The following is a 144,179-nucleotide window of genomic DNA, read 5'->3' as shown; positions in this document are numbered from 1 at the left end:
TCCAGAAAATTAAAGTCTGCCCTACTGGGTTACCTTTATTAGCTCACCTCTTTCTGACTCCTCCTGCAACCACGCCTTATAGCAATGGCATTGTGAACTTTTAGCAATCATGGGACGTGACCCTTACTAAAGGGGCCCTACAAGCAGTGATATTCAAAAGGATTGTGCAGCTCAGAGCAGATTGACAATTACTGGATTGGGGCTGAAGGTAAGTGGGAAACAAGGTGGGCAGCACTCATGGTGTTGGGGGCTACTAAGAAAAAAGTAAACATATATATCGAAAATGCAGATAACAGAGAGAGTAGCTGCGTTTGGCCAATGATGCAATATAAAAATGACAACTTACAGTTTAGTAGCATAAATTGAAGATGAAACAAGAATACTGGGTAAACATTAAAGGAAATTTCAATGGATAGCAGTCGGTTTAACAGTTAGCAGGAGGGGGGGGAGAAGGGGGGGTTCCGCTATCGAACTGTGAAGTATGTCATGAATCAAGTAGAAGGTAGGGCATCAATTGGAGGCTCGCTGAATAATAGTTTGAGGTGGATTGAAAACATTGTACTATATAGACTGTTGGGTAGCAATAGTAAGAGTTTGAATAAAAGATTCTCAGTCTTGTGATTCCCTATGTAAGAAGGCCACCCATTCCATACGATAAACATAAGATAGCTTGTCTATAAACAAGGAGTGTGAGGTTCAGGTGCATTTATGTAAGATTTTTTTGTGCTACCAGGGATATGATATGTCTTTTAAAGTTAACCTTTCATGACAGAAACCGAGGACAGCTATAGCTGACCTCGCTGTGGAAAAAGCAAGTTACTCGGCTTTAATACTGATCCACTGGTTCATTCCTTTTTGGGACATGTACTGGAACAAGTATGCAATCAGGAAAAACATTCCTCATCTGCATATTTGTTCTGGATATACATGTAGTCATTTTTGAGAGAATGCTTTAACCCTCATTCTTCAGGGCACAAATTAATCCCTGTGTTTCTGTGGAGCCTCTTGGATTTAAGTCCTGGCTGTGAGACAGTGAGCCTTAACTGCAGCTAAAGTCAAGATTAAGTCCTTTTCCACTGTCATCTAACCGGCAAATGGCAGAACCTCAGCAGGCAGCAGAGGCTTTGGCATTTAAAAGTTGAATGAAAGGTGTGAGAATTATTTTTAGAAGGGAGGTGACTTATTTTAAAGCAGTATTAAAGGAGAAGTATGGCATAAAGATTTTTTTACAAGAAACATGATGATAGCAAGAAAAGCAGAGTAACAGAGAGATGATCTCACTGTCACAATGTCACTGGCCAGTAACAGGCTGGGGTGAGATCAGGATGAACCGAACTCAGAGGAAGTGGGTTGAATGATGCTGATAATCCAAGTGGGGGCATCTAGCTGCAGAAAAAAGTCCTGCAGGGGACAAATCCAAATTGAGAGTGAACATTGCAGCAAAAGCTGGATTGTTCATTTTATCTTTTTATAGTTATTTATTGTTATCTTATAATTTTTGGAGTTCTACTTTAAATCATTTAACCTGTCTCTGCTTTAAATGCCCAATTACAAGAAGTGAAATTGAAGAATTTTTTTTGGGGGGGGGGGGTACGCTGATGGGGAAACCTGATGTAAGGGGGAACTCTGATGGGGACACCTTATGTAAGGGGATACCCTGAGAAGGACACCTAATGTAAGGGAACAGGGTGCCCTCTGATGGGGACACCTGATGTAAGGGGAAACTCTGATTATGAGCACCTAATCTAAGGGAACACTCTGAAAAAACGGCGTGGGGGTCCCCCAAAGTCCATAGCAAACCCTTATCCGAGCACACAACCCGGCGGGTCAGGAAAGGGGGTGGGGACAAGTGAGCGCTCCCCCTCCTGAGCTGTACCAGGCCGCGTACACTCAACGTGGGGGGTGCTTTCGGGGAGGGGGGCCCTGCGGCCCCCCACCCCAAAGCACCTTGTCCCCATGTTGATGAGGACAAGGGGCTCTTCCCAACAACCCTGGCCGTTGGTTGTCGGGGTCTGCAGGCGGGGGGCTTATCGGAATCTGGGAGCCCCTTTAATAAGGGGGCTCCCAGATCCTGGCCCCCCACCCTATGTGAATGAGTATGGGGTACATTGTACCCCTACCCATTCACCTGGTGAAAAAAAGTGTAAATAAAAAACAACACAAGTTTTTAAAATAATTTATTAGACAGCTCCAGTGGTCTTCTCTTCTTGGGGGGTCTTCTCGCCGGACTCCTACGCTATCTTCTGCTAGCTCTTTTACTAGTGGAGGAGCACGGCTTTCTTCTTTGTCGTCGCCGCCGTCCGGGGGTCTTCTTCCGACTTTGGGGTCTTGTCCCGCTCTTCTGGGGTCTTGTCCCGCTCTTTGGTTCTTCTGCCGGGCCTCCGCTATCTTCTTATAGCTCTTTTAGTAGAGTTGTCTCTTCTTCTTCTTCTTCCTTGCGTTGTTGGCATGACACTCTCTCTGGCTTCAATGGCAGGGACGCGTTGTGCGGCGACTTATATAGGGACAAGGGGCAGGGTCACCGGGTGATGTCACATGGTGACCCCGTCCCCTTATGATGTCACAGTCCCAGCATCCTCCGGGACTGTGACTTCATAAGAGGGCAGGGTCACCATGTGACATCACCCGGTGACCCTGCCCCTTGTTATACTCCCTTTGGTTGTGTGATCCTGCTTTCTCTGATCATCCCCTTTTTCCACAGTGCCCAATCCATCTCTTGATAGTACAAAGCATTAGAGGACAAGCTGCACATGCTCAGTTTGGTATGTGTTTTTTTTTGTGTTTTTTTTTTGGGAGAGTGCATGTGATCAACACAGAGCCTATCAGCACTGTCCAGACAGAGGATCAGGGGCCCTGCAGCCTAATAGGACAGGGGGAAAATGAAACCTCCTCCTACACTGATAAAGTCACAAGACTGCTATAACTGCTGATGAGAAAAGGTATTTAGCAGTTTATATTTACTAAAATAATTGCATTTCCATGTTATGTGTACTGTGGGAGACCAGATATAGTGAATGCAGGGTCCTGGGTTTAATAACATAAATAAAATTGCTGATCTCCTTCCTTCACCAACAATGCCATCCATGTTCTTCTGAGCTCTGTAGTTCCTCTGTAATAGGCTGCTGAACTTGCTGAAAAACCTTTATTGCCTGATGACTTCCTGTTTGTAAGACCGCTGGCTTCTATCCCTCTTCTGAGCTCAGCCAGCTGCCCATGAAGAAGGTGTACTTCTTCTCCTCTCTCCTCCCTCCACCTCCTCTGCTCTTGCCAGCAATCCGCCCCTCCATGGTGGTCCCTGACAAGGGGCACTGGTGGTCCCTGACATGGTGGTCCCTGACAAGCGGCACTGGTGGTCCCTGACATGGTGGTCCCTGACAAGGGGCACTGGTGGTCCCTGACATGGTGGTCCCTGACTAGCCTCATTGGTGGTCGCTGACATGGTGGTCCCTGACAAGCGCCACTGGTGGTCCCTGACATAGTGGTCTCTGACAAGTGGCACTGGTGATAACTGACATGGCGGACCATGACAAGCGGCACTGGTGGTCCCGATCACTGATCTCCCGCCCCTTGCCCTTATAGGAACAGTGCACTGTCATACAATACCTGTCATACAATACCTGATACAGTGGGAGATCCCGCTGTTTCATACAAGTTATTACTGATAAAAATCCCAGCTTTACATTGGTGGTCCCTGGCATGGTGGTCCCTGGCATGGTGGTCCCTGACATGGTGGTCTCTGACAAGAGGCAATGGTGGTCCCTAACATGGTGGTCCCTGACAAACGGCACTGGTGGTCCCTAACATGGTGGTCCCTGACAAGCGACACTGGTGGTCCCTGACATGGTGGTCCCTGACAAGCGGTACTGGTGGTCCCTGACATGGTGGTCCCTGACAAGCGGCACTGGTGGTCGCTGACATGGTGGACCCTGACAATCGGTGCTGGTGGTCCCTGACAAGTGGCACTGGTGGTCCCTGACATGGTGGTCCCTGACATGCTGCACTGATGGTCCCTGATTGGTGGTTCCTGACAAGCAGCACTTGGTCCTTGACATGGTGGTCCCTGACAAGCGGCACTGATGGTTCCTGACATGGTGGTCCCTGACTGGTGGTCCCTGACATAGTGGTCCCTGACTGGGGGTCCCTGACATGCTGCATTGGTGGTCCCTGACATTATTATTATTATTACATAGGTTTTATATAGTGCCAACAGTTTGCTCAGCGCTTTACAACATGAGGGCAGACATTACAGTTACATTACAATTTGGTACAAGAGGAATCAGAGGGCCCTGCTCGATAGAGCTTACAATCTAAAAAGGAAGGGGCAATTGATACAAAAGGTAATAGCTGTGGGGGATGAGCTGATGGAGGAAGTAAAACGGTGTTAGTTAGAAGCAGAATAGGCTTCTTTGAAGAGAAGGGTTTTCAGGGATCGTCTAAAGATGGATAGATTAGGGGACAGTCAGACAGATTGGGGTAGGGAGTTCCAAAGGATGGGAGAAGCTCTGGAGAAATCCTGGAGGCAAGCATGGGAGGAGGTAACAAGAGAGCTAGAGAACAGGAGGTCTTGGGATGAGTGAAGAGAGCGGCTTGGTTGGTATTTTGGGACTAGGTTAGTGATGTAACTAGGGGCAGAGTTATGGATGGCTTTGTAAATTATTGTTAGTACTTTGAATTTTATTCGTTGGGTGAGTGGGAGCCAGTGGAGGGATTGGCAGAGAGGGGTGGAGGACACTGAATAGCTGGTAAGGTGGATGAGTCTGGCAGCGGCATTCATTATGGACTGAAGGGGGATAGTCTATGTAAAGGTAATCCAATGAGGAGGGAGTTGCAGTAGTCGAGGCTAAGGCGGCATGATTTTGACAGGGCTTGTATGTGGGCCTGAAAGGACAGTTCAGAGTCTAAGGTTACCCCTAGCACCCTGGCATGTGGGGACGGACTGATAGATGTGCCATTGACCTTGACAGAGAATTCAGGCAAAGGGGCACGTGGGGGAGGAAATATTAAAAGCTTGGTTTTAGATAGATTAAGTTTGAGGAAGTGGTGTGACATCCAGGCTGATACGTCTGTTAGTAGATCAATGATACGTGAGGAGATTGATGGGGTGAGCTGAGGGGCAGAGAGATAGATTTGGGTGTCATCAGCATATAAATGATAGTGAAAGCCATGGGAGGCTATCAGCTGACCCAGGGAGGATGTGTAGATCGAGAATAGTAGAGGTCCAAGGACAGAACCTTGGGGGACCCCAACGGAAAGGGGAGTTGGAGAAGAGGAAGTGGAGTTGTAAGTGACATTGAAGGTGCGATGAGATAGATAAGATTCAAACCAACGGAGAGTGCAGCCATGGAGAACAAGAAAATTGAGTTTTTTTTGAGGAGGGGGTGGTCAACTATATCAAAGGCAGCAGAAAGGTCCAAGAGTAAGAGTATGGAATAATGACCGTTGGTTTTGGCTGTTAGTAAGTTGTTTGTGAGTTTTAGGAGGGCAGTTTCTGTGGAGTGCTGTGGGCGAAATCCAGACTGAAGAGGATCAAGAAGGTTTTTTTCAATGAGGTGGTTGCTCAGTCGGTTGTAGACTAAACATTCAAGGAGTTTGGAGGCAAAAGGGAGTAAAGAGATGGGTCTTTAGTTGTTAAGATTGGTGGGGTCTGATGCCTTTTTTGGTATGGGAGTGACTAGTGCATGTTTTAGAGGGTTGGGGAAGATGCCAGTAGAGAGTGAGAGGTTGAAGATATGAGTTAAGGAGTGTAGAATTGAGTCAGATGGTGACCGTAGTATTTGAGAAGGAACAGGGTCCAGGGGGCAGGAGGTTAGGTGGGCATTAGAAAAAGTTTAGTGACTGACATGGTGGTCCCTGAAATTCGACACTGATAAGGTGCATTGGTTTGCATTTATATTAAATGCATTGAATGCATTAATTTAATTTAAATGTATTTATTAAATGCATTAAATTAATGTTATTAATATGCATTTCTATTAAAATGATTTGCATTTATAAGGTTCTAACCTATCATACTGTGTGTTATGTATGGCTTGCTGGCTGCAGAATGAGGGGTGTGATTTATGTTGAAGTGGGCGAATTCACATTTACATGTACAAGCCTTGTGTACCTCCCACAATCACTCCCATCCCAAGTATTCATGGGAAATGTAGTCTGATTACAGTTAGAGAGAGAGAAGAGGATATGATGTAATCCATGTTCTAACACCTCCTACTTGCCAAAATACAGGCTGCATTTTTTTAATCACAAAGTTGACTTCCTTAAATTCAATCAGTCATATCTCTTAAACAGTAAGACATTTCACAAATGCAATAACTGTTTAGTGTTTTTGTGTGTGTGTGTGTGTGTGCGTGGGGGGGGGGGCGTGTACTAATGGGGGCTTTAAGTGTGAGAAAATGGCAACTTCAGTCTATGGTTTCTCATACAGGTATGCTGCAACAATAGAAAATTCTTGTTAAACAAAATGATACCTTTCAAAAACAAAGGGGTTGATTTAATAAAACTGAAGAGTGCAAAATGTGGTGCAGATCTGCATAAAAACCAATCAGCTTCCAGTCTTTTTGTCAAAGCTCAATTGTACAAGCTGAAGTTAGAAGCTGATTGGCTGTCATGCACAGCTGCACCAGATTTTGCACTCTCCAGTTTTTAGTAAATCAACCTCACAAGGTCATGCATCTATTCACTATGGAATATAAAAAAAAAAAAATGTTAATTTCTCCTAACAAAAAGAGAAGGTCTACCCAATCACTGTCCATGTACAGCCAACAAACAAGGACTAACCTCATATCAAACCTGGTCTCTCTGCAGTAATACTGTAATTGTTTTCAGTGCCGTATAAATGACATCTGGAGACCTCCCAGCCCTTGGTCTCTTTCCATGTCCATATGCGGTTAAGACATGTTTGGCATGTTTAGACTTTTTGACAGTGTTCATTTTTGAAACAAAGATGAAATCTATGTACAGTATACATGCAGCAGCATTTGACATTTCTTGATACTAATCAACAACTTTATGTTTTACACAAGACCAACAAGTTCTGTTGGACATTGTCCCTCCTGAATGTCATGTTGAAACTTTGAGACATAGTTTAGAAGATTTACTTTTGCATCTGGGATTGTAGGTTAGACTCAGAACAGCACAACAAACCTTGTAAACTAGTAGACTGCAGTAAAATAAAAAGCAAGACCTTCAGCAAGTGAGAATTCTTTACGGAGAACACAAAATAGAAAAGTGTGCTTACCATAGTTTCTACTTTGGAAAAATGCAAAGGGATGCAGAAAACCCTGTATCGTAATTTGTGATTTTCTCCTGGTGGGATCCCATTTAATTAGTGCAAGAAGGTATTGAATTTTAGCTTATTATGCATATTGTTCTCCAGATGTATAGAACATTGCCAAGTTTCTAATGACCTGACCCTGTTCTGTAAATCAGCAGCAAATTGCGGCATTTAATCCCTGCAAAGGCAGAGGGCTTGTTCGGTAGGGTTGGTGCTGTCACAATAAAAAAATTTGGGTTTTGGGAATAATGGTTTGATGTTAGACATCTGTCCCCTGTCTTTTAGAGGATGTAAACGTAGGGAGACACAAATGGCATATTGTTAGGAGATCTGATAGGCAACCTTGACTATCATCTCAATGCAGTGGCATAACAGACACATTGCGTCTCTGTGTTAAAACCCAACAGCGCTAAGGGCCCTATAAATAGTTTCTCTGTGACAGCTCAGAGGAGAGGTAAGGTTTCCTCCAGACATTACTCGGGCTAAGAGATTCATCATTACCTGCAGTCATGAAATAAATCTTGGATACTTACAACTGTAATAATCCGTGCTCTACATTTTATTACAGATATAGGTAGACAGTCATTATTCCTGACACTTCCTCTGCATTACAAGGAGGACTCCAGGGGAACAACTAGTGTACAGGCCTACAGAAATGGATTGCTGTAAACAAATGGAAACTAGTTATTTAAGTCAGCCCTGGCAGTCAATACAATTTCTTCCAAGTGTTTAGCATTCATAAAAGTTACAAATGAAGTGTTTTCTATCTGTGGAAGAGATTTGTGTTTATCAGTTTTTTTTTTCATTATTTGATTAAAGACTAAATGAAATGATCTACTGCCAACAATTCACATAACACTTTGCTGATTGCTAGATGGCATATGGAAATATATTACAGTCACTTGCAATGCTAATGTTATAGCACAGCACAAAAGATGCTGAAAAGAAGGTTCTGAACTGTGTGCTGGGAATTAATATTGGTTTGTATTGCTTGTTTAATCTATTAGAACATCTAGGCACACAGTGAACTTTTTGAGTGTCCACTCCTCATTTTCACTTCCAAGAATTCTCAATAGATCAAAGTGGGGCTGATGCGTTAGAATTGTAAAGTAGAAATAAGCACTAATGCCAATAGTCATCAAAAAGTCCTAGACCACATAGGATACCTATGTATAGAAAACATTTAAACCTTGACACCTATTATTGTTGGTTCACGTGTGTTTTTTAGCCCGTAGTTATGAATAGGAGTGCCCAAATGTGAAATTGCATCAGTTCAAACCTAAATATTAAAAAAAATCGAAAAATGATAATTATTCTTTTTTTTATTATTTTTTGTCCTTGGCTAGTAATAGCTTCTTGACTCTCAATTGCCTCCCTTACCTTTATTGGATTAAAGTAATATTTGAACCTTTTGGCAATGGTTTGGCGCATCAATTTATGGTATATTACACTACAAGCCAAGGAGACCATCCTCATCCTCTGGGGTGTAGAAGCTGCCTGACCAAGGACCTGAAAGCACTAATAAAATAAACTTATACGTCCAGGACTATTTTTGCATTTTCCTTAACCATAGCTTCTTGTGAGGGTCGTTGTCTCTCCATGTTGTGGGGGTATGTTTTCTTTCTCTTGCTTTTGTGACCTTGTCATCTAACTGTTTCTACCTCTGTTTCTGAGAGGAAAAGGGAACCACCACTCCAGGCCAATCCACTAGGATAATATCTTGATTTCCAGGTAAGGTACTGGCTAATGCACAAGCAAGTAGGTAAGAAGGGAAAAAACTCTGGACAGCCGCACTCCGGATGGAATCTGTAGTAACTTGTGCCTTTATTTTTAAGTAAAGATTACATCACACGAACCACAGCAAAAGGTAACATAGAACAAAAAAATTATGACATGTTTCACACTGAAATCAGGCCTTACTCATAGCTTTCTACCTCTGTTTCTACTGGGAATTTCATTTCTATGTAACCGCTTATATCAGCAATGTGTAAAATTTATCAGAAATCAGTTCACTTGGCATGGTTATAATTGGATGAGGCCTGTAGAAGTTCTGATAATTTTGTGTAGCATTAAAGTACCCCTACATGAAAAGTTGTGCAGAGTAAAGTTGTTTAAATCTCTTCCAAAAACTGACTTTTTTACTGATTACCTTCCAATGGTTATGGCTGAAGAATTTGCAGTGTTATAAACTCACATAGAGTCCATGTAATCTGGCTGTCAAGATACAGGCAATGCAGGCTACTTGCAGTCTTAGCTCAGAGCCATTTCATGTGTAACGATGTTTCCTAAAGCATGCAAGGCATAACCAGATGTGGCCAAAATGGAGAGATTAGCCTGTGGTCTCAGTTTTTGTTTTAAATGGAATAGAAAAATAGCTTTAACCTATACATTATTTAATAGAAGTATTATTGATATGCTGTACATAGCACCATGATGTCCCATGAGTGGTACAAACAAAGGTGAGTAACATAAATAGCACAAATACAAACATGTTTTAATTACATAAACATAAAGCTGCATGGAAAAATATATCTAAAGGAGAAAACCACTAATTAAAGAGAACATCACAGTATGTGCTTGGCTAAAGAGGTGAATTTTAACCACTTCAGCCCCAGACCAATTGTCAGCCTAAGGACCAGAGGCCTTTTTACAATTTTGCACTGCACTGCTTTAACTTGTAATTGCAATGTTGTACCCAAACGAAATTTGCACCCTTTTCTTCCCACAAATAGAGCTTTTTTTATGGTATTTGATTGCCTCTGCGATTTTTATTTTTTGCGATATAAATGGAAAAAGATCGAAAATTTCGAAAAAAAAAAGATATTTTCTACTTTTTGTTATAAGAAAAATCGAATAAACTCAACTTTAGTCATACATTTAGGGCAAAATTTATTCAGCCACATGTCTTTAGTAAAAAAAATGTCAATAAGCGTATATTTATTGGTTTGCGCAAAAGTTATAGCGTCTACAAACTAGAGTACATTTTCTGGAATTTACACAGCTTTTAATTTATGACTGCCTATCTCATTTCTTGAGGTGCTAAAATGGCAGGGCAGTACAACCCCCCCCCCCCCCAAATGACCCCATTTTGGAAAGTAGACACCCCAAGGAAATTGCTGAGGGGCATGTTGAGCCCATTGAATTTTTTTTGTCCCAAGTGATTGAATAATGACACAAAAAAAATTCTGCTGCTTCTCCTGAGTACGGGGATACCACATATGTGGGACTTTTTTGGGATTCTAGCTGCGTACGGCACACCGAAAACCAATCACTGCCTTCAGGATTTCTAAGGGTGCAAATTTTTGATTTCACTCCTCACTACCTATCACAGTTTCGAAGGCCATAAAATGCCAAAATATTATTATTATTATTATTATACAGGTTTTATATAGCGCCAACAGTTTGCTCAGCGCTTTACAACATAAGGGCAGACATTACATTTACATTACAATTTGGCACAAGAGGAATAAGAGGGCCCTGCTCGTTAGAGCTTACAATCTAAAAAGGAAGGGTCAATTGATACAGGAGGTAATTACTGTGGGGGATGAGCTGATGGGGGAAGTAAAACAGTGTTAGTTAGAAGCAGGATAGGCTTCTTTGAAGAGAAGGGTTTTCAGGGATCGTCTAAAGATGGATAGATTAGGGGACAGTCGGACAGATTGGGGTAGGGAGTTCCAGAGGATAGGAGAAGCTCTGGAGAAATCCTGGAGGCGAGCATGGGAGGAGGGGACAAGGGAGCTAGAGAGCAGGAGGTCTTGAGATGACCGAAGAGGGCGGTTTGGTTGGTATTTTGGGACCAGGTCAGTGATGTAGCTGGGGGCAGAGTTATGGATGGCTTTGTAAATTATTGTTAGTACTTTGAATTTTATTCGTTGGGTGAGTGGAAGCCAGTGCAGGGATTGGCAGAGAGGGGTGGAGGACACTGAATGGCTGGTAAGGTGGATGAGTCTGGCAGCGGCATTCATTATGGACTGGAGGGGGGATAGCCTATGTAAAGGTAATCCAACGAGGAGGGAGTTGCAGTAGTCGAGGCGAGAGATGACCAGGGAGTGAATTAGAAGCTTGGTGGTGTCATTAGTTAAAAAGGGGCGTATTCTGGAAATGTTGCGGAGGCTAAGGCGGCATGATTTGGACAGGGCTTGTATGTGGGCCTGAAAGGACAGTTCGGAGTCTAAGGTTACCCCTAGCACCTTGGCATGTGGGGATGGACTGATAGATGTGCCATTGATCTTGACAGAGAAGTCAGGTGAAGGGGTACGTGGGGGAGGAAATATTAAGAGCTCGGTTTTAGATAGATTAAGTTTGAGGAAGTGGTGTGACATCCAGGCTGATATGTCTGTTAGTAGATCAGCGATGCGTGAGGAGACTGATGGGGTGAGCTGAGGGGTAGAGAGATAGATTTGGGTGTCATCAGCATATAAATGGTAGCGAAAGCCATGGGAGGCTATCAGCTGACCCAAGGAGGATGTGTAGATCGAGAATAGTAGAGGTCCAAGGACAGAACCTTGGGGGACCCCAACGGTAAGAGGAGTTGGAGAAGAGGAAGTGGAGTTGTAAGTGACACTGAAGGTGCGATGAGATAGGTAAGATTCAAACCAACGGAGAGTGCAGTCATGGAGACCAAGCAAATTGAGTTTTTTGAGGAGGAGGGGGTGGTCAACTGTATCAAAGGCAGCAGAAAGGTCCAAGAGTAAGAGTATGGAATAATGACCGTTGGTTTTGGCTGTTAGTAAGTCGTTGGTGAGTTTTAGAAGGGCAGTTTCTGTGGAGTGCTGTGGGCGAAATCCAGACTGAAAAGGATCAAGAAGGTTATTTTCAGTGAGGTGGTTGCTCAGTCGGTTATAGACTAAACGTTCGAGGAGTTTGGAGGCAAAAGGGAGTAAAGAGATGGGTCTTAAGTTGTTAAGATTGGTGGGGTCTGAGGCCTTTTTTGGTATGGGAGTGACTAGTGCATGTTTTAGAGGGTTGGGGAAGATGCCAGTAGAGAGTGAGAGGTTGAAGATATGAGTTAAGGAGTGTAGGATTGAGTCAGATGGTGACCGTAGTATTTGAGAAGGAACAGGGTCCAGGGGGCAGGAGGTTAGGCGGGCATTAGAAAAAAGTTTAGTGACTTCCTCTATAGTAGCTGGGTCAAAAGAGGAAAGTATTGATTGTGCAGGAGGACAGGGAGTGTAAGGTGAGGGAGATGTCTGTAGAGTGGAGATCTCGAGACGAATCGTCTCAATCTTATTTTTGAAGTGATAAGCAATCTCCTGGGCAGTGAGTAAGTTAGTGGGTGGGGGTAATGGAGGACGAAGTAGAGTGGTAAAGGTAGAAAAGAGTTGACGGGGACTGCGTGAGAGGGTGTTAATGAGAGTGATAAAGTAGGTCTGTTTGGCAGCGTGCAGGCAGGAATGGTATTTTTGGAGGGCAGATTTATATTGGCTGAAATCTTGCTGTGACTTCGTTTTACGCCACAAACGCTCAAGAGCACGGCTACGTTTTTTGAGGCTTCTGGTATTGTCTGTCTGCCAGGGTTGCAGCGGCCGGGGCTTGATTCTGTGCGTAGTAAAGGGGGCCAAGGTATCCAGGGTGGATGACAGCGAACTGTTGTAGACAGAAGTAGCCAAGTTGGGGCAGGACAAGGAGGAGATTTTGTCGTAGAGACAGTCTGTAGCAGAGAAAAGAAGAGAAGGGTTAAGATGGCGAAGGTTTCTACGGGTAATAGTTTGGTAGTTGGAAGGCAAGGAGGAGGCAGACAAGGAGAGATTGAAACTAATAAGGTGGTGATCAGATAGAGGAAAAGGAATATTGGAAAGGGTGTGCGGAGTGCATAGGTAGGAGAAGATAAGGTCAAGGCAGTTGCCAACAGAGTGAGTGGAAGCACTTGTCCATTGTTTTAGATCAAAAGAGGAGGTTAGGCTCAGCAGCTTAGAAGTGGCAGGAGTGTTAAGATTAACAGGGATGTTAAAGTCACCAAGAATGAGTGTTGGAATTTCAGAGGAGAGAAAGTAGGGTAGCCAGGCAGAGAAGTCATCAAGGAAGTTTGATACCGGTCCAGGGGGGCGATAGATCACAGCAATTCTCAATGAAACCGGAGAAAGTAGGCGAATACAGTGAGCTTCAAATGAAGAGAGGGACAGAGAGGGGGGTGGATGAAGAACCTGGAAAGTGCTTTGAGGGGATAGGAGAATTCCAACACCACCTCCTTTCCGTCCACTAGGCCTGGGAGAGTGAGTCCACAGGAGGCCACCATAGGAGAGAGACGCAGGAGAAGGAAGGTCAGATTCTTGAATCCAGGTCTCAGTAATTGCAAGTAGGTTCAGAGAGTTAGTGATAAATAGGTCATGGACAGTGGTGAGTTTGTTACAAACAGAGCGGGCATTCCAAAGGGCACAGGAGAAGGGGAGGCTGGCTCTAGGCTGAAGAGGAATAGAAATGAGATTGTGTGGATTGCGGCTGCTAGCAGAGGATGGGCTGTGCTGGGTATGTTGGCCGAAGGTAAATGATTGTGGTCCAGGATTTGGGGAAATATCTCCAGAAGTTAGGAGAAGCAGAAGGGTGAGAGAGGTGATATGGGAGTGTGACTTATGTGGGGGGACACGTCCCAATGGCCTGCAGGCTTTATTGGTATAAGGATTTAGCGTTAGCAGGAGCTGATGAGTGCAGTAATAAGGTGAAGACAGGAGTGAGGGAGATATATATAAGCTGTGGGGTGGAGAAGGTGGGTGAAGGAGTGAGAATTTAAGCAGAGACGATGCAACTGTGAGAAGGAAGAATAGAGAGTGCATGATACAGAGTGGTGAGATTGGGAGGAAGCATGAATAAGGGAAGAAAAAGTTTGGAGAATCAGGTCACCTGTAGTCTGCTGTGTATTTTCGCTTTGTGCATTCGCTGAAGTGCTGAGCAGAAGTGCAATACTTAATCCAATATGAAATACTTTATCCAAGATGTTAGTAGCCAATGCAACCCCATGCCTGTGCAAACCCCTTGCCTGGGCATCCCCTATGGTATGCCTGATTTTATACTGAATTTGGGTGGGGGTTTTGCCAATTAATTAGTCAGGATTGCATAGGAGGAACACATGGCTAACAGAATGAACTTCTCACACCAAGACTCACTACAAGACACAGCAAGAGAGCAGAAAAGGTCAGTGCCATAAAGATAAGAACATCTCCTAAATTTTAGGTATAGTGAGACAATAAGAAAGTTAAATAAACATCATTCTGATATGGACAGAGGTAAAGAATTTGACAGCAGCATAGATCACCAAAAGCACATTACACAGAACTAGCAGGATGTTCCTAGTTGCAATTAAAGGTGGAAGTTGTGAGCTGACACATACACAGAACTAGCAGGATGTTCCTAGTTGCAATTAAAGGTGGAAGTTGTGAGCTGACACATACACAGAACTAGCAGGATGTTCCTAGTTGCAATTAAAGGTGGAAGTTGTGAGCTGACACATACACAGAACTAGCAGGATGTTCCTAGTTGCAATTAAAGGTGGAAGTTGTGAGCTGACACATACACAGAACTAGCAGGATGTTCCTAGTTGCAATTAAAGGTGGAAGTTGTGAGCTGACACATACACAGAACTAGCAGGATGTTCCTAGTTGCAATTAAAGGTGGAAGTTGTGAGCTGACACATACACAGAACTAGCAGGATGTTCCTAGTTGCAATTAAAGGTGGAAGTTGTGAGCTGACACATACACAGAACTAGCAGGATGTTCCTAGTTGCAATTAAAGGTGGAAGTTGTGAGCTGACACATACACAGAACTAGCAGGATGTTCCTAGTTGCAATTAAAGGTGGAAGTTGTGAGCTGACACATACACAGAACTAGCAGGATGTTCCTAGTTGCAATTAAAGGTGGAAGTTGTGAGCTGACACATACACAGAACTAGCAGGATGTTCCTAGTTGCAATTAAAGGTGGAAGTTGTGAGCTGACACATACACAGAACTAGCAGGATGTTCCTAGTTGCAATTAAAGGTGGAAGTTGTGAGCTGACACATACACAGAACTAGCAGGATGTTCCTAGTTGCAATTAAAGGTGGAAGTTGTGAGCTGACACATACACAGAACTAGCAGGATGTTCCTAGTTGCAATTAAAGGTGGAAGTTGTGAGCTGACACATACACAGAACTAGCAGGATGTTCCTAGTTGCAATTAAAGGTGGAAGTTGTGAGCTGACACATACACAGAACTAGCAGGATGTTCCTAGTTGCAATTAAAGGTGGAAGTTGTGAGCTGACACATACACAGAACTAGCAGGATGTTCCTAGTTGCAATTAAAGGTGGAAGTTGTGAGCTGACACATACACAGAACTAGCAGGATGTTCCTAGTTGCAATTAAAGGTGGAAGTTGTGAGCTGACACATACACAGAACTAGCAGGATGTTCCTAGTTGCAATTAAAGGTGGAAGTTGTGAGCTGACACATACACAGAACTAGCAGGATGTTCCTAGTTGCAATTAAAGGTGGAAGTTGTGAGCTGACACATACACAGAACTAGCAGGATGTTCCTAGTTGCAATTAAAGGTGGAAGTTGTGAGCTGACACATACACAGAACTAGCAGGATGTTCCTAGTTGCAATTAAAGGTGGAAGTTGTGAGCTGACACATACACAGAACTAGCAGGATGTTCCTAGTTGCAATTAAAGGTGGAAGTTGTGAGCTGACACATACCTGTGGGAGGAGAGAAGGAGTTATGTTAGATAGTGCTGAGCAGAAGTGCAATACTTAATCCAATATGAAATACTTTATCCAAGATGTTAGTAGCCAATGCAACCCCATGCCTGTGCAAACCCCTTGCCAAAATAGCACAAAACCCCCCCAAATGACCCCATTTTGGAAAGTAGACACCCCAAGCTATTTACTGAGAGGCATGTTGAGTCCATGAAATATTTTATATTTTGCCACAAGTTGCAGGAATTTAAAAAAAAATATTTTTTTTGCACAAAGTTGTCACTAAATGATATATTGCTCACACATGATATGGGCATAAGTCAAATTACACCCCAAAATAAATTCTGCTGCTTCTCCCGAGTACGGGATACCACATGTGGGGGACTTTTTGGGAGCCTAGCCACGTACGGGACCCCGAAAACCAAGCACTGCCTTCCGGATTTAAATATAAAACGCTACCAAAAAAAACTGTTAGCGATCGCAGGGATCAGGCCTGACTCTGCGAATGCTGCAGTTATGTGTTTAGTGTTTTGTAAGTGACAGTGATCGATCGATACTGCACTTGGGTGGGCTGGGTGGAGGGGCAAAACGCCGGGTGATCAGGGGGGGTTAAACCTTTATTGGGTAATAAATGGTGGGTGCCCTGATGCTATAAAAAGCAAACTAACTAACCAGAGTCACCCCTAACACTTATACGGTGATCACTGGTGAAAGGGTTAACTAGGGGCAATCAGGGGGTTAAAATCTTTATAAGTAAGTATATGGGGGTCCCTAGCGCTATATAAAAACCTGACGGGGAACCTAAAAAAATAACTAGCTACCTAGCGACACTAGTGACACTAATGCAGCGATCAGAAAAATGATCGCTTAGTGACACTGGCAAAAGGGGGTGAAAGGGTTAACTAGGGGAAATCAGGGGGTAAAAACCATTATTGGGTAGTATATCGGGGTACCTAGCGCTATAAAAACCTGGCGGTGAACCTAAACAAATAACTAGCTACTTAATGGCACCAATGACACTAATGCAGCGTTCAGAAAAACGATCGCTTAGTGATACTGGCAAAAGGGGGTGAAAGGGTTAACTAGCGGCAATCAGGGGGTTAAAACCATTATTGGGTAGTATATCGGGGTACCTAGCGCTATAAAAACCTGGCGGTGAACCTAAAAAAAACTAGCTACTTAGCGGCACCAGTGACACTAATACAGCGATCAGAAAAATTATCGCTTAGTGACACTGGCAAAAGGGGGTGAAAGGGTTAACTAGGGGCAATCAGGGGGTTAAAACCATTATTGGGTAGTATATTGGGGTACCTAGCGCTATAAAAACCTGGCGGTAAACCTAAAAAAATAACTAGCTACCTAGCGACACTAGTGACACTAATGCAGCGATCAGAAAAATGATCGCATAGTGACACTGGCAAAAGGGGGTGAAAGGGTTAACTAGGGGCAATCAGGGGGTTAAAACCATTATTGGGTAGTATATCGGGGTACCTAGCGCTATAAAAACCTGGCGGTGAACCTAAAAAAATAACTAGCTACTTAGCGGCACCAGTGACACTAATGCAGCCATCATAAAAACGATCACTTAGTGACACTGGCAAAAGAGGGTGAAAGGGTTAACTCTAGGGGCAATCAGGGGGTTAAACCTTTATTGGGGGGCTAGGGGGCTACCCTGGACCTAACATTAACTGCCCTGACAGTTTTTACTGTCACAACTGACACTAAATGCAGTGATCAATAAATAAATGATCAATGCAATCAGTGACACTGTGACTGGGAGGGGGAGGGGGGATCGGGGGGCGATCGGGGGGTGATCGGGGGGGGTTTGTGTGCCTATGTGTGCCTACATGTCAGTGTAGTGTTGGTGCACACTTACTTTCACTGTTCTCCTCGTAGTCCGGTCAATAAGACCGCCCCGAGGAGAATGACATCACTTCCTCGCTGCCTGTGTTTACTATACACAGCGGGGGAAGCTTCTCATTGCCAGGAGCGATGGAGAGGGGATGGCCAGAAACCAACGGTTATCCCCTCATCCCGGATCGCTCCTGCAGCGAAACGGACCGCTGCATCCAGCGGGAGGGGGTCCGATCGGACCCCCCACCCGCTGGAAGGCGAGCACGTACATGTACGTGCTTGTGCCTGTCGGTGCCATTGCACCGACGTACATTGCCATGGGGCGGTCTTTAAGTGGTTAAGGAAGCTGCAGGGACATTTGTGCTATCCTGTTCGGGGAGGAGAGGGGCCTTCACCCTATAAGGGTATATGGGTCTAGCTTTACCAGCAAACCCCCTAAAATGAGGAACACTTTATATCATGTTATGAGACTCTTTTACCCATTAATGAGGGCTAATTCCAATTGATGAATACACTATCAGAGTACTACTCTAGAGAGATAAAGACTATACTTTTGATGCCTACCTTTGATGATTGGCTGAATTTTGGTGGTCCTCTCGTTCACCTTTTTTGCACTTTAACCAGTTCACAATCATCTGTGACCGTGGTCTCTGTGGAGGCTGCATGTGCATCTTTGTTTACCTCTTGAGGAGGGGATCATATACATATATTGACCATGTCAAACATAAATTGTGCAATGCGTTGACAAGCAAGCATGGAGGATTTTCATACATCTACAAATTTCTCATTCATATATGAAAGGATCCAACCTTCATGCTTGTTGTATTGGTTATCTGTTGACCTTGTCAAATAATAGGGTGTTGTATAAATGTTACATGTTTTTAATCATTTTTGTAATAAAGATAATTTTTCTATACAATCACTGCCTCATGATGTGCCCACAAAGTACGCTTTTTCTTTGAGATTTATTCTTAATCCTTTTATATAGTTATTGGATGTTGGCATAGTGGGGGTCCTCCTTTCTGTGAATTTTAAGGTGCTTTAAAGTGCAGACGTAGCACCGCCCTGGTTAGGCTGCTAAGTAAATTTAGGTTTTGGCTCCTTCTGTAATCTGGGGAGCAGTGATTGTTTGGTCTGGTCTATTCAGGGTTTCACAAGCTGGAAGTGTGATTACTTTCCCCTTCCTCTAGAAGAATTTTCTAGAGGTTAGGGAGGGAGAATTCAAATGACCACCCTGAATATTGAGCAGGACCCAGCCAATCCCTGAGGGGAGGTGCCCAGTTGATGACTGGAATGCTGTTAAATATTGTGGAGAAAATTAACACACAAAACCCTTACTAAGATAAATACTTCTTCCCAATGCAGCAAATACAATTGTAATCACAAATTATTTTACTGTGGGTTTATGCAGTACTTGCATGCTTTGCAATGCCCACACTGGAAACTCCCAAAGGGTCATTCTAATAGCCAGGTGGGGGTCATATGTGATGCTGGATTTCTTTCTAGATGACTATGCACTAATAAGTCTCTTATATCCTCCCCCCTCCTATTAATACTCATAGGGTTCTTGGGAATTATCTTAGATAAGTCTTTGTCATCATGGAGGATTTTACAATGCCTTCTAATGATGTTGAAAACCTGACCAGACTCATTAGAAAATGTTCCTATGATTCACATGCCTACCTGGGCGTCATCTTTAGACCATTTATGCAAGCTAAAAGCAATTGTTCAACAGAGGCAGCCTTTGAAACTGAGAGTAATCAGCTATTTGAACAATTCAAGAGGAGAGGTTATGGCATGTGAGATTAAAGAGATCTTATGAGAAGGTAAAGAGTCTTCCTAGAGAATCCTTACTGGGTCCTAGGGGGTCTAAAAGATGATGGCTAGGAAGGCATACGGATAATAGGAACACATTCCAATCAGTCTGGTCAGATTTTCAACATCATTAGATGGTATTGGGATGTCCTCCATGATGACAAATACCTATCTAAGATACTTCCCAAGAACCCAATGATTGCTTATAAGAGGGTGAAGAATCTAAGAGACTTATTAGTGCATAGGCATCTAGAAAGAAACACAGCTCCCCATGTGACCTCCACCTGGCTACCAGAATGTCTCTAGGGAGTTTCCAATGTGGGCATTGCAAAGAATGCACATATATACCCAAAGCAAAATAATTTGTAAACCCCAAGGGTGGAGAATCAAGATCAAATCCTTCTATAATTGTAGAGCAGAGGGGGTAATATATGTGGCTAAGTGCTCCTGACTAGGGATGAGCTTCGCGTTCGAGTCGAACATACGTTCGACTCGAACATCAGCTGTTCGACCGTTCGGCGAATTCCGAACATTATGGGCCGTTTGCGCCAAATTCGTGTGGCGCTCACGGCCCACAATGCACTGTGATGGCGCAGTGCATTGCTGGCTCATGATTGGCCAAGCATGCACTGTGACCCCGCATGCTTGGCCAATCACAGCGCCGGCAGCGAGGAGAGCCATGATTGGCCACAGGCAGAATGCCTGTGGCCAATCATAGCGCAGGCTGTGTAGTACACGCCCCACACTATATAAGGCCACCAGCGCGGCGGCCTTGTGTAGTGTGTTGGCGTCTGAAGCAGTTAGTGGGTGTTCTGTGTACCTTCAACACAGTATACACCGATCGTTATCGGCCGATTTTTCGATCTTGCTCTTCTGTAGTGGTTGTTGTCTGCGTGCCCTGACCGCAGTATACACCGCTATATTCACCTATATAGCTAGTGATATATCTATCTTTTATAATAGAGCTTGCAGTCAGTGTTAGGATTTTGTGCGTGCTGTCTGCGTGCTCTGTACCCAGTACACACGCTATATCCACCTACATAGCTCTTCTCTATTTTGACATCTGCCATCTGCAGGAGTTATTGGAAGTTGTGTGTGCCTCCAGCACAGCACAGTATACATCTGTATTTACCCTTTATTGCTGGTGTTCTATAATAAAGGCATCTGCAGGAGTTAGTGGGTGTTGTGTGCCTCCAGCACAATATACACCTGTATCTACCCTTTATTGCTGTTCTCTAATAGAGCCATCTGCAGGGCTTAGTGGGTGTTGTGTGCCTCCAGTACAGTATACCCCTTTATCTACCCTTTATTGCTGGTGTTCTATAATAAAGGCATTTGCAGGAGTTAGTGGGTGTTGTGTGCCTCCAGCACAATATACACCTGTATCTACCCTTTATTGCTGTTCTCTAATAGAGCCATCTGCAGGGCTTAGAGGGTGTTGTGTGCCTCCAGTACAGTATACCCCTTTATCTACCCTTTATTGCTGGTGTTCTATAATAAAGGCATCTGCAGGAGTTAGTGGGTGTTGTGTGCCTCCAGCACAATATACACTACCCAACTGCTGTTTTACCCAACTCCCTTCAGGCCATTACCATGTCTGGAAGGTCAGCAAGGAGAGGCAGACAGGCGCGAGCTGATAATAGAGGGCAAGCAGGCTCTGTGTCTAGAGACAACAGTGCTGGTCGTGGACGCGGTGCATCGTCATCAGCACGTGGCCATGGGACACGCTTGTCCTTTTCGGCAGCTGGACATGTTGAGCCGCAACATGCCAACGACTTGGTAGAGTGGATGACCAAGCCCTCTTCATCCTCCTCATCCTCTCTCACCCAGTCTCAGGGTACTAGCAAAGCAGCTGCCAACGCATCGTCTTCCCTCGTCTCAATGTCATCATCAGTGACTCCTTCCCTAGACCCACCGCGTCCTCCTGAGGAGTCTCCTAGACTCTTTGAGCACAGTGTTGGGTACATGCTCCAGGAGGATGCCCAGTGTTTTGTAGGCTCTGATGATGACACTCAGCTAGAGGAAGGCAGTAGCGTGAATGCAGAGAGAGGGGATGCTCAAGAAGGACAGCAATCTGGCAGTCATGTTCCACAAGCTGCAGCATACTGCCAGGTTTGCTACAGCGATGAAGAGGGAGGGGATGATGAGGGCACTGACTCCATGTGGGTGTCTGGTAGGAGAGAGGAGGAGGAGGAGGAGGCACATGTCCAACGAGGCAGGATGCCCTCCGGGGGCCAGCTTAGGGGCAGCACACCGACTGAATCACACCGCAGAGCTCCGCCTGTGCAGGGCGCTGCCTCTGCGCGTTATTCTAAAAGTTCTTTGGTGTGGGCCTTTTTTGAGATGAGTGCATCAGATCACACCGCTGCTATTTGCAACATATGTCTCAAGCGTATCTCGCGTGGCCAAAACATCAGCTGCTTGGGCACCACATGCTTGACCAGACATATGTTGACCTGCCATGCAGCTCGTTGGCAAGCGTACCTCAAAGACCCACGCCAAAGAACAAAGTGGACCTCTCCTTGCTCTTCATCAGCTGGCATCTCCAACCCCACTAGACCTTCAGTCCTCTCTGAAACCTGCTCTGAGAGGAATGAAGGTGTAGAATTAGGTGTGTCACAGCCAAGTGCTTCCGGGCACTCTGCTAGCAGTACACCCACATCCAATTATAGCAGGCAAATGTCCCTGCCCCAGCTGCTGGACCGGCGAAAGAAGTTCACTCCCAGCCATCCACATGCCCAGCGGTTGAATGCTAGCTTGGCTAAATTGCTAGCACTTCAACTGCTGCCTTTTCAGTTGGTAGACTCGGCCCCTTTCCGTGAGTTTGTACAATGTGCGGTTCCTCAGTGGCCGATTCCCAAACGCCACTTTTTCTCACGGAAGGCGATTCCGGCTCTCTACCGGCATGTGGAAGGCAATGTCCTTGCCTCGCTGGACAGGGCGGTCAGCGGTAAGGTGCATATTACCGCTGACTCATGGTCCAGCAGGCATGGACAGGGACGTTACCTGTCTTTCACGGCCCATTGGGTCACTCTTCTGGCAGCTGGGAAGGATACAGGACAAGGTGCAGTAGTGTTGGAGGTTGTTACGCCACCACGCCTCCAAAATGCTACTATTGGTTGTGACACACCTCTCTCCTCCACCCGCTCCTCTTCTTCTTCCTCCATGGCCTCTTCCAGTGCTCTGTCCTCAGAACCAGCGGTGCTCCGTAGGCGTTCCATGGGCTATGCAAGTATGCAGGCAAAACGATGTGATGCCGTGCTTGTGCTGGTTTGTTTGGGGGACAAGAGCCACACTGGGGCGGATGTTTTGTCAGCTCTGCAGGGGCAGGCCAAGAGGTGGTTGACGCCACGCCAGCTTAAGCCAGGAATGGTGGTTTGCGACAATGGCACCAACCTCCTCTCCGCCCTCCGACAGGGACAACTGACCCATGTGCCCTGTGTAGCTCACGTCCTTAACCTGGTGGTGCAGCGGTTCTTGGGCAGGTACCCGGGCTTACAGGATGTCCTGAAGCAGGCCAGGAAAGTCTGTGTGCATTTCCGCCGATCATTTAATGCCTGTGCTCGGCTGGCTGAGCTCCAAAATGAGTTGAACCTGCCCAGGAACCGACTTATATGTAACATGCCCACCAGGTGGAACTCAACGTTGGCCATGCTGCAGAGGCTGCACACGCAGCAGAGGGCCATCAATGAGTACCTGTGCGACTACGGCACCAGGACAGGGTCAGGGGAGCTCGATTTTTTCTCACCACGCCAGTGGGGCATGATCAGGGATGCATGCACTGTCCTGTCACCGTTTGAGGAGGCCACAAGGATGGTGAGCAGTGACAGTGCATGCATCAGTGACACTGTACCTCTTGTCCACCTCTTGGAGCATACGCTGCGTGGAATAATGGACAGGGCACTTGAGGCAGAACAGAGGCAGGAAGAGGAGGACTTCCTTGCCTCTCAAGGCCCCCTTTATCCAGACAGTGTTCCTGCTGTGCCACCCATCACACAGGAAGAGGATGAGGAGGAGGAAGAGGAGGAGGAGGATGATTGTGTCAGCGTGGAGGCTGGCACTCAGCATCAGCAGCAGCAGCAGTCTTGTAGGGATGATTTACAGTCCCAAGAAACCCGTGGACTTGTACGTGGCTGGGAGGAGGTAGCTGCGGATCATGTTGTCCTTAGTGACCCAGAGGACTCCGGACCGAATGCCTCAGCTAACCTACGCTGCATGGCCTCCCTGATCCTGCAAAGCCTGCGGAAGGATCCTCGTATTCTTCGGATCAAGGAGAGGGACCATTATTGGCTGGCCACTCTCCTTGATCCACGGTACAAGGGTAAGGTTGCCGACCTTATCTTGCCATCGCAGAGGGAGCAGAGGATGAGACATCTCCGGGAGGCCTTGCAGAAAGGTCTGTGCAACGCGTTCCCAGAGACTGGGAGGTTACAAACTCCTGGTCCTGGACAACGTGTTGCTGAGGCATCGGTCAGAAGGAGCGGTGGAGAAGGTGGCCGTCTGACTGATGCTTTCAGACAATTTTTTAGTCCGCAGCCCCAAGGTATGATCGGTTCCAGCAACCATCGCTAGCGTCTGATTTACATGGTGCAGGAATACCTAGGGGCAAGGTCAGACTTGGACACCTTTCCCACCGAAAATCCTCTGGCTTACTGGGTCTTGAGGATGGATCACTGGCCAGAGCTTGCACAGTATGCAATTGAGCTACTGGCCTGTCCTGCATCCAGCGTTCTTTCGGAACGCACCTTCAATGCTGCTGGTGGCTTTGTTACCGATCACAGGGTGCGCCTGTCCACCGAATCAGTTGATCGACTGACCTTCATCAAGATGAATCAGTCTTGGATCACCCACAGCTACCAAGCACCTGAAGCTGATGTAACCAAATAATTTTTTTTGAAATATCACATCCCTTCAAGACTGCCTATGCTGATGCTGAGTGACTGTCCTGTTATGTTGATTGTCTATCCTCTTCCTCCTCCGCTGATATGTTGGAAGAACATTTCTGGTTCTGGGTGATGCCATCAGCCCAATTTTTCTGCCCCTGTTTAACAGGGGCGTTTAATTACAATTTTTGATGCAATGCTTTGCAGCAGGGCTAATTCCAGTAATAAAACTAGAGTATATGGGAGAGGTTGCAGTGTCGTGGCACCAGCACCAGTGCCTAAGGCCCAATTTTTCTGCCCCTGTTTAACAGGGGCATTTAATTACAATTTTTGATGCAATGCTTTGCAGCAGGGCTAATTCCTGCAATAAAACTAGAGTATATGGGAGAGGTTGCAGTGTGGTGGCACCAGTACCAGTGCCTAAGGCCCAATTTTTCTGCCCCTGTTTAACAGGGGGGTCTAATTACAATTTTTGATGCAATGCTTTGCATCAGGGCTAATTCCTGCAATAAAACTAGAGTATATGGGAGAGGTTGCAGTGTGGTGGCACCAGCACCAGTGCCTAAGGCCCAATTTTTCTGCCCCTGTTTAACAGGGACATGTAATTACAATTCTTGATATAATATTTCACAGGAGGGCCCGTTCCTGTTCCCACCCAGAGTAACTGTGAGGACTTATAGTGTTGTGGCACCAGCACCACAACCACCAAAGGTAAATTTTTCTACCACTGTTCAACAATGGCATGTAATTACAATTCTTGATATAATCGTTCACAGCAGGGCGCTCCAGCACCCACCAAGAGTCACTTTGAGGGCTTACAATGTTGTGGCAAAACCAACACCTTGTTCCGCCATTTCTGCAGAGCATATAGGCCAGGCCCGTACTTTTAAACATCCAACTTACAAACATCTCATACTTGCAAACGGAAGGAGACAACATCAAGTGAGCTGAAAAAAGATGGACGACAAAACAAATTATACAGGGGTGATAACCCTTCCCTATGTTTTTCAAAAAGCTTAAAAATTGTTTTTTTGACTGGAGCTACACTTTAAAAATTTACCAGTTGAAAATGACAAACAGATTGAACTTAACACAACAAACCTACACAGTCCCTGTCTTGTTTGCACCGCCTGTATACTGCTGTTCTGAGTATATAGGGCCTGGGGGCCACACGCATTTCCTTTTTTTAATATGGGTACGGGGTTCCCCTTAATATGCGTACAAGACCCAAAGGGGCTGGTAATGGGCAGGGAGAGCTACCCATGCCATTTTTCTCAATGATTTTCAACCATATTGCAGGAACCAGATGTAACATTAAAACCGCAAGCAGTTTTAAATGATGTTATTTCCGTTTAATGTCATTTTGTGCAGGGACTGTTCTAAACACGGGAAACACGTGGCACTTCACAGGCATACTACAGACACCCCCCCCCCCCCGGCACGATATTTAAAGGAATATTTCACTTTTTTTTACTTTAATCGTCATTAAAATCAATGCTCCCGCCAAAACGGCCATTTTTAAAAACATTTTAGGCATTGACCCATGTCCCCTGGGGCAGGAGCCAGGTCCCCAAACCCTTTTTAGGACAGTATCTTGCATATTAGCCGTTAAAATTAGCACTTTTAATTTTCAAACGTTCGAGTCCCATAGACTTCAATGGGGTTGTAAAGTTCGTACGAATTTGGGGTCCGTTCGAAAGTTCTGGTGCGAACCGAACCGGGGGGTGTTCGGCTCATCCCTACTCCTGACCACTGTTATATGTGCGTAAGACAGTTTCCCAATTTAGATGTCGAATTTTGGAGCATATTAAGACACATCTGGCAGAATCCCAATGGTAGACCAGAATGCCTTAAATTTTGGGCTATTGAGCAAATTCATCTTGGACAGAGAAAAGGACATCTAGATAAGAAATTATTAAAACCAGATGGATATTTCGTTTGACTTTGCATTCTCCTCATGGTCTTAATGAAGGCTTCAACTATCTACCTTCCATGTGCATTTGAGTGGTTCTGAGACATGGAGCCTGAAATCTCGGTTTCACACATATTTATGTATGAAATATACATACTGTATATTTGTGTATAGATGCAAATTAGCTGTAAAATATTGGCAAGTGGTGGAATGTTAATAGAACAATCAATTGTAAATAAAATGACCAAGTGATAAGAAAAATGTTAGGCAGCACAATATTGTTGGTTAAAATATTTTCATATGTAAAAACCCATCAAATTGTAAACATTGAAAAAAATGGTGTTGACTGCGCTACCTCAATATCATAATATTGAATACACCACACTTTTTCATCTGTGAAAACAATCACAAAATTGCCTAAAAAATAAAACACCAATTGTACACAATAGTACGTATTGTTATCACTAGGGATGAGCCGAACACCCCCCTGTTTGGTTCGCACCAGAACCTGCGAACAGACCTAAACTTCGTGTGAACTTTAGAACCCTATTAAAGTCTATGGGACTCGAACGTTCACAATCTAAAGTGCTCATTTTAAAGGGTAATATGCAGGTTACTGTCCTAAAAAGTGTTTGGGGACCTGGGTCCTGCTCCAGGGGACATGGATCAATGCAAAAAAAGTTTTAAAAACGGCTGTTTTTTCAGGAGCAGTGATTTTAATAATGATTAAAGTGAAACAATAAAAGTGTAATATTCCTTTAAATTTCGTAGCTGGGGGGTATCTATAGTATGCCTGTGAAGGGGCGCATGTTTCTGCTGCTTAGAACTGTCCCTGCACAAAGTGTCATTTGTGCAGGAAAAAAAGTCTTTTAAAATCACTTGCGGCTATTGTCGGGTCCCGTAATACAGAGAACACTCAATGACTGTTCTCTGCATTAGCCGACAATTCATTCATTCATTGATAAAAAAAAAAAAAAAGCGTGGGGGTTCCCTTCAGGTCTGATATGGATATTAAGGGGAACCCCGCATCAAATTTAAAAAAAACCTGCGTTACATCAGTACTTTTTTTCCTGCACAAATGACACTTTGTGCAGGGACAGTTCTAAGCACCAGAAACATGCGCCCCTTCACATGCATACTATAGATACCCCCCAGCTACGAAATTTAAAGGAATATTACACTTTTATTGTTTCACTTTAATCATTATTAAAATCACTGCTCCTGAAAAAACGGACGTTTTTAAAACTTTTTTTTTCATTGATCCATGTCCCCTGGGGCAGGACCCGGGTCCCCAAACACTTTTTAGGACAGTAACCTGCATATTACCCTTTAAAATTAGCACTTTAGATTTCTCCCATAGACTTGTATAGGGTGTTCCGGCTTTTCGAATTTGCTGCGTACAGCCCAAATTGTTCACTGTTCGCTGAACAGGCGAACAGGCAATGTTCGAGTAGAACATGAGTTCGACTCGAACTCGAAGCTCATCCCTAGTTATCACACACTATCCAATCCTTATCATAGAAGCAAAACCAGCATATACGTCAACATAACCCCAATATAAGCACCCAATATTTGTGCGTTTACTTCTAATTTTATAGTGTCCAATTTATACTATGTGCCAGTATCCACTGGGAATCCCATGTGGGTTATCCACTGTGACTGAGATTCCTGTGCTCTTATTTTCTCATCCGTGATTACTTGTGACTACTTCACCACTCCAGTGACAACACCACCACCACACGGATTGGCCACTCACCAGAAAATGGTATAAATGCGCCGTTGGTTCTTTAGGAAGGGATAACCACTCCACTTTTGTTGTTTTATCCTTGCTGTCCCCAATAAACTATGAGCATGTAATATCTGTCCTCATAAAAAACAGACAGCGATCATTGCGCAATGAACTTACACTTTTTATTTAAAATTAGGTTAAAAAGAGACTGTACACTCACATTTTTTAGTGCCCATGAGCCATCACCAAGCTTATCCAGCAGTTTGGATGGGTATAAAGATGTCGCCGTGTGCTTCCTATGTTGGCGTGTGGTGCAAGCCTCATTTTTGCCCAGACCAGAAGTGACGTAGTAATGTAGCGTAATTTCCCAGCAGCCTCTATGCGTTCCGCAATAGTACTTGCGTCATCAGGAAGCTGCTTGTTGTTTGCGTGTCACTATTTATATCCCGGAGCTGTGTGTTTAGGCCAATCAATTCCTCTTAACCCAGAAATCAACTAGCCACCATTTTGTTATTTTTCATGGGTCCCCCGCTTGATTTTTATATAATGTTATTCTACATCCCCATAGATTTCATAAAGGTGCTTTTATGGGTAATGTAATTGATCCCTTCTTTACGCCAAGGCCACCCATGCAAGCGGCTGGAAAGACTTTTACAGACTTTATCCTTATAAAAAATATTGTAAACGCTTTACACTTTTAATGCTTTTAAAATCTATCTAAAAAACTTTTTAAACCTTTTACTTTGTTAGACCTACATACAAACAGTGTAACAGTTTAAATAAGGAAAAAACATGTATGAAATAAATAAAAATAAATAAAATAAAATAAAAATAAAATAAAAATAAATAAAAATAAAATAAAAATAAATAAAAATAATAATATATATAAAAAGAAAAAGAAAAATAAATATCAAGAAAAATAAAATAAAAATAAACCAAGAAAATTCAAATAAAAATAAACATGAAAATAATCAAATAGTCCTCTATAAAACAATTTGCGTCTAGTTCAACATTCAACCCCAACGGCCTCATTGTATTTAATTTAAATATCCATTAAGTTTCATTCTTGGATATTTCCCTTCACGTGTTCAGGTTTCTCCAGTTTTGTTCTATTTTATCTATTGCATAAAACTTCAAATACAGGGGGTCCCTTCTGTGCATTTCCCTGAAATGTTTCATCACACTGTGGTATTTGTACCATTTCTTGATGTTCCTGACGTGTTCCCCTATTCTGACCGAAAGTGCCCTTGTGGTTCTACCCACGTATTGCAGCCCCCAGCTACATTCCAACATGGGTACTGCAACATGTAATTCATTCGTCAACCTTATATTTTTGTTTGGTTGAATTAGATTGGAATCCTGTTATTTTTCTGCCTTGTTAGTAAGTCTACAGAGTTTGCACTTACCACATCTATAAAAGCCCTTATGACCAAAAAAGGTGGACATTTTCTTTGGGGGAACAGGTACATTCTTCACTATTTGGTCCCTGATCCTTTTTGCCCTTCTATAGATAAATGTTGGTTTCGATGGCAAAATTTTATTTAACTGTGAGTCATTGCTTATTATGGGCCAGTTTTTCTTGATCATTCCTTCCAATACTTTATATTGCTTATTAAATCCTGTTATAAACTGTACTTTATCTTTTTGATTTTTTTCTATATTTTTATTCTGTAATATAATTTCCCTATCCATATTTCCTATTCTTTCATGGGTGAGTTCTAACTCATGTTTATTATAACCTTTATCCACATATCTTTCAATTAAAGTATTAGTTTGTGTAAAAAAAAGTCTCTATTTAAGTCTTTAAAAATCTTATTTAAGTTTTGTATTTAATCTTTGTTTTGCCACCCCATTGTTGAAGCTCGATATTTGAGCAAAAAATGTCTCTTTTTGGCAGAACTTTTTGATTTATTCTTTGGGGACACATGGTTTTATTGGGGAGGGGGTTGGAGCCTCCATGTGTCTTAATGGTGGCAATAGCACAGTCCAGGTCACTATGACGGATGAGGCAAAGGGCAAAGAGGTCAGGGTCTGTAGCAGTGATGTCATCACGTGGTCAGCTGACTTTTTTTCATTTTCTCAGACTGCTCTTTTGATTTCTGAAGCTTGTGAGTACATTTTAATTATTTTAAATAAATAGATTTGAATCGACTGCACCATGGGACTTTTCTCTTTTTTTCCTTCCTCCTGAGTTCCTGCCAGTGAGGAAAGGAGAAATTGTGTGGATGGGATAGTGTCCCTCATTTGAAAGACAGCAGAATTTATAAAGACAGCTGAGCTGTTTGGAACCACTAGCCATACGGATTGATATTATCAGCATATTTGACCTTAGCTTTTGCAGGTCAAAAATTCCGGTACGAGCATCTGAAAGGTGGAGGTGTCCATAGCAGTTGCGGTTTAAATCTGTGTAAATAGGAGCACCAGTGGATGTATTATTTATTGATGGACTTGTGCACTGACACTTTGTATATGGATGGACTTATTTACTATGATTGTTATTAGAAGGATACTATAGTGCAACACTTTACTTTAAACTATTTTTATGTATACCAAGGTATTGGGAATATTTGTGGGTGCTGCTGTTGTAACTAGTGTTAGTTGTTGTTTGATGGATTGACTTTTTTCAAAGAGGGCCAGATTTGATGAAGGGAACATGCGCAAGGGGCGATCATTTTGCCTGACATTCTTTGAACCATTAAAATTCGGTCTAAGTGTGTTTGTCCGAGCACTAATACACTGCCCAACAAGAATTCTCTTGCCTTTGTGGCTGTGTGTGGTGAAGAGATGAACTCAAGTGTATTATTTGGATATACCGTATTTATTGGCATATAGCACGCACCTTCACTTTAAGAGGGAAGCTTCAGGAAAAAAAACTTAAAATTTTAAATAAAGAACTGTGAAGCAAAATAAAGATCAGTGCCCATTTGCAGACCCACAATTGCCAGGAATGCAGCGCCCACCATTGCTAGGAATGCAGCACCCATCATTACCAGGAATGCGCTCACCATTGCCAGGAATGCACTCACCTTTGCCAGGAATGCACCCACCATTGCTAGGAATGCACCCACCATTGCCAGGAATGCACCCAACATTACCAAGAATGAAACCACCATTGCCAGGAATGCAGCCACCATTGCCAGGAATTCACCCACCATTGCCAGGAATGCAGCCAACCATTGCCAGGAATGCACCCATCATTGTTAGGAATTCACTCACCATTGCCAGGAATGCAGCCACCGTTGCCAGGAATGCAGCCACCATTGCCAGGAATGCACCACCATTGCCAGGAATTCACCCACCATTGCCAGGAATTCACCCACCATTGCCAGGAATGCAGACCCACCATTGCCAGGAATGCACCCACTATTGCTAGGAATTCACTCACCATTGGCAGTTATGCACCTACCATTGCCAGGAATGCAGCCACCATTGCCAGGAATTCACCCACCATTGCCAAAAATGCAGCCCCACCTTTGCCAGGAATGCACCCACCATTGCTAGGAATTCACTCACCATTGCCAGAAATGTAGCCACCATTGCCAGGAATGCAGCCCCACAATTGCCAGGAATGCAGCCACCATTACCATCAGCCATGGAGGGGACATGGAGGAGGCAGGACGAGCGTCAAAGACATCCTACAGGAGAATCTCCTTTTTACACAACGGAGTCTTTAACGGAGAAAGTCCTGCCTCCTTTGATAGACAGAACAGTCGCCCAATGGCAGAGACGGGACTTCCTATTACAGAGGCTGCCGTGTAAACAGAAAATACTAATCCTGTGCGCACGGCACTCGTCCCGCCTCCTCCCTCTGAGGCAGCCAGCCTATATACCTTTTTTGGCCCCGTCACTGGGAGATCGCCGGGGGCCACAAAACATATATATGTTTAAGTAACCAGGCGGGCCGTTCAAAACCGGACCGCAGGCCGGACTTTGGACATGCCTGATCTAACCCTTTCCACCTTAGCAATAATACCCCTTGCATTTACTGCATTTCTGTTTTTTTCAGTCCTTCGGCATTAAATGTAGGTTTAACCTAAGGCAGTCTGCATGCAAATGCAGTCTGCCTAGGAATGCCTTCCCCTCCAAGCTGACCTCCACAAACCAAGGCATTTTGATATTTGCAAAACTCATGCCAAGAGGAACCCCACTGTTGCGTCCACCCACTAAAGCACCCTACGTATATGGGTCCTCCAGTTCCCATAGTCTGTGTGTTTTGGGGAAACATGGACTTAAAATCCAAAGCAAGACCACTCCAAGGGTCCCCCAGGCACACACCTCCCAAAGAGTAGTTAAAAGTAAGGGCCCATAGTCAGTAGGTTGGGTCTGTAATGAAAACAGGTTTTATTTAAACATTTCCTTAGTACAATGATTAGAGAGGAAATGAGAAATCAGGAAAGGAAAAAAATAAACAGAATAAACTTCAGCTTTACCGGTGCAATTAAAATGTTGATAAGTGCAAAACATCAATGAAATTTCAAAAAAGTGAGTGAACCCCGGGAGATGTCTTGATTGCAAGATTTTATTAAAGGGATTGGAGATGAAGGCTATGTACAATATGTAGCAAGGATTGTCATTTGGATTGTATGGAAAGTATCAAGAAGGTACAAGGAGGACCTGGGCTGGTGATAACTTTGCAGGTTTTAGGAAAATAAGAGTTAAACTGAACTGCCTGTGGTTTTTGGTGGCCAGTGGAGAGACTAGTGCGGGGGCAGCATTTGAGTGTCAAGAAGAGGACTGGATAACTACCGTAAACTGAATTCACAATCACCTTGACCTGTGTCATTCTGTTCATTGGTAGACACACTGGAGAGGATTTCAGAAGTACAGCCCGGGTATGATGACAGCATACACTACCATTTTAGCTCTATCACTTGTGAGAAGAGACAGATCTGGGACATGTTTTTAAGCTGGAGAGAGAAAGAGGACATGAATTCAAACAATGTCATATTTTTTTTTGCCCGTGTGTATTGAAAGGACTCAAATAACCCAATACATCAGTGAAAGGAAGCACCTTCCTCTTGCACTTCCTGTGAATATATGCATTTGTGTAAAAAGAGAATTTCAATTGACAAACCTATTTTTTTGCAAATGAACCGTACTACCATACCTCTAACAGCAAATGATAATAAACAGAAAAAAAGTCCTGAAGCAAATCTCTAAAAGAAACTAAAAAGAATAGAATTCTGATTTATATCCATCCAATTTTTGTTAATGGGACAATTATTTGTATTAACTTGTAAGGCATATTTGATTTAGAGACTACATCAATATTTACTTGGATACCGAGGGAGACTGTGCAGTTATTACAAGGGAAAAAAATTCAAATGATTCCCATAAATCAATGTAATGTCTTTTTTTAAGCAGCATTTCAAGATACTATAAAACATTAACATGGAGTTCAGTTTAAGTAAAAACAATTAGAAGGATAATGATGTTTGAGAAACGTGTTTCCAATCTATTAACTGAATTCCACCTATTTCACTCGTCTGCCACAGTGAATATTGGAATTGGATGCTTTCAGACTCCTTCTAACCATCGTCCGGACTTGCTTGTAGATGACCTTAAACTAAAAGAAAAAGAAAAAGGTTGTTTGTGGGCTGCAAATCTTATTGGAAGGTGTCTGGCAGACAGCCAGTCACCAATTCTTCTAGGGCTTGCTGACAGACCCACATTAGCTGCACAGTAAGTGACTGGCAGATCCAATCACAAATGTTTAGCTCATGAGCTTGTGGATCTTTCTTTGTTAGAGTTTGGCCAAAACCCTCTCCTCCATTTGTAGAAATACTGCACCTACTACGCCTTCTATTTCATTTACAAATGTCCAGCAGCTATTGCAGGGCTCGTCACACGTGCTTTTTTTTCTTTAGTATGACATGATTGACAATAATTAGGTTTCACCTGTCTTCTACAACGGGAACACAAAAGGAGGCATGTTCCAATCTCACCGAATCATTCTAGAAGAGGTATTGATTTTCCTTTGCACAATTTAAAAAGGTCATGACAATAATTTAATTTTACTTTTATTGAGTGCTAAGTGAAAATAGTTTGGGGAAATTAAAGCAAAGCTTTTTTACCCCTTTTCTAATGGTTTATTACACTGAAACCTCTGTTTTTGTGGTAACTGTAGCAGGTGAAGTGAACTTTGTTAAAATTTTGGGACTACGATCAGGCTAGTAGCCAATAGCTTTGATGTAGGAATTTGATCTGAGCATGCATGGCACTTTGTCCGATCGGAATTCTCTACACATGATCCGAGTATGTCCTATCGGAGCATTTTGTTGGAAATTATTTCCAGCAAGTTTGAAAATTTGGTCCGACGGAACCACTCCGATGCATACCACACACAGTCGGACTATCCGACAACACGGTCCGATAGGACACATTCCGACGGATTCTCCGACCGTGTGTACAAGGGCTAAGTCCGTTCGTTTTGAATGTGATGGCATAAGATGGACTAAAAAGGGAAGTTCACATGACCGGGTGTGTGTACGCAGCATAAGACTAGTAAAAAATACAGCAGAAGACTACTAATTGTTTCTAGTTCTTTTGCGTTTAACTAAAATATTGCTTTGAATTTGTGCCTCATTCTATAACAATTAGTGGATTACTGACATCAGTCCAGCACTTATATACACTCATCGGTCACATTTGCTAGTACAAGGTTGGATCCCCTTTTGCCTTCAGAACTGCCTTAATTCTTAATGGCATAGATTCAACAAGGTGCTGGAAACATTCCTCAGATATTTTGGACCGTATTGACATGATAGCATTAAGCAGTTGCTGCAAATTTGTCGGCTGCACATCCATGATGCGAATCTCCAGTTCCGCCACTTCCCAAAGGTGCTCTATTGGATTGAGATCTGATGAATGTGGAGGCCATTGGAGTACACAGAACTCATTGTCATGTTCAAGAAACCAGTTTGAGATTATTTGAGCTTTGTGACATGGAGCATTATCCTGCTGAAGTAGCCATCAGAAGATGGGTACACTGTAGTCATAGAGGAATGGACGTGGTCAGCAACAATACTCATGTAGGCCATGGCATTTAAACAATACTCAATTGGTACTAAGGGGCCCAAAGTGTGACAAGAAAACCCCACACCATGACGCCACCACCACCAGTCTGAACCGTTGATACAAGGCAGGATGGATCCATGCTTTCATGTTGTTTGTGCCAAATTCTGACCCTCCATCTGAATGTCGCAGCTAAAATCGAGACTCATCAGACCAGCCAACGTATTTCCAATCTTCTATTGTCCAATTTTGGTGAGTCTGTGATAATTGTAGCCTCAGTTTCTTGTTCTTAGCTGACAGAAGTGACACTGGGTGTGGTCTTGTGCTGCTGTAGCCCTTTGGCTTCAAGGTTCAATGTGTGGTGCTTTCAGAGATAGTATTCTGCATACCTCGGTTGTAACAAATGGTTATTTGAGTTACTGTTGCCTTTCTATCATCTCAAACAAGTCTGCCCATTCTCTTCTGACCTCTGACATAAACAAGGCATTTTCTTCCACACAACTGCCACTCACTGGATATTTTCTAATTTTCGGACCTTCTCTGTAAAGCCTAGAGATGGTTGTGTGTGAAAATCTCAGTAGATCAGCGGTTTTTGAAATACGCAGGCCAGCTCATCTGGCACCAACAACCATGCCACATTCAAAGTCACTTAAAGCGGTTTGGTACCTAAAAATGAAACTTCATGTTATTAAAATCCCCAGATAGAATACTTACCTAAATGAACCCTGAAAAAAAAAAATATTCTTTACTTACCTTTTATTTCAGATGTTTCTGCTGACTTCTGGGTTGTCCTCCCGTGGGAGTAGGCGTGGCTATCGTCCTCGCAATGGTCCCTGGGAAATTTCTAAGCTATTTCCCAAGAATCCATGGGGGAACAATGAAATTGCAAAATCTCGCGAGATTTCGTTAGGAGGCCGGTCACGTGACGAGGGCTTGTCCGAATTTGCCATTTTTAAAGTGGGCAGGCAGCTGTATCTGCCATTACCACCATTGCACACGAGGAAGCAAAACAAAGCACACAAAGGAAACAGCACTTTTTCATTGCTGCTCACTGCTATCACTGAGCAGGTGCGAGATGGAGCGGAGCATGCTGGGAGCCGAGCGTCATCGATATACAGGAAGTAAATGCCTGTGGGCTTCAGACGCCCACACTTAAAATGGAAAACGCCAGAGCACTTTTTTAAAAGTCATCCCGAGGAAAAGAATCGTCGCGCCGGGGGTCAAAAAAACGCCGGACGTGGATGCTAAGCGAAGGTAGCAGTCGCCCACCTGTGACACAGGTAAGAAAAAAAAAAAAAAGAGCGGAATCCCGCTTTAAATCCTTCTGATGCTCGGTTTGAATGTCAGCAAGTTGTCTTTACCACGTCTAGCTGCCTAAATGCATTGAGTTGCTGCCAGATTGGCTGATTAGCAACTTGCGTTACCAAGCATTTCAACAGGTGTACTTAATAAAGTGTCCAGTGCGTGGATATAGAAGACATAAACCAAGCTTACATAAACTACAAAATCTTGTACTGATTACACATTCTTCTATCTTTGGATAGCATGAATGTCATTATGATTATAGGTATTATACATTATTATACTTATTATTCTATCTATTAAATATTATGACTATACTTGGAGTGGGTCAAACTGAATTCAAGTGGTATTAAACTCAAAACCAAAAAAGCAATATATTGCTGGTTACCATCTTATCTTTAGATGCTGTGGCTACATTCGTTTTCTTTTTTAGTCTCTTCCTTCAGTTTTCTAGTGGTAATCTGGGCAGTAAAACACTTCCATTATTAGAGTGCCCCCGCCCACCCCCCCCCCCCCCCTCTGGATGAAGGAGCACAGGGCCACCTTTGGACAGCAGCATTGTTAATCTTGGGGGAGGGGAGAGTTAGAAACACTAACAAATTGAAGCCAAACTCCAGTTCACATTGCAGTTGCACAATCAGTTGCAGCAACAGTTTTTTTTTCTTTTGGAATAAAGGTTTTGCATGAATTAATGTGGGCACGCCTGTCAGTTATAATTGGTTTGTCTCAACACTCTAAATGATATATCTGCAAGAGAGTTTGTGCTGTTTAAAAACAAGAGACTTACTGGCTGGATCACCAGGTAAAAATAAAGGAAAGAAAGCCTGAAAAGAAAACCGAATTCAGCCATCATATCTAGGCTGTTAGGCTGCAATATAATTTTTTTTTGCTTTTGGGGTTAATACTGCTTTAGGAGAGATTGAATACTAGCTGTCTCTTTCATGGGAGCCAGTGGCACTGCACAAGATTGCTGGCGATTCATTGGAGGGACAACCAAGGAGAATATCAGCCTTATAACAAGTAAGCCTATTCAGACCCTGCCTGAATTTTACAGACAAATACTTTACAGTGGTTCTAAAATAAAAACTTTTTTTTTTATCTTAATACATTCCCTGCAATAAAGTAAAAAAGGTTTTATTGCTTCTGTTATCCTCCTTCTTTGTGTGAAGGGTAAGAGAGGGGAGAAGAGATTCAACATTATGCATGGCTGCATCTCTTCCTCTTCACACAGGCACTCGGGCAGCAGCAGGAGCCATTGATTCCCACTACTGTCAATCAAATGAATTGAGGAGAAAGTGGGGTGGGCTAAGTCCCACTGTGTGGACCTATGGAGAGCGACTTATTAGACACACACAGCTAAGGAACGAGCACACACTGCGTGCCCCCTTAGCAAGTGGCTTGCAATAGGGGCACATAAAGAAGAGTAAGAGCAATTATAGCCCGCAGGGGACCCCAGAAGAGGAAGTTCCAAGCTGCTCTGTGCAATAACATTGCAGTAGGTGAGTATAACCTTTTCATTATTTTAAAGAGGAGGGCCGTTTAAAAAAAAAAAAAAAAAAAGTCAGCAGCTGCAAACACTGCAGCTGCTGGCTTAATAAACACACTTACCTGTCCAGGGCGCCCGCGATGTCGGCCGCCCGAGGCCGCCCCGTCCCTCGGCTCTCGGGTCCCGTTGCCGCCATTCCCTCTAAGGGAAACAGGCAGTGGAGCCTTATGGCTTCACTGCCCGTTTCCTACTGCGCATGCGCGAGTCCCGCAGCTACTGCGCATGCGCGAGTCCCGCAGCGCTTTCTGAATGGGACGCGCTGTGTTCTGGAACACACAGTTCCCAGAAGACGCCGCGACGAAGAGAGAAGACAGAAGATCTCCGCGGAGGAGGAAGAGGAAGATTAGGATTATGTGCCTAGCAACAGGCATTTCTGGTAAGTAAAAAAAAATAATTTTTTTTAATTTTTTTTTTTTTTAGATTTTTTTGTAATTTTTAAAAAAAAATTGTTTTCACGGTGGCCCTCCACTTTAATTTAAAAAAAATTACATTTAGTAAAACTTTAAAGGGGAAGTCCACCCTAACACTAAATCACTACCTCTACAGGCATCCATGATCTAAGACTAGCCTATCTAGCCCTGTCAAGAAGAAATCGGTATACATACCTTTTTCGAAGCTGCTCCTGTCTGGTCTCCAGTGGCAGAAGCTCTGCCGACAATGGCTGTGAAATTAATGGGAAGTGATGTCACCCATAGAGTTACTATGGAGCTTCTGTTGGCGGCTGCCTCAACAGCGAAGCATCCACTGGCGGCTCAGCGTGGGATCGGACCAAAGAGGCTTCAGAAAAGGTATGTATAGCAATTTCAACTTTACAGGGCTTGATAGGTTAGTCTTAGATCATGGATGCCTGTAAATGTAGAGATTTTAGTGTTAAGGTGGGCTTCCCCTTTAAGGTTGACTGCTGAGTTAAAAATCCAGTGTCTCCTGGTGATAGTTATGGATAGTGATATATGATAAGTTTACCAGAAACATTTTCCTAATGAAAATAATATTTGGCTGGGTTCTCTTGCTAAAACTCAAGCTTTAGGACTCTCTGTAATTGACCTAGAACAAGAATACAGATCACAAATTCTGACTTCACTCAGTCATTATTTGTTGTCTACTTATTCCAGGTCAGTTATGCCGCATACACTCTACCGTTTTTTTCCGTCAGAATAAACTCTGACTGTTTTTCCGACGAAGTTCCAACGGAGTTCTACTGAAACGAACTTGCCTACACATGATCACACCAAAGTCCGAACGTTTAGAACGCGGTGACATACAACACGTACGATGGGACTAGAAAAAGGAAGTTCAATAGTCAGTAGCCAATAGCTGCCCCTGCAAAGTTTTTGGTCTGTCAGAGCAGCATACAGACGAACAGTTTTCCCGATAGCAATTAATTCTGTCGGAAAGATTTAAAAGATGTTCTATTTCTAGGTCCATCAGAATTTTTCAAAAAAAAGTCAGCCGAAGCTTACACAGGATCGGAATGTCCGATGAAATGATTCCGTCTGATTTTTTTTGCCGGAAAGTCCGACCATGTGTACATGGCATTACTCAAAAAACAATCAAGCCAAAGCAGACAGGCAACTGAGATTTTTAAGTTACCAATGGCACAGTGGCGGCCCGCCCATAGGGGGCGCCCGGGCGCCGCCCCCCCTCTCCCTAGGTGTAAAAAAAAAAAAGTAAAAAAAAAAAAAAAAAAAAAAACGGGCCCTTTAAGACATTTAAAATAAAAAATAAAATGTCATTTAACAATTTGACATAGTGTACTGTGGCGCCGGTCACAGTGCACTATGAGAAGCGCCACTTTGATGCAATCACAAGATTGCATCCATGGCGCTTCATTTGCGGGTTAAAAACCCGCCTTGCGGCGCACTGCAGAACGCCGACTAGCTTCCGCCCGTAAAATCACTGTGATTCTACGGGCGGGAGCACTGTCATTCTTAGACAGGCAGTCACTTTCGGCTTTCGGCTGCTTCACAAAACCCGGAAGTGACGTCGGCAGCTCCGTTCCTTAGCCCGAGCGGAGTTGCCAGACAGTGAGACAGGTGAGTCACCGCATAAAGGCTTTCTAGTTTCTACTTTGTTGAGAATGTTCATGCATTTAGCTGAATGAATGCAAAAAGCTTTCACAGCCAGAAAGGTTTCCCCAGGCCAGGCGACTTTTGCCGTGGCCAATCAGAGAATGAGCTCTGAAGGGGGAACTCCACGCCAAATTTCAGAAAAAAAATTTGACGTGGGTTCCCCCTCCGAGAGCATACCAGGCCCTTAGGTCTGGTATGGATTCCAAGGGGAACCCCCTACGCCGAAAAAACGGCGTGGTGGTCCCCCCCAGATCCACACCAGACCCTTATCCGAGCACGCTACCCGGCCGGCCAGGAAAGGGGGTGGGGACGAGCGGACGGACCCCCCCCTCCTGAGCCGTACCAGGCCGCGTGCACTCAACATGGGGGGGTGCCTTGGGGGAGGGGGGGCGTTCGGCCCCCCCACCCCAAAGCACCTTGTCCCCATGTTGATGAGGACAAGGGCCTCTTCCCGACAACCCTGGCCGTTGGTTGTCGGGGTCTGCGGGCGGGGGGCTTATTGGAATCCGGGAGCCCCCTTTAATAAGGGGGCCCTGGATACCGGCCCCCCCACCCTATGTGAATGAGTATGGGGTACAATGTACCCCTACCCATTCACCTGTGAAAAAAAGTACAAAAAAAACACAACACAGGGTTAAAATATTTTATTGCACAGCTCCGGGGGTCTTCCGTCTTCGGGGGTCTTCTCGCCGGACTCCTCCGCTATCTTCTTGTAGCTCTTTTGCTAGCGGAGGAGCCCGGCTTTCTTCCTCGCCGCCGGCCTCTTCTTCCGACTTCGGGGGTCTTGTCCCCCTCTTCGGTTCTTCTGCCGGGCCACCGCGCCTTCTTATAGCTCTTTTACAGGCGGTGGCCCGGTCTTCTATCGCCGCCGCCGCCGCCGCCCGTTCTTCTTCTTTTTCTTCTTCTCCTTCTTCTCCAGGAGATGTTGCCTCGACGATCTCCCTGGCCGGAATGCCAGGGACGCGCTGCGCTGCCACTTATATAGGGACAATGGGGCGGTGTCACATGGGTTGATGTCACATGGGTTGGTCACATGGGTTGATGTCACCGTCGCCATGTGACATCAACCCATGTGACCAACCCATGTGACATCAACCCATGTGACACCGCCCCATTGTCCCTATATAAGTGGCAGCGCAGCGCGTCCCTGGCATTCCGGCCAGGGAGATCGTCGAGGCAACATCTCCTGGAGAAGGAGAAGAAGAAGAAGAAGAAGAATGGGCGGCGGCGGCGACAGAAGACCGGGCCACCGCCTGTAAAAGAGCTATAAGAAGGCGCGGTGGCCCGGCAGAAGAACCGAAGAGGGGGACAAGACCCCCGAAGTCGGGAGAAGTGGCCGGCGGCGAGGAAGAAAGCCGGGCTCCTCCACTAGCAAAAGAGCTACAAGAAGATAGCGGAGGAGTCCGGCGAGAAGACCCCCGAAGATGGAAGACCCCTGGAGCTGTGCAATAAAATATTTTAACCCTGTGTTGTGTTTTTTTGTACTTTTTTTCACAGGTGAATGGGTAGGGGTACATTGTACCCCATACTCATTCACATAGGGTGGGGGGCCGGTATCCGGGGCCCCCTTATTAAAGGGGGCTCCCGGATTCCGATAAGCCCCCCGCCCGCAGACCCCGACAACCAACGGCCAGGGTTGTCGGGAAGAGGCCCTTGTCCTCATCAACATGGGGACAAGGTGCTTTGGCAAGGCACCCCCCATGTTGAGGGCACGCGGCCTGGTACGGCTCAGGAGGGGGGGGGCCGCCTGCTCGTCCCCACCCCCTTTCCTGGCCAGCCGGGTAGCGTGCTCGGATAAGGGTCTGGTGTGGATCTGGGGGGACCCCCATGCCGTTTTTACGGCGTAGGGGGTTCCCCTTGGAATCCATACCAGACCTAAGGGCCTGGTATGCCCTCGGAGGGGGGAACCCACGCCAAATTTTTTTTTCAGATTACATAAGGGGCGTGTTTTATGAGAAGTGGGAGGGGCCAAAATGATGGGCGGGGTCATGATGGGCGGGGTCTGGCGCCCCCCCATCCAAAAACTTCACCAGCCGCCACTGCAATGGCAGCCTATGTTTTTTTTACTTTGTATGGCAGGTTTACTTCCTAAACTTATATTCTGCAACTTGCTGCAGAAATAAATGTGTTGGTGCAAAGTAAATGAATATCATAAATTAAATTCCCACATGGTAACAGGTAAAAAAGAGGCAGCAGCTGCTTGAGTTAGTATTTTTTTTTTTTTAGCTATGGGTGATTACAGCAGTGTTGCCAACCACCCATAGATTTACGGCCAGCCCGTAAATTAAAGCCCATTTTCGGGGGGGGCCTGTAAATGTCCGTTAGGGCAATGGTGCCCGTAAAAAAAAGATGGCCGCAAGCTGATCATTCAACTGTGCATGTGGCGTTCCGAAGCCTCTGTCCACCTTCTGTAGTATGACAGCAGCCTCGGTCCACCTCCTGTAGTATGACTGCAGCCTCTGTCCATCTCTTGTCTTTTATCATGTCTGCAGTCTCTGAGATGATCCTAGAAAGGAGTCAAGAGTGGCAGCGCTGCTGGGATGTTAAGGTAACCATAAGCTACGCAATGTAGTCTGCAGCATTTATCAATGAGCTCAGGCTGGCATATTTATATACTGCCAAGAGGGTGGGTTCATGACAACCTAGGCTCACAGAAAGTGAGTTGAATAACACTAGGATTCATTCCACCTGGAAGACGAGCGAAACTGTAATTTGAGTTTTTAGGGGACAGTGCTAAAGGGGAGGTGAGTTTTGCAGTGCTTTTTTTGCCATGAAAGGAAATTTTTTTTTTTTTAAAGCTGGAGCTTAACCACTTCAGGACCGCCGTATTGCCATTGTACGTCAGCACAATGGCACAGGCAGGCATAATCACGTAGATCTACGTGATTGCCTTCCAGCGGGTGGGGGGTCCGATCGGACCCCCTCCCGCTGGTTACGGCGGTCCGATTCGGTCCAGGAGCGCTCCGTGATGAGGGGATGGCCGTTGGTTTTCGGCCACCCCCTCTGGATCACTCCTGGCCAATGAGAAGCTTCCTCCCCTGTGTATTGTTTACACAGGAAGGAGGAAGTGATGTCATTCTCCTCGGGGCGGTCTTTTTGACCGGACTACGAGGAGAACAGTAAAAGTAAGTGTGCACCAACACTACACTGACATGTAGGTACACACAGGCACACAAACCCCCCCCGATCCCCCCCCGATCGCCCCCCGATCCCCCCCCCGCCCCCCCTCCCCCCCCAGTCACAGTGTCACTGATTGCATTGATCATTTCTTTACTGATCAATGCATTCAGTGTCAGTTGTGACAGTAAAAACTGTCAGGACAGTTAGTGTTAGGTCCAGGGTAGCCCCCTATCACCCCCCAATAAAGATTTAACCCCCTGATTGCCCCTAGAGTTAACCCTTTCACCCCCTTTTGCCAGTGTCACTAAGCGATCATTTTTCTGATCGCTGCATGTGTCGCTAGTGTCGCTAGGTAGCTAGTTATTTTTTTAGGTTCACCGCCAGGTTTTTATAGCGCTAGGTACCCCGATATACTACCCAATAATGTTTTTAACCCCCTGATTGCCGCTAGTTAACCCTTTCACCCCCTTTTGCCAGTGTCACTAAGCGATCGTTTTTCTGATCGCTGCATTAGTGTCGCTACAGTCGCTAGGTAGCTAGTTATTTTTTTAGGTTCACCGCCAGGTTTTTATAGCGCTAGGTACCCCGATATACTACCCAATAATGTTTTTAACCCCCTGATTGCCGCTAGTTAACCCTTTCACCCCCTTTTGCCAGTGTCACTAAGCGATCATTTTTCTGATCGCTGCATGTGTCGCTAGGTAGCTAGTTATTTTTTTAGGTTCACCGCCAGGTTTTTATATCGCTAGGTACCCCGATATACTACCCAATAATGGTTTTAACCCCCTGATTGCCGCTAGTTAACCCTTTCACCCCCTTTTGCCAGTGTCACTAAGCGATCGTTTTTCTGATCGCTGCATTAGTGTCGCTACAGTCGCTAGGTAGCTAGTTATTTTTTTAGGTTCACCGCCAGGTTTTTATAGCGCTAGGTACCCCGATATACTACCCAATAATGGTTTTAACCCCCTGATTTCCGCTAGTTAACCCTTTCACCCCCTTTTGCCAGTGTCACTAAGCGATCATTTTTCTGAACGCTGCATCAGTGTCGCTAGTGTCGCTAGGTAGCTAGTTATTTTTTTAGGTTCACCGCCAGGTTTTTATAGCGCTAGGTACCCCGATATACTACCCAATAATGGTTTTAACCCCCTGATTGCTGCTAGTTAACCCTTTCACCCCCTTTCACCAGCGATCACAGTATAAGTGTCACTGGTGACGCTGGTTAGCCAGTTAGTTATTTAGGTTCCCCGTCAGGTTTTTATATAGCGCCAGGGACCCCCATATACTACCTAATAAAAATTTGAACCCCCTGATTGCCCCTAGTTAACCCTTTCACCACTGATCACCGTATAAGTGTTACGGGTGACTCTGGTTAGTTTGTTTTTTATAGCATTTTATATTCAAATCCGGAAGGCAGTGCTTGGTTTTCGGGGTCCCGTACGTGGCTAGGCTCCCAAAAAGTCCCCCACATGTGGTATCCCCGTACTCGGGAGAAGCAGCAGAATTTATTTTGGGGTGTAATTTGACTTCTGCACATAGCATGTGTGAGCAATATATCATTTAGTGACAACTTTGTGCAAAAAAAAAAAAAGTTTGTAATATTCCCGCAACTTTTGGCAAAATATAAAATATTCCATGGACTCAACATGCCTCTCAGTAAATAGCTTGGGGTGTCTACTTTCCAAAATGGGGTCATTTGGGGGGGTTTTGTGCTATTTTGGCATTTTATGGCCTTCGAAACTGTGATAGGTAGTGAGGAGTTAAATCAAAAATTTGCACCCTTAGAAATCCTGAAGGTGGTGATTGGTTTTCGGGGTGCCGTGCGCGACTAGACTCCCAAAAAGTCCCACACATGTGGTATCCCCGTACTCGGGAGAAGCAGCAGAATGTATTTTGGGGTGTCATTTCACATATGCCCATAGCATGTGTGAGCAATATATCATTTAGTGACAACTTGGTGCAAAAAAAAAAAAGTTTGTAATATTCCCGCAACTTGTGGCAAAATAGAAAATATTTCATGGACTCAACATGCCTCTCAGAAAATAGCTTGGGGTGTCTACTTTCCAAAATGAGGTCATTTTGGGGGGTTTTGTGCTATTTTGGCATTTTATGGCCTTCGAAACTGTGATAGGTAGTGAGGAGTTAAATCAAAAATTTGCACCCTTAGAAATCCTGAAGGTGGTGATTGGTTTTCGGGGTGCCGTGCGCGACTAGACTCCCAAAAAGTCCCACACACGTGGTATCGCCATACTCGGGAGAAGTAGCGGAATATATTTTGGGGTGCAATTCCACATATAACCATGGCATGTGTGAGCAATATATCATTTAGTGACAACTTTTTGTAAAAAAAATTTTTTTTTTTTTTTTTGTCATTATTCAATCCCTTAGGACAAAAAAAATAAATATTCAATGGGCTCAACATACCCATCAGCAATTTCCTTGGGGTGTCTACTTTCCAAAATGGGGTCATTTGGGGGGGATTTGTACTGCCCTGCCATTTTAGCACCTCAAGAAATGAGATCGGCAGTCATAAATTAAAAGCTGTGTAAATTCCAGAAAATGTACTCTAGTTTGTAGACGCTATAACTTTTGTGCAAACCAAAAAATATATGCTTATTGACATTTTTTTTACTAAAGACATGTGGCTGAATAAATTTTGGCCTAAATGAATGACTAAAATTTAGTTTATTCGATTTTTCTTATAACAAAAAGAAGAAAATATCTTTTTTTTTCAAAATTTTCGCTCTTTTTCCATTTATATCGCAAAAAAAAAAAAATCGCAGAGGCAATCAAATACCATCAAAAGAAAGCTCTATTTGTGGGAAGAAAAGGACGCAAATTTCGTTTGGGTGCAATATTGCATGACCGCGCAATTACCAGTTAAAGCAGCGCAGTGCGAAATTGCAAAAAGACCTCTGGTCCTTAAGGTATTTATTGGTCCGGAGCTGAAGTGGTTAAAGTTATCCTTAACCCCAAAATCTAACCCTAAAGCGGAGTTCCACCCATAAAATTAACTTTACAGTATTTATCAGCAATAAACATGTAACTTGTTTTCTTGTTAAAAAAAACATGTAATTTATAATCTGCCTCTTCCTCTTCGCCGTGCCTGATATCATTTCCCTCGGAATCACGGTATTTGATAGGCTTATCATGGTTGCCATCACAACAGGGCAGGCACTTTCGACGATGCCCGTTGTGATGGCAACATTAGAAGTTTCCTTTGCCGCTTGCTATGCTTACTGCACATGCACGAGAACAGGCGGTGCATGCTGGTAATACAGCAGCGCCATATCCCGGAAGTTTAGATTAGTGCCCTAGCAGCAATAATATAAGGTAACTTTTAAATAAAATATTCATCAAAGCGGCGCTATTTACGAAACTATCCATTGCTAAATAGACATTATATGATAATAAGAGATAGATTTTTTTTTTATTCATATATGTGGTTGGAACTCCTCTTTAAAGCCCAACTCCACCAGACACTTTTGAGTTTGTTTTGGCTTGAGTAATGAAGTTGTTGTGGAGATTTCCCCTCATGTCGGAATGTGAAGTGATAGGAAATCCCTAAAATGTGGACACAGTCAAAAACAAAAACTTGTTTTTTCTAGAGTGGGGAAGAGATAGTTCTTCTATTTCTATTGCTTTCTGCACAATTTTTTTTCTGATGGCAACAACACCCTCTTTGGTATGACAGGGACAGAAAGGGAGACAAAATCTCCCCAATGACATCACAGACAAAAAAAACCCTACTCCCCCTGTGTATCTAAAATAAAATGTAGCTATAGTTAGGCTTTAAACGTAACCTCAAATGCTAAGCTTTACCCTTAATCTTCAAACTAAACTCTTACATTATTATTATCATACAGTATTTAGATAGCACCAATAGTTTGCACAGCGTTATTCAGCATGAGGGCAGAGCAATATACAACATTACACCCCTCACATTTTTGTAAATATTTTATTCTATCTTTTCATGTGTCAACACTGAAGAAATTATACTTTGCTACAATGTAAAGTAGTGAGTGTACAGCTTGTATAACAGTATAAATTTGCTGTCCCCTCAAAATAACTTAACACACAACCATTAATGTCTAAACCGCTGGCAACAAAAGTGAGTACACTCCTAAGTGAAAATTTCCAAATTGGGCCCAAATAGCCATTTTCCCTCCCGGGTGTCATGTGACTTGTTAGTGTTACAAGGTCTCAGGTGTGAATGGGGAGCAGGTGTGTTACATTTGGTGTTATCGCTCTCACTCTCTCATACTGGTCACTGGAAGTTCAACATGGCACCTCATGGTGAAGAACTCTCTGAGTTTCTAAAAAAAAGTATTGTTGCTCTGCATAAAGATGGCCTAGGCTATAAGAAGATTGCCAAGACCCTGAAACTGAGCTGCAGCACAGTGGCCAAGATCATATAGCGGTTTAACAGGACAGGTTCCACTCAGAACAGGCCTCGCCATGGTCAATCAAAGAAGATGAGTGCACATGCTCAACTTCATATCCAGAGGTTATCTTTGGGAAATAGATGTATGAGTGCTGCCAGCATTGCTGCAGAGGTTGAAGGTGTGGGGGGTCAACCTGTCTGTGCTCAGACCATACTCCGCACACTGCATCACACTGGTCTGCATGGCTATCATCCCAGAAGGAAGCCTCTTCTAAAGATGATACACAAGAAAGCCCACAAACAGTTTGCTGAAGACAAGCAGACTAAGGACATGTATTACTGGAACCATGTCCTGTGGTCTGATGAGACCAAGATAAACGTATTTGGTTCAGATGGTGTCAAGCGTGTGTGGTGGCAACCAGGTGAGAAATCCAAAGACAAGTGTGTCTTGCCTACAGTCAGGCATGGTGATGGGAGTGTCATGGTCTGGGGCTGCACAAGTGCTGCCGGAACTGGGGAGGTACAGTTCATTGAGGTAACCATGAATGCCAACATGTACTGTGACATACTGCAGCAGAGAATGATCCCCTCCCTTCGGAGAATGTACCACCGGGCAGTATTTCAACATGATATTGACCCCAAACACACCTCCAAGACGACCACTGCCTTGCTAAAGAAGCTGAGGGTAAAGATGATGGACTGGGCAAGCATGTATCCAGACCTAAACCCTATCGAGCAACTGTGGGGCACCCTCAAACAGAAGGTGGAGGAGCGCAAGGTCTCTAACATCCGCCAGCTCTGTGTTGTCATCATGGAGGAATGGAATAGGACTCCAGTGACAACCTGTGAAGCTCTGGTGAACTCCATGCCCAAGAGGGTTAAGACAGTGCTGGAAAATAATGGTGACCACACAAAACATCGACACTTTGGGCCCAATTTGGACATTGTGTGTGGAGTTATTACTACTTTACATTGTAGCAAAGTGTCATTTCTTCAGTGTTGTTACATGAAAAGATATAATAAAATATTTACAAAAATGTGAGGGGTGTACTCACTTTTGTGAGATATTGTATGTACTATCATGTCAATAATACCACTAAAACTATCCCAAAAAATCTTAGTGTGGAATGACAATATGACTGTAACGAAACGTCTCACCGCTTGAGTGCTTTCGTCATATACCGCTTCCTTCCAGTATAGATATCAGATATTCCAATCGCTGAAAACCACAAACAAGACAATACTTGTTTGGTTGCTTGCCATGAACTGTTTATTAGAACAAGAATACAGTCATATATACAGTTGAAAAGGAGGTTGCCCCCCGCCCCCTCCTGCTCATATTACTCTAACAATACACCTGTAACCAGAAACATAAACTAGCATGAGCTAATTAACTAATCATTTGCAGACTAGGTGACTCAGAGATCTGACCTTTCAGGTCCTAGCCTTGTTGTCTCCTAGCTCCCTAACAATACACATTATCATAAATATCAGCACAGAACTCCTTTAGACTATAGCAGAGTTAATTAACACAAACAACATTGGATGAGAGCCCACACTAGCCCTATTTACAATAAACACATTATAGCAGATAACAGACTGATAGGTGACTGGAGTTGATGACATAAGCATCTTCTATGAGTCCCAACATTATGCAGCAGTCACTATTTCTAATATGGCATATACAGGGTTCACAGAGTCTGTGTGTTTTGGGGGGACATGGACCTGAATCCAAAGTAACATTACTTCAAGGTCCCCAGGCATACACCTCACAAAGAGTATTGCTCCCTTAAAATCCAGGGCCCACAATCAGTTTCAAGAGGCTAGCATTCAGTCCTCTCCAAAAGCCTCTGTCCCGATAAGGTCTATCACAGTGACATATTCGCTTTGCTCAAAGGCCTGGCCCCAATGTATTGCCCCAATGTATTTATTAACTGAGCAGGAGCAATCAGAATTATACAGCCCATGAGACATAGATGCCCATTATAACATGGGCTATCGGAAAGATTAGAGAATTAGCAGCCACCTGGGCTCACTGGGGTTGAGGCTGTGCACTTTGCAAAGTGCAGTTGTTCCAGAGCTTAGAAAATGAGGTAAAGCTTCACTTTGCAAAGATTACCCAATCACATTCCAGAAAAATAAAAAACAGCATTTTTTGCTTGCATATGATTTGATGATGGAAGTCAGCAGAGCTTCTGCTCATTTACTAAAAAACATGGGGGCTAGTGGTGCTGTCACTTGGTATGCATAATAACAAATAGTCTATCAACTGAGTCCTTGTTACGGTATTCTTGAAATAAATGAAAAGGGACTGAGCCTAAAATAGGGGGGTAGGGGGAAGAAGGAGAATAGACGTGTGTATAATATGCAAATAGTCCATAAACCAGGGCAGCCTTCAGGGGGAAGTTGAGAGCAGACTCCAGCGTATGCAAAAAGAAGAAAAAAGGTGCCTCCAGGTTAGAACTAGTATCCTTTAATAGAATATAGCTGTACGAGCTTCAATCAAGCCTTGGATTCAGCTCTCCAGCTCCCCGGAAACCCTGCTGGACAGGATTCTCCTTCACTGGAAAAGCTGCAGAAACACCATAGCACCGGACGCCACATCAGTGGGGAGAGGACATGTGCCGGATTTCCATATGTGAGATAATTGCACCTGTATTCTATTAAACGCTACTAGTTCTAACCTGGAGGCAACTTTTCTCTTCTTTTTTGCATCTGCTCATTTACTAAGCTCTGGAGAAACTGCTCTTGCACAGTGCAACGGCACTTTGCAAAGTGCACAGTCTATTTTTTTTTAGTACATCAACCCCAGTGTGTCTATTCCCCTTGTAGGTGCCCCTTGCACTCCCTTTGTCAGCTCCTCCATGCATACACTGTTGCAATAAGTTGTACAATAGGGATGAGCCGAATACCTCCTGGTTCGGTTCGCAGCAGAACATGCGAACAGACCAAAAATTTGTTCGAACATTCAAACACCGTGAAAGTATATGGGACACGATTGTGAAAAATCAAAAGTGCTAATTTTAAAGGCTTATATGCAAGTCATTGCCATAAAAAGTGTTTGTGGACCCGGGTCGTGTCCCAGGGGACATGTATCAGTACAAAAAAAAGTTTTAAAAACTGACTTTTTTGGGAGCAGGGATTTTAATAATGCTTAAAGTGAAACAATAAAAATGAAATATTTCTTTAAATATCGTGCCTGAGGGGTGTCCTTAGTATGTCTGTAAAGTAGTACATCTTTCCCAAGCAACAGTAGGACTGATGAGAGTAGAACAAAGTTCTGTGACTGGCGAACGTAGAACTTGCCCTTTGGAGAAGGTCAGTTGGAAAAAAGCAATAAAGGAGAATTGCTGAGAGTAGTGCAGAATGCTGTGGCTGGAGAACGCAGCATTTGCAGTTATGGACTGGCTGGGAACAGTAGTCCACTTATTACCGTGTGTTAGGCCGTCGGGTAGAGGTACTGTGTATCTCTGGCCTGGTAAAGCACTCTGGTAATACCTTCCAAGAGACTGTGTAGCTACCAAATTCACTGAGCCACCAGGGAGAGGTATAGTAGGCCTCTGGCTTATTTATTTGCTGAAGCAACACCATTCAAGAGACTTTAATAACAGTAACAAAAAATTACAGCCAGCAAATTGGGGTTACTCAGAGTGATCCCTTTTTGTTCTACTGAAAGTGATGGTCTTTCTGGCAGAAAAGGTCCGACGGTCTTCCCGACGGACTTTCGGATGGACTTGCCCACACACGAATGGACTAAGTCCATTTGAAAACGTGATGACATAAGACGGGACTAAAAAAGGAAGTTCAATAGCCAGTAGCCAATAGCTTCCCTTGCATCGTATTTGGTCCGTTGGACCAGCATGCAGACTATCGGTTTTCCAGATAGGACTTGAGTCCGTCGGACAGATTTGAAACATGTTCTATTTCTAGGTCCGTCTGTTTTTTTAACTGAAAGATCGGATTAGCCCGCACACAATCAGATTGTCCGATGGACTGATTCCGTCGGACCTAGTCTGCTGGTAAGTCCGGTCATGTGTTTTGCAGCGATGGATTTGTACAAAAGTAGTTTGAGGTAGTGATACTCTGCAGGAGTAAGTGCAGAGGAGGAAGAAGAGTAATAGTCTGCAGTGGAGATATGCAGGAGAACAGAGTAATAGTCTGCAGTGGAGATATGCAGGCGAACAGACTGTGAATGTTAGAAGTGCATCATTTTCAGGGCTAAAGCTGCTAATCGATGTTCTGCAAATGTGATGACAATTCAATAAATGCTATGGGCATCTCATATCTTCCTTTATCCCAACCAAGTTGTATCCTGCAATAAACGCAAAAAAACGATGCAAATGACTGCTCATTGTCTCAGAGGTCTGGCAGCAGGGTGATTTGGTGGATGTTAGTAACTAGTGGTAACCATCCGCTACATAGGCTACACTGGATGCAGAGTATATATATTAATACACTGCCTGCACTGACTGAATATCGAGTAAACACTGAATATATAGTCTATGCTAAATGCAGAGTGTATATATATATATTTATATATATATATATCAAATACACTGCCACTAACTGAATAACCTGCCTGCTTAATCTAACTCAAGCTATCTCTCTGTCCACACCAACAACACTACACGCAGCCGCTCTGTAAGCAGCCTTATATAGTGTGAGGCATGGACTTAGCCTTTGGCGAATTATGGCTCTCTCAGCAGAGCGCACTGTGATTGGCCAAAACATGCAGGTCAGGTGCATGCTTTGGCCAATCATCATACAGCAATGCACTGAGATCTCGCTGTGCATTATAGGGCATTCAGCAGTGCTCAAATTTTTCGCTAACGCCCCATAATGTTTGCTGTGAATGGGCAAACACCTGATGTTCAAGTCGAACTTATGTTCGACCCGAACATCGAGCTCATCACTATTGTACAAATGTAACTCATCAAGTAAAGCAAATGTATCCAAATCACTAGGGTCCAAAGAAAAGAAAACTGGAGAAATCAACTTTGCTTTATTTGGAAACAGTTTTACATTGTTGGACAGCCAAGTGGCAGTTGCATCTCTACATTTTCTCCCTGCCACAAAATTACATTTGAAAGAGTGAATACACTGGACTGATTACCACTGAAATACATATACTGTATTAAGCCAGTGTCTCTGGGAACATCTATATGTGTATACATTTTTATACAGAATATATTGTATAGAGACGTTCTCCTATGCAAGAATATAGTGTAATATTTCCATTGCTCTACTTCATCCAGTTATTTTTCTACTCCTTTGACACATTCTGGTTTATTAGTGTTTCTGTACATTTGTCAGCCTAATTGGACATTTTGTAGACATTTGTACTTCCAAGTGCTCTAAAAAGTGCAGGTACGGCATTGATCCAGCTCTCAGCCGAGCCATGCATTCTGTGGACGCAAGATTTATATATTTCAGTTTAGGAGGAGTAAAGTGTTCTCTTTCCCCAAGTGGATCAAATTAATTTTGAATTGAGCTTTGCTTGCTCAAATCATCTCTTTATAAAGCAAAATTTACGTTCAGTCTAACCCTTTGCCATCAGAATCTGACATTCTAGCAGGATTTTCATTCTCTTTTTATTTTGTTAAGACCTAAAGAATGTGAGGCAACGCTGAGTAATAATAGAAAGAAAATTTGCTTCCATACAACTATTTTAAAAGGTACAAAATGTAAAATATTGCATCTGTTATTTAATAGGTCTGAGATTGTTTGTACATTTGTGCACGCTGTATTTTCTGAAATACAAGACTAAATATATATACGGTAAATATCTTAATAGCATACTGTATGAGTATGTTCATGCCTATATTTATACACAGACCTAGGACAAGCCCATGTATAAGGTTTTCTGACTTTTTTGATTCATATACTTTTTCTAAGTTAGTGATTTGAGGCACTGAAGCTCCAAGCAGATAATTTTTAGGTGACAATAATTTTCTGCATATTTCAACTCAATTTTCACAAAATAACTGATAAAATGGTCCAAAGTATCACTTACTAGTTTGCTCCATGCTTGTAGGCTGGACAGCAGAATCCCTCACCCCACACCAAATATAAAACATAGAATTTTCCTGCACCCTGGATGACCTTGGGTGGTGAGATCCAGTGGTAGTCCTACTTTTAAGGTGCTAGAACATATGGAGTAAGAATCCCATTGCCTATACCTAATGCTTTCCTTATTAATTGTTAACTTATTAAAATCGTAAAGAAATTCCTGATCAGAACAGTGTTGTCACACAGAGGGGCATCCTAACCTATTTTTAGTGTAGGTCAACAATCAACCTACATTTTCCTATCAATGCAAGGGAATATATCAACTGCTGGTTCTGTTGTACAGGCAAGTTGCACACTGCTGCAATATTGGCATTATATGCTGGGCTGGATTAACATAGGGGCTATTGGAGCCACTGCTCCAGGCCCCCACCTTAATATAGGCCCATCAAGGCCCAGAGAGGAACAGGTTCCTGCACTTGAATTTATAAATTTTTTTTATCAAAAATGTTTTTATTGCTCAAAAAACAAACATTCAAACATGAAACACAGTACATTTTGTCCAGATCTTGGTTTAACCAACCTACAATCCATGGTTACAGTTGTCAATATGTTAAGTAAGCCTCTGTTCATAGTACCCTCTTGTATGGACCTTTATGTTTATCACAGTCTATGTCACACTGCTACCCTCTACCATCTACTCCATGCCACCTATACCCCTGTCCTTGCCCCAGAGTGCAGTTAAATGTCCATTCCTTATTAATTGTGAACTTATTAAAATCGTAAAGAATGTCCTGATCAGAACAGTGTTGTCACACAGAGGGGCATCCTAACCTATTTTTGATGTAGGTCAACAATCAACCTACATTTTCCTATCAATGCAAGGGAATATATCAACTGTTGGTTCTGTTGTACAGGCAAGTTGCACACTGCTGCAATATTGACATTATATGCTGGGCTGGATTAATGTAGGGGCTATTGGAGCCATTTCTCCAGGCCCCCACCTTAATATAGGCCCATCAAGGCTCATAGTTTGTCAAATTTTTCAGGGTTTTCCCTGTGCTGGTATATATATTTCTCCATTATGAGTTTTTTACCCATATGTTGTATCCATGTTTTAGTCTTGACCCCTTCCCTGCCAGTGACATTTATACAGTAATCAGTTGCTATTTATAGATATATATATATCTATAAATAGTTTTTAAAAAGTGTCAAAAGTCTCCACCGCAATCTTGCAGTCCCAATAAAAATCGCTGACATTAGTAGTAAAAAAATAATAAAAAGGCCATAAATCAATAACCTTTTTTGTAGGCGCTATAACTTTTGGGCAACCCAATCAATATATGCTTGTTGCAATTTTTTTTACCAAAATATGTAGAAAAATACATATTGGCCTAAACTGAGGAAAAAATTTGTTTTATTTTTTTTTTTAAAAATTGGGATATTTATTAGAGCAAAAAGTAAAAAATATTGTGTTTTTTTTCTTCAAAACTGTATTGTAAATAAGAGTACTAGTGCCTCAACTAATATCCCTAAAAAATCTAATATTTAAATAATGCTACGGGAAGCTGCCAACATATATAGTGACTTTATCAGTATTAATTTGCACATTGTTGGATTTTGCTGATTTTGCACATTATTTTGTACATTTATCTATTTATTATATATTAATTTATATATTTATTTATTTACTCACGGTAGGATAGTGTGAATATTAATTAATTTATCATTAGCAGGTAGCGCTACATATCCTTGCTTTAATTTTTTCAAAACTGTTGCTCTTTTTTTGTTTATAGGGCAAAAAATTTTAACTGCAGAGGTAAATTCATCCAGGGCTAAAGTGGTTAACCAAGCCTCTTAAGCCCCTCCCACTTTAAAGTTTGGTCACACCCCATTTTTGCCACGGTGTGTTTTGCATGTTGCAGGTCTCTGCCTCCTTCAAGTGCTCCCCATTCTAAAGTTTGAAAGTTGGGTATGCTTTAACCTCAGGGCACCCGCAAAACACATGGATCTGAAGAAAGTCTGGCAAATCAAATGCCAGGCTTCCCTAGCAATATGCCTGTGTGGCTGTTTGGGGGCACACCAGCACAGGCTCCTGGAAATGCTGGAGGGTGGCCAGTAAGAGGAGATATGACGTTATTTACATCATATCATCATATCTAGAAATGTGCGGTTTGTTTCGTTCCGAAATTAACATTCAGACACATTTTTTGTTGTTTGGAGATTCGGATATATCCGAATACCCAAATTACAATATAAACAAATTTTACCGAATGCTCCGAATAACTAAATGAAATTTGTCCAAATTTCATAAATTTGGGCTGATATTCGAATCTAATTTTACATCGAATTCCAGTCGAATTCTAACTGTACACATATTGCTGAAATCAAAAACTGTGTGTTATTAGAGTACCATTTCGAAATAATGCTGTTTTTGTTAAGCCAAAGGCGATTTAACTACTTGCCAACCAGCCGCTAGCAGCGTCATTATATGGTGGCAGCTTGGCACTCCCGCTGGAATTGCTGTAGCTGTACGTTGACTCACGCAGGCGCAGTAGCAGGTGGGCGTGTGCCACTGGTGGCGCAGTTGCGGGTGGTCTGCATGCTGCGGGGGTGTGCACTAGTACAGAGGCAGAACGGGGATCTTCCTTTGTAAACAAGGCAAGTTCCCTTTCTGACAGGGGACATAACAGAGATCTACTGTTCTAAGTCATCGGGAACAGTGATCTCTGTCATGCCCCTGGCAGCCCATCCCCCCTACAGTTAGAACACACCCAGGGAACACAGTTAAGCCCTTGATTGCCCCCTAGTGTTAAGCCCTTCCCTGCCAGTGTCATTTATATATTAATCAGTACATTTTTATAGCACTGATCAATGTAATAATGTCACTGGTCCCCAAAAAGTCTCATTTGGGGTCAGATTTGTCCGCCGCAATGTCGCAGTCCCCCTAAAAATTACAGATCACCACCATTACTAGTAAAAAAAAAATTCCCTAAATCTATCCCATAGTTTTTAGACGTGATAACTTTTGCACAAACCAATCAATATATGCCTATTGGTATTTTTTTTTAAACAAAAACATGTAGAAGAATATATATATCGGCCTAAATTGATCAATCAATTTGTTTCTTTATATTTTTTTTGGATCTGTATTATAGCAAAAAGTGAAAAACAAATGTTTGTTTTTTTCAAAATAATTTTTCTTTGTTTGTCTATAGCGCAAAAAATTTAAACGGCAAAGGTGATCAAATACCATCAAAAGAAATCTCTATTTGTGATAAAAAGGACGTTAATTTTGTTTATGTACAGCATCACTTGACCGTGCAATTGTCAGTTAAATCGACGCATTTCCGTATCGAAAAAACGGCCTGGTTATTAGGTGGGCAAATCCTTCCAGGGCTGAAGTGGTTAAAGAGTCATTGTAATCATTTGATGGAGATTTTTCTTTTGTTTGTTCACTTTGCCACATTCGAGTCGAGAAAAAAATGAAAGTTTTCGATTCGCCTGACTCAAAATTGATTGATGCTAAAGTTTTGAATTGAAAAGAATCGGTAAATTTGAGGAAAATTCAAAAAAGACATAAAATGAATTCTAAATACGAATCTCAAATACGAACTTAACGAATCAACCAAATTTAACAAAACAAAATAACTAGATTAACGGATCAAAACAAAACAAATTTCTTCTTCATGCACATGTCTAATCATATCCCTGTCACTCCTAAATCTGGTCCGCTGCCACCACTGCTTTCTATAAAAGGGTCCACCAAAATCCTCAGCACCAGGCCCATGATGCTCTTAGTCCAGCCCTGATTATTTAGGCTTCAACCCTCTGAAAGAATGCATTTTCCCAACTTCTGTTGTCTTATTTTTTTTTTCCAAAGATTATAATTTTTTTACAGATGTAGTTGGATCCCTGAAGTGTGGTGCCCAACCACACTGGACACTGGAACTGTGGCCTTCACTGAAGGCTTTTACACACAACACAGATGAATAATATAATCAGTTTAAGATGCTCTAGCATAACATAACAATGTTACAACCAGGGCCGTCTGTAAAATTGAATGGACCCTGGGCAAATATTTTTTTTGGGCCCCCACCATGCAATTTTGCTCCCCACTTACACTCCCTGATTGGTTGCTAGAGATCGCCACACATCATTACTGCTCACTCATTGGCTTTTGGAGCTGTGGGGGGTGTGATCAATGGCAATGGGGGGGATTAGTGGTAGTGCTGGGGAGATGGGATGCGTTACAGTGCTGGTGGGGGATGGGATCAGTGGCAGTGCTTGGGGGGGTGGAATCAGTGGAAGTGTAGAACCCCCCTCCTTACATCAGTCCCCAGAGTTTCCCCTACCTCAAATTAAAAAAGACCGAACATTTTTGAAAAACATTTTTTCTTTGTTTCTGTTATAAAATGTTTTCTCCTTCCCTGACGGGCACTGATGAGGTGGCACTGACAGGCACTGAAAAGGTGACACTGATGGGCACTGATGAGAAGGCACTAATATGAAGCACTGATAGGAGGCACTGATATGCAGCACAGATGGGAACTGATGAGGAGGCACTAATATGCAGCACTGATAGGCAGCACTGATATGCAGCACTTATGGGCACTGATAGGCAGCACTGATATGCAGCACAGATGGGGACTGATAGGCAGCACTGATGGACACTGATAGGTGGCACTGATGGGCACTAATAGGTGGCACTGATGGCTACTGTGGGGTGGCACTGATGGGCACTAATAGAAGGCACTGATAGGCAGCACTGATGAGGAAGCAGTGACAGTCATTACTGATGAGGAGGCACTGACAGTCATTATGGATGGGCACTGATTGGCATCTGTGATGGGCACTGACAGGCATTACTGATGGTCACTAATGGGCATTTTGATGGGCACTGATTGGCATCTGATGGGTACCGATTTGCATCTGTGGTAGCACCTCTGATTATCAGCGCAGACCCCCCCCCCTCCTCAGGAGAGCCACTGATCAGCTCTCTGGCAGCTTGAACCGAGGAAAGCCGATTCCCGGCACTTCCTGGTCACCGCTGTGATCAGCTGTGTGGTTAAGAGCTTACATCATAGGCTCTTTACCACGATCAGAGATGCTATGTGTCAGAGAGACACACAGAACCACCAATTGCCGTGCTGTGCCCCCTGGGGGTGCGTACAACCGGCTTATCCTGCTGGACGTAATATGGGCAGGAATTGGTTAATGGATGTACAGTATCTCACAAAAGTGAGTACACCCCTCACATTTTTGTAAATATTTTATTATACCTTTTCATGTGACAACACTGAAGAAATTACACTTTGCTATGTAGTAAGTGTACAGCTTGTATAACAGTGTAAATTTGCTGTCCCCTCAAAATAACTTAACACACAGCCATTAATGTCTAAACCACTGGCAACAAAATTAAGTACACCCCTAAGAGAAAATGCAATTAGCCATTTCACTCCCCGGTGTCATGTGGCTTGTTAGTGTTACAAGGTCTCCGGTGTGAATTGGGAGCAGGTGTGTTAAATTTGGTGTTATTGCTCTCACTCTCTCATACTGGTCACTGGAAGTTCAACATGGCACCTCATGGCAAAGAACTCTCTGAGGATCTGAAAAAAAAGAATTCTTGCTCTACATAAAGATGGCCTAGGCCAGTGATGGCGAACCTTGGCACCCCAGATGTTTTGGAACTACATTTCCCATGATGCTCAACTACACCGCAGAGTGCCAGAGCATCATGGGAAATGTAGTTCCAAAACATCTGGGGTGCCAAGGTACGCCATCACTGGCCTAGGCTATAAGAAGATTGCCAAGACCCTGAAACTGAACTGCAACATGGTGGCCAAGACCATACAGCAATAGGGAAATAGACATATGAATGCCACCAGCATTGCTGCAGAAGTTGAAGGGGTGGGGGGGTCAGAGGTTGTCTTTGGGAAATAGACGTATGAGTGCTGCCAGCATTGCTGCAGAAGTTGAAGGGGTGGGGGGGGGGTCAGTCTGTCATTGCACAGACTAAATTGGTCTTCATGACTGTCATCCCAGAAGGAGGTCACTTCTAAAGATGATGCACAAGAAAGCCCACAAACAGTTTGCGGAAGACAAGCAGACTAAGGACATGGATTACTGGAACCATGTCTTGTGGTCTGATGAGACCAAGATAATCTTATTTGGTTCAGATGGTGTCAAGTGTGTGTAGCGGCAACCAGGTGAGGAGTACAAAGACGACAGTGTCTTGCCTACAGTCAAGCATGGTGGTGGAAGTGGGACAGCAAATTTACACTGTTATACAAGCTGTACACTTACTACTTTACATTGTAGCAAAGTGTAATTTCTCCAGTATTGCCACCTGAAAAGATATAATAAAATATTTACAAAAATGTGAGGGGTGTACTAACTTTTGTGAGATACTGTATTTACTAGATACACGTTTATTTTTATTTTTTTAATACTGTATACACTGATCATCCATAATATTAAGATTACTGACAGATAAAGTCTATAACATTGATTATCTTGTTAAAATGGCTTCTAAAAGTTGGTGGGATATATTAGTCGGCAAGTAAACATGATGTCTCTGAAGTTGATGTGTTGTATTAGAAAATATGGGCATTGCAGTTTGTTGTGTATGGGGCTGCGTAACTGCAGACTGGTCAGAGTATCCATGCTGATCCATGTCCACAGCCAAAAGTGCCTACAGTGGGCAAGTGATCATCATAATTGGACCACAGAGCAATGGAAGAAGGTGACCTGATCTGATGAATCACATTTTTTTTTTACATTATGTGAGTGTCTGGGTATGTGTCTGGGAAGTGATGGCACCAGGATGCACTATGGGAAGAAGGCAAGGCAGTGTGATGCTTTGGACAATGTTCTGCTGGGAAACCTTGGTCCTGTCATTCATGTGCATGCTACTTTGACACATATTACCTACCTAAACATCGTTGCAGACCAAGTACACATCTTCATGGAATTGGTATTCCCTGATGGAAATGGCCTCCTTCAGCAGGATAATGTGCCCTACCACACTGCAAAAATGGTTCAAGAATAGCTTGAAGAATAGTTTGAGGTGTTGACTTGCCCTCCAAATTCTCCAAATCTCAATCCATTGAAAGAGGGTGTGCTGTGAAAAATAATCATTTTCAAGGAGGCCCCACCTCTCAACTTACAGAACTTAAAGAATCTGCTATAAATGACTTGGTGCCAGATATCACAGAATTCAGAGGTCAGGTGGTGTCCATTCTGCAATGCATCAGGGCTATTTTGGCAACAAAAGGGGGGCCTACTCAATATTAGGTTGGTAATCATAATGTTCTGGCTGATCAATATAAATTCTTCCTAATATCAATAAATTATGTTTACCAGGGCCAGGGCAAGGTCGGGGGAGGAGTCAGAAGGGGCATGTGCTAGAGGATCGGGGGGTGCCTGGAGCCCCAGCAGCTCCCTGCCTGCCACTGAAAAGGGTGGCTGCAGTGTCACTGGAAGTAAGGGGGCTCTCTGTGTAATGGGAATATGGAGGAGAGTAGCTCTGTGTATTGTGGGGAGAAAGAGGAGGGGGCTTTGTGTACTGGGTGGAGAGTGAGAAGGGGGGCTCTGTGTACTGGGGAGAGGGAGGTGGGCTCTGTGTGCTAGGGAGAGAGGGAGGGGGAGCCCTGTGTATTGTGGGGGGGGTGGGGGCTCTGTGTACTGGGGTGGAAAGGGAGGTGGGATTTGTGTACTGAGGGAGAGTAAGGAGGGGAGCTTGTGTACAGGGGGTAAGGGAAAAGAAGGGAGCCCTGTGTACTGGGGGGAGGGGGGTTGTGTAGGGGGGAGAAGGAGGAGCGGATCCCTGTGCACTGGAGGGGAAGAGGTGGGAGAAGGGGATGCTCTGTGCTAAAGGGAGGGCTTTGTAGTAAAGAAGGGGTGTCAGGATCGAGTGAAGAGTTCTGTATTGGTGTGGAGGAGGAGCTGGTGTTTTTCCAGGAACAACACTGATGTAAGGATATTTTTTTCTTTTCAGTGACACCACCAATGCAGGGACAGTTTTTCTTTTCAGTGACACCACTGACGCAGAGACTATTTTTAATGCAGTGACACCACCCACTTAAGGACATTTTTAATTTCAGTGACACCACTGACTCAGGGATATTTTTTCCTTCCAGTGACACCACTGACTCAGGGCCTTTTTTCTTTTTTGGTGATACCACCAATGCAGGGACATTTTTTCCTTTCAGTGATACCATCAAATCGGGGACATTTTTCTCTTTTGTGACACTGCTGACTCAGGGATATTTTTTAATTTCAGTGACACCACCGACTCAGGGACATTTTTCCTTTCAGTGACACCACTTTAGGGACATATTGTACTTTGCCACAGTTAGCCCAATATTTGTGCACAAATTTTAAAGTCTTCACTAGTTCTAAGTGTAGCACTAACCCACGAAGGAGCTGCTGGTTTGATTTGGGCTTACCGTTACCTCCTCGTTTGCTTCTCCATCTTGGGGTTCCCGTGGTAGATAGCCCAAAGAATGTGGAAACTGACACTGAATCTTCTTTTGGGTTATTTATTTAGAACAGAAACCGAGTCTTTCAATAAAGGGGTAGGGGGTTAGGAGTGAGTTCAGGTACTTAGATTGCGGAAAATTGAAGTCTTTAAAGGAAAATCCAGAGAACAACTGTTTCACAGCTGGATTTAACAACCCCCAGATAGACCTCCTCTTACTAGGCCTAGCAGCCGATGGGGTGCTCGGTAAGGTCTCTGCCATAGACTTATGAGATATACTCGAGCGTTACTGAGGGATGTAGATAAATTTAAAGAGCTAACATACGGTACCAGGTTCTCTCAGCCTATCTGGCGATATCGTATGAGTGTTGATCCAGGTTCGTCCTTCAACTAAGCCTCCAGGCTCCTTCAGAGAAGCCAGCCTTGCGCCTTCTCCTGAAGAATCCTCCGCTGGGGTTCTTCAGTTGCTGGGCCTCTCCCTTCAGATGAGACGGCACCAGACCTCCCTTGGATCAGCAGGCCCCGAAACTTCACTCTGGCTTGTCCCTGCAGTGCGTCGCCTCGGGCCAGCCGGCCCCAAGGCTCAGGATGCATGGTTCCGCACCCCAGGCTAGGAGGGCCATGGGGCTGGGTCAGGAGGACCACCAGAACTGAACAGACAGAAGATCAAAGATGGAACCCCCAACCACGTGGCGTCAGTACCTTAAATACCACCTCCCAGAATGCAAAGCAGGAAAACACTCCCACTGTGCTGGTTCCGAGAAACAATGGCATTCAATGAACCCAACTAGACTGCGTTGCTACTCTTGCCAGCCGTGACAGCAACACCTGCGGTCAAGGAGAACCCAGTTCAATCCAGCTGGACTGATACTGAAATCAGAAATTTTGAGAAATAGCCCCAAAACCCAACTGTGGTTTCAGGCAAATTAACTTTTCAAAAAGCCATAGCGCCTTCTCATCAGGAGCCAGAGCTACATATGCATGCCACAGGCATTACAAAATATTAGCCACATTTTTCACCACTATGGGCTCCATCCAACGTGGGGTGGGTCAAGGGGCGTGGTGTGCCAAAAGAGTGGGGGCATTTTCCTATCCTCGAACTGGGCACTGTTTAACTTTGTCCCATCACTGATGCTTACATTTGCAAAGTACTTCTATAATTGAATTTACTTATGTTAAGCACATCTAGACATATGTGTATATTAGCACACACACTAATTATGTACTTTAATAATGAATAAAATACTCAGACTTCACTGTATGCAATTGAAAATAATCTTTTGCTAACACTTTAAGATAACATTGTGAGTTTACCTAAACTAAGGTTGGCCATACATTGGTTGAAATTCAGCAGGGCCTGGCTGAATTTCAATCCATGTATGGGCAGGCTGGTTGTACAGAAGTCAATTTAACAACTATAAATGTGTGCAACTAAAACCTCTGTTTTTAATGGAAATTGATAAACAGTATTATTATTTTATTTTGCTAACTACTTTTAATTGTTTGTTAAATGAATCAAGGTTTCAGGGGAGCAGACTTTATCCCTGGCTGACAGGCAGTGGCAGACCCCAAGCACCTCCTACAAAGGGTAACTTTACCTGTTAAGCCCCATACACACTATCAGATTCTCTGCTGATTTTTCCTTCAGATTTACCAAAACCATATAATATGAGGTCAAACCTTAGAAGTTTCAATGTGTATGCAATCAGGCAGGCCCTTGCACTACATGGTTTTGGTAAATCTGAAGGAAAATATCAGCAGAAAACCTGATAGTGTGTATGGGGCTTTAGGCTTCTACTGTGGCCTCCTCTACAGAGAGTGATTTTGTTTAGGTGAGTCCTTCTTTAAGTTTTTCCTCTCAAACCCATGTCTATGGGTGAGTACAATCTTTTATCTAAAGGCTGGTGATTTTTATTTCACCTTGCCAAATTGAGGATCTGGTGGTTCTGAACCATTGCACTTTAACCCTATAACATGCTGATTGAATGATAAGAAAGGAGGTTCTTGTTGCAGAAGATTTGCTGGCGACCTATTTTTTATTTGACTGCGGTGGTGCAATTCACCAATTATTGTAGCACCTGCACTTGCTTGTATACTGGTCTAATGTGCAATGAAGATATCTTTATGCCAGATCATTACCGGGTCTAGGGGCAGTCAAGCAGAACCATAGTGGCCAGTGGGGGACTTACTATCTGACACAATCTGAAGTGTCACATAGAGGCAGTGCATACTTGAAATGAAGATTAGCCTTTCCACTGGAGAGGTGACTATTTTTCCTTTTCTTTTACAGGATTATGACAGTTTAGTTTTGTTACCCAGATGACAGAGTCATTATAATCTAGCCAGGAATTTAGTTAGGATTGTTTTCTGTCATTGTCCTTGTAGTCTGTACAAAATTTTAAATGGGTTGCTATATCTGATTTGTAGATATTGATGTGTTTAAAGATACAGTGAGGTTGATTTATTAAAACTGGAGAGTGCAAAATCTGGTGCAGCTCTGCATGTTACCCATAAAGCATCTAACTTCAGCTTGTTCAATTTTGACCAAAAAAAATCCCTGGAAGTTGATTCTATACAGAACTGCACCAGATTTTTCACTCTTCAATTTTAGTAAATCAACCCCAGTGGCTCTGCAGCTTTGTGGTGTCTGTGTACATCTTAACATTCTCAGAAAAGTCTCAGCTCTGAGCTAAAGGGTGCTCTTGATACAAGGTAGCAAAATATCTAGTTCAGCCAAAAGTAGAGCTCCTTTCTGGTCTCTTATGAGCTCTCTCTACTGATTGGCTTCCACAGCAGGCTGTATACAGGCACCAGGAATCTTCAACCTGCAGTATATAAAACGTGTAGTATGTGTATCTAGAGACTTCTGCGCTCTATGGAAAAAGTGAGGATAGCTAGTGAAAAAAGCAGCAGTCACTAAATGAGTTGTCTCTCACTGCTGAAAATTAAATTAAAAAATGTGATGCGCTAATTTCAAACCATACAATAATCGCAGTAAGCCACAAATCTGCAATTATAAAATCATATAAAGTGCAACTGTGCATAAATAAATCAAAAAATGCCCCTGTGCATATATTTAGAGTAATAGCTGGTGTATAAGATAACTCTATGTGCAAAAAGACGCAAATTTGTCATATAGACTAAAATCCATATATAGAGTGTGTAAACTTATTACAATATGTACAAAGTGGAGCAAAGACAGATATCTGTGCATAAGTTAAGGTGATAACTAGTGCATAAACCATAAAGTGACTTTATGTGCAAACAGACGCAAGTTTATCATATAGACTAAAATACATATATATAAAGTGGGTGAGACTTGTTGCAAGGTATAAAATGGAGCAAAAAAAACAGGTATAAAAAAAGAAGGAAAAGATATATATAAAATATTAAATCCAAGTGACCAACGTGATTAAAATGTCCCATACACAATCAGATTAAATCGTGCAATTCGGTAGACACACTAAATAAAATGTGGAACGTGCTGGGTAGTCAATCCATCCGTGATGGTCCGTGCAGAAAGTGCAAATGCTATGTAATTACCTCACTGCTGTGGGTAAACAGCAAAATAAGTAATGGACATCAAGATGATTGCAGAAACGGCTGTGTAACACAATCTTTGGGAGACTTCTCTAACTTCCTCATGAATGGCAGGTAAGCTCAAGGAAATGGATTAAAGAGGACCGCCATAGTGTAGTATTTCAAACATGTATAAATTTTATTAAAAAGATTTAAAACTACTCACAAGCGAAGTACATAAGACAGACAGCATAAAGTTTAAACCGGATATGGGCGTCACTTCCGGGTTCCTACGCGTTACGTCGTGGAGACTTCAACTGGGATGTTTACACAGGGTACAGGAAGTGACTTAAAGGTGTACTGGGCGGGACTTCGCCGCCCATTTAATTAGTATGCCGATGCTCCGCTGTGTAAGCATAGAAATGCTAATGGGGGCGGGCCAGTTAGAATTGGATACACTGGATGACCTCCCATCTAGACCTGTGTAGCATTAATAAACAGCAGCGCAGCGAGGGAGATAAATACAGGGACGAAGGAGGTGTTAAAACGAGCATTATTCTAAATTTGGCAAACTTGAAAAGTGGTTATAACTTAGTCATAGATATAAACGGCGCCGTGCCATAATATAAACTTGTCATCTGTCACTCTAGCAATGTGAAGCGATAGAGCACGTCCGGCGGCCATTTTGTCTGAGTTTATTTTAAAATATGTAGGTGGCCATGTTTTTGGTGGTTTGGCAACATATGGGGCAGTGGTTTTATATCGATAGTGACTAAAGCCAAAATTAGATAAAACAAGAGTCTAGAACCGCGCCAAACAAAGGACCAATGGATATTAATACATCCTATTAAATCAACAAGGATTGTGGATGACCGGTCAGAAAAAATAAATATACCTTATATCAATAGATACAGGTACAAAAAACTATGCATAGACAGCTATATTTGAGAGACAGAGTAATTAAAATAATTTTTTAAAAGAATTTTAATTTTAAAATAGGATAATGTCCAAAAAAGAGATTACTAAGCAGATTATAAATATAATTTTATGGGGACACGGAGATGACGTCCATATTAGGGATGACATACAAGCATAGCAGTATATAGACACGCCATTCCATACAAATTGGCAGCAGCATCCTATTTGCCTCTAATGCAGACTACAGAGACAAAAATCAAAGAATATGCAGTAAAAGTGTAATTGTAATGCTGACCTTTCCTAAAATATAAAACATACATGTTTGTTCTTATTGTTAGCCATTTTAAAAATTGTATTTTTACATATAAGGGCCTTAAAGTAAAGCCCCGTACACACGATCGGAAATCCCGCCAGCAAAAGTCCGATGAGAGCTTTTGGTCGCATATTCCGACCGTGTGTATGCTCCATCGGAAGATTGATAGCATGTTCTCTATTTTTCCAACGGAAAAAGTTCCGAACAGAAATTCCGATCGTCTGTAGTAATTCCGACACGCAAAATTCCTACGCATGCTCGGAAACAATTCAACACATGCTCGGAAACATTGAACTTAATTTTCTCTGCTTGTCGTAGTGTTGTACGTCACAGCCTTCTTGACGGTCGAAATTTCCGAGAACTTTTGTGTGACCGCGTGTATGCAAGTCAGGCTTGAGCGGAATTCCGTCGGAAAAACCATCCAAGATTTTTCCAACAAAAACTCAGATCGTGTGTACACGGCATAAGAACGTGTACAAAAAAATCTGCGTTACAATTTTCCTTTGAATGACAGTGATAGTGTACACTCATATGTCCTGTGGTGTATAAACAAACTATTGTTATTGAAATAAACATAATTAAATGACAACTCAAACTTGCCATGCAGTGTCTGGTTTATTAACTATTCAGTAGCTCAGTACTTATAATTAACTGTGTAGTTTATTCTTGAAATGCCATGTACTTTTTAATCTAAATTTGTTCCCGAAAACCCCCAGAAATGTATTATAATTATTCATTCATAAAGTATAACTATATTCCCTAGAACTGAAATGACACAACCACATTGATGTAAACATTGTACTATGATGAGTGACATTACACATGAGCATTATTTAAAGTACATATACAATTTATATTATGTTGAAGGCAATACAGCTTTAATGCAGTTTTGCTGTGCTTAATCTCTCCCAGCATGTGCTTGCTTGTAATATGCATATGTAAATGTCACATAAATTTGCCTGGGAGCATCATGCAAAAAGCAGCTCTCCTTTTGTAAGTTTCTTGTTTCGGTTTGGTGCTATTACTCAGTCTGCTAAGAAAAAAACTGGCTATCCTCCTCCTCCTATATTTTAAAACATTTCTTCTGAATGTCCACATATCATTTAAACAATTTTCATTCTTTATCATTTAAAATAGTGTGTACTACAATTGTAATACATTCAATTAAATTTTTCATTTCTACAAGTGAAGTTAATATATATGTAGTATGTGGTGCTCCCCTTGAAGCAGTAGCTTCGTAATTTGGGCTCTCTGTTCTGCATCTCGACTCCACGAATAACCTCAGCCCCTCTGGCACACCTGGTTGAGTGAAAGTTAATGTAGGCACTTATAGGAACACAAGTGTGGATACCTTTAACTTGACCGTGAATTAGTATCAGGAAATAGACACGAGACCACTTTGTGTTAAATTAACTCAATGTATTGGTATGGGTTAGAGTAAATGTTGTTTTGATCATAGATGAGCATACAGAAGGTAGGTTCAGAAACAGTCTGCTAGACAGTATAATCACTAGGCCAAAGTAACTTAGAATAGACTTCTGTAGTTCTAGAATGTGAATAATAATACTATAACTATTGTAGAGTGCACTCTGGGAGGATGGCTAGGCTATGGTACAATGTTCCTTAAGAGGTAACTCTTAGCATAGACAATAAGTAAAGTTCTGTGTGTAGCAGCTGTAAAGGGGCAGTATTTAGTCCTAACTCTTCAGCCAGCTAGCATTGGGGCCCAGTTGTACAGTTAGTGCACATGATAATAGCTCTGCCTGCAGGCAGAAAAAAGGCTACTAGATGGCTGTATGGTCAGTTCCTAAAGAGCTCAGTTACTCTAGCAGCAAATAGCACATCCCCACAGCAGCAGCTCACCAGTCCGAGTGATATTGCAGCTCACCCTCCAGTCACACACACAGCAATTAGTCCAGTTTCTGCTCTGCATTCAGGTGACTCTGGCTGTCAGCACATCTATACTCAGCACTCCAGGTTTTGCTCAGGCCGCCATTATGCAGCAGTGATGGTACCTACTGCACAACAATGTATACTGTCCAGGCTCCCTCATGGCTAAACCCCACTGTACATCCTGAGAAAATGCAGCTTTACCCTCCTCCCACCAATCTTCCATTGGGAAATGCAGTTCAACGGTCAATAGCAGTCCTCAGTATGGTTCACTTTCTGAATTTCATTTCCCACATTCCACTTTAGCCAACATAGATGTCTATGGAGCTCCTTGACTTCCCTGTTCCCTAAGCTAGTGAGAGGCAAACAGTGAGCTGAATCAGCATATTTACAAATAGCTGTGATATTGTAAAGAGCCATTGCAAGCTGTGATACCTTGTTTATCATAGCCAAGTATCTGACTACATTTACTTGAAGTTCTTTAACAGTCAACATAGGGCAAAAAACATTAAACACTGTGCCCACCCAAGCTAATAAAAATTCAATGCTATTGTTTTTCAAGGGGATAATCTATTAATTCTTTACACTACAGCCTGTCCCCCCCCCCCCCTTTTCATGTTTACATGCATACTAATCCCCTTTTTTCTATGTTACTTGCCTGGCCCTTCATACATCGTTAACCTCTTCAATAGGCTTCTATACATATAGAAGAGAATTATGCTTCAACTATTTCCATGTGTATCAGTTTAATTAATTGTTTTTTTAGCCAATCCAAGACTGTTAACCCCTGCCTTTCCCTAAATTGTTTACTGATTGGTCTGCTTGTTATTCTAGTTCCAAGGCCACACCCAAATTCTCTCCATTGTGTATATATAGCTGTCCTCCTCTAGAGGGCAGAAGGTCAACAGAAGGTGCAGCCAGCTCTGAGCGGGTAGCTTTTCAACACTGCAGCCCTGATTGACAAGATTTCAGCCCTGCCTTGGTCCAATCAGACGCCTGTGACATCACTTCTTGTTCCATGTCCATGCTGGTCAGTGTGGAGCTTCCTGGTTCCGTGCTTCTGGAGAAACACTGTGATCCATTCCAGCCCGCTGCTCAATCCTTTCCAGCTATCTAGAACAGCGGTGGGACCCACAGAGTCATGTGGAGTGCGAGGACTGCACTTTACTTTGACGAGCATGCGTCTTCTATCATCTTGTAAGTGATTTTAATCTTATCCTATTAAAGTTATCATTTTAATACTACACTCAGGTCGGCTCCTCCCCCCCCCCCCCCCGTTTTTCTTTGCCATGCTTAAATAGGCATCTGGTGTTGAGTTTTGGGACTACACTTTTTTTTTTATGCGTTGGAATCCCTTTTAAAATTATGCCAGACCAAGTGCTTAGTTTAAAATGGGAGGGAGCCACATTCTAGGTTTTTTTTGTGTGCGGCATTGACATCTATATTAAACCCTCATCTAGGATTCAATAAGGGTCTGGTATAGATGGAGGAATTCCCCGGCAGCTTTGTTTACTTACAAACAATGCGACTAACAGCTGTCATCAATTTAAACACACATTTACTTTTTTAAATGTCAGTGTTGTTATACTACCCTGTTTCCCAGAAAATAAGACCTAGCGGGATTGTCGGTGATGGCTGCAATATAAGCCCTACCCCCCAAATAAGCCCTAGTTAAAGTCCTTATAGGTCTTATTTTCAGGGTAGGGCTTATTTTTGAGGAAACAGGGTAGGGCTTATTTGGGGGGTAGGGCTTATATTGCAGCCATCACTGGCAATCACGCTAGGTCTTATTTTTGGGGAAACAGGGTAGGTTGTACACATTGCACAGATAGGGTCAGGGCACCATCTGCAACCCCCCCCCCCCCCCCAGGCTTTTTATTTAATGAAAGTCAGCATTGTTAGTGTTTAACTTTAGGGATTACAAAAATTGCTGCCCTATGCCAAACTGAATTTTTAAAAATGTGTGTTGCTTTGGTACACGTCCATACCATTTGTTTAAAAATCCTTAGCATATAAGTCTAGAAAATGGCCTCTCCTGTTTTTTTAACATTCAATTACCGTGAAATTCAGTAGGGTTTGGATTCAGCACTCAAACTTTACCATGTTTGCTCAACCTGCTCCAAAGTGAAAACCTTTGGCTCATCACTAGTGTTCACCTGTGCTTTTGCCTGGAGAGGATGCAGGCAGAATGCTCCAGCCAATCCTGGGAAGGGGTTTGGGGGGGTGGCTGCAGAGGCAAATAAATTGTCTGAAGATTAAGAGCAGAGGAGCTATTTTCCCTGTGTAGGGAATCCACCAATCTGGGGCTGGCTACCCCCACGTGCAGTAGTTCTCCTGGTTTCAGCTAATATTCATTGTCCATTTTTGAAGATAGAGGGATTTAAATTCAAAGACCTAGTCTGGAGAGCTTACTGAAGAGTGCCTGATGGTAGTTAGAAGCAGTTTGGCTGTCCTGTGGCATTGTGAACAATAGCCTCTCTCTCACTGACCAGTGTCTGGTGGATACTGGAAGGAGGCATCCAATGATCCTGTGACACTGTGAGTACTGACCTAGGCTCAGGGTTCTAGTGACTGTGAGCTGTATCCCTTTGATGGACAAGCCAGTAGTATTCCTGCTGGGGATAGATTCTAAGAAATGGGCTCAGTCTCTGTCATTTGTACCGGTTCCTGCTCAGACTTAGTAAAGTGGAGTCTCCTCCTGCAAAGAATCAGGGAATCTGGAGTATCTCCTATCGCTCTACATCCCACCCCAAGTCATCCAGCAATAAAAATCCTAAAAGACATGTCCTAGACAGATTATTAAACCATAATGAGTGAAATGTTGCTGTGTGCCTGGCTGTGTCTGCACTAACTCTGGGGAAGAACTGGTTAAACTATCAGCTCCTACGATGTACAAGAATCTCTACTTAAGCCTTGTCTCACCCTGGTACATGTGCTATCTGGTTGTTGGATTTTGCTTTTGGGGGTGGTAAGGAAGGCAAATGAGGAAGTGAAGAGGAGGCAGAAAGGGAGAAATGGAGGGATTAAAAACGGGATAGAAGAGGGCAGAGTATGAAAACCCAGAAGTCCTCTTTTGTTCAGAAAGTAGCAAGGAATTGTTGAGAATAGTCAGGTATGTTTAATCCAAGGCTGCCAAACTTTCAAGAATTTTTTGTGAGTATCTGTTAAGACGACTATAGATTCTCATTAATCATTATGCCATTCATCTGACTTTTCTGGATTTTTTTTCTTTAGAGTAAAGAAGCCCTTGGTGATTAAATGTGAATAGAGGCTAATCCTTAGGAAAAGATTAGTGCTCTTGTTCTTCAAGGAATAATCAGGAGCCTGTGGCTGTCTGTGGGTACCCAAAGACATAAGAAGCGTTGCCAAATTACCTAATCAGCCCAAAGCCATCTCATGTCTATGAGCACAAAGGTTTGTTTTTCAAGTCAGCGAAAAAAGCCTGTTGATAGCTTTATGTAGGCTGTCATGGATTTATTCCATTTATAATAACTGTAAGCACTTACATTTATATCCAGTTGGTCATTTTATATTCACTGCTTTCTACAAAATAATCCACATAGGAAAAGGACATAAAAAAACGAACTTGGAAGCAGACAGCCTTCCACATGTGAAGTGACGAATACTACTTGTGACACTGCTCATGTTAGTGCAACCACTTGTGAAGCTTCATACAGTTGTGGAGCTGTCAGGAGCGGATATAATTAAACTGTCATCATGGCCCCTTCTGAGTCGAACTGCTGAGTGTAACCAGGGGAAAGAGCTGCTGATTTTGGTAAAGTTCCACTTGGTCAGATTTTAGTTTTCTGACAGGGATTCTTGGGAGTTTGATTCTGTTACAAACTCAGGATGAAGTTCTGAACCCATTAGCCACTGAGCCGGTGAGCTTGTGTAGAAAAAGAATCAAGGTCAGACTATGATTGAAGAAGCTGCTGTCTTACTTTATGTCTTTTCTCTAATATGATATTGTTTTCCACTGAAGAAGGTTCTCTTAAAAATGAGGTTGAGATCCCTAAAGAAATTGCTTCAATCAGCAGCAGTGCTTAATGACTGTTAATGGGAAGTGGAGATAGGATAGTAAGTGTTACTTTGATTAATACGAGAACTGCAGAGAATTTAAATGGTGCCACTGATAGATTATTTTCTTCAAGCATGATAAGCGCTTCCCATTTGTTCTTAAATTTGGTCAATACTGTTAAAGACAGCAAAATGAAGTATAATTAATTCTGTTGCTGCCTGCTAGATGGGAATGTTAGTAAAAAACAGATTATGATGCGCGCAGCCATGAAAAATCACAGCTGACAGTTTCCCCTGTCACTTTCAGGTGTGTGTATTGAGATGACAACAACTGCTATGTGACTGGGCACCTAACAGATGTGTTGAGAAACTTAATGACTGCTTGTTATGTTACCAAGAGAGTGAAATTACAAAATTAACACATTATACAAAAGTTCAAAAAATTCCTAGGAAAAATTATCAAGGGATGGTTGCATACATTCCTATATTTGGAACTGTGGTACGAGTATGTTTCTTGATTGAAAGGACAGTAACGTGTCACCAAAAGATTAGGAGGTTGCAGTATGCATTGGGATTTAAAGCTGAATTCAAAGAAGATTTAAAAAATAAAAATTAATATAGCTCTGTTTTCAATAACGTATCATTATATTTTTTTAATGCAAATAGCGTAAGTACCTGAATTTGACCTGGAATTGGTCCTTTGTGGTCTCAGAAAGGGCAAGGAAAAGCATCACAAGAAGCCAATCACTTGTGCTGCAGTGCAAGGAACATGTTGATAGGAAGAGAAAGAGTGGTAGAGAGATGAGCTTGTAAATGTAGGGTGAAAGTGAATAAAGCCTTCGAGCTACTATTACAAGGTGAAAGAATGTATATGAAAAAAAAAGGGGGTAATATTCCTCTTATAGAACAGTGTGTGAATATGTGAATAAGCAAAAAATGCACTTAACCAATATTTTACGTGTAAATATGCAATAAAGTGCTAGTGCAATGCAGCTGGACCTGATGATATTACACACATTACCAAAATAGCAATTATAAATATAAAATGGTCCTGCGCAACCCAAATGTTAATGAAAAGTGTTATGTGCTTAAAAAAATTTAGTATAAATAAATAGAAAACAGCCATTGGCTCGCGATGCTGTCAATCACATCCACTGACGCAGAGCACCGGGGGCGGGGCCGTGTGATACAGTGAGTGGCTATAGCCACCGGCTGTATCACGGGAGCGCACCCGCAGATGCTTCTCACCATGCGAGGGAGCTCGCATGAACGTGAGAAGCATCTGCAGGAGGAAGCAGAGACAGCCGCCGAGGGACCCCAGAAGAGCAGGTTCGGGGCCACTCTGTGCAAAACGAGCTGCACAGTGGAGGTAAGTATAACATGTTTGTTATTTTAAAAAAAAAACACTTTACAATCCCTTTAAGTATGTCCTGGGGAGTGATTATAACTGTGGGGGGTTGTGGCTACATGTGACACCTCACTGAGCTCTGCTCCCGATCACAGGGAGCAGAGATCAGTGACACTGTCACTAGGCAGAAGGGGGAGATGCTTGTTTACATTAGCATATCCCCATTCTTCCTCTCCGTGAGGCGATCGCTGGTATCCCCATGGTGATCAAGTCTGAGGGAACCGCGACCCGACTCATGGAGGTCCCCGCTGGTGTACGCACACGATGGCACGGCTGCAAATTTAAAGGGACGTACAGGTACGCCCATTTGCCTAGTCATGCCATTCTGCCGAAGTACATCGGCGTGCGATGGTTGGGAACTGGTTAATGAATTTAAAATAAAACAACTAACCAGTAAAGTTAGTCCAATTTTTTTGTATAATGTGAAAGATTTTACTCCACGAGAATCGTGATCTTTTTATTCTAAGAAAAGATTGTGATTCTCATTTTGGCCAGAATCGTGCAGCTCTAATATATATATATATATATATATATATATATATATGTCTCATACTATGGTGTGCTCTCTGTTGGGTTGTTTGGGGTGTGGCTGTATTCCATTGTTCTATTGTGTCTGTCTGCCTTAGGAGCAAACTATTATGAGATGTATATGTCTATGTAGATTAGCTGTGGGGGGGAGGATTCCTCCAACAGCTCTCCCTGCTGATTGGGCAGTCTACTCATGAGAAGTTTAAATATCTCTATGTACCTCTGTTTCAATAAACAGTTCTTGTTCGGCTTTGTAACTGAGCTTGTCTCATTTGGTTCTTGGTTGGAATATATTCGGCTGTAAAATCTGAAATCTGAAAGTCCAGATTGGAAAGTGTATGACGAAAACACTCAAGCAGAGGGTGGAACTTTTCGTTACACCATGTATAACACAGAAACAGTCAACGGCATTCTCCAGAAGCTGGTGTCTTCAGGAAAAAAGAACAAGTTCTGGTTACTTTAACCGGTTCCCATCCACCTCACGTACTTTTACTGCTGCAAAATGGCTCTCGTGGGCAAAATCCCATAGCAGCAGGGGGACCCGATGCGCATAGCCAGAGGGCATAAATCGCCTGACCACATGTGATCACGTGCACAAGAGCCAGTATGGGGATTTGTGTGTGTAAACACACAAATACCTGTGCCGTAAGGGGAGAGGACACAGATCGTGTGTGCCTCCTAGTGTTAACCCCTTCCCTGCCAGTGACATTTACACAGTAATCAGTTCATATTTATAGCACTGATCACTGTATAAATGTCAGTGGTCCCAAAAATGTGTCAAAAGTGTCCAATCTGTCTGTCGCAATGTCTCAATGCCACTAAAAATTGCAGATCTCTGCCATTACTAGTAAGAAAATAAATAAAAATGTCATTAAATGCCATAAATCTTTCTCAAAGTTTGTAGACGCTATAACTTTTGCGTAAACCAATCAATATATGCTTATTGTGATTTATTTTACCAAAAAATATGTAGTAGAATATATATTGGCCTAAACTTATGAAGAAATTATTTTTTTTTTTAAATTTGGGGGATATTTATTATAGCAAAAAGTAAACAATATTGTTTTTTCTTCAAAATTGTTGCTCTTTTTTTGTTTATAGCGCAAAAAATAAAAGCTGAAGAGGTGATCAAATACCACCAAAAGAAAGCTCTATTTGTGGAAAAAAAGGACGCAAATTTTGTTTGGGTACAGTATTGCATAACTGCGCAATTGTCAGTTAAAGCGACACAGTGCCAAATTGTAACAAGTGCTCTGGTCAGGAAGGGGGTAAAACCTTTTGGGGCTGAATTGGTTAACATCTCAGCCGGTGCAAGCAGCATTCTTCTGCTTCTCATGGGTGCTGCTCTCCAACTTTCTCCCTTATGGGCACTGGGCCCTGTTTTTTTGGTTTTCTCTACCCATGCAGGTACCCTCCTGATCGCTCTCACTCTGGACCACTGTCCTACTTTTATAACACAGGATCAGTGGCTTACAAACTGATCATTCTGATGTTTTTCCGTTTTTCCTTTTAGGGACCTTTGACACGTGCAGACCATTCAGATCCACCTGTCAGTTTTTTCAGGCGGTCCTGAACATTCGGTCTATACATCTTGGTGACATGTCCACTGACATCCGATCCGCCCCGATCCATGCGTCTGGTGGATCGAAATGGATGAAAATGGAAAGGTGTTCTGTTTTCATCCGATTCCCAATAGAGAACAGCGGAGATCTGACAGGTCCGTTTCTGCACAGTGTGCAGAGACAGACTTGTCATCCGTCGGCTCAGCGGGGTTCAACGGATCGATCCCAACTTAGGTTGCTCTTTGGTATGTGTGCATTTTTCACTCCCCCAAGTATGATGTAATAGCTCAACAATATCCAAATGGGATATTGTTTTAAAAAAATGATCATGTTTTAAAATCCCTAAATGGTTGATCATAATAAAACAGGGTGCATATTATATAAAAACAGTAAGATTATATAAAAGAAATGCATTTAAAACACAAAAATGGCCAAATACAGTGCTGATTTTATTGGCCTTCTCCTATGTCTTGACAATAATGCATTCATGCTGGAGGACTCCATCTTTCAATATAACCATTTTTGTTTCACACCACTTGTTTCAATATTAATGAAATGTGACAGACTTTTGATACAAGTAAATTATGAAGCAAGCAATATCTGTCTCATTACAACAATGGGATTCTTTTCACATACTCTACGGCTTTTATTATGTCGAGCAACTCCTTATAGCACTACATAAAATTGGCAGATACATATTTAATAAATTATGTAATTTTTGTGGTTCTGTTTTCAGTGTTGTCAAGATTCCTCATCTTTTTATAGGACAAGGAAGGGATGGCAGCAAAGTAAAGATCACTACTTGTTATAATAATGTCTGTGCTAAACTGTGATATATTTTGGGGCTTATTAAATCATATGAAATCTTCAATTTACACTGTAATATTCGAAAGAAACGGATCAAGGAAAAGTAATAAGAATGACAAGATTTCTTTCATTTATGGCCTGTACTGTTGATTGTATTAAAACTGCTGTATTCGACAAGATTATTTTGTTACAGTGGTAATTTTCTATCTCACAATTGAGTTTTGTAAAATGTAATTAGAAATTATAATAAGATGAGTGTGTTTATAAAGCCAAAAGCAAAGTGCAGATATGGACTTGAATTTTCGATCGATTTTTTTTCCTTTAAATCTATTTTCAGAAAGCTTCCTTGTATTGCCCCAGCATTCTACAGTACAATTAAGTCCTCTTTTCAGCCATCCAATATTGTATATAAAGTACAAGTTATAATATATATTAAGTCCCACTTGAATTTTAAAAGAAAACATTAGGAAACAGTTAAAGATATATAGAGCTAAAATCTTTTATTTATTTTTTATTTTGGATAGCATGGGGAAGAGTTAAAACACCCACTGATGTCTATTAAGATACAAATTACAAAGTAGAAAAAGTTAATTCACATATACAGTGCCTTGAAAATCTGAAAATGGAAAGAGTGGCCCGACTCCAAACCTACCAAGAAATGTCCGTCCGTCTATTCTGACAGTCCAGACAAGGAGAGCATTAATCAGAAAAGCAGCCAAGAGGCCGATGGTAACTCTGGAGGAGCTGCAGAGGTCCATAGCTCAGGTGGGAGATTAGTCATGCACTCCCCAAATCTGACCTTTATGAAAGAGTGGCAAGGAGAAAGCCATTGTTCAAAGAAAGCCATAAGAAGTGCCATTTGCAGTTTGCGAGAAGCCATGTGGCGGACATGGCAAACACATGGAAGAAGGTGCTCTGGTCAGATGAGACCAAAACTGAACTTTTTGGTCTAAAAGGTTTTTGTGGTGGAAAACTAAAACTGCACATCGCCCTGAACACACCATCCCCACCGTGAAACATGGTGGGGGCAGAATCATGTTGTGGGGATGCTTTTCTTCAACAGGAACAGAGAAGCTTGCCAGAGTTGAAAGGAAGATGGATGGAGCCAAATACAGGGCAACCTTAGAGGAAAACCTGTTAGAGACTGCAAAAGACTTGAGACTCGGGCAAAAGTTCACCTTTCAGCAGGACAACAATCCTCAACATAGAGCCAGCACTACAATGGAATGGAGTCGATCAAAGCAAATTCATATGTTAGAATGGCCCAGTCAAAGATCTAAATCCAACTGGGAATCTGTGGTAAGTTTTGAAAATTGCTGTTCACAGACGCTCTCCATCCAACCTGACAAAGCTTAGTTTTTCCTGACTCTGCACCAAAATGTAAAACAAATAAGGTCTCCCCAAAAATCCATACCAGACACTTATCTGAAAATGCCACCTGGCAGGCCACAGGAAAAGAGGGTGGCGAGAGAGCGCCCACCTTCCTGAACTGTACCAGGCCACATGCCCTCAATATTGGGAGGGTACTTTGGGGTATCGGCCCCCCAAAGCACCTTGTCCCCATGTTGATGGGGAGAAGGGCCTCATCCCCACAACCCTTGCCTGGTGGTTGTGGGGGTCTTCAGATTCCAGCCCCCGTGTGAAATGGTAACGGGTACAAATGTACCCCTGCCATTTCACAAAAAATGTGTCAAAATGGTAAAAAAAGACACTACATGCCTTGGGACAAGTCCTTCATTAAATATTTTTTTTTAAAATAAAACTGTCCCACGGAGTCTTCTTCTTCTCGCTCTCCGACGGACCCAAAAATAAAAATAAAAGCTGCAAGCTGCCTACAATCTGCCTCCATGGGAGGCACCCGCTGTTATGACGGGCCTCTCAGGTGACAGCTCTTTTATAACTGAGGGCGGATCCAAACAATGATGTAGCGGGTGACCCCGCCCCCCTCTGACACACGGGAACATCCCTATGGCTTTCCTGTTGCGTTGGAGGTGGGTGGGACCGACCAGAACCAGGTTGTTGCCAACATCCCATATATGATAACTATGAGAAGATAAAGTGCTCCCCAGGAAGAGTACACAGGGGGCCACTATATAGAAAGATTAGAGAGAAAGATATATATTGAAATAACAAAACTTATTGAAATAGTATTAAAAACTAGTAGGTGCATATATCACCATGTAGAACATAAAAAAATAGAGATAAAACAATACAGTTGATGTCATTGGAATTGTTGGTCTCCTTTTGTTTCGCCCGACACGTTTTGGGATCTCAATATTAATCCCTTCATCAGGGAAATTTTTTCAGAAGAAATCAAGACAAATGACAATCTATAATAAAACATAATAGGAGTTTGAGTATAGAAAACCATGGGCAAAGAATGAGCATCGTTAGAGATGGAACAAGGATCACGCACCGGTCAACTGGATACTGTATTTGAGCACTGCCAATATTTAAGTGTGTATATAGAAGTATAGTATACACAGATGTAAAGAACTCATGTGTATAGCTAGGTGGTAAAGTAATGACCCCGCTGTGGTACCACAAACAGCCAGATCTGAAGCTTTGTGGGTATGATATCTGGATCTGTAAAAATCCCAGAAAACGTGTCAGAGCTTAAAAGGTTCAAAGGTAGCAATCCGCTTACTACTGACACAGGATAGCTGGAGCAGGACTGACGTGATATATAGGACGATGGTCGGACCTGCTCCAGGTATCCTTGGTCAGCAAGTTGGCAACCTTGGGGAGGTACATAGACGACATCTTCTTCAAATGGAATGGTGACATGCGTTCCCTGGAACTCGTTTTCCAAAACCTCAATTGCAATGACAGGGATATTTGTTTGGATTTTCCAGCTAGTACGGAGGAGGTTTATTTCCTGAATCTTAATATTAAGGTGGAAGCAGGTGGTTTGATTACTACAACTTTTTGTCAAACATACGGAAGGAAATTCCATTATCCCTCTATCTAGTTGCTATCACTCTTCCTGGTTAAAATTGATGCCCAATACTCATTTCCAGAAAATATGCTGGAATTGTACAAATAGGGACGATTATTATATACAGGCTCAGGTTCTAAAAACAACGTTTATGGAGAGAAGGTATTTACATTAAGTAATGGAGCAGATGGGTAATATGGATCATGAGAGAATGCTAACCAAAGAAATAAGAAGGGATCCAGAAACAAATAATTATATGGGTTGGTCAATAGTTACAGATTATTCCATACAAAATTTTGCTGTTAAGAGGATATTCAAAAATGATGGCCAGCTTTAAGAAATTACCCAATTTGGGGTCCTCGTTTGCCCACGCAACCACTGGTGGTTTATGGAGGTATGCAATCATTACTCCTGTTGCATCTTTCCATTCCTAACAGACTAAAAAAAGTTACGATATATGCACATTTATGACCCGTTCTACCAAAAATGTAGTTTACCTGATCCAATGTCCCTGTGGGATGCAATACGTGGGATGCATTGTGCGTATGTTACAAGTGCATCTCAATGACAATTTTGAAAACATAAAAGTAGGCACCCAATGGATCTATGATCCTAAAACTTATAAACCATATGACCTAAACATTGACTGGGACATTATCTGTTTCATCAACAATAGTTGGTGGACCATTTAGCTTCCCAGTCCCATTTTTCCTTCCCAAGCTCTTTTATCTATTTTAAGTTTTTAATCTTATATTTTATATATATTTTTAATTTTATAATTTGTTTAATTTAAACATTTTTAAATATTTTATTTTTATTTTGTATGTAAAATTATTTTTGAGACGTTACATTAAACAATAATTGCTGAATAATAATTGTGAATATCCGTTCAGTGCCAAATCCAAACCCCCTTGAATTAAATAGGAGCTGAAACTGAACTATTAATGCTTGCCATATTCTTGGCTAATAGACAAGATCAAACAAATCACAAGGTGGACTAGGCAATGCCCTGGGGGGCTTATACCAAAGCAAACATTTTCTAAATGTAGTTTGGTGGGAGCAGTAATTTTAATAATGCTTAACCACTTGCCGACCACTGTCAGCAAATATACGTCGGCAGAATGGCACGGCTGGGCAAAGTAATGTACCCGTACGTTACTTTGAATTTCCCGCCATGCTTGCGCACCTGCCATGAGCTCCGTGACCGTGCCCGCGGTACCTGTGGACTTGATTGCTGCGGGGATACCCGCGATCGTGTCACGGAGCTGAAGAATGGGGAGATGCAGATGTAAACAGCATCTCCCCGTTCTGCCTAATGACAGGACACTGATCGTCTGCTCCCTGTCATCGGGAGCAGCGATCAGTGTCATGTCACACACAGCCCATCCCCCAGACAGTTAGAAACACTCCCCTAGGACACACTTAACCCCTCCCCGCCCCCTAGTGGTTAACCCCTTCACTGCCAGTGAAATTTTTACAGTAATCAATGCAATTTTATAGCATTGATCGTTGTATTAATGCCAATGGTCCCAAAAATGTGTCAAAATTGTCCGATGTGTCCGCAATAATGTCGCAGTCAAGATTCACGATAAAAATCACTGATCGCCGCCATTGCTAGTAAAAAAAATTATTAATAAAAATGTCATAAAACTATCCCCTATTTTGTAGACGCTATAACTTTTGCGCAAACCAATCAAATGCTTATTGCAATTCTTTTTACCAAAAACATGTAGAAGAATACGTATTGGCCTAAAATGAGGAAAAAATTTTTTTTTATATATATTTTTGGGGGATATTTATTATAGCAAAAAGTAAAAAATAATGTTTTTTTTTTCAAAATTGTCACTCTTTTTTGTTTATAGCGCAAAAAATAAAAACTACAGAAATGATCAAATACCACCAAAAGAAAACTCTATTTGTGAAAAAAAAGGAAGTCAATTTTGTTTGGGAGCCACGTTGCACAAATTGTCAGTTAAAGCGACCCAGTGCCGAATCGCAAAAAGTGCTCTGGTCAGGAAGGGGGTAAATCTTTCCGGGGCTGAAATGGTTGAAGTAAAACTTTAAAATGAAAAAATTCTCTAAACAACATGCCTGGGGGATGCTTTTAACATTCTTATTATGTTGTGCATTTATACAATGTATATACTATACTACAAAAAAACAGGGATAATGTCTTTCAAATTGCTGGTAACTGACAGCTCCTGGCAGCTTTTTTGTCTTTGTAAACAAAGCAACCAGTGATCTGCATCTATACCAGACCCTTATCCGAGATATGATTTTGATATAGATACACAGTGTACACAGTTATTAGGCAAGTGAGTATTTTGACCAAATCTTCCTTTTTTATGCATATTGTTCAATTCCAAGCTGTATAAACTTGAATGTTTGTAGGGCTTAAGGATATTAGGTGATGTGAATTTGTGTAATGAGGGAGGGTGTGGCCTAAGGAGATCAACACCCTATATCAAGGTGTCCATAATTATTAGGCAGCTTCTTTTCTTCATGCTAAATAGGCCAAAAAAGAGATTTAACTGACTCTGAATAGTAAAAAAATTTAAAAAGTATTTCCAAGGGATGCAGCACTCTTGAAATTGCTAAGATATTGGGGCGTGATCGCAGAACCATCAAACATTTTGTTGCAAATAGTCAACAGGGTCACAAAATATGTGTTGAGAAAAAAAAAGACGCACATTAACTGCCAGCCAAAGATTTGAGAAGAATCAAACGTGAAGCTACCAGGAACCCATTATCTTCCAGTGCTGTCATATTCAAGAAATGCAACCTACCTGGTGTACAAGGTGTTTAGTGCTCAGAGACATGGTCAAAGTAGGAAAGGCTGAAGTGAAACCCGGCAACTACTGAACAGGACATATAAGTTGAAATGTTAAGACTGGGCCAAGAAATATCTAAAGACAGATTTTTCAAAGTTTTTATGGACTGATGAGATGTGAGTTACTCTTGACGAACCAGATGGATGAGTCTTGGCTGGATCAGTAATGGCATAGAGCTCCACTTCAATGCCAGCAAAGTGGAGGTGGGGTACTAGAATGGGCTGGTATTAATTAAGATGAGCTGGTTGGACCTTTTTGGGTTGAAGATGGGCTCAAAATCAACTCCCAAACCTACTGCCAGTTATAACAGTTATAAGAAGACACTTTATTCAAGCAGTGTGTGAGGGGGTTCGCTCGGTAGCGGGTGTGTGTGACCCCCTGGATGGGTTCACAACACAAAGTCAGGCACAGCAGACAGCGGTGTAGGTGCAAAAAACAAAAGATCCGGTTTATTTAGGCTACATGCAGTGATACATATAACAGCCAAACAAAATAAAACAAGAAAATAAATCCTGGTCAGCTTGACCTCTAACTACACACGTAGACTCCCTGTCTAACAACTGGGTGCAGCCTTGTGCTGCCCCAGTCCCTGTCTCTATTGTAGGGGTTTGCCACACAGGCGTTAACTCACCGCACAGAACAGATCTCAGACTCCCCAGTCTATACACACAAAACTGGTTCTAGGATGGAGCATCTCCCTATGCATGCTGGGGTTTTTTGTAGAGGTCTTAATGAGCCCACTTACTACAGCTGGGCTCATTAACTCTTCCCCTATAATTGTAAAAGTCTGCATAAAGCCTGAATCTAGGACACACATATTTCCCATCCTGAATACAACCAGGTGATTTTACCTGCGTGCTGCCACATACCCCCCCCTCTTGTTTCAACCTTGGGGTTGTAACACAAGCAGCCAGACACGCATGTATCCGAGACAAAGCATCCACATTCCCCATTTTAACACCAGGGCGATGCTTAACTGTAAAGTTAAATTCCTGTAGGGCCAGGAACCACCTATTTACCCTTCTATTGGTCTCCTTGTTTTGAGCCATCCACTTTAAAGGAGCGTGATCAGTCACCAGGTCAAAGTGCCTACCTAGCAGATAGTACCGAAGGGAATCTAGAGCCCACTTCACTGCTAAACATTCCTTCTCAATCGTGGAGTAATTTACCTCATGGAACTTTAACTTCCTGCTGAGGTAAATGACTGGGTGCTCTTCCCCGTTCCAGACCTGGGATAACACTGCTCCTAACCCAACGTCTGATGCATCAGTTTGTACAACAAAGTCCTTAGAGAAGTCTGGTGAGTACAACACTGGCTGGCTACATAAGGCTGTTTTTAAGGACTGAAATGCTTCCTCAGCCTCTGGGGACCATTTAACCATAACCAACTCTTTCCCTTTTGTCAGGTTGGTGAGGGGCACAGCCTGAGAAGCAAAATGGGGAATGAATCGTCGATAATAGCCAGCGATTCCCAGAAAGGCTCGTACCTGTTTCTTGCTGTTGGGACGTGGCCAACTCTGTATGGCCTCGACTTTATTGACTTGGGGTTTTATCACCCCCCTCCCAATAGTGTACCCAAGATATTTGGCCTCCTCCTGTCCAATGGTACACTTCTTTGGATTGGCCGTAAACCCAGCTTCCCGGATAGAGTCTAGGACTGCTTGTACTTTTGGCAAATGTGAGACCCAGTCTGTGCTATGGATAATCACATCATCCAGGTAAGCTGCAGCATATTTATGATGGGGCCTCAGAATCTTATCCATTTTCCGCTGGAATGTTGCCGGTGCATTCTGTAACCCAAACGGCATTCTCTTATATTGGAATGCCCCATCTGGGGTTACAAACGCAGTTTTCTCCTTGGCCGACTCGGCCAGGGGAATTTGCCAATACCCTTTGGTGAGATCAAGAGTTGTCATATATCGGGCTGTTCCCAGCCGGTCAACCAACTCATCTATACGTGGCATGGGGTAGGTGTCAAATTTTGTAACTTTATTTAATTGTCTAAAATCGTTACAAAACCGCCAGCTCCCATCAGGTTTGGGCACTAGTACAATAGGACTGGACCAGTCACTCTGGGACTCCTCTATCACACCCAATTCCAGCATCCTTTGAACCTCCCCACGTATTGCCTCCCGTCGGGCCTCTGGTATTCTATAAGGTTTTAGTTTTACCCTTTCTCCTGGCGGGTGATAATGTCATGCTCTACGCCAGATGTTTGTCCCGGAAGCTCAGAGAAAATCTCTTTGTTACGAAGTACAAACTCTTTAACCTCCTGTTGTTGGGGTTTCGATAAGGTGTCTGCTATTCCAACCTCAGGAACTAAGCAATCAGGCTGTACTTGTGACAAAGTCTCTGCGACTAGGGATTCCCTATCCCTCCAGGCTTTCAGCAGATTGACGTGATAGATCTGCTCCGGCTTTCGCCTTCCTGGCTGTCTAACCCTGTAGTTCACCTCACTAATTTTTTCAATTACTTCATATGGACCTTGCCTTTTGGCCAGAAATTTGCTTTCAACCGTAGGGACAAGCACCAAGACCCTATCCCCCGGGGAAAAAGTACGTGTCTTGGCCCCACGGTTGTACACTCTCTGCTGTGCTAACTGCGCTTGGGTTAAATGTTCCTTTACAATTGGCATTACCTGTGCAATTCTATCTTGCATCAGGGCGACATGCTCAATCACACTCCTGTGAGGAGAACTCTCATTTTCCCAAGTTTCCTTGGCGATATCCAGCAGCCCTCTTGGGTGTCTCCCATAGAGCAACTCGAAGGGTGAGAAACCCGTAGAGGATTGGGGTACCTCCCTAATGGCAAACATCAGATAGGGTTTTAGACAATCCCAATTCTTTCCATCTCTATCCACCACCTTCTTTAACATTTGTTTTAGGGTTTTGTTGAATCTTTCAACCAACCCATCTGTTTGGGGGTGATACACAGATGTACGCAATTGCTTCACTTTGTACAACTTGCATAATTCTTTCATAACCCGGGACATAAAGGGTGTACCTTGGTCCGTAAGCAGTTCCTTACAAATACCCACGCGGCTAAAAACAAGGGATAGCTCTTTGGCTATGGTTTTGGCCGAGGTATTTCGGAGAGGAATTGCTTCCGGATAACGGGTGGCATAGTCCAATATAACCAAAATGTACTGATGCCCCCTAGCAGACTTCATTATCGGACCTACCAAATCCATTGCGATCCTCTCAAAGGGGACCTCAATGATAGGAAGAGGTACCAGTGGGTTACGGAAATGTGGCATAGGTGCCGACTTCTGACACACAGGGCAGGAGGAACAATACTTTTCTATTTCCTTCATGACCCCAGGCCAATAGAATCTCTGTAATACCCTCTCTCTGGTTTTCTCTGTCCCCAGATGACCTCCCAGAATGTGTCCATGAGCCAATTCTAACACCAACTTCCTGTAAGGTTTGGGCACTACAAGTTGCTCAATGGTTTCTTCTGCCCTTTGAGCCACTCGATACAGCAGGTCCCTTTCCATAGTGAAGTAAGGATAAGGGCAAGTCTTATCTGGGTTCACTAACTCGCCATCTATTTTCACCACATTTTCCCGTGCCTTTATTAGGGTGGGGTCTTTTAACTGTTCTGTGGCAAAATTTTCCCTGTGAACCTCAAGATCCGAAAACTCCACAGACGGCATGTTTCCATCTGAGGATGTTGGCTCCTCCCCAGTTTCTCGAGTTTCCCCCACCAATACCGACAAGGGAAATTCAGGAGAGTCCTCACCACTCCCAGAGGAATTCTGGTCATCTTCCTGGTTTATAGGGGCACCAGTGGGGGGCTCAGGACAATCCCAGAGTTCCCAGAATTTTGGAAAATCCCTTCCCACAATAGCATCATGTGGTAAGTGAGACACTAACCCCACCTGATGAGAGAGGTTACCTTTGGGGGTCTCAAAAAACACTGAAGTTACAGGATACTCTCGGGTGTCCCCATGCACACAAATAACAGCCACCCTGTTCTTCCCAGAGACCTCTGTAGTAACTAATTCAGCTTTTATCAATGTTACCAGGCTACCTGAATCTAGCAACACATCAACATGTCTACCATTAATACACATTTTACATAAATGTTTCTCAGGTCCCCGAATGGCAGTGCATGCAACTGTCGCAAACAGCGACTGACGTCTCTCCCTTATAAAGTCACATTGCATAGGCTCATCCACAACTGGGCAATTGGCTGCAATATGTCCCTCTTGCCGGCAGCGGTAGCAAATAATTTTTTTCGCTGCCTCTTGCAGCATGGGCTTCCTGGGCTGCTCCCGCCAGACCTTAGGTAGAACTCCCACCCTCTCACTCTCTCCACCCTCACCCCTTGGAGTCATCCTACCCGCCACTGGGGATGATCTGGTCTTAGGGGGGAAAGTCCGTGAGTCCCTGGAAGAGGTGGTCAAGTTCTCTGTAGCCAAGTACCTCTCAACCAGATCCACAAGTTTATCTGCATTTTCTGGGTCTCCATGGCTTACCCATTTTTGGATGGCAGTAGGAAGAGCTCTCAGGAAACGATCCATAACCACACGTTCCACAATGTTTGGTGCGGTCAAAGTCTCTGGCTGCAGCCACTTCCTGCTCAGGTGAATGAGATCATACATTTGAGACCTGGGAGGTTTTCCAACCTGAAAAGTCCAGTTATGCACACGCTGAGCCCGGACTGCCAGGGTGACACCCAGCCGTGCCAATATTTCTGCTTTTAGCACCACATAGTCTTTTGCTTGGCCAGGCTCTAGGTCATAATAAGCTTTCTGCGATTCCCCAGTTAACAGAGGGGCCACCAGTCCAGCCCATTGCTCCTTAGGCCACTTTTCCCTTTCAGCAGTCCTTTCAAATGTGGTCAAAAACACCTCCGGATCATCCTCTCCAGTCATTTTTGTCAGTAAACGGCTCACACCAAAGGTTGCGGTATTATTGTACCCACTTGCTTCATTGGTCTGCGGACGTTGCTGTATCAATGTCTCTATTTGCTGTTGAAAATTCTGCTCTTGCTTCTGCAACAGGTCTATGAAGCGGGCTTCAGATCGCTGCTGGGCTTGTTGCTGAGCTTCCAAACTCTGCTGCAAAGTTGCATTTGTCTGCTGCTGATTTGCATTTGCCTGCTGCTGGGCTTCCAAACTCTGCTGCAAAGTTGCATTTGTCTGCTGCTGATTTGCATTTGCCTGCTGCTGGGCTTGTTGTTGAGCTGCAAGGCTCTTTTGTAAAGCTGCATTTGTTTGCTGCTGGTTTGCATTTGCTAGAGCCAGCTGTCTCAGTATCTCCTCCATGCTGGCCTTAACAACAAAAAAAAAAAACTGCCCACATTCTCCACCAACTGTGAGGGGGTTCGCTCGGTAGCGGGTGTGTGTGACCCCCTGGATGGGTTCACAACACAAAGTCAGGCACAGCAGACAGCGGTGTAGGTGCAAAAAACAAAAGATCCGGTTTATTTAGGCTACATGCAGTGATACATATAACAGCCAAACAAAATAAAACAAGAAAATAAATCCTGGTCAGCTTGACCTCTAACTACACACGTAGACTCCCTGTCTAACAACTGGGTGCAGCCTTGTGCTGCCCCAGTCCCTGTCTCTATTGTAGGGGTTTGCCACACAGGCGTTAACTCACCGCACAGAACAGATCTCAGACTCCCCAGTCTATACACACAAAACTGGTTCCAGGATGGAGCATCTCCCTATGCATGCTGGGGTTTTTTGTAGAGGTCTTAATGAGCCCACTTACTACAGCTGGGCTCATTAACTCTTCCCCTCTAATTGTAAAAGTCTGCATAAAGCCTGAATCTAGGACACACATATTTCCCATCCTGAATACAACCAGGTGATTTTACCTGCGTGCTGCCACAAGTGGTACAGGAAAAAGTCTGCGTCTTTCAAGGAGACCATGATATTTTTGCAGGACAATGCTCCATCACATGTATCAAAGCACTGCATGGCTAGCCAGTAAACGCCTTAACGATGAAAGAATAATGACATGGCCCACTTCCTCACCCTACCTAAACCCTATTGAGAACTTGTGGGCCCTTCTTAAACGGGAGATTTACAGTGAAGGAAAACAGTACACCTCTCTGAACAGTGTCTGGTAGGCTATGGTTGCTACTGCACAAAAACTTGATTGTCAGCAGATCAATAAACCAACAGACTCCATGAATGGGAGGCTTATGACTATTATTGAAAAGAAGGGTTGCTATATTGGTCAATTTTTTTTTAAATGTCAAAAATGTTTATTCGTAAATTTTGAGTTGTTTGTTTATTATTCTCACTGTAAGAGATGAAAACAAACAAGTGAGATGGGAAAATTAGAATTTTTCATTTAGTTGCATAATAATTCTGCACACTAATGCTCTGTACACACGATAGTATTTTCCAACAACAAATGTTGGATGTGAGCTTTTTGTTGGAAAGACCGTGTGTATGCTCCATAGAACATTTGTTGGCGGAATTTCTGCCAACAAATGTTTGAGAGCAAGTTCCCAAGCGTGTGTACACAATTCCGACGCACAAAAGTCCATGCATGCTCGGAATCAAGCAGAAGAGCACACTGGCTATTGAACTTAATTTTTCTCAGCTCGGCATACGTATTGTACGTCATTGTGTTCTTGACATTCGGAATTTTGTGTGACCGTGTGTATGCAAGACAAGTTTGAGCCAACATCTTTCGGAAAAAAAATCCATGGTTTTGTTGTCAGAAAATCCTATCGTGTACGGGCATAATATTTACCCAATAATTGTGCACACATAGATATTCTCCTAAGAAAGCCAAAACCTCACTTTTACTTTATTAAATATTCCGATTTGAGGTTTATTAACATTTTTGGATTGACTAAGATCACTGTAGTTGTTCAATAATTAAATGAATCCTCAAAAATACAAATTGCCTAATAATTCAGTGTTAAATCAGTGTATTAAAGGGAGCCCCACAAAAAAAATGGCATGAGAGTCTGGTATGGATGGCAAAGGGACGCAACACAAAATAAAACAAAAAAAAGGTATGGGGTCTCCAACAAATTCATGTGAGCCCCTTTGGGACCCCCTGACGCAGTACCTTGTCTGCATGTAGAAGAGGACGGGGCCTCTTTCCCATGAACCTGGCCAAGTGGTTGTGGGCATCCCTGGGTAGGAGGCTTCTTTGAATCTGGAAGCCCCCAGCCCTCTTAAAAATAAGGGAAAACTCAGATACTCCTCCACCCCCCCCCCCCCCCCCTCCATGTAAGTACTCAATCAAAAAATAATTATAAATAAAGATATCACACTTTTGGATCCTCTTCAAAATAAAAACCCTAAAAATTTCTCCCGATTTAAATCCATTGTCAATCACATTGTCCAGTAATTCAGATCCCTGACAATCATACTAAACAGTGCCCACTGACCCAGTATGTTACTGCTAACATTTACTCTGACCGGATTGTGTTACTAAATATTAAAAGCAAATAAAGTCAATATATGCATGGCAATATGGCCATTTATAAAGACAAGTTCTCTGATGTGGTCAAGCAATGAAATGCAGCCAGTTTTTAGACAGAAAGAATAATTTAAAACACATGGTCATTTATCACTTGTGAAATGTCATTTGATTGACTCATTACTAATGTAAGGCTTATCCTGCTGGGTTAATGTGCTACATCAAAATATACCTATGTTTAAATAATTTGAAATGACACAATTATTTCAGAGAAAATAACAAAAGTGAAATATTCAATTTTACATAAGTATAATTTTTTCTGAATTGACAAATATTTTATAATATTTCGCAAGTGTGAGACTTACAATAGATTTGTTATATATTTGTCATATACAAATTGTTAATTTTAGGCCACAAAATGTCCTGTGCCATATCAATACCTATGATGATATACCCCTCCCTGAGGGAGATCCAGTATATGTTGATGATCAGATCATAGTCGGTTGGGCACGCAAGGCCGTCACGAACAGACTCCTTATCTACAGTCTCTGTAATTTATTGGCTTTGTTTCCTCATCCAATTGAGGTAGGAACCAATTCTCTGGGGAACTCTTGTCAAGATGGGGGGATGCATCTGTACTTTTGCTGCTTAGTCAAAGATCTGTCTGTTATTTACATACATGCATTGAATTATGTCTATGTACAGTCTATGACATTTGTTCTTTTATTTGTTTAGTGGAGTAAACTGAAGAAAATGACAAGACAATTGGTTACAGTGGAGTATGTGACTTTAGAAATTTGGGTTTTTATTTAATCATCCCTGCTCTTTAACCACTTACAGACCGGACCATTTTGCTGGTCAAAGACCAGACCACTTTTTGAGATTCGGCACTGCGTCGCTTTAACTGACAATTCCTCGGTCGTGCGACGTGGCACCCAAACAAAATTGACGTCCTTTTTTGCCCACAAATAGAGCTTTCTTTTGGTGGTATTTGATCACCCCTGCGGTTTTTATTTTTTGCGCTATAAACAAAAATAGAGCGACAATTTTGAAAAAAACGCATTATTTTTTACTTTTTGTTATAATATCCCCCAAAAATATATAAAAAAACATTTTTTTCCCTCAGTTTAGGCCAATACGTATTCTTCTATATATTTTTGGTAAAAAAAATAAGCGATTATTGATTGGTTTGCGCAAAAGTTATAACATTTACAAAATAGGGATAGTTTTATAGCATTTTTATTAATAATTTTTTATTATTTTTTTTTTTACTAGTAATGGCGGCGATCAGCGATTTTTATTGTGACTGCGACATTGTGGGGGACCCATCGGACATTTTTGACACATTTTTGGGACCATTGTCATTTATACAGTAATCACTGCTATTTAAATGCAGTGATTCTTGTGTAAATGACACTGGCAGTGAAGGGGTTAACCAATGGGTGGCAGTGTAGGGGTTAAGTGTTCCTAGGGGTGTGTTACTAACTGTGGGGGGTTGGGCTTTCATTTAGTGAACACTGATCTCTGCTCCAATCACATAGAGCAGAGATCAGCGTCACTAGTTGCTAGGCAGAATGGAGAAATGCTGTTTACACTGCATTTCCTCCATTCAGCCGTCCCGTGAGGCGATTGCGGGTTTTTTTTTATATAGCGCCAACAGTTTGCTCAGCGCTTTACAACATGAGGGCAGACATTACAGTTACATTACAATTTGGTACAAGAGGAATCAGAGGGCCCTGCTCGTTAGAGATTACAATCTAAAAAGGAAGGGGCAATTGATACAAAGGGTAATAGCTGTGGGGGGATGAGCTGATGGAGGAAGTAAAACAGTGTTAGTTAGAAGCAGGATAGGCTTCTTTGAAGAGAAGGATTTTCATGGATCGTCTAAAGATGGATATATATATATATATATATATATATATATATATATATATATATATATATATATATATATAATTTATATGTTTTTCTGTTTCAATAGATTTTTATTACAAATTAGATGACAAAAAAATTAAACAGTAATAAGTAAGAGTAGGTAAATTTTTGTAAGTAATTGGACACTTTAAATTTTTATCAGCCCCATGGCCAACATATACAGTATTCTTCTTTGGCCGCGTACACACGGGCGGACTGTTCGCCCAACTTTGTCCGCTGAACAGTGTTTGGGCGGACAGTCCGCTCGTGTGTGGGCTTTCAGCGGACAGTTATAGCGGACAGTTTGACGGACAAGGTTTTTCGGAATTTCCGAAAAACTGTCCGCTGAAACCTTGTTTCAGCGAACAGTCCGCTCGTGTGTAGGCTTGTTCGTCAAACAAAGTTGCGCGCATGCTCAGAAAGGATTTTCACGCCGAAAGCTATAATGCAGTGTATAGGACGTCGTATTTTTCGTCCCGTCGTACGTGCCGTTCACGTCATCGCGCACGGTTTCAGCAAACTGTTCGTCCGTCGTGTGTGGCCATGTCCGTCCATGCTAAGTTTGAGCGGACTGTTTGCCGAAACTGTTTGACGGACAAAGTTGGGCGAACAGTCCCCGCGTGTGTACGCGGCCTTTGGTGCAGGGTGCAGCACTGTGAACTCATCATACAAGTACACCAGAGCTCTAAAATCAGCCTTCCAACACTTTATTGTGGCCTCAGGCTTTCCTGAATGCTCTATGCATGTTTCATATATTCCACTGAAAGATATATATCTTAATATTTGGCCAACAGACACTTGATTATATAAACAAGACAGCACAGATTTATGGCTTGTTTTTTTTACTGATTTAATTCAATGGAATGCATAGCATTGCATTCCTAAACCAGAAGGTATTCGTAGGCTATCACTTTCATCACAAATTCTAAATATACCTTTATACCTCATTATAAAAATGTCAGGCAGGGACATGAAAATCATTCATAGAAATAAACATACCAGAAGGATGGCAGTAATAGCCAGTGGTAAAGTCTGCAACCCTCTTTATTTGTAGTTTTCTTTAACTTTTTTTTGTCTGAATCAATGTTTGTACCAAGTATGTGTGCATTTACTTGCTGTTGGCTGACTCACTACCTAAGTCAGAAATCTGTTCCAACCATTAACTATTCTTTCTGTGTAATAATACATTCTAAGGTTAGTTTTAAAATTGTGTTCTGTTAGTTTGAGGTGAGTCCCCATGTTCTTGATATTTGTTCCAAATAAGTTTATTGAGAATTGTAAAATAATACAACATGACAGAATAGAAAAGCATGACATTACATCATAAAGGTATACATTGTGGGTGTAATAGGTTACCAGAGATTTAACAGGTAGACAAATAGTATATATTATACATATCAATATAAGCTTACAAGGATGAAAGCTGTAATAACCTTGCACTATTGTATATTACATTTTTCCATGGACAGCATCTAACAGTTTCATTAGTGAGAGAATCAATAAAGTAATTATGTTCGAGCATCACTAATAGCCTTAAGGTGGAACAGTTGTTGTTGGATGTCGGAAAGACCCCTGTCAAAGGATTACCGTGCTTTGTATTTGAGGAGTAGAGAGTCGGGGGAGGTTCGGGTTACTCATAATTGCGGTTCATGTTGTATGTGCGGGCCTGGGTGTAGACAGGGGCTAAGTGTACATCGCACTAGGCCTGCCCAAGGACCATTCACCCCATAAGGGACCTCGCTGTGAATGGGAAGGGGCCAATGGGATGTAGGGATGTTTGTTATGTGAAGCCGATGTTGACCCAGGCCTCAGCCAACTACTAGTTCAGGTTCTTTGACTAGGCAAATTTTGTTGTCCGCAATAGTGAAGCTCTTGATTAGTGGGTAGTCACTAATCAGGTGGAATATTAGGATTGTAAAGTTAAATTCAGATATGTCCTGAGGGGCTTTGTCTTTATATAGCCCCTCAAAATGGTATCCCCCAAAGAACTAACACGATAGAAAGAACGGAAGAAAAAAAAAGTTGGAGAAGGAAAAGGAGAACGAAAAAGAGGGAGGTGGGGGGTTCTGGATAGTTTTTAGGAATAACCTGCAGTCAAAGGCTGATTCGGCATTGTCTTTATGTTTTCAATTTGAAGGGGTTAGAGAAGCGAAGGACTTTCAGTATAGAATGGTTAAGCCTAAAATCTAGGCCAGGTTCGATTGTATATGGAAATTCGTTGTTTGTTATGAGCCTAGGATGTTGGGTTGAGGAGTTGTTATAGGAGCGTGACCTTGGATTGCAGCCCTCTCTTTGGTAGTAATGTCTCAAGTATTGAATACATGTAGGCTAGATTCTAAATTAAGCATGGGGGGAACTGCGGTGGAGGTTCTGGTTCTATATGATTGATGAGGGAGGCTAAGGGAATGGTGTACAGAGTTTGGGTTACGTTCGGAGACCAGGGTTTAAGTAAGCAGTATTGTACATTCTGCAGATGTTTCGGAAGTGGTGCCAACATGAACACACTTTCCAGTAACTGGATGGAGTATCTTTAGATTGGTGTATTAGCTCTTCCATTTCCGCAATTCTAGATATGCGTTTAATCCAGTACAATGTAGTTGGGGGAGTAGTAGATTTCCATAAAGTTGGGATGCACATCTCCCATGTTCTTGATATTAGCATCATATTCAAAATGTGTAGACAGGTGCTTGGCTAGGGACAGAGAACAATTTAGGACACTGTGCTGCAGTGCTTTCTGTGCTACCAATGGTATCTTTTGATAAATGAGGTTTCCAGAACTGTACACAATATTCTAAATGAGATCTGAGTAAAGATCTATATAGGGGAATCAGGACTTCCTTACCCCTACTAGTGTCCCCTCAGTGATGAAGGAGTTCCTGATTCCCCTATAGAGAACTTTAGATAAATCTCATTTACAATAGAGTACTGTAACCAGTTCTAGTTCTTGTGTCAAGTTTCTTTACACCCTAGTTGCCAATGATACAGTTACCTTTCTGAATGGAATTCTTGCACTAGTGCTCCTTTTGTTCCTGGTTATAAGAATTAGGTATGAGCTTATTGTTTGGTCCAAATGTAACTTCAGATTGAACACTAGCTGGTTGGACTTTGTCTGAAGGCCAAACGTTTTGGACGCTTGATGTGGACAAGCTTGACAGCTTCTGGAAGTCAATGGTTTCTAAAAAAGTACTGGGTGCTTGAACCTGCTGCATCCTTACCAACCTGTGACATCATCCAGCCCATTCACTTGCATGGTTAGGAATTTCCAACCACATAAGATAATGGATGGGGAATGGAGCAGGCTATTTCATTGCCTAAATATGGCTACATGGCTATATTTCAGTAATAACATTGCCCAAAATGGGCATGGCCATATCCTTTCTATAGCTGATGACAGCACGGGGAGCTTTCATTTGATTTTGTGTAACAGCAGGCTCAGTCATAAATGCCTATGGATTTACAAAGGGGAACTTTTTTGGGGGTTTTTAATCTTCAATTAAAAGATTTAACAAACATTTTATTTTTAGGTGAATCTTTTTTTGTTGTTGTTGTGAGTAGTCCTGCCAAGAATCCTGTGAGCTGACAACTTCCTGTACACTCTGCCTCTGTGGATTGTTATGAGTTATAACTGTACCAGGTCTCTATATTCGGACACCCCCCCCCCCCAATATTATGGAGAGGAGGAAGAGGGTATTAGGCAGTCCTGTTGTAGAACAACAATGCTATTCTTTCATAAATGCAGAACAGTGAGTGAGCAATGTAACCCCCAGTACAAGAAGTGTGTTAATGACAGGATCATAAGATGAAAATTCACTGCATCTGTGCCCCACAAACCAAAAACACTATTTAATTAATTTTTAATATTCAAAGCAAATTCCCCCATCCATCCATGTCGCAATGCTTTATTTTATTGAGCAATCACTTTGAAAAACACCCCCTAGCATTTCTGGCCGTGGCCATCTGGAGTAAGGGCAAGTGATTCATGTAACATTTACTTTCTGAAATCCATCTGTCCTTAGCTCAAGCATGCATGCAGGAGAGTGGCATGTGCACAGCTGATAAATCCCCTCCTCTTCTCCTCCACTCCGGAAAAAGCCTGGGATGTATGACATCATTTACCTAGGCAAGAAACCAGGAAGTAACTGGAGAAATGTAAAATAAAATGTTTTAAACAAGTAAATATGATATACTTTGCTATCTATTGGGAGAATGAAGTTCCACTTTAAGGAAGCTGCAATATATAATTTTTACTTTCTTTAGTTTAGATTCACTTTAAATCTAAAGACATTGCAGGGGATCCCAGCAATTTGATTTTAGTCTTTGGGTAAATTTCTGGGAAAAGCAGCAAGTAAATTATCAGAGCATGAGACAAGGATTTTAGGCAAAACCTATCTACAAGCTAAGTACTGTTGCTGCAATTGCAAGGAAGAGAAGACTGAATCTTGTTTTTTGAAGAATCATAGATGACTGCAGACTAACATAAAAAAATATTTTAATTTCATTAAAGGGAAAGTATATTTTCATTAAGTATATTATTCCAGTGTTTTGCCATAACTAAGCTCAAGTGATTCTCAAACCAGACAACTAGTAAAGTTAATCTTAGAAAGAAAATAAAATGCGTACTGGGCCAGTAATTATATAGGGAATGTCAAGTACTCCCTATAGAAACAGAACCTAAATTACCACATTACCTTTTACTAACTTTTCTAATTTAAATCTCACTTAAAGATAAACAAGTAGAACGCACATTACTTCCAGTGGATATTTTCAAAGTTGTACTTAGCATGTCATTAAACTGCCCCCTGTACAGAATAATTAACTCAACAACCTGTTTAACCAGTAGGGATGTTAGATTCATTAGTGGAACCACCGCCTGAAGTGATATATGAAGACAGGAAGGAAGGATCACAGTTGAGAAAATCAAACATGTATATAAATGTAGGTATTGTCTTGAAAATAATCTTGTAATACAAATGTTTTGAAAATAAACCTGTATTGGGGGGGGGGGGGGGGGGGGGCAAATGTAGATAGTCATTGTTAACCTCCTTCAGAAAATGCTAATTATCTGGTTATATCTTTCTTTCCTACTTTAAAATCCCTAGCTCAGAACAAGTATGCAGAAAGTGAAATAAAATTAAATCTGAACTCCTGATCTTCATGAATGTTAGAAGACAAGGACAATCAAAATATTGAAGTGTGGGTTAACTAAAGGAATAGAGACTGTCCATTGAATTTAGTAATCCAACTTAGCTGTGAAACTTCAAGAAGACAATCATGTTCTATCAAAAATCCTTTTTTACTTGCACATTTTGAGAATTCCATTGAACATCACTTATTTACTAATATATACTTTGAAAAGTAGACAGACTTTGCAAAATGAACATTCATTTTGTTAGAGTGTTACTTAATCTTTGGTCTCCCACAGTACACAGAACATGGAAATGCAATTATTTTACAAAATATAAACTCATTTTCTCATCAGCGGTGGAAAATTTGAGAGTAAAGCCTCAGATAAGTATAAACAAAATATGATGTACCATCATCCACAAAGTTTTTAGAGAATGGAATTTTTGGTATGAAGAAGCGGATGTTCCGCGAAACTAGTAGAGGAACCTTCCCTATACGCCACCAGAATTGAACTTTGTTATGAGTACTTGGATATGTTAATCTGGGGTGTATTATGATTTTATTTATGATACTTTGTATTTCGTCTTTTTTGTAATTATTAAACATGTGTTCAATTTTATTATTATCTATCTTTCCTTTTTCTCTCTATATATAAAGTACCGGTATAGTCCAAACACCAATCATTGGTCTGGGTTGAGTATAAAAAGCTAGCGTGAACGGCTATCTCAATACCCCCATACCAAAAATTCCATTCTCATCAGCGGTATTGTGACTTCTATTAACATCCAGCTGAGCACTGGTTGACTGTCCTATGAGGCTGCATGACCCCTGACCCTCTGCCTGGACAGTGCTGGTTGGCCCTGTGCTGATCACATGCACCTTCCCAAAAAAAAAAAAACTCTAGCAATACACACCAAACTGAACTTGTACATAGTTCCCCCAAGGCTCTGTTCTATCAGGGGATGTATTGCGGACAGTGGAAGGAGGGAAGGATCAGAGAAGACAGGATCAAACAGGCTTTTTACACTATGCACAGGATTAACCCCTTAGGTTCCACAGTGAGTATAACAAGAATGATATGGGTAAACGGTATAGCGCTCAAAACACAAAATAATAAAAAGACATGAGGTTCATGATTAAAAGTTCATCTGCATGGGCAGAAAGACTAGAACCAATCAGAACATTGTTCACCATGAAGGAAATATCTAATGATCAGAATCCACCATGGGAGAAAGAGGAATAATATAGAGCCCGTCCCCTTCACCCAATATAACTGACCCTTGCCATCAGTGTATGGATTATACACATTAAATGCGTTAAAGTGATGACAAAAGTGATCCAACTTTAATAGCAATCCACTGCACATGTATTCCATAGAGATCCATCTCCCAATAGAACCAATGACAGACTGAAAGGGCCCTTCCTCTCAGCAGGATTTTAACTGCTTTCCAACTGGCCCATAGCTGAATGATGGCTACAGGGCAGTTGCATAACTTTGGGAGGGTGTACAGTGATGTCCTCCCAGAATCCCGCTCCTGAGAACATCCGTGAGTGCTGGGTCAAATGATGGATGATCACTTGTAAACAAACCGGCATCATGTCATGAAGCCGGTTTCTCTCTCCCCGCTGTGTACTGATCGGTACAGTGTGAGAGGAGAAGGGAGAGATCAGTGGCAGCAGCGCTGTGGGCTGGATCTGTAGTGCCCACAGCACTGCTCTGTGACAATTGCAGTCACATCCATCCATCTATGCTCAGCCATCCCTCCATGCTCAGCCATACTCTGTAATACCCTGCAATACTCTGCAATACCCTGCCATACTCTGCCATGCTCTGCAATGCTCTGCAATGCTCTGCAATACCCTGCAATACTCTGCCATACTCTGCAATACTCTCCAATACCCTGCCATACGCTTCCATATCTGCCATACTCTGCAATACCCTGCAATACTCTGCCATACTCTGCCATACTCTGCCATACCCTGCAATACTCTGCAATGCTCTGCAATACCCTGTCATACCCTGCCATACTCTGAAATACCCTGCAATACCATGCCATACTCTGCAATACTCCACAATACACTGTCATGCCCGGCAATACTCTGTCATACTCTGCCATACCCTGCAATACACTGCAATACCCTGTCATACCCTGCCATACCCTGCCATACTCTGCCATACCCTGCAATACCCTGCCATACTCTGCAATACCCAAGCATACTCTGCAATACCCTGTCATACTTTCCAATACCCTGCCATACTCTGCAATACCCAGCCATACCCTGCCATACCCTGCCATACTCTGCAATACCCTGCCATACCCTGCCATACTCTGTAATACACTACCATACCCAGCCATACTCTGCAATACTCTGTGATACACAGCCATACTCTGCCATACCCAGCCATACCCAGTCACACTCTGCGATACCCAGCCATACTCAGCCATGCTCAGCCATGCTCAACCATACTAAGCTGTACTCGGCCTCTGTATGTGGCCAGGCTGTGGAAGTCTCACACATGTGGTATCGCCGCACTCAAGAGGAGTAGGAGAATCTATTTTGGGGTGTCATTTTTGGTATGTACATGCTATGTATTAGAAATATTGTATAAATGGACAACTTTGTGTTAAAAAAATGTGTTTTAACCACTTCCCCGCCCACCGGCCGTTATATGACATTCTTGACTTTGTGCGGGGATATCTGAATGAGGCCTGAAGCTACAGGCATCATTCAGATATCAGCTTTTTCAGCCAGCGATTTCTTACACCATAAGAGTGATCAAAGCGGCTGTTCCACTGCTTGATCATTCTTACGGGAGGCGAGAGGGGACATCCCCCCTCCCACCACCCTCCAGTGCTTCTACCAACTCACCAATTAATGGAAAAGTGTGTAGATAGCCTTTGCGCTACTAGATAAATAAGAAAGTTCTACGTGTAATAAATAATAATAAAACAAATTAATTAAAATTAAATATAAAACCTTATAGCTGTGATTATGTTATCAGTGCTAATAGCTTACAACCAGTGCACTACAAACTAATGAGTATCATCAATGTTACAGTGCTATCATCATAAATAAAGTGCTCGAAGTGATATAAATGTACACATATAAAATACACCTAAAGTGCTATATATATGCAGCAGGGTCTAATAGTATTCACATATTATACATAAATAAATAGGGTATATAATGATTTTTTTTATATTATACACTATTGTTTGCACAGGATCATTATGTACCCTATCTACCAACTCCCCGCTACGATCAAAGCCAGGATCTTTTTTTTTTATTCAGTCTTATTGACCCCATAAATCACTGTAACGGGGACCTGTCATGCCATATTCCTATTACAAGGGATGTTTACATTCCTTGTAATAGGAATAAAAGTGATCAAAAAATGTATTTTTGGGGAAAAAAGTGTCAAACTAAAATAAATAAAGTAAAATGAACAATACAAATTTTTTTTTCTAAAGCGCCCCTGTCCCCATGTGCTCGCATGCAGAAGTGAACGCATACGTAATTGATACAGTAAACTTATGATCTTTTTAAATGCCCTATCATGTGTGAATAAGATTGAAAAGACTGGAATTTTGGTAGCACATAACTGATTGATTGAGTAGACGCATCTATTACTTATACTTATTAGTTAAATTCAGCTTTACCTTTTGATGAGTGAACAGTCACTACTTTGTTGGTAAATCAAACCAATTGAGGCTGGGTTCACACTGAATCGCCACCAGTTCACACTGCCCTCTGCGAACCACTGCAGGTGTCAATACAAAGTTATTGACATCCCCAGATCGGTTCACAGATCGCAGTACAAACTGGGAAATGGTGTAGGATTCAAATCGCATGGGTGTGAACTCCCATGCGATCCGATTCCAGTGCAAACCAAAAAAAGGATCCTACACCATTTGGGTCCAAATGCGATGCAAATTTAGCCATACAATCTGTATGGCTGAATATGCATCGCACAGACATCGCATGTGATTTGCTACAGCAATACGGTGCGAATCACATACAGTGTCTGATATTGCTATAGTGTGAACTCAGCCTGGAGCAGCATGGCAGCCAAGGAGCTACATTTACAGGAAAGATCCACAAAAGTGGCCTTGATATTTCTCTCAGTACAGGTTTACTGTACACATAGATACAGAGTTAGTCAGGTTGAAAAAAGACACAAGTCCATCTAGTTTAATAATATAGTAAATAAATAAATAAACAAAATAAATACAAAAAATATATATAGACAACTATACCCACAGTTGATTTAGAGGAAGGCCAAAAAACTTATATAAAGCATGGTCCAATTTGCTCCAGCAGGAGAAAAAACTTTTTTCCTGATACTCAAAAGGCACACGGTAAATAATATACAAATGAAGAAAACGACTGTAGAAACTTGCTGCACCTAATCTAGAGTAGAATATAGAGCTAATTGGCCATGGAAGGCAAACTTGTTGCTTTACCTCGTCTTTCAACCACAGTGCTTTACAACCCACACTGTCATCTGTTTTCAAGTTCCAACCAATAAAATGATAAGTCCTGTGGTGGACACCACTGAAATGCTGCCATAGGCAATAGGGAACATTTGTATATACTGTATCTAGGTGCTGGGCGAGAACGAAATATATGCACACTACAAAGGCAGAAGAGCGGGTACAAAGCCAGAGATGTAAAATATTTGCAAGGACCAGTGTGTGTTTGGTCTTCATCAGACCTATTGAAGATACAAATGGATGTGTTTTAGGACACCTTTCATTAGCTAACCCACAGGAGTGCATGTTTTAAACAGCTGGTCATTTTTAACAGGACACAAGAGAAAATGTGTCAGAATGCTGTGGTTGGATGCTGATGGAAAGCTACTACCTTATGCATGGCCTGCGTAGGACCCTAACCAGGATGACATGACTGACAAAACATCTGTTTTTTGGGACATTGCTGAATTTGGGGATTAAGCAATCACCTTGGTTTCAATGTTGAGATTGTCCCATAGAGTGCAATGTTCTCTTTTAAGCACAGCCGAGTATGTTTGTGTTCTCTATATTAATAGAATATCAATCATTCACAGTCCTTCAATGGTCACTAAAGTTTCTGGAAGTAATATGGCGAACTTCGTAAACCTCTTCAAAGTCAAATGTTAATATCTTTAATTTAATGGTAATATAAAGTAATCATCCTTAACAAGAAACAGAAAATGTTTGTTTACTAAAACAAGATACAAAAGTTATCCTTTTAATGAAGCCATCGTGCAAATTTAATTGTATTAGATTTACAAAGACCAGAATGTGACAATACAGAAAATTGCTTCTGAGTTCATTCCTCTGCCTCAAGGCATATTTGTATCTTCTTAAACTTGAAAAGCCGTATGACTGTGTTCAATCTTGACTATCTGTCACTCGGAAATTCAGGATGAGTAAGAAAGGTCTAATCATATCAGGCAATAGACAGTTTAATAAACATTTCACAAACACTCTGAAGATTGTCATTAGAACTGAAGTGTTTAGTTTGATTTATAACAGCAGCTCAGGTATTATATTTTAACTTGTCCTTTGTGGTGTCCCTTACAAGGATAAAAATGTCAGCTGCTACGTTTGCATTTAAAACAAATCAGCAGTTTATTAAAATTCAGCCTGGACCAACGTAAGTGATCAAAAGGAGTAATACTAGTTGTATGTAAAAAGATGTTTTTTGCATAATGTGGTGCGATTTAATAATCATGTAAAGATAAAGAATAGATTTCTGCTATAAGTGGTCCTTGTGTAAGGTACAAAACAAAATACTCTTTGCATTCCCCCAGAAAGTTATGTTTCAGCAGCTGTGGTGGTAAAGCATAGAGTAAAATCAATTGGAGATAAAAAAGAATAGTTTTGTTTAACAAAATATATTTTACATTTTTTACATGTATGGCACATATAAGAGGCTAGCATGTTTGTGGGATTCTTTCTACAATGGAAATCAAATATTGTTCGGAAAGTTCTAACCAACAATTTTGCAGAATTCCTCACAAATCATTTGCACCTGTAGAATGCTTGACTTTACCCATCCTATTCATCCCAAACCTGCTCACTAGGGTTTATATTTGGAGCCCTTCCATGATTTGATGTCTAGTGTCTTATTCTTTTCTTTTAAGCTACTTTCACACTGAAGCGTTGCGGGCACTGACGGTAAAGCGCCGCTATATTTAGTGGCGCTTTACCGTCGTTTTAGTGGCGCCATTCAGCCACTAGCGGGGCAGTTTTTACCCCCGCTGGCAGCCGAAAAAGGGTTAAAACCGCCCGCAAAGCGCCGCTACAGCGGCGCTTTGCAGGCGGGTTTGCAGCACTGCCCCATTGTTTTCAATGGGAATGGGCACTTTAGGAGCGGTAAATACACTGCTCCTACAGAGCTCCAAAGATGCGGCTTGCAGGACTTTTTTGACTGTCCTGCAAGCACACCGCTCCAGTGTGAAAGCCCAAGGGCTTTCACACTGGAGACACAGCAGTGGCTGTTTCAGGGCGCTTTGCAGGCACTATTTTTAGCTCAGTAGCGCCTGCAAAGCACCCCAGTGTGAAAGGGGCCTTAAGGTAGCTTGGACATACTCTGGAGGTACACAATATGGCCGAAAGTATTTGGACATCTAACCATCACGCCTATATTATCTTGTTGGACATTCTATTCCAAAACCAATGCTATTATTATAGAACCGCCTCTTACCTCTGCAGCTATAACAGCCTTCATTCTTGGGAGATCTTTCCATAAGCCCTTGTACACACGGTTGGACATTCCGATGGAGATGGAAATGGAAATGGATCGGACCGTGTTGTCGGATAATTTGACTGTGTGTGGGCTCCATCGGACTGTTTCCGTCGGAATATCCGACGGACAAAGTTTTAGAGCTGGACTATAAAACTTTCCGACAACATGATCCCATCGGAATTTGTCTGATTGTGTGTAGAGAATTCCAATTGGACAAAGTGCCATGCATGCTCAGATCAAATTCCTAGACCAAAGCTATTGGCTACTAGCCTGAACGTAGTCCCGTCGTAACAAAATAACGTCATCACGTTACAACTTTGTCCGACCGTGTGTATGCAACACAAGTTTCGGAAAAAATCCGTCGGACAAAATCCGACGGATTTTGTTGTCGGAATGTCCGACCGTGTGTACAAGGGCTTAGACTTTGGCATGTGTCTGGGGGAATGTATGCCTATTCAGCCAAAAGAGCATTATTGAGGTAAGGTACGGATGTTGGTTCGAGTTTAGCATTTCCAAATAATCCCAAAAGTGTTCCTTAAGGTTGAGATCAGGGCTGTGTGCAGGCCATTTGAGTTTTCCTACACCATACTAGTTAAACTATGTCTTTATGGACCTGACTTCATGAATAGGGGCACAGCCATACTGAAACAGATAAGAGCCTTTTCCAAGCTGTTGCCACAAGTCTAGAACTGTAAAATTGTCTGAGATTTTGTATTCACTGGAAACACCTGAACTCAGTAATTTAGATGAGTCTACACATATGTGATGTAGGCCATATACAGTAGGTGTGATGATCAGGTGTTCAAAAACTATTGGCCATATAGTGTACATTTTAGGTCATTATCTTGCTAGGATGAGAGAGGTGTCAGGTCACCTAGAGCCCAGGTGACAGGTGCACACCGTAGGGTTGGGGATGCACCGCAAGGCTGTGGACCCTACGGCTGACGGCTGCAGACGGGGAACAGATCCCACTGGGGTAAGAGCGTAAGATTCCCCGGGGCGCGGAGTCTAAGAGCCAGCTGGTGTTCACCAGAGCTTCGAGTGGTGAAGATGGTCTTGGCTGCAACTGGCTCCAGGTCGCGACCCCCAGGGTCCCCCAGCTCACACCCACAGTAGGTAACAGGAGGATAGGGATGGTGAGGGACAAAGCCAAGGTCGGGGCCACAAGCAGAACAGAATAGTCGGGTACACGCCAATAGGTCAGGGTCACAGGCAAGCAGGGATGGTCAGAACACGCCAAGGTCGGTAACGGAAATCAGAAGCAGAGCACACGACAGGAAACAGGAAGCTAATACACAAAGGTTGATCAGCAGGATAGGCTAGCAGTGCAAAGGTTAATATAGTGTAGTCTGATAGGGGCTAGGGTGGAGCCATTCCAGAGGAAGGAAATAAAAGCAGTCAGGTGAAGCTCGGCTGGTCTCTAGAAATGAACACATGCAGACAGGTAAGGAGAACAACTCTAATGCATAACCATGACAGTACCCCCCCTCTTACGAGGCCTCCCCCTCCCCCGCCTGGGACCAGGTTTAGAGGGGAACTTCAAATGAAACTTCCTCAACAGACGAGGTGCAAAGACCTCGGAAGCCGAAATCCACGACCTCTCCTCAGGACCAAAACCTTTCCAGTGCACGAGGTACTGGAGAATGCCTCTACAGAGTCGGGAATCCAAAATTTGGCTAACCTCGTACTCCTGATCATCCTCAGAGACCGGTGCTATGGTAGGGGAAGGACGAGAGAACTTATTGAGGACTAACGGCTTTAGAAGGGCAACATGGAAGGAGTTAGAGATTTTGAGGCTTTTGGGAATCTGGAGCTTGAAACAAACCGGATTCAGTTTAGAAATTATGGTGTATGGACCAATGAATCTTGGGGCAAATTTGAGGGAAGGAACCCGGAGTTTGATGTTCCTGGTGGAGAGCCAGACTTTGTCTCCTGGCTGAAAAGAGGGTGGCTTACGCCTGCGACGGTCAGCAAAACTCTTGAATTTGTTGGCAGCTTTCTGGAGGGAATCATGAACGTCAGCCCACATGGAATTGAATGATTCCTGAACAGTAGCCAAAGCTGGAATGTCAGAAGAACAAATCATAGGAAGGGGAAGCTGAGGATGTCTTCCATAAACAGTGAGGAAGGGTGTTTTCTGAGAACTGACGTTAACATGATTATTGTGGGAGAACTCAGCCCACGGTAATAGTGATGCCCAATCATCATGATGGGCAGAGACCAAGGTACGGAGAAATACCTCTAACTCCTGATTAACTCTCTCAGTCTGGCCATTGGATTGGGGATGATAAGAAGAGGTAAAATCCAAGGTAATGTCGAGGGATTTGCAAAAGGCTCCCCAAAAACGAGAAGTAAATTGCACACCCCTGTCCGAGACGACATGCGAAGGAACACCATGAAGGCGGAAAATCTCTCGTACAAAAATGGGAACCAAGGCAGGGGCAGAAGGGAGACCAGGAAGAGGAACAAAATGAGCCATCTTGGAGAACCGATCGATTACTACCCAAATGGCCGTATTATTCTCCGATAGTGGAAGATCAGTGATAAAATCCATGGCGATATGAGACCAGGGCTCCTTAGGAATGGGCAAGGGCATGAGAAGACCAGCAGGGGCTTGAGTGGAAGATTTAGACTGAGCACAGACGTGACAAGCCTTAACATAGTCTTTAACATCCGAGCGGAGATTAGGCCACCAGTAGTGACGACTGATAAGCAGGAAGGATCGGAGGAACCCAGCATGACCTGCCATCTTGGAATCATGTCCCCAACGAAGGATCTTGGTTCTTAGCTCCGTGGGAACAAAGGTCTTACCAGGAGGAATCTTTGATTCCAGGGTGGTAGAATGGGCAACAATGCAAGAGGTAGGAATGATCGGCTCAGGATCAGGGTTGGACTCCTCGTCCAAGGTGTCAAATGACCTAGAGAGCGCATCAGCTCGACCGTTGCAGGAACCAGGTTTGTACGTAATCGTGAATTTAAAACGAGAAAAGAAGAGACTCCACCTGGCCTGTCTGAGGTTCAGACGTTTAGCATTCTGTAGGTACTGTAGATTCTTATGATCAGTAAAGATCGTTATGGAGTGAGGGGAACCTTCCAAGAGATGACGCCACTCCTCCAACGCCAATTTAATTGCGAGAAGTTCCCGATCACCAATGGCATAATTTCTCTCTGCCTGAGAATTTTTTTTGGAGAAGAACGCACATGGTTGACGTTTCTTCCCAAAGTCCTGAAGAAGCATAGCTCCCACCCCCATCGAAGAAGCGTCTACTTCAATAAAAAATGGGTCTTCAGGATTTGGTCTCCTCAAGAGGGGTCCAGAGACAAAGGCCTGTTTCAGATCGTGAAACGCAGAGACAGCCTCGGAAGACCAGTCTTTGGCATTAGCACCCTTCTTGGTCAAAGCGATAATAGGCGCAGCAATGGAAGAGTAATTCCTTATGAACTGCCTATAATAATTTGTGAAGCCAAGGAAGCGCTGTGTGGCCTTGAGGCTAGCAGGAAGGGGCCAGTTGGTAATGGCAGAGACCTTTCCGGGATCCATGCGAAGACCCTCACTAGAAACAAAACATCCCAGAAACAGGACCTCGGAACATTCAAAGGAACATTTCTCCATCTTGGCATAGAGATTGTTCTCTCTAAGGCGCTGAAGTACGGTGCGTACATGGTTTCTGTGAGCAGGCAGATTTTGGGAAAAGATGAGAATGTCATCCAGATAGATGACAACAAACTGGTACAGTAGATCCCTGAATATTTCGTTGACAAAGTTCTGGAACACAGCTGGAGCATTACACAAACCAAAAGGCATAACGAAGTACTCGTAATGCCCGTCCCTAGTGTTAAATGCGGTCTTCCATTCGTCACCTTCTCGTATTCGAATGAGATTGTATGCACCTCTGAGATCCAATTTAGTGAAAATGGAAGCCCCCTTCAACCTGTCAAATAGCTCAGATATTAGAGGTAAGGGGTAACGGTTTTTAATAGTCACAGCGTTTAAACCTCTATAGTCAATGCAGGGCCTGAGGGTGCCATCCTTTTTGGCAACGAAAAAGAACCCTGCTCCTGCAGGCGATGAGGATTTCCGGATGAAACCTCTCTCCAAATTCTCAGCGACATACTCAGACATGACTTGGGTCTCTGGAATGGATAAAGGGTAGGTACGACCCCTGGGCAGGGTTGCTCCAGGGACAAGGTCAATAGCACAGTCAAAAGATCTGTGAGGAGGAAGTACCTCAGCAGACTTCTTACAGAACACATCCCGGAAATCGCTATAAGCCGCAGGAAGATCGGACGAGACAGATGTGGTAGCAATGGGAAGTTTCCTCTTGGGGGTCACCTTGGAAAGACAAGACGAGAAACACGAAGGACCCCAGGCCAGGATCTGCCCAGATACCCAGTCCACATGTGGCGAGTGGAGCTGCAGCCAAGGAAGACCCAATACAATGGGGGTAGAGGCCTTGGGTAGGATGAGGAAGGAGATCCACTCCTGGTGGAGTATCCCTACCGACATCCTAATAGGTAGCGTCTGGAAACGGATAGGACCCCCTGGGAGCACAGTGCCATCAATTGCCAAGACTACTAGTGGAGTAGCAAGGGGAGAAAGGGTAAGCTTCATAGAAGAGGCAGTTCTCCAGTCCATAAAATTGCCGGCAGCCCCGGAGTCCAGATATGCTAGGACTGATTGGGGAGAAGTGCCTACATGGAGGAACACGGGAAGAAGGAGACGAGAAGGTGATGTTTCTGGGTCCAATACTCCACCTTCCAAATGTATTAGACCCGAGCATTTCCCGGACGGAGCGAGCAGGAGTCATGAAAATGACCCTTTCCCCCACAATAAAGACACAAGCCCAGAGTTCTGCGTCTAGCACGTTCTTCGGGGGTTAGTCTGGTCCGGCCCAGCTGCATGGGCTCCTCAGCAGACGGAGGATGCTCCACAGGGCGACGGGGAAAAAGCTCAGGCTGACTAGAACCTGGGGGGTGCTGGCGTCTTTTTTCTAAGGACCTCTCCTGGAAGCGAATGTCAATTTGATTACATAAGGAAATGACTTCGTCTAGACCGGCGGGGATAGCTCTTCCTGCTAATTCGTCCTTCACTCGGTCTGAGAGGCCATGTAAAAAGGTTGCGACCAGGGCCTCATTGTTCCAGCTCAATTCCGCTGTAAGGATACGGAACTGAAGTGCATATTGGCCCACTGAACCAGATTCTTGGCGAAGGCGTAAAAGGGCACTAGCCGCAGAAGAAACCCGAGCTGGCTCCTCAAAGATGTTACGAAAGAGCTTCAAGAAGTCGGACAGGCTGGAAACCACTGGATCATTTTTCTCCCACAGGGGGGCAGCACAGGCTAAAGCTTCACCGGAGAGGAGGGAAATGATATAGGCTACCTTTGCCCGATCGGATAGAAAGTTTTGAGGCTGGAGCTCAAAATGAATGGTGCATTGGCTGAGGAAGCCCCTGCAGGCCTTGGAGTCCCCAGAGAAACGGGACGGAGCAGGCAGTACTAATGAATGCGTGGATGCGACTGGTGCGATAGGTGTAGTCGCAGACTGTACTTGAGGCTGCGGGTTCGGGGTTCCCAAGGAAGCCTGTAGCTGCTCGAAGCGAGAAGCCAGATCCTGGAGGAATCGCATCACCTGAGTCTGATTAGATTCCTGGGTCTCGAGTCTCCGCACTATGCCCTGCAATGGATCGACTGCAGGGATCGGCACGTCAGCCGGGTCCATGGCTGATCAAACTGTCAGGTCACCTAGAGCCCAGGTGACAGGTGCACACCGTAGGGTTGGGGATGCACCGCAAGGCTGTGGACCCTACGGCTGACGGCTGCAGACGGGGAACAGATCCCACTGGGGTAAGAGCGTAAGATTCCCCGGGGCGCGGAGTCTAAGAGCCAGCTGGTGTTCACCAGAGCTTCGAGTGGTGAAGATGGTCTTGGCTGCAACTGGCTCCAGGTCGCGACCCCCAGGGTCCCCCAGCTCACACCCACAGTAGGTAACAGGAGGATAGGGATGGTGAGGGACAAAGCCAAGGTCGGGGCCACAAGCAGAACAGAATAGTCGGGTACACGCCAATAGGTCAGGGTCACAGGCAAGCAGGGATGGTCAGAACACGCCAAGGTCGGTAACGGAAATCAGAAGCCGAGCACACGACAGGAAACAGGAAGCTAATACACAAAGGTTGATCAGCAGGATAGGCTAGCAGTGCAAAGGTTAATATAGTGTAGTCTGATAGGGGCTAGGGTGGAGCCATTCCAGAGGAAGGAAATAAAAGCAGTCAGGTGAAGCTCGGCTGGTCTCTAGAAATGAACACATGCAGACAGGTAAGGAGAACAACTCTAATGCATAACCATGACAAGAGGTATTACATGACACTGCAAATTACTCTGGTAAGCCTTTAGTTTTAGACTGCCAGTCACTTTAAGCAGGCCACTGGCTATAAACCCAGCAAATGAAAATCAGACCATCACAATTACTCTTCTGTATTTGACTGTCGGAGTCACACAGTTTTGATTCTTTGGTCCATAAGACCTTCTTATAGTCTAAAGTAGTTCAATAGCAGTGATTCCTGGACAATTCTCTTTTTAGCAATGGTTTTCTAACTGCTATTCAACTTGTCAAACCTGCAGCTCAAAGACTTCTCTTGACAGTTAAAAGTGCAACTGTTAAGCTGTGCGTGAAGCTATTGTTATAAGTTGGATAACCCAAGTGTATATATTTTTTTTTGTTATTGGTGACGTCACTGATACTGGACTTTATAGGCACTGAGGTACACAATGTTAAAACTCAAAATATTTTTATTATAAATTGATTAAAAATGAATAACAATCAGACAATGAATAAAAACTTTTCAAAGTAAGGATTGCCTAGGTATTGATACCGCACACGACTCATACACCAAGGAAAGAATCCTGAATAATCACAACAGTGTTCTTGTTGCGATAACAAATGGTATTTTTATCAGTCTTGGTGGGAATTGGTCATGTTGTGCAGTAGCTTGGCTCTAAATGTTATGTGTATATACACGCTTCTTTGGGAGCTTAGGCATACATTAATATGCTCATCACATAGGATTTGGCAGCAGGGTAGATAACAAGGTAGGTAAGTATCCTTGAATATGGCGAGTGTGACAGGTATGTAACATCAAGGAGATGATTGGTCCATAGTATTAATTCAAAATTGGACAGTGGTTATATAATTACCACAGTATAATAAAATGGGTAGAAAGAACCCAGGTCACAAGCCTGTGACTCCTAGATGATAGTTGAAGCTGCAGAGGATCTCTAAAGAGAGATGTGTTCATCAAGAAATACAGCAGTTGGTCAACAACATATCATGAATGTCAGGTTGCTTGTTATCCTCCACCACTCCAGAGGTCACAGACCATGGTGAGAGTATGGTTGGATCTATGCTGTTATAAGTGAATGCGGTTTTAGTAGTCTAGAAAATTTGAGTTTATTTCTATTGAGTGGGTCAAAGGCTTTATACAGAAAAGCACTATGGAGCCTATGTTTTCTTTTTGAGCCATATTGACGAGTAGTGGAGGATATTCAGACGCCACTTGCTGGAGGGCTCAAGGATTGTTCTTAAAGGGTTTGCATGTCATCTTCCAAAAGAGTGGAGGAGAAAGGGGTGCAAAATGATAAAGAATCCCATTTAAAGGGACACATGCTATTTATGACCTTACATTATATGGGCATCATACTTGCAAGGTGGTTCTCAAGAAGTAACGGAGTGAAGTGAACACATTTGAATGCACAAGTAAAAAGTACTAAGGAAGACACAAATAGAGACTGTGATATATTTGGACAATTTTTATTGTAGTGTGATATATGAAATATTCTATGTAGCGCTACACTGGAATTTTGTTTTTTATTGACACGTTTTTGAATACATATGAGAAGTGTTTATGGTGTGGACAGCTACAATCATTTATGCAAAATTTATGTAGAAACAATTCTTTATAAAGCAGCAGCGCAACAAGCTTATCTAGGTCTCAAACTGGCGGCCCTCCAGCTGTTGCAAAACTACAAGGCCCATGAGGCATTGCAAAGCTCACAGTTACAAGCATGACTCCTACAGGCAGAGGCATGATGGGACTTGTAGTTTTGCAACAGCTGGAGGGCCGCCAGTTTGAGAGCCCTGGTTTAAAGGCTTTCATTCTATAAAATGGGGAGTGGAGACTGGAGTCTGTCCAGAACTATGCACTGGATATCTGATGCCCTAAACCCTCTTTTCGCTTTGATCAATTGCTGCCAAAAAAAAAAATGTCATTGTAAAGTGACTGGTGCCTAATGTCTTACATCCCCCACTATTCACAAGGGAGTAAAATGCTAGACCTGTCTCTGTGGGTCAGGGGGTGTTATATATATATTTCCTTCATTTTTCAGCTTTGCTTCTGCGTCAGTTCACAGGCAGATCCCTTAGTGTCCAACTGGGTTACCTTTGCAAGAAGATAAAAAAAGATAGGGGTAAATCTTCATTTCTGGCATTTGCTGGATGATGGTTGAGAAATGCCAGCAAATGTTAGAGAGGGACTAGTAGGAATCAACTGTAAACTGATTTGAAACCACTCTTTAGAAGCCCAGTATCTTTCTATCTAGCCAGGTAAATGAAAGAAACATTGCCATCAATCTGACTTTTAGGACATCACTGTGACCGGGTCAAATCAATGGAGTTCATTCTGTGTGCTATAATAGATACTTTGTAAGAAGCAAAGTTGGATCAATCCCTAGCCAATATCTTCAAGGCAGAAAGTTCTGAGCACTAATCATTTGTCAACTAAGAAAGATTGTTTTTCTTCCTTCGAATCAACATGTTTGTTGGAGAGATAACTGAAATGTGGGAGCTTGGTAGATTGAGAAAAGAGGCATTCAAAGCAGGATGTTATTCTTCCATTGTCCTTGAAAAGAAAGTTCTTCTGCTTGACAAAGGGAATCTATCCTCTTTATATTGCCCACAAAAAGAACACTTGGACATGCAATATTTCACTTAACAGAATAAAGTAAGATTCTGACAATTCTGTTAATGTCCATATTCATATTTGTATTAGAAATGAGCAAATAACTAAACATCCACTTCACTGTCATCAATCCTCTGCTGCAGTGTTACACACAGGGGGAGATTTACTAAAACTAAAACAATCAGAATATAGTGCAGTTGTGCATGGTAGCCAATCAGCTTCTAATTTCAGCTTGTTCAATTAAGCTTTGAAAAAAGACCTGGAAGCTGACTGGTTTTTATGCAGAACTGCATAAGATTTAGCATGCTCCAGTTTTAGTAAACCCCACAGTGTTCTACAGAGAGATAAAGAAATCTACCAGCAATTTAAGAAAACCACCACCACATCCCAATATAATAGAACCAATAGAAAAAGAAAAATATGCCCCAAGGGATTGTATGGGTGGAGTTAATAAATTAATCAGTACAAAAATATTTTTTTATATATTAAAAATATAACAAATTTTATTCATAAATTACAATACATAATAACAACAAAGAAAACAATATATATGCAGAAACTCTTGCAGGATGTACAAGGAAAACCCTAATGCCGCGTACACATGATCGGAATTCCGGCCAGAAAAAGACAGCTTTTCATCGGAAAATGCGACCGTGTGTATGCTCCATCGGAATTTAGCTGTCCGAATTTCCGCCAGCCAAAAATTGATAGCATGTTCTCATTTTTCCCGACGGTAAAACGTTCTATCAGTAATTCCGATCGCGTGTATGCAATCCCAACACGCCAAAAATAACGCATGCTCAGATTCAACTACGAGACAGAAGCTATTGGCTACTGGCTATTGAACTTCCTTTTTCTAGTCCCGTCCTATGTGCTGTACATCACCGCGTTATAAACTATCGGAATTTGATGTGACCGTGTGTAGGCAAGACAGCTTGAGTTGAATTCCGTCAGAATTCCGTCGGGAAAACCATCAGAGCTTTTTCCGTAGAGAATTCCGATTGTGTGTACGCGGCATCAGATGTAAGAGTGTCATCCAAAATACTCCTGATATCCAACATGTTTCGGATTATTATTTATATGTCTAATTCCTTCTTCAGGGATCTCAAAGAGAGACTGCAATATCTACCATAAAAGTAAATAAACAAATATATAGATATAGTATTAATTGCATTTTAAAAACAGCATTAGGCAAAGCATATGGTTCGAGATCAAGCAGAAAATGCAAGGAAAGCTCAAGCGCACTTACTGAGAAATTAGAGGACAGGACAATATTCATTAAAAACAGGTAGGACTCCAAAACTTCGGTTTTCAGATTAACGTCAATAGCTGGGAGTCAATTAATTTTATAGACTCTACAATAATTCTCAAGCCATCAGAAGACAGGGGGTCGGCAAAAGCCCCAAACCAGATGAAACACAGTAATGTAGACAATAGCCAAAAAGTGGGCGACTATCACTTTAAATCACGGCCAAGGGAGATGGAAATAAGAAATCACTGTGTTCTCAAGGAGCAGCTACATGTAAGCGAAAACCCCCTAGATAAATGATAACATATATATCACACTTAGTAATGTATCAACAGGATGTATCAGAAAATTAAAAATTAAATAAATAAATAGCTGTTGGGAGGAAAACCCCCCTAAAAGACCCCAAACACTAGTTTAATTGGTAAAAATAACTAATGTAAGTAAACTGCCCAGAAATAAAAGTTTAACAGGCTAAAGCATAGATGTCAATATGATTGAATTACAGTTAGTTAAACATATAGCCCAAGGATAGCATGAGAGTAGTTTCAAATGAATAGTAAATAGAAACTACAATATATCAAAGATTACAGCGTATGAAAAGTTATCAGTGAGAATATATGCAGGCTAGAAAACCTAACATCTGTGCAATCAATCTACGAAATCCAGGGTCATAGAACTTACCAAGTAAACTGCTACAACACATATCACAAGCTATAGTGTGTGAGATTGAATTTGGCAACAATAATGTGATACTAATTGGGTATTTAAATAATCCTTGTGAAGCTAGAACCCCACCCCCAAGAAAGAGTGAAGTAAATGCTGGTTGGATGTAATCCTAACTGACAAGGAGGAAAACCTACAAGCAGGGCGTGCCTGCGCTGTCTTCAGCCAACAGAAGTGTCAGCAGAGACAGCTACAGCCACTGAAGAATGCTGCTCCCCCAGCGGGGGCGGCATTCGGCGCCACCGTGTCATAGGCGCGATGACATCAGACGTCAGAGCACCGCCGACACGTAGGGATAACCGGCCGGAAAGACAATCCCATCCAGGGACCACACACAGGTGCATAAGCGCATACGGTAGCCCCATAGGAGGAAGTGCCAGCCGGAAGTTGCCTCGGGACACATAACTGTTGTCGCTGAGCCCCCCCGTGCTGGGGGACACGGTAAAATAAACCAAAGAGCCTAGGCAATGAAACCATGAGGTACTAAGTCTCAATAAAAGGCAAAAAAGTATATGGCAACAAATATATATATATATATATATATATATATATATATATATATATATATATATATATATATATATAGAAAGTATGATTACAAAGTTGGACAAATCTGGACACCGAAGCGCAGGGTATACCTGTAAAAGGCATAACAAAACATAAAACAAAAAACATTATATAAATTACACAATGAAATATACATCATATTTTACAAAATATATATATATATATATATATACTGTATATATTGTATATATATACGAATAATAATAATCCGAATAATGATTTAACATATAGGCTTAAAGGTCGCCTTCATAACCACCTGAAAAGAATCCCTTAAAAACAAATTACTTAATTTAACCCAGGGGGCAGAGTCGCATTCAAGTTTGAAATCCACCTCATTTCACATTGGAGGAGAATCTCCACCTCTGGAAGTTTGGCGGAGTCTGTCAAGCACCAGCACTGTAATTTTTGGCATACGGCTATCATGAACCACTGCTACATGGTGGCCTAAGGGAAGGTCAGGATCTGCACCTTGCATATCGGTTATATGTCGGTACAAAAGTTTCCATCATTTTTTTATGGTTTTTCCAATATAATAGCAGTTGCATTCACATTACAGTAAATAAATTATGAAAATCGTTTGGCAATTAGCATAATGTTTGTAAACTAACGCGCTGCCATTAGGGAGACGTGGTTTCCTATCAGTATTCATATATCGGCAATAACCACAAGCCCCACAAGGGAAAGTACCCAAGGTATTGCAGAGATCACCTCGGGTCAGGCCTTTAAACTCGCTTTTTACCAATAAATCTCCTATTGATATATTTCGTTTAAACGTAACAAGAGGAACCAGAGAGACAAAAGGGCCTATCAAGGGATCACTGGCCAACACGTGGCAGTATTTACCAAAAATTTGTTTTATTTGTGTATGCTCATTGGAGAAGGTAGTCACGATTCTGGTTTAGGCATGCTTATCGGGTGGGGATTTTTTCTATGCGTGTAACAATTCTTGTCTATCCCTGCTGTTAACTTTATTAAATGTCCCCTACAGACATCTATGGCTATACCCTCTCTCCAAAAGACGATTCTTTAGAAACCTGACTTCCAAAAAGAAGTCCTCCTAGTTAGAACAGTTGTGTTTGATATGCAAAAATTGACTATATGGAATGAAATCTACTAAAGGTCTTGGATGGAAACTGTCCGAATGAAGTATAGTGTTGCCTGCCGTAGGTTTCTTATATAGCTTGCAGGACAGTATATTGGCCCAATTTTTTAAATTTTCGACATCTAAGAATGTTATAGATGTGTTATTATGGACCATAGTAAATTTTTAATTAAATTCATTACAGTTTAACGTATCCAAGAAACTATACAGAAGATCAGTTGGGCCATTCCAGAGCATGAAAATATCATCTATGTACCAGCACCACAAAACGATGTGGCGCAGGTACATAGAGACACCCTCATCTCCAGACAGTAAAGACTCCCACTTCCCCGGGTACAACAAGTTCCCATGGCTACACCCTGTACCTGGAGGAAGTGTTGACCATTGAAGCTGAAGACATTAGGCTCCAGTATAAAGCTCAATGCAGGTACGATGAACTCATTAAATGAGGGATCAAGATGTGTGGTCCGTGACAAAATTTTGCGAATACATTCTATTCCTTTGTTGTGTGGTATAGAGCTGTACAAAGTTTCAACATCTATGGATACAAGTGTTGTATGTGTTGAAACTTGAATACCTTCAACAATTTGCAACAAATTAATTGTGTCTTTTACATGTGATGGTAAGGAAGACATCAAAGGTCTAAAATATTCATTGATCAGTTTAGATAAATTTTCTGTCAAAGAAACCCTCCCTGATATGATTGGTCAACCTGAAGGGTCTGACTTGCTTTTTTGGATCTTTGGTAAGGAATAGAACGTTGGTATGATTGGAAAAGGGGTGCGAATAATCTTCCACAACTGATTCGAAATGATATTGCAATTCAATGTTCTATCAACAAAAGTGTAAAATTCCTCATTAAATTCACAGTGTTCTACAGTAATGTACCAATCAGCCAGTATGCAATTGCTTTGATTATTTATGTGCTTAATTCATTCTTGTTGCACACTTTTTTGGCTATCTCTGTGCTATGGTAAACCAATATGTAGTCTAAAGCGTACTTCACCGCTGGAGTCCCCTGGTGCTCAAGGGCATTCAGTCATGAGTAGGTATCTACATAATTGACACCCCCTATCCATTGGGGAGACCCGTCTGCATGACTGGTATGTCAGACTGATATTGTTTGAAGCAGGTGACTACGTGCCTTTTTTTTAAAACTGTCTGATCAGAGATAAATCTCAAAACTGGCATATCAATTCCGTTATCTCTAACTACAAAGTAACATAAAATTCAGATTCAGTCACTCAAGAATCCTGTTATAAACTGATGACCTAGTAGTACAAAGTCCATACTAAACCTAAAAAGAGATACCTGAAGTCATTACATCCCTACTGTGGTCAGAGAGGTAATGTTGTACATACAGTATTTGGTGGGAATGTCATAAACGTAATCACTTTTGTACTGAGGCCAAGGAACAAATATCTCACATCATTGATGCCCACCTCCTGGACGACCCACAGTCTCTTTACTCCATAATACGCCTTAATCCATAAAATTAAAAAAAAAAGATTGTTTTATCACATCTTCCTAATCCAGCCAAAATCCTCATCCCAGCCTTTTAAAAGAAACCCCAACCAAGGCTTCCTGAATATATCATAATAAAAAATCCCTCACTAGCTTTCCAACCACTTACACTTAGCACATTTACTTCCCGATAACATTTTGTAATAATGCTACCCCCACCCACCCAATTTTATTGGCTTTTTGAGCTCTTTTGTTATTAGCCTAATGAGTTTATAATATTGTTATTTTTCCCTGATGTGTCTGAGTGCCTCAGTGATGACAATGTTGCAAGCTCTTTATGTACTGTACACTATATTGTCAAAAGTATAGGGACATCTGCCTTTACACCCACATGGACTTCATTGGCATTCCAGTCTTAGTCCTTAGGGTTCAATATCAAGTTGGCCCACCCTTTGCAGCTATAACAGCTTAACCTCTTCTGGGAAAGCTGTCCGTAAGGTTTAGGAGTGTGTCTATGGGAATGTTTGACCATTCTTCCAGAAGCACATTTGTGAGGTCAGGCATTGACCTGGCTCGCAGTCTCTGCTCTAATTCCTTGCAAAGGTGTTCTATTGTGTTAAGGTCAGACTAGCTAATACTCTGTTCTGTCAGGTATATAGCAGGTGGAGCCAGTGATCACAACCAAAAGATCACTCGATCAGAACCAGAGGAAACCCGAATCCCATTTTCACAACAGCTAGAAAGGGTTGAAATGTACACACTAACCAGGGCCGTCCTAATGAGCAGGCACCCCTGGGCACTGCCTAGGGGCACCAACTGCATTAGGGACCCCAGCTGCATTGGGAGCCCCTGCACTTTCCCTGTCCCCTTGCAGCTTTGTAAACTTTGTAAACATACTGCTTTCAAGCCGATTGGGCAGCAGGAGTATCAGCGGTGTGGAAGAGGCTGCCTCTGCCTGTGATACTCCCCTTTCATTTAATCACAATAGCCCGTCCCTCTGTGATCTTCAATAGATCCTGAGGCAGCCTGAGATGGTGGGTGGAGCTGGGGGTGTGGCTGCCTCCTCTGCTCCTCCCAAACACTTGTTCACACAGGCTGAGGAGGAGAGACTACAGCAGCCCCGGGATTGTCTGTATCCAGGAAGTGAGCACATGTCACTGTGTACAGAACTAAGCTGCCACTATTTCAGTGAATAGTGAAGAGAGGTTGATCGGGGGTCTAAAAAGTGGTCTTATCTGCAGTATGAAGAGGGTCTAATCAGGAATCTGAAGAGGGGCTAAATGGGGGGGGGTCTGAAAAAAAAAGTTAAAAGGGTTCTGATCAAAGATCTGAAGAGGGGCTTATCTGGGGTGCAATAAGGGGCTGATCTGAGGTCTGAAGAGGGGCTGATCAGGGGTCTGACTATGAAGGGCACATGGATGCCGCCCCCTCTCTCCTGCTGCCACCCCCTATTCAGGTGCCTGAATTACAACGGCGGGTGGTTTTGAAGGCCCTGATTAAAGCCATAGGCTCTAACAAGCATCAACAAAGGTGACCTGCGTGCGCCATTCTGGGCGCTCGCAGGTCACTCAGCTGTGTTAAAAAAGGGAATGAATGAATTTCCTAATACTAAACCGCCTCTCCGCCAATCAGATGCTCGGTTCTGTTACTTGTCACCTGATTGGCTGAAACAACAGGCACCCTGATTGGATGCATCCAATCATAGCAGAGGACAGTAGAAGACATCGAGGAGCTGTCCCACGGAGACAGGTAAGTGCAGATAGTGGGCCGGCAGAGGGCACAGGGGCTGCGGTTGATGGGGTGCAGTGGCAGCAATTGATGGGCACAGTGGCAGCAACTGATGGGGCACAGTGGCGGCAAATGATGGGGCACAGTGACAGCAATTGATGGGCACAGTGGAGGCAATTTATGGGGCACAGTGGTGGCAATTGATGGGGCACAGTGACTGCGTTTTATGGGGCACAGTGGCTGCATTTTATGGGGCACAGTGGCCGCGCTTTATGGGGAACAGTGGCTGTGTTTTATGGTGCACAGTGGCTGCATTTTATGGGCACAGGGGCTGCGACTGATGGCACAGTGAGGCTGCAAGTGGGATTTTTTCAGCATTTTTCAGTTTTGTTTGCTTCCCCCCAAAAATCTTGAGCACCAGCCACCACCATATTTCACCCTATACCATCCAATTATGTCACTATAGCTCCCTATACTATCCAATTCTGTCACTATAGCTCCCTATACTATCCAATCCTGTCATTATAGCTTCCTATACCATTCAATCCTGTCACTATAGCTTCCTATACCATCCAGTCCTGTCACCATACCTCGCTTTATTATCTAATTCTGTCACTATAGCTCGCCATACCTTCCAATCCTGTCACTATAGCTCTCTATACTATCCAATCCTGTCATCATACCTCCCTATACTATCCAATCCTGTCTCTATACCTCTCTACATGACCCCATCCTGTCACTATACCTCTCTATACTATCCAATCCTGTCACTATAGCTCCCTATACCATCTAATCCTGTCACAATACATCCCTTTGCTATCCAATCCTGTCACTATACCTCCTTATACTACCCAAACTTGACACCATACATAACTACACCTGATACTGTACACTTCTGACCTCCCCTCTACTGTGTCCTCCAACCCCCCTGTACTGTGCCCTCCTGCCCTCACCCCCTTACTGTGTACAGTCATACATGAATACAGCCCGCTGATAGGCTGGGAGTGGCATTTATGACAGGGGGGCAGTGTGTATAGGGTGCGGGATAGTTTCAAAAAGGAGTGGGAGCAGTGTGTACAGGGAAAAAGAGTCAGTGTATATGAGGGGGGGTGGGCAGTATGTAGAGAGGGCAGGACAGTGTGTATAGGGGTGAATTTAATTTCCCTAGCTGTCTGTATTTGTTTCTAATCAGACTAAAAATCTACGTCCCATGATAATATTAAGATGGCCCTGACACTAACATTTGTGTATCACTTGCATTTTGATTACTGAAATAATTAAGAGTTTATAATATTTTCAGGAACTAATATATTTTAATTTAATTGCATTTATTGCTAGCATACAATCATTGCATAGCCTGTGTGGCTAATTAAAACTAAGGGGTTGATTTACTAAAGGCAAATAGACTATGCAAGTGCAGTTATTCCAGAGCTTAGTAAATGAGGGAAAGCTCTACTTTGCAAAGAATACCCAATCACATGCAAAGAAAAGAGAAAAAAATACATTTTTGCTTGCATATGATTGGATGATGGAAGTCAGCAGAACTTCTGCTCATTTACTAAGCTCTGGAGCAACTGCACTTGCAGAGTGAAACTGCATATTGCAAAATTACCAATCTATTTGTCTTCAGTAAATAAGCCCCTAAGTGCGATCCAGACTTATAAATGTTCAATTGTCCACAAAGACATAGAGCAGGTATATCAAACTGGCAGCCCTCCACCTGTTGCGAAAATACAAGTCCCATTATGCCTCTGCCTGCTGGAGTCATGCTTGTAACTGTCAGCCTTGCAATGCCTCATGGGACTTGTAGTCCCATGAGGCATTGAGGCAACTGCTAGAGGGCCGCCAGTTTGAGACCCCTGAGGGGAATGTATGAAGGTTCTTGAAAAAGTTTCTGCATTTTTTTAACTTTAGTAAATATAAAAGAATGTGGAAACTTTTTGAATAACCCTTGTATTTCAACTTTCCATCTACTATTCAAAAACAAGGATACAATACCTTCATCCTTTGGAGAGGTACAAACTGGTAAACAAAAGAATACCTTCCATTTGAACAATTGCTGTTGATTATTTAGCATCAAAAGATTTATTTTATTATAAAGACATAGCAATGGCTACAGCAGACCCTGTGAGTAATTCTGGTGCCCTGCAGCTCAGGTGGTTCAAGGATCTTGGGTCGCATATTCACTTATCCAAGCAGCAGTAGATTAAAAAAAACACATAAACAATTCTGGTATCAATCAATTCAGGTATCAATTCAGGTGTCAATCTGCTACTTTAGCATTCATTCAGTATATTGTTTAGCATGGCACAGGTCTCAGCAGAGGTACTTAAAAACAAAAACAAAAAAGCATGGGAGCCTTGTAATAATTCTCAATAGGTCCCTACTAAGTTGTAGTTATGTCCTAGCACCTAACCCTAATAACCGCTGTGTGAGTTGAACGCCTAATATATCCAGCTAAGCGCCAGACAGGTGGAGCAGTGGAATCTGCGATAATAGTAGTCATCAGCATAATTAAATACTGTTTTGTTCTGCGTTTAATTACACTTGATCTTTGATTAATTATTAATTGATTCTTTATGTATGAAGAAATCTAAACCTTATCATCCTAGAGCAGAACCTTCTTTGGCTTTAATTTTACCCTCATCTGCATAATAATCCTGCAGGACTTACTTGCTATTTATGCAAACATAACACATATAACCAATTTTGCCACCAGGGGGGCAAGCAGCATGTGAATAGCACTTTAGTCAAGAGCTGGATTCATGGAAACTGCAAAACTGACTAATTGATTAAGCATCTCAACAGGTCCTGAAGAGAAAGATTCGATTAGGATAATTTATAGCGATTCTATCTTTTGTCATCATTTGTCTTTGAACACACACAACAAGAACAAGCATGGAGCTGTCAGTGTGAGCTATAGCGAGCACTAGATCATCAGTAACTGCAGAAAGCTTAACTCCACACCTCTCTGGCTACACAAACATCCTATAACATAAGCTACTAAAAAAAAGGTTACAAGCAATAAATACAAATATACACTACTTGCAAAAAAAAAAAAATTAGCTCCAAGTTCCCATTGGCTTATTAAAAAATACTGTTGCTCGTATATTTGCTTTTTTCCTACCTTAAACATTTATTTCACTGTGGATGTCTTAGCGGTAATGAAGAATGAAGGCAAAACAATGGTCTGAGTTTGACAAATTAACTTGTGATTTGGAGAATCAGTGAAGCGAAGAACAGACAATCCTAACTATACTAATTAAATGAGCTTGCAACATTTATTTTAATGCAAGGGAGCCAGCCATATGAGGATGAACATTTTAATTTATTTCACATTGACATTATGAAAAATTTGTTTGATACCAATTATGTTCAGAAACAAGTCATCAGCATCTAGCCTGTGTATGAAATTTACATGTTTAATGCAGTTTGACCTTCCCAAAAGGAAGCACTTTTTTTCTTGTAGGGTTAGGAATTATTTGGAATTTTCAGTATTTTCTGTACCCTCTTCATTCATCCCCCTTAGTTGTTACTCTACGCCCCAAATGTGGTTCTTTCAACAAAACAATCTTGTGATTTTCCCCATTATTATATTATTATATTGTGCTCCACTGCGAATCAGTGATGCCCTGTACACACGGTTGGAAATTCCGACGGAAAAAGTCAGTTCGTATTATATTGTCGGAAAATCCGATCGTGTGTGGGCTCCATCGGACTTTTTCCATCGGAATTTCTGACGGAAAATGTTTGAGAGCTGGATCTAAAATTTTCCGAAAAAATCCGATCTGACTTTTTCCGATCGTGTGTAGAGAATTCCAAAGCACAAAGTGCCACGCATGCTCAGAAAATATTTGGAGACGAAAGCTATTGGCTACTGGCCTCTACGTAGTCCCGTAGTACGTTTTGTACATCACCTCATTCCGAACGATCGGATTTTCCGACAACTTTGTGCGACCATGTGTATGCAAGACAAGATTCGGCCACAGTCCGTCGGAAAAAATCCGATGGATTTTGTGGTCGGAATGTCCGACCGTATGTATGGGGCATAACATATATATAATTCATTTCATTAATTTTATATTTCCTCTTACATGCTCTGCTGCGCTTTACATTACAAAGTGTTAACTAATTTATTTCACTCCCCTCCACTAAAGGGTTTACAACCTTGTGTCTGTACATAAGGCACACATGCGCATTCTGGGTAGAAGACAGCTGACTTTCGCTAACCATACGCAGTCTGAGTTTCATCCCTTTCATGTTGAATCAGCCATAAATTGATCAATCGGTGGCTTGCCAGCACCACCCATCTGAAGAAACTTAGATCTGAAGATCGAGAGACTGGGGCAGAAAATTGACAGCCAAAAACTGACTGCAGCCAATCAGATGCAGTCAATGTTCGGGTATTTTGACACCTGCAGGTGCTGGATGTCAGAATACAATAGCTGGGAGATCCATGCTGCTTACCATTGATGGAGGAACAACTTTAGAGTTTTTTTTGTTCAGCTTGAAGGTTCATCAACAGAATGTATGCATATATGACTGGCTTTACCACCATTTCTGCATAAATGAGAAATTCTGATCTATTAAAGGAAACCCTCCTTAATTATACAGACACACATTAGGGTAAGTTTTGAGTTGAAGATGGTCAACTTATCAGATTATTTTTCACCTAAAGTACATGTAAAGCCTAATGAAATGGCATTCAGTTTACTGAAGCGCTGTGTATAATAAACGACAGCCTCATTGCATCCACTTCCACCTACATGCACTCTAGTCATGGCTGCATGGCATTTCTTAGGGTTCCTTGATATAATGTGTGTTGAAACTGCCATCAGAAAGGTCAGATCAGATAGGGTGACAATGCAGGAACACAACTTGGAGCCAAATAGTTCTCACTCTTTGTAAAAAACATAAGTGCGTAACCTAAAACTTAAACATTAATATAACATATACCCAATCTGAAACAATATTATGAGTCCATATAATACTATATCAAAAGAAAACCACAATGATATACTGAAAAAAATATTATATATATATATATATATATATATATATATATATATATATATACAAAACTTTAAGTCCAAAGTGTGTTCTTTATAGTGAAGAGTAATTCATAAGACACAGTGCTTCACCTGGTGCTCGCTTCATACAAAATCAACGCCTCTTACCAGATAGGTTGGATCTCAGATTATAGAGATTTCAATCGCTCTTACAAAGGCCAACTGACAGGGATAATCCACTCCTCAGATTCAGCTATGAAGGATTTTCCAAGGTATAGACCATCACACTATGGATAGTATCCAACATGAGAAGAAATGGAAGGAAGAGGCTTCATAGTGTAGTATCAGATGAAGATTTATTAACAAAATTGTAGCACTTACACTTGGGATAATGGTAAACAGCAAACAGAAGCAACAAACAGCCACAGACCTTGCCTGCAGGCTGGTACTTGGTGACGTCAAGGAATCCAACTCCTCAGCGTTTCCCCATAAGAGGCATCGACTGGGACCAGAGACTCTTTAACAGAAAGTGTTTTAACAAGGACCTTCAGGGCAGCATCGCCAAGTATTATTGTACTAAACACTGCAGATTTGAAAGCATTGAAGGGAATTCATGATTGTTGCTGCAAAGCTCATCCACCTTGCTCAGTGTCTGCTACTCCTCTCTGCCAATCCCTCCACTGGCTTCTGCTCACCCTACAAATTCAATTAAATATACTAACAACAACTCTGCCCTCGGCTACATTACCTAGTCTTAAAATAACAACCTAATCTTTCTATTCGTTCTTCCCAAGACCTCCTGCTCTCTAGCTCCCTCTACACCTCCTCCCATGCTTACCTATAGGACTTTTCCTCTATCATCCTATCATAGTCAGACAGATTGAGGTAGGGAGTTCCATAGGATGATAGAGACTCATCCTATGGAACTCCCTACCTCAATCTGTCTGACTATCTCTTACTCTGTTTACTTTTAGATGATCTCTGAATACCCTTCTCTTCAGAGGCCTATTCAACCCCCACCTAGCAACTGTACTTCTTTTTTTTTCTCTCCCTCAGCTCATACCCACAGCCAGGGGCAAACTGACTATTCGGGCACTCAGGCACTGCCTGAGGGCCCTGGGCCACTAGGGGGCCCCATCAGGGTTGCCAACCTCAGTAAAACCAGGGACAGTATGTGAAAATCTGTGTTTTTTTACATCTGTCCCTGAAATCTCCCTTACGGACATCCTTTTAGTCGAAAAATCCCAAGAATATAGCTGCCCCGCCTCTCCTGGACCTTCTCGGCCAATAGAAACATGCTGTACACGCCCCTTCTCCAGTGAGCCTTATTTGTCTGTAGCAGAGGAGATGCTGACTGCTGGAGGAGAGGAGAGGAGAGGGAGGAGGAGACACTTTTCCCAATAGAAGGTAAGATAACTGGCCCCAGCTAAATGTATTCTTGTCAGTGGCTTACCCTGGTGAGCAGGGGGAGGATGCGTTTCCTCTAGCAGGGCTTCTCCTGTCTCTGAGGCTAGATCATTTTTCTGTGTAATAAGTGCAATGCTCCTGGAGGAAGGACTTCCTAAATGTCTCCCCCAATCTCTACTACACATCCCTATTCATTACCTGCCCACCAGTACACAGGCACAGTCCCCTCCTCTTCTGCATTACCAACTAATGTGTCTGAGGTGCTGGGGCACTACAAGTACCAGCATGCCAGAAGATGGGGGCAGCAGCAGTGTGTTCCATCAGGATGATTTCTAGATGGAAAGTGCTGATGTGTGTGTGTATACTGTGTGTCTGTGTGTATACTGTGTGTATATGTATACTGTGTGTGTGTACTGTGTGTATATGTACGTGTATAGTGTTTGTGTATATGTATGTGTATACTGTGTGTGTATATATGTGTATACTGTGAGTATATGTATGTGTATACTGTGTGTGTGTGTATGTATGTGTAGCGCCGACTCCTGAAGAGCACGCGCTATGTGTTTTTCTCTATTTAACGTTCCTAGAACCGCAGTTTGGTTTTGGGTTTAATTATACCAAATCATGGTTTCAGTACCAGTCAAGCTGGATTGCACTGTGTTCTGCTTGGCCGTAGGTGGCGCTGTCATCACTGGCAGGTGTGAGAACGCAGTTCAGCTGGGTGCATTGAGTACCATTCCTTCTCGGAACCAACCCAGTGGGCATATCATCCTGCTGTGCATTCTGGGAGAGGGTACTTAAAGTACTGAGATCACGTGCTTCGGGGTTCCAGTCCAGAAGATTTTTCTGTCTGTTTGGTCCTAGTCCTCCTGACCAGCTCCCATGGCTCTTATGGCTTGGGGTGCGGACCCATCCAATTCCGAGTCTCGGGGCTGGCTAGCCCGAGGCCAAGTAAATGGAGGGAGGATTTGGAGGTTGTCCATTGCCGTCTCATCTGTGGAGAGGCCCAGCAACTGAAGAAACCAGGGGAGGACTCTTCGGGAGAAGGCCACGCTGCAGGTTGGCTTCTCAGAAAGAGCCTGGAGACTCATTTGAAAGAGCCTAAGTGAATCTATACTCGTACGGTATCGCTGGGCCAGCTGCAAGATACTGGTACTGTATGAGGGCTCTCTAAATTGGTCTACATCCTTCAGTTACTACAAGTGTTCTACAACAAGTCTGTGGCAGAGACTTTACTACAAGTGTTCTACAACAAGTCTGTGGCAGAGACTTTGTTCAACTGTTCTATATGCAAGTCTGTGGCAGAGGCTTTGCTCTATCTGAACACTCTATCGGCTGCTAGGCCTAGTGAGAGGAGGTCTATCCGATAGTGGTGAGGATCCAGTTGTGAATGCCTATTCTCTGGATTGTAATGTTGAGAGATTACCTACTTTGAATAAGTTCCAAGAGTACCTGAACTTTCCACCTGAAACCCTCTAACCCTTATCAAGAGACTGTGTTTTGTTTATTCTTTTTTTTGCAAATAAAAATCTCTAAAGCGGATCCAGTGTCAGTTTCTACAATTCTTTGGGCCATCAACCTCAGGAAACCCCTAGATGCACACGAGGTCAAGAAGGTAACGGTAAGCCCAATAAAATCAGCAGCTCCTTCGGGGGTCAGTGCTACATATGTGTAGACTGTGTATATGTATGTGTATACTGTGTGTGTATACTTTGTGTATATGTATGTGTAGTCTGTGTGTATACTGTGTGTGTGTCTGTATGTGTGTATACAGTGTGTCTGTGTGCATACTGTGTGTCTGTGTGTATACAGTATGTTTATATATGTGTATACTGTGTGTATATGTATGCGTATACTGTGTGTATATGTATGTGTATACTGTGTGTGTGTGTGCACTGTGTGTATATGTATGTGTATACTGTACCTGTACTGTGATCGTATACTGTGTGTGTATACTGTGTGTGTGTATACTGTGTGTGTATAGTGTGTCTGTATGTGTATGTGTGTACTTTGTGTATCCTGTGTGTATATATACTGTGATTGTATACTGTGTGTGTACTGTGTGTCTGTATGTGTATTCTGTGTGTATGTATACTGTATTTGTGTGTGTGTGTGTGTATACTGTGTCGTCCCATAATCTCATATTGCCTATTGCCTGGGGGACCCCATAATCTCCTATTGCCTGAGGGCCCCATAATCTCCTATTGCCCGGGGGCCCCATGAGTTGTCAGTCCGCCCCGACCAACAGCTATTACCCTTTCTATCACTTGACCCTCCCTCTTAGCCCTTGTACACACGGTCGGAGAATCCGTCGGATTGTGTCCTATCGGACCATGTCGTCGGATAATCCGACTGTGTGTGGTATGCATCGGACTGATTCCGTCGGAATATCCGTCGGACCCAATTTTCCAACATGTTGGAAATATTTCCCGACCAACTGGGCCGATCGGACATACTCCGATCATGTGTAGAGAATTTTGATCTGACCAAGTGCCCCGCATGCTCAGATCAAATTCCTACATCAAATCTATTGGCTACTAGCCTGAATGTAGTCCCATCGTAACGAAATTACGTCATCACGTTCTGAAAGATAGGATTTTTCGCCAACTTTGTCCGACCGTGTGTATGCAACAGTTTTGGACAAGATCCGATGGACAAGATCCGACGGACAAAATCCGACAGGCAAAATCCGATGGATTTGGTTGTGGAAATCTCCGACTGTAATGAGCAGGTCCTTCTTATTCCTCCTGTATTGAATTGTATTGTAACTGTGACAGAATTTGGAGCAGCTGTGCATTGAAGACAACCAGTTTGTAACTTTCATTTTTAAAGCTTAACTAGGAAGAAGATAGTTGCTGATTGGTTGCCATGCACAGCTGCTCTAGATTCTGTCTGTCTAGCTTTGATAAATTCCCCCTGTTGATTTTTGAAATCACTTTAATAAAGTAAAGCCTGTATGAGATTTTATGGGCTTACATATACAGTACTTTACATGAGTCTTTATGACTGCCTGATTTAAAGCTTAACTCTTGGTCATGTATAAAAAAAAATACATTTTAATGTAGTTATGAATTTATTACAATTATGCTCTCTGACAGGGCTTTGCAAATCTGAAAACTGTCTTGACAAAATTCCAATTCCAATCTCAGTCAAATAGCTCACATTTCAAGTATATACATTGCCTTGAAAAATATATTTATACCCCTTGAAATTTTCCACATTTTGTCATGTTACAACCAAAACACATAAATATATATTATTAGGATTTTATGTAATAGACCAACACAAAGTGGCACATAATTGTGAAGTGGAAGGAAAATCTTAAATGGTTTTCCAAATTGTTTACAAATGAATATGTGAAAAGTGTGTCATGTATTTGTATTCAGCCCCCCTTGAGTCAATACTTTGTAGAACCACCTTTCACTGCAATTACAGCTGCAAGTCTTTTTGGGGATGTCTCTACCAGCTTTGCACATCTAGAGAATTAAATTTTTGCCCATTCTTTGCAAAATAGCTCAAGCTCTGTCATTTTGGAAGGGGAGCGTCTGTGAACAGCCATGTCTTGGTAGGTTTGCAGTTGTGCTATTCTTTTTCCATTTTCAGATGATGGATTGAACAGTGCTCCGTGTTCAAAGATTGGGATCTTTTTTTTTATAACCTAGCCCTGCTTTTAACTTCTCCACAACCTTATCCCTGACCTGTCTTGTGTGTTCCTTTGCCTTCATGATGCAGTTTGTTCACTAAGGTTCTCTAAGAAACCACTGAGGGCTTCACAGAACAGCTGTATTTATACTGAAATTAAATTACACACAGGTAGGCTCTATTTGCTAATTAGGGGACTTCTGAAGGCAATTGGTTCCACTAGATTTTAGTTAGGGGTATCAGAGTAAAGAGGGCTGAATACAAATGCACGCCACACTTTGCAGATATTTATTAGTAAAACATTTTAAAAACCATTTATCATTTTCCTTCCACTTCAAAATTATGTGCCACTTTGTGTTGGTCTATCACAAAAAATCTCAATAATTATTTTTTACGTTTTTGGTTGTAACATGACAAAATTTGGAAAATTTTAAGGGGGGGGGGGAGAATACTTTTTCAAGACACTGTATTTTCTTAGTTAACTGCAGTTCAGTTTTAAAATGCCTCTAATTGTTATATTTCAGTATTTTAATGCTGCTAGTCAAGTAGCACTTCTTTTAAAAAAATGCCATCGGCATTGACATTGGCAAAAGAATAAAATAATTACAAATAATATTATCATTATTATGTGATTTACGGTAGCAGAATTGTGTGAGTGAATGGTCTGAAGAAATGATCCTCGGTATCAGTCATAATTAAGAATCATATATATAGATGTATATAACAGCAGTAGGAGGTAATGAGGGCAAAATGACATACTAGAGTTGAGAATGACTGACCTATTTGTGTCATATCACATAGCTAATGGGAGAATTATACACTAGTAAAGCTACAGATAGAGAAATCAGCCAGTCTAGATCTCACTGAAAAATAGAGATAAATGGCAGTATTGATTACGGGATTGTTGCATTCTGTAAACATGCTCTTTGGAGGTGAGGAATGATGTTGGCTTTTCCCTACATATAGCTTTTTTCAGACCAAATAACATCTCTGCAGTCCAGCACCAGCACAGAGAACCCAGTGCTGTCTTGTTGCGTAATTATTTAAAGCAGATTAAAGAAGAAATTAAAAAATAATAATAAAAAAATTCTATAGCTTTAGTGATCTAACTTACCTGTGATAAAGAATATCCCACATCATGCAGGCAGCTGATTTTAGTAGAAATCTTCACTGCAGGGATGCCCTGTCCTCTTCCTGAACTTTCAGTGCTGTGGGAGTAAAAAGCTTTGGGTCTTCTTTGAATCTGCTGGGAAAAAGTTCCTGACTAGGACCTCCTTCTCCATGGATAAAAGTTATTTCATTGCTGCTTTCAGTGCCTCTAACACAATCTAATGGGGAGAGTCTGATGAGTCACATGATTCTCACTTTCACAAATCATGTTACAGGCAGTGAATGATATAAAAGAATGTTTCTCAATGGAGGAAGAGGGGGCAGGCCCTAGTCAGGAACTTTTTCACTACAACTTATCAGAGGACTCAAAGCTTTTGAGCCCTGCAGCACTGGAAGTTCAGAGACTGGAAGAGGACAGGGCAGCCCTGCACACAAAAGAGACTGCTGTCGAGGGTTATAGCCCGACAGTTATTTTTTCCCATCTGTTTCCATATGGGAGATATAATTTCCTGTCCCATGACCTGAACAGGAAATGACAGGAAATCCCTCTAAAGTAAGAAATCCCTGGTTATTACCAGGGGCACCTAGTGTCCCTATGCTATGGCTATTGTTACAGCACTGGTTCTGATGGAACTATGGCAAGCTTACACCAGAGCTGGTACCTGCATGCTTCAAGTATCCCAGTCTGTAGACGACAAGATATCCCCTCTATTTTTGTTCTGGTGACAAATCATAATTTAGGAGTTGCTTTTTTCTTCACTCTCAGTGATAACAGTAAAAAAAAAGACAAACCGAGAGTACGATTCTAATTTCTCTTCCATATATCCAAAAAAAAAAAAAAAAAGTTTTGTCTTTCATTATAAATAATAATACAGTGATGCATATGTGTTATCTTCTCAGGCACACGGATGTATAAAATATTGCATAAACAGCCCCTCTAATGGGGCCCCCTTCTCTTCCCAGGTCCCGTAGCAGCTGTGTGGGTTGCTATAGGTATTGTTACATCAGTTGTTCTGATGGAACTGTGGCAAGCTAACACCAGAGCTGGTATCTGCATGCTCCAAGTTTCCCAGTCTGTAGACTGGAACATTATCTACTTGAACTTTAGTTATTTTCCTCTGATGATAATAATAATGATAATGGTTATTATAAATTATATTTTATTAGTAATTTTATTTGGAAGGTTACTTAATTTCATTAAAGACACAGGACTTGGAATGTATGTGGTGTATTGAAAGCCATCCTTACATTTAAAACAAAGGCTCTGAAAATTTTGCACCATAAAGCCAAATTTAACATGACCATCTTTTTGCTACTACCAATGCCAATCTTCTGGCAAGGCTTATCGCAATATTTTGGGTTGTGTGTAAATTTGGGCCCATTCATCACAAGAACATTTGTGTAAATTTGTGTAAATTTGGGCCCCTTCATCACAAGAACATTTGTAATGAAAGATACAGTACATACAGTATGTTGGATGACCTGGCTTACAATTGGCATTCCAATTCATCCAAAAGTATTCGGTAGGATTTACAAAAACTGATCAGTGCAAGTGGCAAAAGATAACTGGTATGTTTGAAAGCTACTTGGCTGCCAACATCCCAGAAATAGTCTATCCAATAAATTGTGTCATGGGTGTATAGGACTTTCACAGCACCTGATATCATTCAAACACCAAAAATGATATGGTAACAGTGTATTACATCTATTACAGAAACCATATCTCAAAATATATGCTGTAGGCTTAGGCCATAGAAGAACAGAGCCACATATGCAACTCATGGCTTTGAGTGTAACAATCTTGATGTAAAAGCTTCCTGATGCACTTCGAATCTCACTCTTCCTCGGGGGGCATAAATATGTTACTAACGCATCGGGAAGCATTTACATCAAGACTGTTACACTTGAACCTATGAGCGTTGCATATGGGGATCTTTTCACCTATGGTCTAAGCCTACAGTATATGTTTTAAGATATGTTTTTCTATTCTGTAATAAAGATGTAAAAAACTGTTTTTATATATCTTTTGGTGTTTGAATTATATCTGATGTTGTGAAAGTCCCATACGCCCATGGCACAATTTATGAAATTATTACTGCAAGTGATGCCTTTAGAATTGTATCGAAAAATTATCATAATAACATTTATTTTAATGAGTACATTTCAAAAGAAGGATCGCAAGTAAAAAATTGATTGCTTTATTTCAGCACAAACTATACTTACAGTAAATGCAGTACTAGGTAGTAATATGTAGTAAAATGCCATCTTTATACTATTTTCACAAAAATATTATAATGCCCACATAGGATGCTAATTTGTGTTGTCAATTATTTATTCTTTCAAAGTACTGTACCTGGGAGTTCAAATTCAACTGTTCCATTTAAATTTAAATCAGTTAATTAAATAATTATTGTATTTATCAATACCTTAAGAAGTAGTGCCTTTTTTTTAGTGTAGACACCAAGCATAACAACCAGACATTCCCACAGTGCCATATTTAGTTACAGTGGCAATGAAAATGAGGGACACCTTTAAAGAGGAAGTGAACCCTACTGGGTTTTACTTCCTCTTTATTCCCCTGCAGAGTAAAAGCATAGTGGGCTAGTTAGTATGCATCGCATGGTCATGGCACGGGCTCTATAGAAACTGCAGGATCGTGCCCTTTCCTTAGAACGCATGCACTGATGACGTTGGTGCAAGCATATATAGTAAATATCTCCTAAACCATGTTTAGGAGATATTTCCAGTACCCACACGTAAGCCTTGTTATAGGCTTACCATAGGTAAAAGTGGTCTGTAAGGGTTTACAACCACCTTAACCACAAATGGCATAACCCTGCCACACCCCCAGTTAGGCAGACCACAAACAAATGAAAGGTTTAGTGCAGAACACATTTGATATTTAAATATCAGATAAATATAAATATTTTTTATAGAGGTCCATCCATCAGACCAAAAAGAGGGATAAATGAAAAGGAAACAGAGGCAGATGGATTTTGTTCCAAAAGAGGGAAATGTGGTGCAGCTGTTTTTCTATATAATAGAAAAAAAGGTAGAAGAAAGTATTAGTGACAGGTTACATTTGCCTAATACTATGCACATAGTATTAATATAATATAATATGCACATTGCTATTTACTTTATTTCTTTCAGGTACCTATTAAATAAGGCTTAATAATGCACTTAAAAAAAAGAGAAAATTGTGTGACTATATTAGTACTCACAATTGTGGTTCTAGTTTCTCTATGAAACATGTAGCTTACTCATTTGCTGAATTTGAAATGTCTGATACTATAAAACTACACAAAAATGTAGCACAAATTGTCAGAAAAACTAAAGATTGCTGATTGCTTTTAACAGGCTGCCAATTGCACAGTTTTCTTCAACATATAAATAAGTTTGAATGTGACATAAATCAAGATTTGTCATTATTTGAGAACCCTTGTATAAATAGCAAGTAATGTTATTAAAGGCCTAATTCACTAAGATTTTATATTTAAATTGTGTTTTTAACTGTTAAAAACCTACATATTACTGATATATCAGTTTTGGATGGACATGGGCTTTATTTGTTTATGAAGAGAACTTAACATTTAGGTTTATTGACACTTTTAAAAAAATCTTGTTCATCTTACATGCTTTCAGATCTGATTTATGTATGTGCACACACTGTATATATTTGTAGAGGAAAAGCTTCATTTTTGGAAAATTTTTTCCCTGTGCTCGTCTCCTGTGTTTCCGCCCTGCGGGTAGATGGTTCTGACGTGATGAATGTAAAGTTTGCATAAGCCATGTAACAGCAGGACAGCCTATTATCACCGTACATTTTCCATGACTGCGAAACCCTCAGTAGGCTCTTTTATTGCTAATAGATCCATGGAGAAACGGTAGAAATTTTATGAGTCTTTTTAAAATGGAAATTCATGTTTGAAAAATGCAACTGGGAGAAAACAGATGTAGACCACTTAAGCATTTGCAGAACATTGAGATGCACAACCTTATTTACAGAGCCACAAAGCCGCTCCACTCCTCTGTTTTTAAAATTAAAACTAGTAATCCCTTTACCATGGGAAATAATCAGCAAATAGCTATATTTGTGTCCAAAGGCAGAAAAGCTATCGAACAACATTTGTCTTGCTGTAGAGCTATAATTGTCTAAATGGTAAAAGAAAAGAAAGATTTGAAGTCCATGGCAAACAATAAACAAAAGTATTTTTTTTAATGACTTCAGATTACAAACATGGTATTTGAATAGACAGTCTGCTTTCAATGTGTCCACATTCCAAATGTTTGTAAAAACCATCATCCATCACTATTCAGATAACATTTAGCAGTTTATTAGAATAGCCATCCAAAAGAAATTTGAATTTAGGTTGGTTGTTTGTCAGAGTAAATGCACACCATTGCCCTTTTCACCATCCTATTTCATCCAAAGAGTAAGGCAACCCATAGATAAGTATTTTTTTTTTGTTCAACCAGCAGGTTAAACTAAAAAAACTGACTATATACCTCCATCCATACATTTGCTTAAAAATTGTATTACTTTTATTGAAGTTGCCATATTTATTTTTGTTTTTAACTCAACATCTGACTAAGTTCTTGGGTTGTTTAAAATTGCGAGTCCTAGGCTGCAATGTTTGTGGTGATTAGTTGAAATTGTGCAATGGAAAGTACTTGAAATTGACTGAAATTTCAACATGTATGGCCAGCTTTACAACTTAAAAGTAAATTCTGGAAGTGGCTGAACAGATGGTGCCACTTGAAATCCAAAAGTGTTTTACAAATATCACTAGCTTATCGCCCAGTATCCTTAAGAGTCTATGCACACTTGGATTGAAAGAAAATGCCAGTTCTTTTGGCAAAAATGAATGCTCATATAGAATGTTTTTGTACAGTTTTGTAAAGGTGTTTAGGAACATTTAATGTTTTTCTCTGCCAGAAAACACAAAGCACAAAAACACAAGCTTTTTTCTGCCTCTAAACATTGAGCTTAAAATATGCCACTAAAGTCCTAATGTGCATGGACACATAGAATAACACTGAGCTGCTTCTACAGACAAAATGCAAAACTGCTGAAGAAGCAGCATTTTTTAAGCCCAGTGTGCATGAACCATAATTATTATAATATCTCAATACAACCATTGTTTCAAATCCTTTATCAAGGTTTGTGTAAAAAAATAAATACAAACATGAGTATTAACCTTGTTCCAGTCTCACTCATGGCACTCCTACATACCAAAAAGACGGTGCTCCATGTGTCTGATTACTTATGAACAGGGAGCTTTGAAGAACTGGAGAGACCAGGAAAATTTACATAACGAGAAAAGGATGGCTAGGTATCCTCAAAATAATAGGAAAGGACCCACGAGAAGGAGCAATCATTACAATAACAATAGCAATACAAAGGAGTTTATTGGAGAATTTAGAAGCTTCTCAAAACACAAGGCCCAGGCATAAGTAAATATGATACTATAGCACCCCTTAGGGACACCTTGGTCCCTCTAGAGCTCCTGAAAAGGCAGAGAACCTGGCCTCAATGACAGAAGTAAAACCTTGTGCCTCCCCTAGAAACCCTACTGGCGATGAGTTAACTCCTGTAGGATTACATGATTTGGAGATAAATCGTAGTGGTTCTGGAGAAATTAGGCCATCGTTGGTTTGTCCGTGTATTAGTAGTGCTCCTTCCCCCTTTCTTTTTGAGAAAGGTGCTGTGAGAGAGATGAAACCCGCAGCACAGAAGGTAAAGAAGAGCCCTTCCAAACCTAAGAAATTTAAAAATAATAAGAAATTTGAGAAAAGGGAAGAAATGTTAAAAGAGGAAGGAAACAGTCATCGTTAACTCAACCATAAAGATATTTAATCTTTCTGATTCTGTGTTTTCTTGCACAGAATTAGATCTACTCAGAAAAGGGTTAAACTTTGCATCTCGCAGTACTCTGAACCTATTTGAGCTATTTATTGACCTGAATACATTATACAAAACAGTTAAAAGATATTATGCTCTTAGAATGGATGCACATAATTTAGAACAATTGGTAGAGCTTGAATCATCCCCTCCTAGAACCAAGGATGATTCAATTTTAGAAACTCTGGAAGAGTTGTATTGAACCACTTCAACTCTGGAAGGATTTGCTCCCTTAATGACCAGAGCATTTTTTGCAATATGGCACTGCTTCGCTTTAACTGACAATTGTGTGACAATTTTGAAAAAAAAAATGTTTTCTTTCTTCTATAATACGTATCCAAAAAAATATATAAAAAAACTAATTTATTCATCAGTTTAGGCTGATATATATTCTTCTACATATTTTTGTTAAAAAAAATCGCAATAGGCATATATTGATTGGTCTACACAAAAGTTATCGCGTCACAAACTACGGGATAGATTTAGGGACTTTTATTTTTTTATTGTTTTTACTGGTAATGGCGGTGATCTGCGATTTTTAGCAGGACTGCACCATTGCAGCAGACAAATCTGAGCCCAAATTGCTCTTTTTGGGGACCAGTGACATTATTACATTGATCAGTGCTATAAAATGCACTGATCAATGTAAAAATTACAGGGAAGGAGAAAATGGCAGGGAAGGAGTTAACACTGGGGGTGATCAAGGGGTTTAGTGTGTTCCCTAGGTGTGTTCTAGCTGTAGGGTGGCAGAGCTTACTGAAACATGACAGAGATCACTGTTCCCGATCACTGGGAGCAGTAGATCCCTGTCATGTCACTAGGCAGAATGGGGAAATGGCTTGTTTACATAGATAGTTCCCTGTTCTGCCTTAACTCACTGTTATCTTGGGCTGCCGGTGGACATCGAGTCTGTGTGATCCGTGGGCATGCTCCAGCAGTGGGCGTGCGCACCTCACACCCACTATCATTTTTTTATGGAGGGACGTACAGGTATGCCCATTTGCGCATGTTACCACTCTGCCGACGTATATCAGCGTGCGTCGGTCGGCAAGTGGTTAAAGAACTATGGGATAGTGAGGCACCAGACTCAGCCTTGTCATCTGTTATAGAGAGTGAGGTAATACACACAGAATTCAACCTTTGGGCAAAAGGCAACTTCATATCCATCTTTAATGAAGTTGTGATAAGAGTGGTCCTAAAAGTTAAAACCTGCCCCATGATCCTTATATTGGTCCTATTTTTTAAGTTCTGTTTACCATTATCATCGAAAGTGAAAGTAAAAGAAAATCCTATATTTTGGGTTGACGTCAGAACAATCATAGAGGGAAAATCCTCCAATGGGGACACTGGTTCTGGTGACTCTGATGATACACCAGGATTTCCTCTCATTTCCTGTTTTGACTATGGGACAGAAAGTAAAGGAAAACCTCTCCAATGGGACACAGATGGCAAAATACTTCTGGAGTGCGTCTCAAAATGTTGCCATCTCAGTAATTTGCACATTATCATTGCTGTTTTCACAGCCTTTTTAGTGTATACATGTTCTCTTGGTTTGTTTCTCCAAGAATATTTTGACAAATGGCAAATAAAGAATTCTTATGCAGTGACTTTCACTGGTTATATATAATTTTAGAAAAAATTAAAAGGTCAGTCCATTAAAAAAAAGACATCTCAGTTTTTAGTAAATGCTGCAAAGATAAATCACCTGATAGTTTATTGCATCTCTCTAGGGCTCTATTGGTAAGATATTTTATTTATACTCACGTTTCTGGTCTTGAACACCTGCGGTGGCCTTTATGAGGGTTTCCCATTCCCTCTGCTGGATTTTATCATATATTATGTGGAATGTAAAAGATACCTGGAACCAGGGCTGGTGCTAGACTATTTTGCACCTTAGGCAAGAAAAAAAAAAACATCTATACCTCTAAAATATATTTTATATACGGTATAGAAAGGGTGCAAAATAGTCTAGCACCAGTCCTGTCTATACCCTCCTGTGAAGTGTGTTGCTCCTTCCTGACCTGACCCGCCTTGCCAGACACCATGAGCAGCTCATCACTGGAGTACCTGGCCTGTCCATTCCTGCTCAGGCCCTTTTCCTCAGTATAGACCACCCTCCCTCAGTACTAGGGATGGGCTTTATGTTCGGGTCGAACATGAGTTCGACTCGAGCATTGGCTGAACATTGGGTGACCACGCCCCCCTCTGACAACACTGGGAAAGCCATAGGGAAGTCCCCGTGCGTCTGAGGGGGCGGGGTCACCGGGTGGCCCCACCCTCCCTTATATAAGAACTGTCACCTGAACAGAAGCGTCACACAGCGGTAGACTCCCACTGAGGCGGATCGTGCAGGGGAGACGAAGCAGAGAAGTAGAAGCCGGAGGAAGATGCTGGATGAGAAGACCGGAGGAAGAAGTGGTGGAAGATAGAGGAAGAAGCAGGGGAAGAAGATGGAGGAAGAAGAAGAACACCGAAGGAAGACCAGGGGAAAGAAGAAGAAATTAATAAAGGAATTCTCAAAAACCGTCTTTTGTCTTTTTAAAAAATTTTGACACTTTTTTTGTGAAATTGTAGGGGTACATTTGTACCCCATTACCAATTCACATGGGGGTGGGATCTGGGGGTCCCCTTGTTAAAGGGGGCTTCTCATTTCCGATAAGCCCCCCATCCGCAGACCTCCACAACCACTGGGCAAGGGTTGTGTGGATGAGACCCTTCTCCCCATCAACATGGGGACAAGGTGCTTTGGGGGGCTACCCCAAAGCACCCTCCCAATGTTGAGGGCATGTGGCCTGGTACAGTTCAGGAGGGGGGGTGCTCTCTTGTCCCCCTCTTTTCCTGCGGCCTGCCAGGTTGCATGCTCGGATAAGGGTCTGCTATGAATTTTTGGGGGGACCCCACGCCATTTATTTTTTTTGGCACGGAGTTCCCCTTAATATTCATACCAGACCTGAAGGGCCTGGTATGGAATTTAGGGGGACTCCCGGGGTTCCCCTGTGGGGAAATCCCATGCCGTTTTTAGCAATGAACTTTTATGTGTATTGCCAGACCGACAATTCATTATAGCCGCGAGTAGTTTTAAATGACTTATTTTCCTTTAGAAATGTAATTTTGCTGTCAGACTGTTCTAAATATGGGAAACATGCGCCACTTTACAGGCATACTATAGACACCCCCCAGGTACGAAATTTAAAGGAAAATTACACTTTTATTGTTTTACTTTAAGCATTATTGGGGGGTCTGTTAGGTGCTGCGGGAACAGTTTGGGATAGGAGAGGACTTGTGCTAGTAGGGAGGTGGGGGGTCGATATGTGCTGGGGGTGTTTTGGGAGCCCGGCCCTGCCTGGAACATTTAAAGGACCCAACGAGGATACCCAAAATTACTAGGTGGACAGAAACGGGAATTACTGCATGTAGAACTCACTGTCTCTAAAATAACCACGGTGTATAAGAAGGCAGGGTCTGACTCAGCCCACCATGCTAAACTTATAATTAAAAAATAACTTTTGGATGGAATGACTCTTTAACAAGGCACCTTTGCAAGGAAAAGTTAGCTCTTGTCTTAAGCAGTCTTTAGGGATAGACTTACTCTGCCTAAAATAAATTGTATGTGTAACACCTAATATAAGAAATCTTTGAACCTTCTTTATCACGGCTCTTATATAAGCAGTATAACGCTAAGGGTTAAAGGGTATAATCACATCAGGGGAAGTTGCATTATGACTGTGTAATTTACATGTTTAAAAACATCCTGCATTATTGATCTTCATAGTAAGGCTTCAAATTGTACAGTAATGGCAAATCCAGCAGATTTTTGAAGCCCGATTAAATTCTTCTGATGAATTGTTAAGTTGCTTAGTGTAGAAAATGTATTCTGCTTCCACGTGTATAAACTAAAAACAAACAGAAAATCAATAACTTTCATTAAATGTAAAGTCAGCTGAGAGTGGATGCTCTGGAAATGAAAAGCCAATAAATTTTAAATGTTCTCAGCTTTAAAATTCACCACGGTCTTCTACATGCAGCTAATCATAGTATGGCCGATGTAAATCTCAATGTGCATATTCACTGTCAAATTATTTAGAAATTGATTAAAGGTATATAATAGCACTAGGCAGACAGTCCTCAGCCAGTGTATCTAAAATAAAAAGAGGAAAGATAATCATGTATAACATGACATATTTCCCTAGAAGACATTTAAATGACATACTTCAGCTTGGAACTCTGCAGATCTGCCCTGGAGACTTTGACCGTCAGTAGCACTACTTCCACATATGATGCTGACTGGAGAAAGAGACAAAGCTATGGAAGGGATAGAGGCTGGACGAGGTACATACATTGCTCTTTACTCCTCTAACCCCTCCCACTGGCCACACATGCCCCTTTCGTGGCAACAGGGAGGGGTTGGATGAGAAAGGAGCTGCACCCACCATTGAAGGTTGAAGAGCAAGTTGCTGTCGCCCAGGAACCAGATACCCCAGTTTTCTGTGGATTATTGCCTGCAGCCGAAAATATTGTGTATAATAATAAGAGAGCGAGAGAAGGTAGACTGGGCTGAAATGATCATCTCAACATTTTATTCCTTATGTATTGCTCATTCGGTGGCCATGTATTTTTACAATTGCCTATCTGTTGTCCAAGTATTGGCAGCATTGTTCATTTATGGTGCATGAGTTGTCATGATTGTTTGTTACATGGGTATCACCATGAATAACCATCTCCCAGAATTTCAGTCTCAGAGAGTTACAGAAGTTGACAGATATGTCCATGTTTTCTAATTTGCATTGCACTCAGTGGTCTACAAGCGGACCAGAGCACAGCGGGATTAAAACAGCAATATGTTTATTTTGTCAACAGCAGCTCTTGAGAAATTTGATATAATGTATACCATCTCTGTTTATCCATCTTCACTATTATCCAGTCATGGACTGCCATACTGAGAGCACAACTGATAGCACACAGGGTGCACATAAGAATCTTGTATGTATGCTTCAGTCAAATGAAAAGTCTAATATTCTTAACTCTACCTAAATCAAGACATAGAGATATATCCAAACACACATATCAACTGTAGTTCAAGAAATCCAAATCATTCATAGTTACATAGTTAATCTGGTTAAAAAAAGACACAAGTCCATGTAGTTAAGGCATCACCAAATGGTGGGCCGTGGTCTGGATCTCAACAGAGTAACTGTCTTTTTTCTTCCAGACTTAAAGAGTTCCCTTGTCCTTTGTAATGACCTTAAAGTGAATAACTCCACACAAACTTCCCTATATGGACCACTTATGTATTAATACATGTTGATCATATAGCCCCTTAAAGTGGAACTTTCCACTAAAGGGGAAGTTCCACTTTATGTCATCCCCCTCCTACTCTTTTACTTTTGGCACTTGTTTTGGGGGGAGGGGAGTGGGTACCTGGCTCTGACAGGTACCTGCTCCCACTTCTGGTTGGATCACTGTGGCGATTCCAGCAAAAGTTCTCCTGCCTGCCCGTAACCTCCCGTGACATGTCATAGGTCCCAGAAGACTGTGGGATCATTCACAAAGCGCAGCATAGCTCACTCATGTGCAATTGGAAGCCGGCTGTGAAACCGCAAGGAATCACAGTCCCACAGTAAACATGCTGGTGCCAGGGACCCAAGGACAGGTGAAGAACCAGCCCGGGTGAGGATGGCGCTAGGTCCCTGGACAGGTGAGTGTCCTTTTATTAAAAGTCAGCAGCTACAGCATTTCCCAAAAATGAAGTGCATATTCTAGATTGGGTCTTACTAATGATTTGTACAGGGACAAAATGATGTCTCTCTCTCTCTCTCTGGAGTCCTTATCTTTTTTAATACAAGAAAGTATTTTGATTGCTTTAGAAACTGTAGCTTTGCATTCTATGCTATTAATAAAGTGATACCAAAGATAGCAATGTTAATTGCCATTAATTCATTCACATACAGTGCCTTGAATAAGTATTTATACCCCTTGAAATTTTCCACATTTTGTCATGTTACAATCAAAAATGTTAATGTATTTTATTGGGAATTTATGTGATAGACCAACCCAAAATGTATTACAAATAAAATAAATATAAATCTGAAGAGTGTGGCGTGCATTTGCATTCATCCCCATTTACTCTGATACCCCTAACTGAAATCTAGTGGAACCAATTTCCTTCAGAGGTCACCTAATTAGTAAATATAGATAATCTGTGTGTAATTTAATCTCAACACAGCTGTTTTGTGAAGCCCTCAGAGGTTTTTTAGAGAACCGTAGTGATCAAACAGCATCATGAAGGCCAAGGGACAGTTCAGGGATAAAGTTGTGCAGAAGTTTAAAGCAGGGTTAGGTTATAAAAAATGTCCCAAGCTTTGAACATCTTACAGAGCTGTTCAATCCATCATCTGAAAATGGAAAGAGTATGGCACAACTGCAAACCTACCAAGACATGGCCATCCACCTAAACTGACAGAGACAGATTAATCAGAGAAACAGCTAAGAGGTTCATGGTAACTCTGGAGGAGCTGCAGAGATCCACAGCTCAGGTGGGAGAATCTGTCCACAGGACAACTATTAGTCATGCACGCCACAAATCTGGCCTTTATGGAAGAGTGGCAAGAAGAAAGCCATTGTGGTAAGAAAGCCATAAGAAGTGTCATTTGCAGTTTGCAAGAAGTCATGTGGGGGACAAAACAAACATGTGGAAGAAGGTGCTCTGGTCAGATGAGGCCAAAATTGATCTTTTTGGCCTAAAAGCAAAATGCTATTTGTGACAGAAAACTAACACTGCACATCCCCCTGAAAGCACCATCCCCACCATGAAATATGGTGGTGGCACCATCATGTTGGGGGCATGCATTTCTTCAGCAGGGACAGAGGAGCGGGTCAGAGTTGATGGGAAGATGGATGTAGCCAAATACAGGGCAATCTTAGAAGAAAAGCTGTTAGAGTCTGCCAAATACTTGAGACTGGGGTGGAGGTTCACCTTCCAGCAGGACAACAGCCCTAAACATACAGCCATAGCTACATTGGAATGGTTTAACTTTAGATCAAAGCATATTCATGTGTTAGAATGTCCCAGTCAAAGTCCAGACCTAAATCCAACTGAGAATCTTGACCAAGACTTTAAAATTGCTGTTCGCAGACGCTCTCCATCCAATCTAACTGAGCTTGAGCTATTTTGCAAAGAAGAATGGGCAAGGAGTGTTGGGGGGGCCCCCGAAGAAGAGGATCAAGGCTGAACTGTGCAAAACCATTGCAAATAGGTATTGTAATAGTGAGAGTCCCTGTCTTTGGGAAAATGGGGTTAATACGGAAACAGAGTTTGCATGTCAGGTGACTGCAAGGCTACAGAGAAATTATTTTGAGAGGAGAAA

Source organism: Lithobates pipiens, unplaced genomic scaffold (genome assembly GCF_037356315.1).
Source record: "Lithobates pipiens isolate NorthernLeopardFrog02 unplaced genomic scaffold, aLitPip1_a1.2 Scaffold_19, whole genome shotgun sequence".
NCBI classification, from domain to species: domain Eukaryota; kingdom Metazoa; phylum Chordata; class Amphibia; order Anura; family Ranidae; genus Lithobates; species Lithobates pipiens.
The sequence above is the reverse complement of the archived record's forward strand: the minus strand, read 5'-3'. Positions refer to the sequence as shown.